Source organism: Cuculus canorus, chromosome 2, assembly GCF_017976375.1.
Source record: "Cuculus canorus isolate bCucCan1 chromosome 2, bCucCan1.pri, whole genome shotgun sequence".
NCBI classification, from domain to species: Eukaryota; Metazoa; Chordata; class Aves; order Cuculiformes; family Cuculidae; genus Cuculus; species Cuculus canorus.
Window position 1 is genome coordinate 50,559,895 of NC_071402.1, and position 144,179 is coordinate 50,704,073.

The window sequence follows — 144,179 nt, forward strand, 5'->3', positions numbered from 1 at the left end:
GGCATCAATGAAATTTTACTGAGGGTATCTTTAAGTTTTCCCAGTCAGATTTTCTGAAACATATAAATGTAGCCACTTCAGTTCTGGCAGGGGACACAGAAGCTAGCAAAATGTTTGTGGTGCTTCTTGCTATGTACATTGTACACTGAGTTTCACCAGTCAGCCAAAATACAGGCTCCAGATTTCAATTCAACTCCTCTATTCAGTGTGAATTCAGTATGAAGCCTTTATTTGGCTCTTCATGTGATGCGAGTATCCAGACAGCAACAGGGGTATGAAGTGGTGGAGGTGGGGGAAAGTTGTTAGTTAACAATATACTTATTACCGGAAAGAAAGAGTGTAATGAAGATGAAATTCTAAGTCACAAAGGTTGAGGACATCTCTTAAAAGAAAATTTTCTTCCTAGTTCAGAATCACAGAGTAGCTGAAGTTGGAGGGAACCTCTAGAAGACTGTTCCCGTTCCACTACTCAAAGCAGTACATATTATCTAAGTGCTCCAGAACATCTACCTCTTCTCAATCCGCTCTTGGAGTCAATGCAAGGTGCTGTTCTTTCTATCTGTGAAGCCCTCAGTTACACTGGAACAGTCTGTGACCTTGGCTGTCTTAATAGCAGATCATAAAGAGCAAGATTTTAAGGTATTATTTATTATGTCCACTCTTGGTAAACAGACCTAGAAAAAAAAGAGAATTTCAAAGGGAAGTAACATGGTTCTATGAGTGCAGAGTAATAAACCCATGGTAAATATTTCACACTGAGCAGAAGGAGGATTAATGCTCTTTTTGGAAACAAAGACGTATAACAGCACAGTTCACAGGACTTAGCAGAATGGGCCATGGAGAACACTATACATGGTACCAAGAAATGTTAATAAAGCACCGGTGACTCCAGGCAGGTCATCATGGTCATGTCAGTACGGCACGGAGAACACAGTTCAGACATCAACACTTTGACTGTTGCAGTGTACAATCACTGAGGTCTAGACCGACCATTACAGAGATTGCAAAAATGCTCCCGTTATCACAGAATGGTTTTGGTTGGAAAAGACCTTTAAGATCACTATGTCCAACCATTGATCCAGCCCTGCTAAGTCCATCACTAGACCACATCCCCAAGTACAACATCTACTTGTCTTTTAAACACCTCCAGGGATGGTGACTCAACCACCTCCCTGGGCAGCCTGTTCCAATGCTTGACAACCCTTCCAGTAAAGAAATTCCTCCCAATAGCCAACTTAAATCTCCCCTGGTGCATCTTGAGGCCACTTCCCCTTGCACTGTCACTAGTTACCAGGGAGAAGAGACCAACCTCCACCTCACTACATCCTCCTTTTAGGTAGCTGTAGAGAGCAATAAGGTTGCCCCTCAGTCTCCTTTTCTCCAGACTAAACAACCTCAGCACTCTCAGCTGCTCCTCACAAGACTTATGCTCTAAACCCTTCACCAGCTTTGTTGCTCTCCTCTGGACACACTCCAGCATCTCTATGTCCTTCTTGTAGTGAGAGACCCAAAACTGAACACAGTATTTGAGATGCAGCCTCACCAGCGCCAAGTACAGAGGAAGGATCACTTCCCTAGTCCTGATGACCTCATGCAGACCAGGATGCCATCGGCCTTCTTGCCCCCTGGGAACACTGCTGGCTAATATTTAGCTGACTATATATCAACAAGTGCGGGTCCTTCTCCTCCAGGCAGTTCTTCAGCTACTCCTCTCCAAACCTGATGTACAGCATTGGGTTTTTGTGAATTACTCCCTAGACACAGTTTAGGAAGCTTCTCACTTCCTCCAATCTGCAGGTTGCCATTTCCAACTGAGATCTAGTAGTCAACTGTTTCAGCCCTTCAAGTCAAGAGAATGAAGCAGTTTGCTTATTAAAAGCAGTTCCCAAATGTATCAGAGTATGGCCTCCTTCCCTTTTTCTGTAATTGTCTGGACCGTGATGCACCACTCACATAGATATACAGCCACTGCCTGGCCTGGCCCAAATCTCTGCAAACCAGCTGCTGGCCTCCCCTCCAGATGTTGCCATTTACAGTCCTTTCTATCTTGCCTCTCCTGATCTCACATTCAACATGCAAACTGGACAAGTCCCAGCCCAGTCTATTCCTGCCCACCTGCAAAAAAAAACCAAAAACAAAAAAAACCCCACAAAACCAAAACCATTCAAAATCAACAAAAAAAAAAAAACAACTAAAAGAACCCACCTTCCCACACAGATTTTCAGCATGGACCCCCTGTTTTCTTAGCTAGATCCCCTGTAAAGCTGTAACTCCAGACCGGCAGGGCACCCTCCAATCCCTATTATCCCGTGTGCCATCTATGCAGGAGTTTCATAGGGGAACTGCCTCTTTCACCTACAAGTCCTGCAGCTACCTGGCTCATACCAATGACTCACACCTGCCAGGAAGAGGACTTTCAGTCCTGCACACAGCACTTGTGACAAGCACACGCTGTGCTCTGTCCAGGCCACTTCAGCTCAACGCACCATTGCACTGTGAAAAAAAAGAGAAAACCTTCATAACCTGAGTCACTGAGTTGCTTTCACACACACAAGAACCCTTCAGCCTGAGCTTGTTCTCACCCCAAGATGCCAGCTGGTCTACAAGAACGTTATAATTCTCAAGGCAATGAAGAAGAAAGAGGAATGTTTAAAAAAAACCCAAGAGAATCTCCCTGGGGGCTTTCCACACACTGCCAGCATCCATGCTGGATCCCCTTCCCACAATAGCAGGTGGTGCTTCTTATCAGACAGGAAAAGAACTCCTGCAGCCATTCTGCTGTAGAATATCCCAGTCATGCTGTTGTGTTTTGTTTCCAATTTCCTTTCCAACAGAAGAAAAGGAAAAAATTGCCAAATGCACCAGCAGCTACAACAGCCAGTGGTTCATCATTGCCAAACACCTCTTTCTCTGAGGGATCAATTTTTTCTGCCTGTACTGGAAATGCAAAAACCAGCCTCCCCATTTTTCCTGGATGAGGGTAGAGGAACTTTTTGAATCTGCTGAATGGGCAGAAATCAGGTCCCTATACTACCTTAGCTGAAAGGATCCTTGAAAGGATCTACATATTTAGTGATTAGAAACTCAACAGTTTAAATCAGCTTCACCTGTGGCCCTGACTAACCTGCCTGAGCACTGTCCTGATGCACTAGGAGCGCTGACAGGGTTAGCCACAGCTGAGAGGTTTAAGCAGATATTGACTTGTCAGTCACCGCTTCCTCCCTCAGATGGGATGTCTGATTAAGCAGTAGGGCAGGTTAGGAGTGTGTTAGCACGTCAAACGGGGCTGCAAGGTTTTTGTGCTAGCTGGACTACTGTGATTGAGCTTGGGATCAAGAGCTCAATCCTCTATCTGTGTAGCCCGCCCTAAGGCTGCAGTTTCACAAGAAGCTGCCAAAGTTAACAGCTCCCTCATGCCAAAAGGGGATGGCTTGCTCTTTCTCCTCCCCTGCCTTTTCTTATCCTCCCTGATTCTAGCCATATGGTTCTCACCCTTTCTTGATCCAGTTTTTCCACTTGTTTTTTTTTTTTTTTCAAACTCAGTAAATTAAATTTGCTTGCCTAGAGAGGTTGCTCACGTGCTAGAGGGAGGGCGGCATGAGGTAAGGAGTTTGAGCACACCGCCGAAAGTGGGGAAAGAAAGTGGACAAAATAGCAAGCGAGGCTTCCTCTTTTTTTTGTGACAGCTAGCTGTTACACAGGGATACTGCATCTCCTCGAGCTGTAGCTCAACAAGTCTCCCTCTGCAATTAGTGGGATGCTCCCGATATCAGCTGAGTAACTGCTCCTGTGACAAAAGGCATAACCTAGAAGCCAGCCAATTTTCATGTAGCTGCAGACAATAGGTACTCCAGCAGTATTACAGTAGTGGTAAATGAGGCTAAATTAGCATTAAATCCTTTGGGGGTTAAATCTGTCCTATTCACATACTACACCTATGTGAAAGCAGTTCCTTCTCCCTCCCCAGATCCCCGAGTTATACAGCAAATCTCTGTCCGAGCTCTCTGGTTCATATTCACGACAGCTTCAGAGAAGAGTACATTTCTGTAGTTAGTGTTCTTCCAGCAAAGTGACCTGTGCTAGCAAGTTCATACTGACATCAGTGCTTCAACATACTGCCACCTTCTGTGGAAAACTGGAAATTCACTCATATTCTTCTACCCCATGAAGAGTTTTTCCAAGTTTTGGAATTTAATGCTTCATAAGAACGCCTGCTTCTTTACTACTTCCCTGATGTACAACATATTACCATTCCGTGGGAGGATGTCTGAAAATCTAGCTTTACTTGCTTCATGTTCCTAAGAAAGAGGGATGGTAAAACACAGTGTTATACTTACAAAGTTAGCAATAACACGAAGAAATGCTTTTATCATCCTCCAGGAAATTTGCAGACAACCCAGTGATTAAAGTGTCCTTCATCTGGAAAGTACTCTGCAGGTTACTGTTGGAAAGCAGGAGACCACATGTTGCTGTGTGCGTTGTAAAGTCACAGCAGATTATCATGCATTAGAGGAGCTGTTATAGGGAGTTATAAATAACATTTCCTCATATCAGCTTTTTCAAAAGCTGCAGCTGCTGAAAATTTCCATTTGTCTAGGACAAACTGTGCTTCCATTAAGTGTGTGCACAAAGAGGACTTATCAAGGAAGGCAGTTAATAAAGAGACAAAAAAACTCCAAACCCTGTACAGGCAGAACAAGGTATCTTACAGGTAATTTGATCTGTATATAAAAATTTTTACACTATTCAGCAACTACATTGAAATTACCAACAACTAATGCCATAAATGTAATAACTATAGAAATGAATAAAACATTCAAAGATTATGAAAAAGGCTAAAAAAAAGCTTGTTATATTGTAAAAATCAAAATAACCACTTTTTAAATACTTAAAACGTTAATGAAAGAATATTTACGGATCACCTACACTGTGTAACTCCCAAGTACTAAATCACTTGTGCAGTCTCTGTTAGATCAGCAATCTGTAACCAGGAATCTGTACAGGAAATTGGAAATCTCTGGGAGAAACCCTGTCACACACTGCTGTTCCAAACCTTTTCTTCTGACATGTTTCACAGTCATTTATTGGTTGGCTAATACAAAGGTTGATCGTGATGTTCTCCAGCCATTCTGATGCAGTGATGTATACATATCACCATGCAAATTCACAGTCAAATAAACTGAGACTGCATCTGTGTAAGCAAGGAGAACCAATAGAAGTGGATATGCATGGCAAAGCTACTCAATCCTGAGATCTCAACGCACATCCCACATGTGTTTCAGGTAGGATGTACTTCAGGCTAGCCATAGCCTGGTGATATGGATGGGGTGCACTAGGTACGCACAAGGTATCTACATTAGTATTCTAGTTAGAATCAGCAGCACACTTTGGAAGGAAACCTGATTGCTCCCACTTGTCATGCAGGGTCTTAGAGTGTGCACAATGGATTCCTTTTGAAGCAAATCAAACCCACGGGTACATCCCCAGAACACAGCCAACACTTCCCACCTTGGTGGTCAGTGCATCCACGGGACTAGACTAAAGTTGCTGTGGAGTGGCACATCAGCAGTGTGGATGCCAGCTCCTCAGCCCCACTTCTTTCGCTCCAGACTTTTCTTACTTGCCAGCAGACGTAGACTCAGACATGTGAACATCCTGAGGCAATGAAACCATGATGTAAGGTTAAATGAGGTACAAATTCATTAGCCAGTGTAGGAAGGACTGAAATTTCCCAGAAAATGGAAAAAAAAAAAATCACAAATATGTGGTTATGCTGTAGAATGAGTTATGATACACAGTGCAAAACACAACTTTTAAAACAGGCATCTGCAGGGTTACTACTGAATTTGGGAAAATCTCACAGTACTTGAACAGGCGGTTCACGAAGTGAACTCACTGCTCTGGAGAAGCAGACACTGCAGGGAAGCAGGACACATCCAATGAGCCTCTTTAGTGTCTGAGGCACAGACAAGCGTCAATCCTGATGTATCACAGAATCACTAGCTTGGAAAAGAACTCTTAGATCATTGATTCCTGTCTGCCACTAAACGCAAGAACAACACTGCACCTGTGTCAAGGAGCCACCTGGAGCAAAGCCGGTCAGCAGGAAATCCCCAGCCACCCCAACATGGACTTCTGTATCCTTAAAAGAACTATGCAAAGGAGTTGCTAGAGCAGAGATCACACCCAGAACAGCACCATACCTCTCTTTAGAGGGATTTCCAAATGTACATGTTAGAAGCAGCCCATGAACCCTTAGGAAATGCTGCTGCAAGCACATAGAGTTCTAACACAGCCGGCTGAACACGAGCCAGCTTGTGCCCAGGGGACCAAGAAGGCCAGTGGCATCTTGGCTTGTATCAGAAATGGTGTGGCCAGCAGGAGCAGGGAAGTTATCCTTTCACTGTACTCAGTACTGGTGAGGCTGCACCTCAAACAGTTTGGGACCCTCACTCCAAGGACATTAAGGTGCTGGAGCACCAAAGCTGGTGAAGAGACTGGAGAACAAGTCTTATGAGGAGCATAAGAGGAAACTGGGGGTGTTTAGCATGGAGGAGTCTCAGGGGAGACCTTATTGCTCTCTACAACTGCCTGAAAGGAGGTTGTAGGAAGGTGGGTGCTGGCCTTTTCTCCCAAGTGACAGAGGACAGAATGGGAGGGAACAGGCTTAAGCTGCACCAGGGGAGGTTCAGGCTGAACATTAGGAAAAAACTCTTTACTGAAAGGTTTACCAAGCACTGGCACAGCTGTCCAGGGAGGTGGTGGAGTCCCCATCCCTGGAGGTTTAATATACGCATAGATGAGGCGCTCGAGGATACAATTAAGCAGCGGACAGGCACGGATGGCCTCGATGACCTCAAAGCCCTTTCCCAACCTAGCGAGTCTACGACTCCATTCTACGGATACCCTCCAGAGCTTCCCCTCGGCTTTCAGCTCACATCCCCGGCACCGCCCCCGCCAGGGACCGTGACCCCCTCCCCTGGGGCGGGGCCGTGAGGGCGCGCATCCCCCTCCCTCGAGCCGCGCTGCGCATGCGCTGAACGACCCGGCGTGAGTGGTGGGCGGTGCTACCGCGGTGCCCGGATGTGAACGGTGTTTTGTGGCTTCGCTGTGTGAACAGGAAAGGGATGAAGGGGGCGCGAGCGCGCGAACGCGCTGACCTCAGCACCGCCTCCTGCGCACGCCTCCCTCTCTCACGCTCACCCCCCCCCCCCTCCCACCCCCGTCTAATTAATCGCGTCACGCGCGCCCCCCCCCCCCCCCCCCCCAATCTCGTCACGGGCGCCACTCCCCCTTCCCGATCGCGGCGCGCGCGCCTCCCGCCCTCCTCCCTCCCCTTCCTTCCATAGCGTCGCGCGGACACCACTCGCCCTCCCGCTTCCCCTCCCCTCACCCAATCGCGTCGCGCCCGCCTACGCCCCGCCTTCTCTCTCTCTCCACCTCCCGCACCCCCCCAGCGCGCAGCTGGCGAGCCGGGCGAGGAGGGGCGGCTCGCGCTGCCGGCGCTGACACCCGCGCGAGGTAAAGTGCTGGGGGGGGCGGGTAATGAGTAACTGCGCGCGCCCCCCCCCCCCCCCCATCCCCCGCCTTCCCCGGCACCGCGCGAAGCCCTCCCCCCCCGCCCCATATCGCTTCACGGGCCGGGCCGGGCCTGGCCCGCCGCGATCGCGCTCTGAGGAGCTGGGCCCGGGCAGCGACCCCCGGGACAGCCGTGTGTCCGGTCCCGGAGAGCCCGAGGCTCTGCACGGGCGGGTTGTGCAACGCTGCTTCGGGATCCCCCGACATGGAGCTGTTGGAGCGGATCCAGAGGAGGCCACGGGGATGATCCGAGGGCTGGAACACCTCTGCTGGGAGACAGGCTGGAGAGCCGGGGCTGCGCAGCCTGGAGAGGAGAACTTAGAGCAGCCTCCCGGTCCCTGAAGGGGCTGCGGGAAGGCTGGGGAGGAACTGATGACAAGGGCATGGAGTAATGGGGTGAGGGTGAATGGCTTTAAATTGGAAGGGGGAAGATTTAGCCTCATCCCTGGAGGTGTTCAGGTTGGATGGGGCCTTGGGCAGCCTGATCTGGTGGGAGGTGTCCCTGTCCATGGCAGGGAGGTTGAAACTGGATGATCTTTAAGGTCCCTTCCAACCCAAACTATTCTACAATTCTGTGATTTGTGTCAGATATTAGGAAGAAATTCGTCATGCTGAGAGTGGTGAGGCACTGGCACAGGTTGCCCAGGGAAGCTGTAGATGCCCCATCTTTGGAAATGCTCAAGGCCAGGTTGGATGGGGCTCTGAGCAGCCTGATCTAGTAGGAGGTATCCCTGCCCATGGCAGCAGGGTTGGAACTGGAGAATCTTTAAGGTCCTTTCCAACCCTGACCATTCCATGATCCCTGCTCCTGAAGGGCTGTCGCTGTGGGGGCGGGTGACACAGGGAGGCCACGCTTGGAGGCCTGCCCTGTTGTGTTTGAGGTCTGAGGTTGCCGCGAAGGCTGCGAGGTTCTGTCCTGGCAGATAGCAGGGAGGGAGGGAGGCTGCTCTGCGAGAGCCCGGTACCCTGTCAAGCAGCCAGACGCCCGGGCCCCGCCGAGTCCAAGGGCTCCCCCTGCTTTGGGAACTCGAGGGTGTGGGAGTTGCCTGCGTCTGTTTGGGTCAGGAATCAATTTTTTGCTATTGGGAGGCTGCCAAGGAAATATTTCTGTTGCAGAATTATATCATTTTTCAAACCTTAGCTATTCAGTTCTTAAATTTGAGAAGTTTTAAGGTCAAACAGGAACTTTTAAGTTACCAGTTGTGTAACACGGGAGAGTTACTTTCATTTCCTTACAACTACAGTAAGCTTTCCAGTATTGGTAAATGCATGTCTTTCTCTAACAATTTGAAAGATAATTACATTAAGCTCAATTTAATAATTATTCATTATCAGAAGGAAAAAGTAAAGAGCTGGACTTTTTCTTTCAGACTTTAAATTGTCCTTAACCCCAGTTTTATTTATCAATTGTACAAAGACACTTAAAACCATGCCAGACTGATAATGCTCAAATTCCAGACACCAGCGCTGTCTTCTGACTTTCTCTTTTAAGTAAACTGCATGAGTAGCTACTTGTCAGGGAAGAAATTTCTAATAGCACTTTTCATAGTGCCATTTCCGTGTCTCTTCCTAACTCGCCTCCCACCTCTACTTCTTGCACCAAAACCTATGATGGTTTTGTAGTTTGTTCTTGTACTTCTATCTCCACTGCTTTCCATAAACTGGCTTTTACCAGAGAGCAGGACTTCAGGGCAGAAACTGCCAGTTCTGGAACATCTGGAAAAGTCCTTGCTGTGCTGTGCAAAGTACTAGTAGGAAAGAAATTACTATTAAAGAGCTAGTTCTCTTTTTGGGAGGAGAATGTGTTTCTAAGTGTCCTGAGAAGCAATACCGGTGAGGGAAGGATTGTATTTTCTGATTGTACTTGAAAGTCTTTCTTGAGTGTGCCGTGTCATGTGGCTGAGAGTGACAGTGATGTCTGTATGTGGCTGGCAAAACCCCAAGAAGGTCTAGGTGTATACAGTATGTGTCATGGTGTTCTCAAATTCTGAGAGTCTATGGTGCACTCTAAACTAAGAGAATATAAGACTGGAGACTTACTCGACAACTATAAAGGTTTTTTTTCAGCACAGGTGTCTGTACTGCAGCTCTGACTGATAACCTTTGATTGGTGGAAACCTGTAGGCTTGCTAAGTGTCATGGAGCTCATGAACCCCTAGAAGTAAGACATGAGAATTCTGTTACCTGCTCCTTAGGGAGAGACATGGAAATAGCACTACAAAAAGGGCTATTAGAAGTTTCTTCTTTGGGTACGTTTTTAATTCTCTCTCAAATATGAGTCACTGGTCACACAGCTTCTTTAAAAGAGAAAGGCAGAAGACAGCACTGGTGTTTGGAATTTGAGCATTATCAGTTCGGAGTGGTTCAAAGTGTCTTTATAAAAGAATGGATAAATACAGCTGGGGTTAAGGACAATTCTAAATCTGAAAGAAAAGGAAAAGTCCAGCTCTTTACTTTTCCCTCTTCATAATGAATAATTATTAAATTGAGCTTAATGTAATTATCTTTCAAATTGTTAGAGAAAGACATATGTTTGCCAGTACTGGAAGGCTTGTTGTAGTTGTAACGAAATGAAAGTAACCAGTCTGTGTTACACAAGTGGTGACTTAAAGTTCCTGTTTGACCTTAACATCTGTCAGATTTAACATCAGATTAGTTAAAGCTTGAAAAGTAATGTAATTTTGTTACAGAAGTATTTCTTTGTCAGTCTGCAAATGGGAAAAAATTAATTCTTGACCTAAAAAGCTGATACGGAAGTTCTAGACACTGAGTCTTCCAGTAAACTCAATTTTTAAAAGCTATTAGTAAAGTTTTGCTGAACGATTTTTACTTATGCCGTAAAACAAGTACAGATTCTTTGAGTAAAAGAACTTAAAAAAAGCTGCGAATAGATGCGAATGAAAAGTATGATAGAACAGATCTGTGGAGACTGAGGATCTCTGCTAGTTTTCAGACTATCATGCTGATAAACTGCTGCTTAGTTAACATCGGTTGGGTTCTCTTCTTTAACTGTCTAGGACAAATGTCTCAAATGAGGCTGCTTTCTAGCCTTTCTGTTTCTGAATGTAGCTTAAGTCATATTAGAGGGAACAGTTTAACAGGTGATTGCTGATGCCTGTGAAGTTCTGTAGCAGCCACAAAAGAATAGAGTCTGATGGATTTATTCACTGTTGCTGTGGTGCACAGTATTGACTACAGGCTCATTTTTTTGTGGTCTATGAAGGAAAGCAACATGCTCTTTTCTGCAAAAATGTGAAAGAAGGGGAAAATTCCTTTCCAAGGTGCTGTATCTCATACCTGTCAAATGACAGAAGGATAATGCTGAAGACAGCAAAATGCCAAAAATTGTTGAATGTGGAAATAAAATTTGTAGGTGTTTGATTTTTTTTTTTTTTTTTTTGGTGGTAGACTGATTATCAATGCAGCTTTAAAGCTAAGCATTGGTTAAAGGGATAGAAGAGGGTGGGAATGCCAAATTCAGTGTGACGAGGAAGTTAATGTAAGTACTTACCGAATGAACATTGTATATTCTTCACAGGTGGCATGAAACGTCCTGTTCGTAACCATATACATAAGGAATGCCCTTGGAACACCCTGATAAGTTGCTTTGGCCTGAACATCGATTGCTTCTTTTAAAAACCTGTAAGTAAAATAAATGTAATTTGATTTGAGATTGCTTTGATGGTTTGCTTTCTCTTAGCATGATCTGCCTGTAGAACGAAAAGTAAATATCATTTACCTTATTTTGTGAAACAGGCAAATCTTCGGTTACATTAACTGATGTTGTAACAACAGTTGATAAAGACTCTAAAAAGCTGAATCAGTTATTGTGTTTTACAGAAATGGCAGCTCAGAAAAGGAAGTCTGTGTTAGTAGAGCCTTCTGCTAAACGTCCAAAGCTGGACAAGAACAGCAAACTGTCATCGTCAAAGAAGGAAAAAGAGGTGTCAGATGCAAAACATGTCTCAAATAAATCAAAGCCTAATCAGTGTGCAGTGCAAGAAAAAACTGTACTCAAAACCTCTGTCAAATCAAACAGGTCAGTAACAAAAAAACAAGTAATTGTTCTAGGTTATCTTCTTAGACTAAATTAGTGCAGAAACCATCTAAGCAGAATGAATTTGAGTTAAAGATACAGCTGAATAGTTAATAGCACTAGTGGTAAGATCAGCCTTAAATCATTAAGTACAGTATCTGCTACATGATCTTTCTCTGGAACTGTATTACTGTCTTGAAATCCTGAAAGACTTCCTTCAGAAGAGTTTCTGAAGCAAAAATAAATCTAATGCTGTATAAACTAATACTTCATTTGAAATTTAAAACTGCTAGAGATGTTAAAAAGCGTTCATCTGGGGTTCATAGTTCAGTCTTACCATGCATAAAAACCATAAAGTACTGCTCTGAAGAAGTGGAAATGAAGTATTTTTAGAATGATTTGAGAGAAAGTTATTCTAAAAATATTCAGTGTGTAAGAGCTAGTGTTTAAAAAAAAAAAGAAAGAAAAGAAAAGAGGCAGAGGTTAGTAGGAGTGAGAAGTGTCCTATGACAAATTCTGCTTTCTGGGTGCTGAAAAAATAATTATTTGAATCTTTCAGTGACAGCACCAATGAACCTGAACTAGGAACACGCATGACTACAAGATCATCAGCGTTAAACTTGAATAATAAATCCACATCTAACAGAAATGTCCAACAGCAGTCTAAATCTACAAAAAATAAGGAGGTATGCCAGAAAAAATCCGTGCAAGAAATTCCTAAGTCAAAATGCATAGTTGCAGCAAATGAGCCAGCAACTAGGAGATCACAGAGGCTGCAGCAGTTGACACAAGTACCTGTACCAGCAAGATCCCTGCGCAGTAGAGATGTTAAAGAAGAAAAAGCTTTGGAAGTTAAACAAAGCAGCCAGGCAAAAAAGCATGCTCATAGTGTTGCACCAAAAGTAGTTAAATCTACTGGAGAGAAAACTGAACAGAAAACCACAAAAACAAAGCCAAACAGTACAAATAAGGATAAAGAGATACATGTAGAAGTGACCAGCTCTCTGAAAGAGAAAAAAAACCCAACAGACAATAAAAATGGTAATTCCAACAACCTTCAAGGGTCATCATTATGTCCTGGTGAGAATCTTGAGGAAGTTAGGAAAGACCAAACAGGCCCTGAAGCTTCTATTTCTAGCAACACAAAGAAAGTGGAAACAGATTCTCTTAAGCCAAGTTCTAAGACAGTAACTAAGGAAAAGCAACAAGCACATCAGAATGTGAAAAGCAGTAAAAAACCAAAAAAGATTTCACAGCCATCTGTAAGTGAAGGAAATGCAGCTGATCAGCCAGAGAATGATGCGAAATCCAAAAGGGTGAGCATCCTTGAACTTTGTGAAGAAATCGCAGGTGAGATCGAGTCAGATACAGTAGAGGTGAAGAAAGATTCCCCTGTCGCTGAGTGTAGAAAACCAGAAGAAAAGCATGCCGAAACAGAGCTTCAACAAAGTGAAATGCTTACTCAGAAAGAGACTGGTCAAAGTACTCAATGCAAACGTTTTTTCCCTAGCAAAAAAGGAATGCCTGTCAAATGCACTCTGAATGGTAGAAATAACTCCTGTAACAAAAACTCTAAATGGACTAAAATTAAATTACTGAAGGCTAGTAATGTGAAGCAAAGTAACTTAAATTCTGCAAATGCCCCCAAGCTTTCTTTGTTAAAAGATTACCCTGAACTTTCAGAGGCAAGTCAAGGAGCTACAGAGGCAGAGCTTTCAAAGGCACAAGGCAAGCTGCCGCTAACAGGACTCTCTGAGAATGAAAGTGCAAGTTGTGTGCAGGAGAAACCAGATCCTTCATCTGAGAGAGCTGGAGCTAAAGAAGTGACATTAGAAATAAAACAGCCCACAAAGAGAGGTGCAGAAAATGGTTTGTTACGTAATTTGACAAAACATTTATGTGAGCCAAGACCAGATGAGGTAAGCCATTTTAATTATGGTGTATGGTGGGAGGGTGTTCCAAATCTGTTCTGTTTTCTGAGAATGCCACACTCAGAAAGTTTGTTTTAACAATGGATTTATTTTACAGTAGCTTAAAATTTTCACATGCATTAAAGATCCTTTACTGGTGCGTTGCCATAGACAAGATGATAGTAAGGTGGAAAATGAATCTGTTCAACCCTTCTGAGTTCTGTCATTAATTAAACATTGACCAATAAAATTTCCTGCTGGAGCCAGAGGTTGTACAGATTCATATGGATGCTTTTTAATGACTTAAGCTTCCATAGCTGTTCTGGAAAGGTGTATTAAAAGAAAAGAGAGGGGAAAGAAGTGTTCTCTGTCTGAATAAGCTTCCAGTAAAATTTAAGATTTTGAGGACAAAGATGTTCTGTGAGAAGTATTTTACAATCTTATATATAAAATAAAAAGATTTTTTTTCACAAGCTTCAGTGTGGACTGGCTAATCAACTGCATTTTGTTTGCTTAAACCAAGGTAGGAATTGGAAAGCTAGTGTAATATTCAAGATGTTATTACTTAGTTAACTTGATGATTTTGGTAGGTTAGAAGCGTGAAATAGCTCTGGGGTTTTCTTAATGTTTTGTTTTGTTTAGAGCTTTCGATTACAGCTGGAATCAAGTCCAGAAAGTTCTCCAGTAAAGAGTGTTACAGCTCCTAAACCACCAAAACAATTGAAAAAAGAACCAGGAGAAACTGAACCTCAAGGTAACTGTTTACTACTAATTTTTCCACTTCTTCTGACCAGTTATATATGGGAAGCATAAGTCTTCCTTTCTGAGGAGTGTTTGATGGAATAAGGTATGGTTGACACAGAACTAAACTTCTGGGATTGGAACTGTTCACCAGGGTGTTTGTATTTCTTTGTGTGTCATACTGATGGCCATTTTGGTAGCAGTGTATGTATGTCCTTTAATCTCTGGGCTGTGTAGTGGGAGAGAGAGGTGTCTGTATTTCTACACAACTTCGCTTTTAGTTCGCCTTTTTACTTAATGCATGAATATTTTATTGCTTAAATATGTTCCACTTGAGTAGAAGTGAAGTGACAACATTAAAAACAAAAAAAAAACCTCTTGGCTGCATTTCTGTTAAGGATCCTCTGTTGGTTACTACTTCCTTTGAATAAGTATCTGCCTTTCTGTCTCCCAAATTGCTCTACTTGGTCTTGACGAAGTTATTAACTGAGCAATCGCTCTTCTGTTTTTATTACATAGTCTTCGTTTATCAGCCTGTAAATGTAGTTTCTCAGACCTTGGGATGAGTGTGGTGGGAATATTTTGACTTGAGTACATTTGACTAAGAAATATTATTAGTGGGTTACTAACGTATCTTTTCTTTAACTTGCCTCTTATCATTTTATCCTTTTGGGCTTGGGGTTTTGCTTTGTTGGGTTTTGGGTTGGGTTTGACATTGTATTTTTTTTTTTTTTAATCTGAACCTGATTTTGAGTGCACTGTTTAAATATTTATCTTGACTAAATAGTTTTTTCTTTCCTGCCATTGTGGGGTATTTTTGAAGCGTGAAATACTCTGACTCTTGTACTGTTAGAGAATGTAAAAAATGGTTGGTTTTTTTTTTTTCCTGTTCTTGGTTGTTTCTTTTCCTTAAGTGTTATTGTATATACCTCGGTTGGGGGCATACTCAAATTTTATCATTCTGATACTGTACAGAGAGCTGTTAATATGGGTGTTCATATAAACAAATTTAAACTCCTATATGGTTTCGATACTGGACTTGTTTAGCTGCTGGCAAACTGCTCTGCAGAACTGCTGTGGAAACGAAGAAGTTGCATATACATCTGAATACTGCCTCAGGGCTGCATCTTTTCTTATTGGCCATGGACAAATTGCAACATTGTCTTGAATATGTTTTCACAAATCACTGTGTAGCTCACATTTCCTTTGCAATGGAAAATTATAATGAAGTTGTAATCTTTGATTAATTGTAGGCTTGGCTCCCAAGCAGTTGACGCATACTTCATTAACGAATGAAACTTCCGAAACTGAGAACAGGTATGGTATTTTGTACATTATGAAATTAAACTAACCTGTATAGAGTTACATGAGGTTTTATTTTGATTTGTCTGTTGTCTCTCAGCCTCAACTTTCAATTCCAAGAAAGTGACTTTCCTTTATAAAGAAACCTTTCATTTTACCCTGTTATTAAGGGGTGTCTTTATTTTGTTGAGGAAGTTAAGCAAGATATTTGTAATGGCAAATTCATTTTAAAGAGTAATGTTTAACAGAGTTGGGAAGACATTTCTAATGGTCTCCTCCTCAAATCCAATGAGCGTAGGAAGGATTTACACCTGATTTTCTCTTCCTGAATTACTCCACTGGAAGAGTTTTCTTCTCCGTAAATTATGGAAGTTTTGTATATATTAAATCTGTTTAGGTAGTGAGGAGGAGATTTAATTTGGGAGTATTTTGTGATTGCAGTGAAATGAAGGTGTTTGATGCCATATAAAAATAAATGATAGTTGTGCTTGCTGCTAGCTAAATCATTCTTGCTGCTAACAGTTCGTATTTATGTTTTATCCTTGATCATGTTGACTGTTGCTGACTTGACGTAAGTTCTGGTTTTAGCCAATTACAAGCTAAAGGCAGTAATTTCTTGGTACCTGATCCCTTGAACAGCAACATAGTCGGTGCGCTGGTTAGTGTATTTATACTGTTTCCTTTATTCATACTGAAGGCAACAAGAAATTATGCGGTTCATTTTCAGTACCTCTGTCTGAGGACAGATTAGCAATTCTGACTAACCAACCGTTTTGTACACGTTGAAAAACTCTGCTATGTGGAATTTCACAGAAGAAGGGTGGTAAGGTAGATGTAAAATGAGTTGAATTTATATTTTCATATTTTTTAATAAATATTAGACTAACTTTGATTTTTCATGTTTTTGTTCTTGACTACCTGACAACTATATGGCATCTACTCAAATTTATGAACTTTATTAGCTGAACAAGCCATATTGCATTACAATTATTTGGTTATGTACTTTTCTGGTGAGAGCTTTCTTACCTTGTTTTCCCTACAGTATCCAAAAATTAAGCCATCCTTCTTTCTCTGGTACCCCTGCTGTAATGTGGGGTAATGTGCGTATCTACAGTGTAGCTGTCTTTAGGGCTTTGTAACAAAAGTCTGCAGTAGGAAAAGATAAACCTTGAAGTAGCTACTTAATGCAAATTTTGGGGCACATGACAGAAATAAAAAAATTGGTTCTGATGTAGCACAAAAAGTGCTGCTTTAAAAATGTCTGGCAAGAGTTTGTCTTTTAAAAAGCTCACTGGATTAACCTGCTATGTGTACTACAGCGCCTGCTACAATTAAGTTAAGTGTTTGTCCCTATTCTGAGTATGCCCAGAAATGGAAAATATGTAGATACCTAGTTGAAATAAAGAGTATTTTTGTGTGTGTTTTGCTTTCATGATCTCCACACGTTTTGTCCAAATATGCAATTATTAATATTTTTTTCTGAATATAGTAGCAAGTTCATAGAGTAGCTTTGCCATTGATATGTTGTAGCACTCTCCAGTGTTTCTTTTCAGTCATAGTGATAGAGCTGCTTGGTTGGAAAAGACCTTTGAGAGCATCAAGTCCAACCATACCTGTCCACTACTAAATCATATCCCTGAACGCCTCATCTGCCTGTAATTTAAATACCTCCAGGGATGGGGACTCAACCCCAGGTCATGACAAGGGGAAATGTAAGCTCAGTCAGAGATTCCATCCATGTATTCTTCAGGCCCTCTTCTCCCTCCCTTCACTGCCAGCCACTAGAAGAGAATAAGTATGAATTGAATTTGAGACATTTGACATCTGTTTTATGTTGCCCACTTACATTTGTGGGGATACTTACATGATCTGCTTTAGCAGCCTGATGTATGATACCTGAAAGCAGAAACATAAACCTGACATGGGAAGCAAATAGCACTAGGCACCATCAGGTTATGAAATGCTTGTGTTAATGATTGTGACTAACCTACTCTGCTTGATTATAAATGTAATATTTTTATAAATTAAAAAAAAACCTTTTAATTAGGCTAGTCACAAAGTATGTTTTGTGTTTAATCCTTTTATTTCCTTGTTTTTCCATTTGAATTAGAAATGAAAATATATAGGACTGTGTTTGGATAATTAAAGTGAATTTGCATCTTACTAACGTTTAGTTATACGAATCACAACGGCTTTGAGTATTTAGGATGACATGTATAAGCAGTCCCTTTTTTAACGTTAAATACATTTCTATTTCAAGGGTTCCATTGCCAAATCCTTCATTAGCATCAAAATGCAGTAACTTCCTACCATCTGAAGAACACATTCAGAAGCTAAAAGAAGCAGGAAAGGATGGCGATAAGCAGCTGATCATAGTAAGTAATAGCTTTTTAGTAAGGTTTACAGCTTCTCAAAGATATTACTTCTGGATTTGCAGTGCTGTGTTTTTATGAACTTGTCTGAAAATCATTACTTATGTGCTAGTGTTGCCATTGCAAATGATTTGGAAAAGTAGAACTTGTGCTGGCTTCTTATTCTGTGTTGATGGAAAAACAGTGGCAGGCATACTTAACATGATTCTTATTAAAACAAGTTCTGGCATTTGTTTATGTGGTAGTAGAATGGCTCTTCAGTATAAATAGAGTTGTTTCAGGGAGAATGGATTTGCCTTTACTTATGTGCAAAATCTCAGTTTCTTAAAATTTCAGAATTATAGGGAGAGGAGCATGTGGCAGACTGTGTGCAAAAATAATATCAACATTTTTATTCTGGCAGCATTCCAATGTCCATTATTCCAAGACAAACTTAAAGATTTTCCTGTGGATACTCTTATTCTCACCATAATTAAGGAGCACTACTAGTTTGATTATTTGTTCTTACCCTTTTTGCTATTAGTTACCAGATGCAGGTATCTCTTTTAAAACAAAACAGTGTAAAATGAGAAGGAAGAGAGTGACATGCATTCGTCTTTCTGCCTTGTAGAATCATGCAACTTGATAGTGAAACAATGGGAGTTTTTGGTTGTGTTGTGTTTTGTTTTTAATAACGCACACATCTGTTAACCCTTGAGAAATGAAAGGCTGGAGCTTGGAAACTACAGAGGGAGAGCAATCCAGGTTTTTAGGAAGGAGGACTCTGTAGTAAGCTGCTTATGAAATTACCCCTTTCGCATATGTAACTGGTGCCCTTGCTAAATTGCAATTTTCTCATGTAATACATGGATTATACGCACAAAAATATTAACTAAAATTAATTCTGAACACTCTTTAATATCCGTCATGAAATTTTTTTTAAAAAGAGCTTCTGAGAGCTAAGTTAATAAACATATTTGTATGTTTAAGAGGGATTTCAGCTATTGCCTCTTTGAAACTCATTCTAACAACAGAGTTAAAATGCATGATTAGATAGCTGAACTGTATTAAAAGGACTATGAGAATATTCCTTTTCATTTCAGTAAAGCCAATTTAATTTTTGCTTGTACAGTAATAGAACTTGACTGAATAGTTGCTAGGATCTTTGACAAGAAGGAAGTATGTAACTCTTAAGCTGAGCTTCTATACAGTATTCATATTCCTATACAGTATTCATACAAGGAGATTTTTTGCAACTTACTGACTGTGCTGGTAGTACTTGTGTTTTCAGCCCAAATTAGGAGTATAATAGGGTTTTTTTTTGCTAGGTCTTCAACATTAGAAGCTTTAAGTTATTTACCTAGCAAAATTTTAGAGTATAAGGAATGGGTCATCAATCAAGAAAAATGGGGGAAAATGGGAGAGACCTCATTTTTTGTTTCTGGTGCATATCTCTGGAAAATGAAAGTGAGCACTGTATTTCATTTTTAAGTGTGAAAGTAACAGCTTCATAATATCTCATATATATCAGCTCTTCATACAGATCTAATTCGCTTTGATTGCATTTAGTTCAGAGTAGGCTTTTTACTGTGTTGAAAGGGCATTTTGGTCATGTCTGTAGTTCACATCACCAAGTAAGCATTAGGTAAGGTATTGCCCTGCTGTTGTTTTACCTGAGGGGAAACTGCTTTTAGCATTGTCAAAACCTATAGAGGAACCCAAATATTTGTTAAGCCATTTTGTAAAATACTCTTCTTGACATTAATTACTTTGGAGACAAAACTTTGTTATGTCTAGAATGGTTTGTGCTAGAGTCTGGAGGGGAATGGAATAATTGCTAAATTGACTTCTACATTAACAGACTTGCTCAGTACTCAAAATATTGGGGATTAAATACATGTAACAAAATAAGCTACATTTTGTGATTAATAATTTTGTTTGCAAAACCATGGTGAGTTTCTTAAATGTGGATTCTGAATGACTGGACCTTTTGCTGTTTTGTTAAGGAGATGTTTTCAAAGGTGTTTATGTACTTTTGTAATGATCCTCTGAGGACAGAGAAAAGATTGATTTGATTTTAAAGCTGTTCAGATTGAAATTTCATATACGGCAAGCAGTCTCACTACACTCAGTCAAATCACTTAAATTAGCATTTATAGCATCTGTAAAAAATTTTATAGTTAATAGCTGGAAATCATTTTTATTTCAAGTTTCTGGCATGTATATTTAGAGAAGCAGTTTCATTACCCTTCTTTACCTTGAGCAAAGTTGGGAAGTCATGCTTTTATTCTTAGAAAGGAACATTTAACTTGCACTTTGTCATATTTTTTAAAAAAATTAAATGCCTGGAAGGTGCAATTTTGGGTTCTTTACCATGAGATCTGATTCTTTTGGAGATCTGTCAAGCCAGTCTATCTTAATGTATGTACAGACTCCTTTATTTCTTTCTGTAACCGAAGCAGAAAAACTAGTTTGACATAGGTTGACTCACCACATAATACACTGTTTTGCTGGGTTTGTTAGCTGCTGTTTTTCCTAATCTTTTGTATTTAAGTTTGACATCTGTCATTTTAATTGTCTTTATGGTATCTCAGGCTCAGAGCCTGGGATGTAACAATACTGTCCGTGTGTTCTAACCTTTTCATTTGCTGAGTTACATTTAGAGAGCTGTTAGGGTAAAACTGGTCTTTGTTTTCCATGAAGATGCATCTTGCCTTCGTTATGTCCCTTATGATTGCTATAATGAATACATTAATTTTCTATTTTTTTTAGGTAATACAATCTTTAACAAGATTTAAGGCTGTTTGACTATAACAGAAGTAAAATAATACAACTAACTTGTAAAAAAAAGTGTTTAGTAGCTGTACTTGCACCATTCTTTTTGGTACACATCCTCTAGTTATCTGAGCAGCTTTCAAACATAAAGTCATCCTCATTTTGTAGAGGTACAACTCAGAAAAAAGGTAGCTTATTTCTGTTTTCTTCTGATTTACTTGGTGTTGCACATCTTAAAAAGCAGCAAGTCTCTTCAGCGCATAGTACTTCAGCTGAAAACAACAAGGCATCTAATGCTGCAACAAACTTTGTAAAACAAACAGTGACAGGACACAGTGATGTTTAAAGTGGTGTGCAACGATTTAGGTTCAGACTGAGGAGAGCATGATCTGTTTCACTGGAGGGAAGAATTAAGATGAGGCTAAAAATATCTTATGTTTTAAGTCCATGATTTGGTATTTAAAGAAACAGTCTGTCGTGAATATTTGTGACCTGTACCCTCTGGCTTCATTTAAATGCTCAGTCGACAGGTTATATGAAGCTCCATATTGGAATAGAGTAATGCACTAAAATTGTTCTTTACTTTCCAAGAGCTTGAATCTGATGTGCAAATATGAGAACTTGTGTGAAATAATCTAATCCTTTGACTCTGAAAAGGAAAGAAGTCGAAATGTACAAAGCATGTTTTTTCAATTTTCATAAAATGAGATATGCTTTACATCCAAGAGCAGGAAAGTCAGTTGTTTGCCTCTTGAAAATTCTGCTTGCCTGCCAGATATAAGACAAAATTTTGACCGTAATAAGAGGAATTTATTAAAGCTACAAAAGGAACATTATAAATAATGGCCTGTGAGGTACAGAGATACTTCTGTTTTATGACACTGAAGAGGCATGTTCCATTGAAAATCAGGCTAGTCTTCCGAAAATTATACTCACCATTTTTAGGAAAGAATGCGTGAAAAGACTGAACATTGAAAGCTAATCACTGAAGTGATAAAAAGATAGCACAGAGTTACAGAGAATTCTCTACCTTTCTAGATATCTGAGTTAATAGCTAGGTGCAAGCAAACATGAGTAAATGTAGATGATCTTTATAAGTATCAGCAAATGCATGGATCAGGATTGCTTAATGGAAGATACCTTTGATTCTCAGGTTTCATTTGGTGCTATATGTAGAAGTGATGTATGCACTAAGTCCGTTTACACATCTGGATGTTATACTTGAATTTTTCCTTACATATATTTTGGTCGAACTGGAACATAGTTCATGTTTGACTGAAATAGATAATATATGAAAGAAGTATTTTGATTTAGGCTGAAAACACAAGCCTCAGTGAAAATAATAACTGTAGAAGGGACTTCTCATGAGTCTGAAGAAAGTTGTGTAGCTATCATTCAAAGCTGTTGTTTTCTTCTTTAAGTTGGTATAGACTGGTTGGCTGTTTTCTCTGAAGAAATGTAGAATGGCTTTTGGGCAATCTTTTGTTGTTCTTATTACTTAAGCACCTCCTCTTTTCTTTCCTGTAATCCCAGTAAAAACAAAGCAATGGTTACTGCATAAGTGACTGGAGAGGGAGATTGGTAGCTGCAAGCAGTCACTTTCTTCCCACACAAATCTTATGCTTTGGAATAGCTCCATTCTTAGCAGGGCAGTAATGGCCATCCTTTCTTATTATCACTCCTTTGCATTTCTGCTTCAGCAGCAAAATCTGAGCACTGTCTACCTGAATTGTTTGGTGTCCTTTGTCCTGAAGGTTGAGAATGTTTCTAAGGTTAAATGATACAGGAATTCAGGCACCAAGGCTACAGACATTGTGTCATAGGTTAACCCTGGCAGGCAGGTAAGCACCATGCAGCTGATCACTCGCTCCCCCAATGCAGGGTTAGATGAGAAATTTCATGTGTGGAGATAAGCACAGTGTAAATAGGTAAAGCAAAAACTGAGTTTGCTTCAAAGCAAAACAAGGAATTCATTCACTATTTCCCATCAGCTTGGAGATGTTTAGCCATCTCCAAGAAAGCAGGACTTCATCATGTGTAACAGTTGGGAAAACAAATGCTGTAATTCCAAACATCCTTCCCTTCTTCCCTCTTGCCTCTAGCTTTTATTGTTTAGCATGACAAACTATGGCACGGGACATCTCTGTGTTCTGTTGGGGTCAGCTGTCCCAGCTGTGTCGCCTCCCAGCTTCTTGTGCACCCTCAGCCTCTTCACCATCAGGGCAGGGTGAGAAACAGAAAAGACCTTGACGCTGTGTAAGCATTGTGCAGCAAAAGGTAAAACATCCCTGTGTTATCAACACTGTTTTGGTAACAGATCTAAAACATAGCAACGTAGCAGCGGCTGTGAAGGAAATTAACCTTATCCCAGCCAAAACCTCTACATGTTGGAACACTCTCTGTAACATTCTTGAATAATGATTTTATATGGATTGAGAACAGTTAAATTTTCTATTGTTAATATTGTACAAATTTGGTTTTTAGCTTTGTATTTTTTTCATACTGTTTAGCCAGTGACAAGTGAGGTTATCATTTCATGACAGATGATGACCCTCTGTTTTTATTTTTCAAATACACTAAATACATCTCAGTTCTGAAAGTTTCGGCTTGATTTATGTCCTTTGGCTGAAATAGCTTTTCAAAAAGATGTGTACTGGCGATGAGGCGTGTGGGTTTTGTTTGCTGTACTTTTTGTAAAATTCTGCAGCCTTGTTTCTGAGTTGGGTCATGTCTCCTGATCCTTCTGGTCAGCAAGGGGATCTACCCATCAGCTGTAGTCTGAAATGCACCCTGCATTGAAATAGTGTTCTTTGACCTTTTCATGTTCTGCAGAGAGCCCAAAAATCTTTATGTTGTTCCTTCATGCTGCTCTTATCTATCCTTTCCAGCCTGCCTGGTTCTATGGCTGGGGTTTATTCTTTGTTCTGTGAAAAGACTAGAGGAAAAAGTCTTTCTCTAACTAACAGTAGGTAATCAAGACGGTGACCTAATCTGTGCCTGAAGAGAGAGAAAAGATGAAAAACAAAAAGGGGGCCCCTTTTCATCTCCTACAGAGGCACCAAATGCCTTTTTTGCTTGCAGGGCTCCTTATTCCACATATGGAGGATCAGCAGACATGCACCTTCTCAAAGAAGATATTGGTAAGACTTTTCTTTCTGTCTAACACAGAATTAAGAAACCCTTCTGGAGATTAGGGCAGCATTGTTGCAATGTTCTATTACAGCAAGCCTTGAAACAGTGGACCTTGTATGTCCTGTGCTTATATTAATGAGGATTACCTGACATGTCTTGAATGCCTAATTGCCATCTACATGTGCAGGATTTGCTTAGGAAATAGAAGTCTCCTTGCTCTTTATTGTTACTCTTTAGAAAATTGAGTTTTATCAGAGTAACACATTTTTCTGCCTGCAACCCCACATTTAAATATTGCTCTAGAAATAAGTTCTGAGAGTCAGATCTCTTTTTCTAGTTGTGACAAATTGACGATTTATTCTCCAGCACCCAGTATCTGACGTTTGCTGGTTGACTTTTTCCCTCTCAAAAAAATATCGGTTTCAAGTTTTTATTTACTCTCACATGTGCTGCATAAGGTCTTCTTGGGTTGTGGATTTTTTGTCGTTGTTGTTCCTCCCTCCTCACTGGGAAGGACTGGGAACCCTTAATGCGGTGTTCTATTGTTTGGGAGCACTTTTTCTCTCTTGATGCATTCCCTTTCCTCTTTTGCTTATGCAATGGCGTCAAGTTAAAAAGAGTCAGATTATGTAAATGTTTTGTTAAAGTACAAACATGTATTCTTCTTAATTCCTGACTTTATTTTGCATGTCCTGGTTTTCCTGTTGCAGTCTGCATTGGATTTACAAAGCTGCTTTTTTTTTTTTTTTTGTCTGAAGCATTGTGTCCAGTAGGTGGCTTTGAAATAGCCTTGAAGTACTTTCTTCTTTACTGCCCTCAGGACCCTCTAAAGAGTTTCCTAAAATGTATAGTCTGCATTTGTTAAGGCTAAAAAGTTCAAGATTGCTTTAGTTACTACAGTGTGGATTTTTTCTTATAATTCACATAACAGGTTATATTAACCTCTGTGTAGCCTGCTAATAAGACTGTGAATGCATGTAGAAGTTAGTAATCTCAGTGAAAGCCTTAAAATACAAATGAAAAAAAACCAAGCAAAAAGTCGCTGCCAAAACGCAAAGCCACTGATACCAGCAACATCCAAGAATGTCAGGCTGTAAAATACAGTGTGGCAGTACTACTCCAGGAAAATAATCTCTTCCTGGAGACTTGCAAAACAGCATATATATTTGCAAAGCAAGATGGAATGAGCTAAGGAGCCTGATGACTTTTTTGATGACTTCCTACACACAGCTTTTTTGAGGCTTGAAATTTTTTTTAGTAAACTAATAGATAGATATTTTAGCCTAAATACCTTTAGCTTCTTGATCACTTGAACAGGAGTTGTTTTCTGAGACTTCCTGCAGTAGTGTTATGTGCTGAGTATTTTAAGAGTTGCTTTATGTAGCCTGCTTTCTAATTTACGTGTCGTGTTTTTTTTAAAGTGTATTCCAAGCATCAAAGTAGACTTCCTCTTCACGTATCCTACCCTAGATATAGGGAATGTATTCTTCATCTTCAGGATAGGAGTTACTAAGTTCAGTTCAATTAGTTTATCTTAAGATAATCGCCATACATTATCCTTCCTGCTGAGCTGCCTTTTTTCATTTTTCGTGTATAAACCCATGAAATGCAGAATAGTTTGGTGGCCAGATGGGTATTTTGCTTTGAACTATATTGCTGCTTTAAAGGAAGTCTGCAAGTAAAATAAAATGTGTGGGATTCAATTTTTACGCCTTTAGAAAGCTCATCTTATTCTGACTTGCGAAATCTAACCTCAGGGTTGGTCCATCTTTTCCTTTTTCCTTCAGAAAATTAATGTACTCCTGTTTCTTCTGTATGCAGTAGGAATTGACATGCCACTAAAGCAGTGACTACTCAGATTCAGTTTTTCTTTTGCTAAGTTCCGTGTACGTGCTTTTAGAGAAGTTTAATTCTGAGTTTGCCTGGCCAGTTATACCTTTAGTCTCTTCTGGGGAAAAAAACCCTGATTCCTACATTTTAGATTTCCCTAATGACTGCTTGAAATAAGTTGCTGGTGTGTGGAGAGCTGAGCTGTCACCTAGCTCTTATATGTACTTAAACTTACCTCTGAAGACTAAAGGAGTAAGAAGTAATGTGTAAACTTCCTTCTGTAAGCAGGCTTTTTTCTCTTCACTCTTTTTTAGGCAGTGACTCCCTAACTGACTGTACTTCCAAATTAATAATGCTATTTTAATGAGTAGATAGCAAAGCAGTAGACACTGAGTAGTGCCCCAAGTTTGGTCGTGATTGGTTATAGAATAGGAGGGTAACCTAAAATGTTGTGAGTAAAACACTAAGATCTTCCATTTGTATCATAGCTGCTATCCAACATCTGCAGATGTTCTGTAGTAACCTTCCAAACATTCTGGCTTACCCTCAGCCCACTTAGAGGCAACTCGCAACCAAAAAACAGGCAGCAGCAGAACTGTAGGGAAAACCAAATATTGTGGGGCTTGGTGTGGGAATTTTCTGTGTAGAAGATGATTATATTTACTGCAAGTAGGGTAATGAAGGAAGAATTCTCTGCTCTTCGTATTACATAAAATGAAAGAGAAGTGATTTGTTCAAGCCTAATGCAGGACAGAGAATTTTAATGCTAAGTAGAGTTTGCTCTGTGATTGATGCCCATGTCTTTGGAGGCGAAGTAGGTTTTTGAAAGATGAAATTCTAAATTCTGTACTTTTTTCTCCCATTTCACGCCATTTTAGCCTGTCTGTTGAGTTTCCGGAAGATAAGTTATAAAAGACATGTCTGATCAGGTGAAAGTTCTGTTGAACTGCATTCACTGTGCTTGCAATTGACAAATACTTTTTTTTTGTTGTTCTTTTTTTTTCTTTTTTTTAATAGGATGCAGGGCAGAAGAGATTTGGTGCCATTTCCTGTAATATTTGTGGAATGCTTTACACTGCATCAAATCCAGAGGATGAAACCCAACATCTCCTATTTCATAACCAGTTCATAAGTGCTGTGAGATATGTGGTAAGAAAACCTTATCTTTTTGAAGACATAAGCATTATCTTTTCTTTGCTGTGTACTGGTTACAGTTTGTATTACGTTAAGTTGCGTTTTAACAAACTAGTGTCACAGCAGGCTGTAAATAATCCTCTTTGGGAAAAAAATGTAAAATCCTTTTATTTTAAAGCCACTGTAGACAGCTTATACGTAACGCATAAAAATTTAATAGGATAATGGTGTTTCATTGCTGTTGTATTCTTTCTGTTACAAGTCCCTAATCTTGGTGGGGAGGTGAGGGTGGTGATAGGAAGACAAAGGCATGTCACTGTTCTGAAAGTGCTAAATACAGGTTTCAGTACAACTGGTGTTTGCAGTGGTTGGCTTAATAGTCAGGTAAAGAGCGGATTCTGCCATTTTTGTAATTGTGTAATCTTAGATGACTTCTAAATTACTTTTTCTATTTATGTGTAATTTGAAGAGAGGCTGCCTAGGAATCCAGCTGATACAACTTCATAGTGTATTAAAACTTTACTGAATTGATAGTATGATTGTATAAAGTCCAAAGTACTCTTCCATAACTTCATTATATGTGCTATATCTAAGTATATCTCATATTAAAGATCAGATTTGAAAAATTATATACAAAGTATATTGTAAAATCAGCTACTTCACACTAGCTGATATTACATGACTTATTGGAAATGCCTGTTCACATGTCTGAAATCCAGAATAGAAACAACAAAGCTTGTTTTCTTTATCACACATGTTACCTTCAGTACTCTACACTCGAGTAGATAAGACCTCCAGGATAAATGAACTGAGGCCACCAATCCATTTCATGTTGGTACCAAATGGCTTTTGGGCTACTCTTAAATATCAAGCTCAGTTTTATCCAACTGTTTACAAATATGAAGATGTGTCTTCATAGCCAGGGTGTTTGAAACTATCTGGTACATAGTTGTGGTATTTGTTCTGTTCTTGGTTAGGTTTTTCTGAATAATCCAGACGTCTTGAAAGATCTCTTCTGATACACATTAGATGCATTTTAGCTGCACTGAAGTTTAAATAATTAGTAGATGAAAAACCCAAAATTTCTCTCTTGTATGTATGTCTAGAGTAACAACATGATTAAAATAAAAGTGAAAGAACAAGCTGCCTTAGAACAGTTGTGAACAACTGTGTATAAAGTTAGGTATGCTTCTAGTTTGAGAAAAACTTTCCCATTGTTTTCTCTTGTTTTTAGTCATCTTAAAACTTGACACGTTGTGCACTCAAGCAAATTCTTTGTATTGTCAGTTCAATGAGTAAACGATTCTATCTCTGAAATCTTTTTAACACTCTAGTTGTGTTCTGTGACACCGTAGAAGGCTACAGAACAAAGATTTAGGTGACTTTCTAGAACAGAAACTGTAGAGTAAGAGGCAAAGGAAGTCTTTAAATTCCCCTCTGACTGTTTTTTTTCTCACACCAATTTCATTGAATCATAGAATAGTTTGGGTTGGAAGGGACCTTAAAGATCATTCAGTTCCAACCCTCCTGCCATGGGCAGGGACACCTCCCACTAGATCAGGCTGCCCAAGGCCCCATCCAACCTGGCCTTGAACACCTCCAGGGATGGGGCAGCCATGACTTCCTGGGTAACCTGTGCCAGTGCCTCACCACCCTCATTGTGAAGAATTTCTTCCTAATGTCTGATATAAATCTTCCCCCTTTCAATTTAGAGCCATTCCCCTTCATCCTGTCACTCCATGCCCTTGTCAAAAGTCCCTCCCCAGCTTTCCTGCAGGCCCCCTTCAGGCACTGGAAGGTCACTATAAGGTCTCCCCAGAGCCTTCTCTTCTCCAGGCTGAACAACGCCAACTCTCTCAGTCTGTCCTCGCAGCAGAGGACATAGAATTTTACACTCTTTTCTGCATGGATAAGTAACATTTGCCATGCTAAATGGATGAGTCTTATACACTAGGTACTTGGCCCATAATCAGTGGTTGTTGGTTAAATTTATTGAGGTAGTGTCTGTGACAGAAATATCTCCCACCCCTCTTAGAAAATAATTTGAATTTTAGATAAGCCTTCTTGCCACTGAATTAGTACACCAAGTCTCTACCTGTTAATTGTTAGTCATCCAGAAATGCCAGAAGAATGATTGCTGGTTATTGGAGGTTTGCTAGACTGGGAATTGTTGGGAAGGACGGCTTGGAGGTGAGGTAATGCTTGGTTTCTACATACTTGTATGTAGTTACTGTGTTGAGACTATAACTACCTTCCTTTCCTAGACAGAAATTTTTAAAAGCACAATAGCATCATGGAATTGAAAAAAAAAATTGTACTAGAGAAAGCCTTGGTAACTTCTTGGTTAGACTTTCTGGTCCAGGAACATCTGGTCTTGGTGACCTTGGTGTGCTACTTTATTAGCTCTCCGGATCTTCTTTTTTTTATGTAGTTAATATATTTGACGACGTTGTTGATTTGGAGGCCATTCTGAGGTGACTTAGAATCATTTTTCGTTAACTCTTATCATTCACTTTCTTTGTGCCATATGACTCAGTCCCAGTCTGAGTTTTTCTCCCTTTTGAGCATCTCTTGTTATGTGCCTTGTAGTTCTATTGATGATTCATTTTGCAGAATCACAAAATGAAAGCCTATGTACATTATCACGCCGGAGCTTCTTGCTGTGAACTGTGAAAATGGGCTTTATTGTTAGTGCCTTGCTCACCTGCATGCAGCTGTTTCGTGGTACTGAGTAGCCAGAAAATAGTTGACTTATAAATTACTATCTTAAACAAAAATATGATTTTATTTGTTTATTTTTTAAGGCCTAGCTTGTTTCTTTTAGTAAATGTTTCTTTTTAAGTCTCTAGGAATTCCATGATGCCTCTAGAGGTAGAACAGGCTAACAAGGAGATGGCACTCGGATACTTGTTTTGTCATGGATAGCTGATAGAGACAATAAGGGAATTGCAGGCAGAAAGTTTGGCAAGTTTGATATTTTCTGGATTTGGGAATGGAAGATTTGCAAGGTCTGATAGGGGCTTTCTGAAGGGTGATATTTGCTGTTAACAGGAATGTGCAAATTGAATAAGCAATAAGGTAGATTGGTCAGGCATAGTACTGGAGCAGGAATAGATTAGTGTGGGAGATGTTCCCTACTGCAGACAAGTGTAGGAATTTGTCTCGCTGTCCTTCTGGTTTCAGACATCTGAAAGTATCCAGAAAAATTACGCCATTCTAGCATGTGCGTGCGTTGAGTGATGACGTACACACCAAGCCTTGCCTCAAGGAGGGTGGATGGCTTTGTGGGATGGATGCATGGGTCAGTTTCATAAAATCCTGTAGCTGTATACCACACTACCAATTGTGTATCCTCTCCATGATACCACATAGTATCCATTCACCATTTCTGCAAAATTTTTTTAAGAGCAAGACGTTATCTTTAATGATGTTTTTAAGTTGCAAACCCGAATACTTAAGTTAGGAAATGCTTGTGGATTCAGGTGTCTGGTGCAAATGGAGTTTCTGTTTGTATTTCAAGCTCATCCTCTTTAAGGTGAAGAAGGTGGAAGAAGCTGTTATTTGGGCTAATGTCTAATATAATAAATTTTAAATAGCTGTTCTGCTTTAATTGCATCCAAGCCCATCTGTGAGATGCTTACAAATTCAGATTAAATTAAAAAAGCAAACAATATTTGACTTCTTGGAACCAAAAGTTAATAGAGTATTTGGATTGAAGGTGATGATGAACCGAATGTTGCCTTAGAAAGATTTTGTGGTTGTCTTGATTTGCATTCATTCTAAAAGTGATACATCTGTACAATATAAAACTTAATAGTATTTCAAATAAAGTTCTTAGTATTAGCTGTATTCTGTAATAATCTTAGTTTTAACAGAGTGTTGTATTTTATAGTAGAAACTGAGGACCTTAGTGTGTCCTGCAATCAAAGCCTCATTCTCCGTGTTAGGTTTGTAGGAAAGAGAGGCAGAATTTGATGGAGGAGTTGGGAAGAAGAAGGCAGTAGACCCATTTCTCTGCTGCAAATTATCACGAATAAATGTGCACAAAATTTCGTACTTAAGTTGGATTATTAGGGGAAAATTTCATAAAAGCTTTTCTTAGTGAAGATCAAGAATTGTACAGGATTAGCTACATTTTCCTCACTATCCCAATATTTGTGAGGAAAAACTGGTATAAGAAAATCTACCACTGATTTTTGTGTATTTGTATTAATTTGAAAAATGGGGAGTACAGACAAGCCAGAACAGACATACATAGGAAAATACCAGGGCTACTCTCCCGTTTCTTACTCTTACATAAGAACCTTTAAACCATGAGGAAATGCATGGGAAGCAGTCTGTGTCTCCTAGCTTATGCCTTTAGAGGCAAATCTACATCTAATATTATTAAACTGTAAGCAGGATGTAATTCATTTGAAATTGAGCCCTGATTACTTCAACTACAATGCCATTAATGTTGGAGCTGTCTTTCCAACTGCATTCCACGTCACTCATTATAGCAATGCACTACACGGCGTGTCCGTAATGACTGTCCGTGCTACTATCTCACAATGCAGTAGAGACTGCTCATCTGTGTTGCAATTTTTTTAATTATTTCTTACTTTTGTAATTCTGTTTCCATTGCAGCTTAATAAGGGAGCAGGAGCAATCTTTAATCTTGTTTTAATTGGGACGAAAAATTAGAGGTACATAAAAAATTAGTTAACTGTTCATCACAGAGTTGCCTTAAGCTCCTAAAAGATTACAAATACCTGTAGAATAAATAACTGTAATATGGAGAGGGAGGAGGATGATACATCAGCTTTTACACACCAGTGGGGCTCTATACAGCACCAGTCTGCCCAGCTGTGGCAATGACGCTTTACGTGCCTTGCTGCTGCTGGCTCTAGGTAATGTGTTGTGAAGCACAGGCTTCCAATATCGGGGAGGAGTGGTGTAGTCATGTTCTTTTACTCCAGGCCTTGCAGAACGTGTATCCTGGTGGAAATGACAACTTTCATTTTAAGTTCTTTGCTCATCACGAGCAATAAATCTAAATGCTTGGGCATCTCATTCAACAGTAAATAAGCCTTAATGCCCTAAAGTAATGTCAGTTAAAAGGAGAAGAAAAGCAAATTTTCTGACATTGCAGTAGAATGTTATAGTATGTTGCAGACACAATGACTTTGTTACTTACTATAGTGAGGTGTTCTTGCCATCTGCCTGAGTGAAGGCATCCTGCTTCAGTTCTCAGTGATTGAAACAGCACGCAACAGTCTGCAAGATGGTTTAATAGTGTTAAAATAATGGAGTTTTGTTAGAAAGCCCATGTTGATAGATGTGTTAAGGGAGATAATCTTCAGACCACGTGCAAGGTACTGGTGCTAAAGCATATTTTGTGTATTGTAGTTATGCAATAGGATCAGCCCCAGTTGAAGCCATAGCACGTTTTCCTTAACAGCTTTAAGGTTAAAAGAGCTGTGACCCATCTTGTGCATTATTTCCATTTGTCTGGTTTAAAAGAAGGACAGTTCACTCCTTACTAAGGCTGAACAATAAGGAAACTGAAGATGCAGATGCTTACGTGAAATGTTAGCTTTTGTTTATGAAACTCTTCGAGCTGCTGCTAGAACAAAGGAATATGACTTTAAAATGTCTCCTCTGATGTAAACCAAATTAACTAAATATCTTGGATGAGCTTAGGGTTTGCAGAAACTTTTTGGAAAGCTTCCTTTTAAACATAAATTTCTGAATAAATTCTAAAATACCTTAGTTCAAACTAGCTTTCCTGTGAATATGATGAGTCCCTGTATATCCTCATCACTTATGTTAGTCGGTGCATAATAATGAAAACAATTAGTTCTAAGTATTAGAGAGTCAGTTATTGCAGTTTGGAATTATTTTTAGAGTTGTGCTAATACACTGTTGCTTAACAGTATAAGAGCAGTAAGGTGTCCAGGGATGTTTTTGTCCCTCAGGTTGGTAATACCTGGCTGTTATGTTAACAGAATAACTTCACCTGAAATTTAGGGTAGAATTTTCTGCTTTAGGCCTGCAACATTCTGGATGCTCTATGGTAGGATATCAAATGCATTGCATTTATCTGCTGAGTGATGGTTGTGGTTGGTTTAAAATAGGCTACAGAAAGCTTCTGCAGGGAAAACGGCTGCCAAAAGGCAACAAAAGAACTTGTAAAAATGGAGAGAGAATGGTCTTTGATGTTGGACAGTAGTAATCCTTACCTGACTTTTTGGACACCTTTTCTAACAGTCTCCAAAGGCACGTTACAATCCCACAAACTGAACTTCTCTGACTACCTGAGTTGTGATGCTGCTCTTTACTGCCCTTTGTGTTTGGACTAAAATATATGAAAATTCAAATAGGATCATCTTTTGTGTTGGTGTTTAGTGCAACTACTACTGAGATGAGAAGCTCGCAGGACTGAAATGGCGTCTGTATTGCAGCCATTGCCATCTGGGTGCTAAACTCACACTTAAATAGTTCCAGGGCAACCAGCAAGTAGATACTTTTCTAAAATTATTTTCTTCATGTCTCGTTTGGGGTAAGGGAGTAAAATCAGCATGATTAAAGTGAGATACAGATCAAGTATTATAACGCTTTTTTTGTGGTAGTATATGTGGCATTCATTCAGTGCCAAATTCCATTGTTTTGGTCTTTAGTTGAAGGTATTCTATGGGAAGATATAGATTTCAATGAGAATTATTCCATCAATATTGTTTCTTCAAAGGCTTTTTTACTTAAAGTTGCTTTGAGTAAGACTTGGTGGATCAGCCTTTTTAGTGGCTGAAGTTACTTCTGCAATCACTATTTTTAGGTCCCTTCAAAGCAACTTGAGTTCTAATATCTGCCAGTCCCATCTTAATAGATTTAAGTGGCTTTTTTGTTTTGTTTTTTTCCATGCAGGTACTGCTCATTATTCACCACGAGTGTGGATCTGAAGAAGAGTTAATTACCTCTATTTTTTTGAGTATGTTTATACTTCAGATACACACAACGTAGCCTCCTTCCCCATTAGATTCTTAGAAGGTAGTTATAAAATTTTTTCTAGTATCCTTCTTGTGGCTTTAACAAATATGATCAGTAACAAAATAAACTATTCCTTACATTTTGGGCAACTGCATGCCAATCAGTTCACTTAGTACCTCCTGGAGGTCTTTCGCATGCCAAACTTTAAAACTGAGTGTGTATTTGTGGAGGTAACTATGTTAAAAAGAAATATTTTATTAAAACTTAGGGCTTTTCCCATTCACTGGACTTTGGAAAATAATTATTACATAGGTTTGGAAATCAGTTCTGCGAGCCAAGTTTGCTACTTCTGTTTTAAAATTCAGTTTGCCTTGTAGTCTTGGGGGAGAAAATTTAGTTGGGCAATTACAGGACATTTTCACAAACTGTTTCTAGATATAGTTAGGCTATTGTATAAATTATTATTAAGAACATATTATATCTGTTGTGCTCATTTTAAAAAGCTAGCTGAAGTTTCCTTCTCTAGCAAAGCAACTGCTAAACAGTGTGAAGTCTCTGCCTAAGTTCAGTATCTAGAACAATAATAGACAATTTCTGTTTGTAAAAGTACATCTCGTGTATGGTTTAGATAAGTGTTTGTTTCATTTAGGGTTGGAAAAAGGAGCGGATTTTGGCCGAATATCCTGATGGAAAGATAATAATGGTTCTTCCTGATGACCCAAAGTATGCACTTAAAAAGGTATGGAGAAAAGGACTGGACCTGTGTATGTTACTTTGTTGAATATTTTAATATAAGGAGTGAGAATGTTCATGGAAAGTTTGTATAATTTGTGTGAGCAGTTGAAGCTGGACCCAGGACGGCAATGGTTCTGTAGCTTTTTCCACCAGCGGGTCAGACATCTCCCCCTTAAGCACTGCCGCTTTCCTCATAGCGAGATTGGTTCTGAACAGGGGTGGGATGAGCAGCAACCAACTGATTTTTTTTTTTTTTTTTTTACATTTTGATAATGTACTTGCTGAATGCCTGCCAGGTATTTTATGTAATATAAACTTCCTAGTGTATTTAAGCTGAAATATATTAATGTTATTACACAGCATGAATATGGCACCATTCTCTAAATGACTTTTGTATAAAAATAGATTAACGTTGAAATTGGTCTCAGAGTCACGAATTCTGTTCCTGTGTCCAAACCAGGGTCAGCTCAGGTTATGATGCATCTTGACAGTTTCTGGAAACTTCTACCACTGGATACTTTTCTGACCTCTTCAGACACTGTGACAGTGTCTCGCTGTCCATAACGTTAGGAAATTTTCCCTAAACATCCAACAGAGTCTCCGTACTGCAATTTCAGTTCATTAGTGCAGATCATACTGCTGTAGCTTTAGAAAATGTCTTTGTTTTCCTCTTTGTAAAATCTTTTTTTATGCCTGAACAAACTCCAATTGTTCCACATTTAGGAGATTGGCAGATGTGCTGGTTTTAGTTTATACTCCTACATAATATTTTGTAGAGCTCTGATCCTTGTTGTACTCTCCTCTAGATTATTTCCATTTGTGTCACGTCTATTTTGAAACTCCATATCAAAAGGTGGGCGCCGTTCACCAGCATATCCTTAAAGCAGCAGGGTACTTCGGTGTTTTGCTGGCTCACCTGCATTCATACATCTGAATGTCACTACATTTTTACTTTTTCAGTAGCACAGCATTGGCTCTGTTTAGCTGGACATTTGCTGTGACCAATAAGTAATTTTTAACAGTACCACTATCACACAATCACAGAATGATTGAGGTTGGAAGTGACCTCTGGACGCTGAGTTGATGTCCAAGATAGCTCTTCTGATGGTGGGGCTGTAGTGGGTTTTCTTTAGAAAAACAGTATTTTTTTTAAGTTACTGAATTGAAAAGAAACTATATGTTTTCTTTTTTATATTTTTTAATGCAGAGAATTTTGTTTACTAAGTTTTGATTCTCTGGTGATATCACCTTAACTTTAGTATGCAGCATCATAGAATCATAAAATGGTTGGGGTTAGAAGGGACCTTAAAGATTCTCCATTTCTGCCATGGGCAGGGACACCTCCCACCAGAGCAGGCTGTTCAAGGCCCCATCCAACCTGGCCTTGAACACCTCCAGGGATGGGGCTTCCACAACTTCCCTAGCAACCTGTGCCAGTGCCTCACCACACTCATAGTGAAGAATTTCCTCCTTACATCTAGACTAAATCTTCCCCCTCCAATTTAAAGCCATTCCTCCTAGTCCTATCACTTCATGCCCTTGTAAAAAAATTCCTCCTCAGCTTTCCTGTAGCCCATTTAGGTACTGGAAGGTCACTATAAGGTCTCCCTGGAGCCTTCTCTTCTCCAGGCTGAACAACCCCAACTCTCTCAGCCTGTCCTCATATGAGAGGTGCTCCAGCACATTCATTCTAACTGAAATAGCTGAAGAAAAATTACATAAAATACCTAAGTGAGCAGAGGAAAGGAAGTATGTAGCAAGTGTAGCCTTTAGGACAGAGTTCTCTGTAGTTCTGCCTGCTTAAAGGTGATAGCATCTACAGCTGTTGCTGCTGTGGGTGAATGACTTCAAGAATGGTTACTTACTGCTTCACATTGGCTAATTTGACTTGTTATTGAAAGACTGGTACCTTAAAGTTGGATGAGAAAGCAGAGAGCAACTGATACCGTGCCTGTTAAAAGTTATTTTTAAAACCTTTTTTTAACACAATTTTCATTTGATTGGTACTCACTTCATATATTCAGTGTCAGTAATTCTAGTTCTGCTTTACAAATGTAACTGCAACATGCATTGAAGCTGCTCATGCCATTTAATGCACCACATAGGAAGGGCCACCTTTTTACTCTCCCTGAATGATAGAGGCTGTTCCAGTGCTCAGCCACAGGTACGGGAATCTCAGCTCACCAAAACTTTTCTTTACAATCATGCTGGATGTAGATTTCTTCTAAACTTGCTAGTATTAAAGAAAATTTTGTTTAGTTCCAGTTACTCCTTGCAAGGCTAGTGGGAGAGCAGAAAGCTTGAGGAAAGAGATGACGGTTATTTCTTCCTTTATGACAAATACGTACATTTTCTAGTGGCCTCAACACTATGCATGCTGTCGTCTGCTCAAAACTGAGCATGAGTTAGTTCTTTCAAGACTTAAAAATAACAAGACAGAAAGCCTTCAACTAAGCTAGTTTAACTTCTGGCACAAATCTCATTTACTTCAAAAATATGAGAATCCATGGTTTGATTACCTGCATTCTCTCTATTAGCTATTGACAAATTGAAGTTTGGACTTAATGGAAGCTGACTTACAGGTCTCTGCTCTTCCTATTCCCAGTCGAGTTTTGTTTAAGGAACTTACGTGAGCTGATGTGTTGCAAGTTAATTAGGATAATCACTAACTTCTGGAATAGCTCTCAGTGCTCTATATAATACTTTAGTACATTTTTGTAAATCTGTAATTTTTATGTAAATTTATATGAATGCATATTTACATACGTTTCTTATACAGCATTTAAACTTATTTTGACAGGTTGAAGAAATTAGAGAAATGGTAGACAATGACTTGGGATTTCAGCAAGCTCCGCTCATGTGTTACTCTAGAACTAAAACTCTTCTTTTTATTTCTAACGACAAGAAAGTTATTGGCTGTTTAATTGCAGAACATATCCAGTGGGTAAGTGATTGAACTGGAGAAAGGCAATCTGTGTCAGTACTTAGTGACTGTGTTCTTCAGACATTCTAAATTACCTCAGAGTTTAAGTCCAGCCACTTAGAAACTAACTATTCTGTGAATGCCTTTTCCTGATATGAAAAGACTTTTGGTGGTAGACTATTCTGAGATACAGTGACTCGTTTTTGTAGAGTTGACACTGAGCTGAGACACGTGTATGTTGCCCCGCTTGGGTCAGATCTGCTCATCTAAGAACTTGCTATACCCAAAGGGTGGAATTTTTCTCCCTCTGCTATTCTAGCTCTGGCCCTCCTCTCACTTCTTGACAAGCAGATTTAACTCCATGCCCGTCAGAAATCTAACTTGGAAGAAAAAGTGAGTGCTCTGTAGGGTGGAGTTGAATCACTGAGTGGTCAAAAAGTTCCACGGTAAACTGAAGCAGAGGGCGTAACTGTGCAGTGGAGAGCAGGACAAGAAGTCAAACTGCTAGTTGTCCTGAAAACTGATGTCAGAAGTTTGTCGCATATCCTGCCTGTTCCTGTGTGCTGTTGTCTGCTGTCCAGTGGAAGTAGTAGACAAGAAGCAAAAAAAATCTTAGTCAAAGTCAGAGAAATCGATGCAAACACTTTAATACAGGTAGTAGCAAGAACTGGATTACCTGCTGCTGTCATTTTAAAAATATATTATTTATAAACTTTAGAGGTTTTTTTTTTTGTTTAATATTTTTATCATGTTCCAATTTTGAAAATGTTAAGAGAAATTAAATGAGATGCAAATAGGCAGTCTTTTTGGTAAGGCATTTTAGCAAGTATGTTTAACTGAAATAAATGACACAAGAATTATTTTGCTCAGTCATTAGCAATGCTTTTATAATAAAAGTGACAAATATTTTTTATGTCACCTGCAGGGCTACAGAGTCATAGAAGAGAAGGTTCCAGAAATCAGTTCAGAAAATGAGAAAGTAATATTTGAAAGACAGAAAGCATGGTGCTGCTCAACTTCTCCAGAACCTGCTATTTGTGGGATTAGTCGAATATGGGTATTCAGCATGATGCGTCGAAAGAAGATCGCTTCTCGGATGATAGAGTGTCTTAGGTAACATTAAAAACGTTCTTCGGTTATGTGTGTGTTAGATAGCATTCAGTCTGAGACATTTATTGTTCTGTGTGACTCAAGCTTGTATTTTTAAGCTGCTGGTGGTATTTGGGATGTAGAGCTGAGCACGGTTGACAGTTCCAGTGTTAAGTGGAGTTCAATAACAAACGTCAGTGTTCTGCAATAGCTTGTTTTTAAAAGAAATCCTTGTGGTAAGTGCAGTGGTAATGAGTGACGCAAGCAGACTGCTGGTGAGCTGTGGTACATTCCTCTGAGGTAATTATGGGTGAAGGAAATGATGTCTTTGGTCAGATCGCCCAATTGTGAAGGACTGGGACACAAACGTTGTCTAAATACCCATTCCTTAGAGGTAGGAGGGGGGAAAGAACAAGGATGAGTGCACTAAACTGTTTGATATAGTCTGGTGGCTTCCAACTGTACTTTTTTTTTTTACTGTTTACTCATGTCCACTGAGCCTTAAGAGATATTTTCAATCTCCATGGAGCTTCAGCAGCTGGTGATGAGTGTATTCACCTGAACGCTAAATGCCAGATCCATAAAAGGACTCAAACATTCATGCTACTGTTGAGAAAAATGTTGAATCTCCAGTCCTTAGGTTTCTTCCAGTGACATTTCCTAGAAGTTTAAACACTGTTCTGAATCATGCCAAGAACTACACGAATCTTATTACTGCTGGGCTGTCAGGTTTGTGCTAGGTGCCTGGCTCACCCTGTTTTACTGGAGTTTGTGGCACAGGTACTCTTGTGTCTGCCAGTCCTCACCCTCTTAGGTATTTGGAGAGCCTGGTGAAGCTCTGCAGAATGCATCTTGCCTGGCTGGTGGAGCAGCTGTTACATAAAGTTGTTATCGGATCACGTTCTGCCTGAGCTATCGACTGTAAGGCTGTATACAGATATTTATATTGACTTGATGATTTGGTTATATTTTTGGATGATTTTTAGTCATATATTCAATAGGTTCCTCTAAACTATTTCTAAAGGAAAGAGTTCTTGCCCAAAGCGATGCTTGAGTTGTTCCCTCAGTTATAGCTCTAAAGGATTGTTAGAATCAGTTTTAATGGTTTGTTACAGCCAGCAAGAAGAGATCTCAGTTTTCCTCTTAGCTATGCACTGCATCTTACCTTTTGGTGGCCTCTCCTGCCTGTTTGGCCTTCCATAGCTCATTGCTACCTTAGTAGAAAACAAGTTCACCAAGAAGAGCTTTGTGTTATTCTGGTGCTCAGTTGGTTTGTAGAAAGGCCTGGTGACTCCTAGAGCTGGTGTAAACAAGGGAGCCCAGAAAGTTGCAGAAGGCAAAGGAAAGGAAGGAGGTTTGCTTTTTGCTGGCAGTAAGTGGGTCGATCTGCTCGGCTGCCTGTGACACGTCAGCCTCTTCCGTAGTGAGAGGTATTTTGAACGGAGTGATTCTGGTAGCCAGCTAAATCCTGACTTCCAAGTGTTGAAGGGATCCTTCATCCTTAAAAGCGGGCTTTTAAGTCCATTTTGAGAATGTCTGCCCTGTTTCATTCAAGCTTTCACAGCCGACCTGCAGTCACAAACAGCCAGTCAAAGTCTTAAGAATCTTGCAAAATCATCTTCCTAAATTTACTGAAAAGAAGGGAACAAAGCTGGGAATAATTAAAAAGGATTCTGCTCCTATTGTCTTTCCCTCAAAACGTAACAGAGATATCTGTGTGACTGAAGTTCATGCTTACTCTGTAAGTGCATGCAAGTTTATTTTATAGGAGTTGAAAAACTTAACTTTAATGGGAGTTTCTTCTGTTTTAAGGATAAGCATTGCTTCATCCTTTCCCTGATTGAGGCCTTAAAGCCTGAGATCAGTTTTCTAAGTTTGGTCCCGTAGCCATGCAGAAAAGGACAATGAGGTCCCTCAATTCTCTCCACTCTCTTCAAGTAAGAATGAAAGATACAGGAAATGTTTTCACACAGAAGTTAAGCAAATGGAATATTCCTTTTCATGTAGTTATTAATGAAAGTGTGTCACTTCTGAATTATGCCTTAGAGTTAAGTTCTTATATGCTCTAAATTAATCCAAGATGCGCTTTCATCCCAAAGTCAAATGTGTTTTTCAAACCAGAAACTTGAAATTTTATAAAGTCCCTTCAGCCCCCCTCTGTGAGCACCCTGACTTGTTTATAGCTTGTGCTTTCATTCCCGATGATTGTGGTCATGGTCCCAGCAGTCTGTTTGCTGTGAAGAAATAATAGGAATTAATTTAGACTTGTGTTTAAACTCTGAAACTGAACTCGATGCAGCTTGCAAGCAGTTGCTCTGGATGAACACTTCTTGAACACTTCTAAAATATCAAAACCTCACAAATCCCTCCCAGGACAAGTTACTCTCCTTGCCATTTGGGAGGCGATCACTCATATAAATAGAATCATAGAATGGTTTGGGTTGGAAAGGACCTTAAAGGTCATCCAGTTCCAAACCCCCACAGGGGCAGGGACACCTCCGACTGGATCAGGTTGTTCAAGGCCCTATCCAACCTTGCCTTGAATATGTCCAGGGAGGGGGCATCCACAACTTCTCTGGGCAACCTGTGCCAGTGCTTCACCACCCTCATCATGGAGAATTTCTGCCTAAATAAAGCCATCTCCTCCTAATAGAGCTTCTTCCTTTGAAATGTCCATGCTGCTTAATTGATCTAATGGTTTTAGCCCAATAGTGTAACTATTCCTGCATTATTCCCCGAGGGTAATTATTTTTCCTTTTTTTCTTTTTTATATTTAGGAGCAACTTCATCTACGGCTCATACTTGAGTAAAGAAGAAATAGCTTTCTCTGACCCTACTCCTGATGGAAAACTCTTTGCAACACAGTACTGTGGCACTGGCCAGTTCCTGGTATACAACTTCCTCAACGGGCAGCACCAGACTTAACTGTTCCTGAAGGAATTCCATTTTTATTGGGAGACTTCTGCCAAAGCACACTGAGTGGGTGCAGACCTTCAGCAGAAGCCAGGGCCATTTTTATTACGGTGAACTCAGGACTGGTAACAACCGAGAGGTTGTACTATTTTATTAAAATTGTAAACAATGCAGTAATAGGCTAACTCTGTTTTTTCTAAAAGAAAGATATTTTATTAACTTTTACAGAAGTTTGATTGTATTTTATCTAGTTAGTCATGTTTACATGCAGCAGAAAATTGTTCATAGTGGACTGTAAACTAATGCAAAGACTCGCAGATGAGTACGTGCTGAAGTTCTTAATGAGGTGATATACCAGTGCCGCTTGGTACGGTGACGCTGGTCCTGGCTGCTGCTCCGAGCAGCTGGGAGAGGCCTTTAATGGTTGCTCACTGAATAGAGCCCAAGGCTGAGCTCAGTTGCATCAAGGAACGATGTGTTACAGTGCAGTTGTCGTGGGCACTCGCCCTCACAGACTGTACGGTGGCTTTGGGGGCGTGTTCTGGGTGCCATTGAGTGTGAGGGAGCCTACTGGATGTCAGCAGTGTTAGAAACTTTTCTATCCCACTTCCTCCTCACCTGGATCAGCTGTAGAGTCTAAGGTGGAATGAAAGCCCCAAGGACTCGTGTGCTCCTCATTCTTTCTGCAGTACTGAGTATGCACCTTTGTTAACGACTTCACTTTGATACTTGTCACTCCTGCATAAATCTCTCCTCTTTTAAAGGGTTTGTATGTTGAAAAACTGCTGTGGCCTTTCTTGCTCTGTACATAATGTAGATAGGTTAAAAATAAAATACTTGATAGCTTTTTTAAAGTTACCCTGTATGGACAGAAGCCTGAATGAATCCTTAGTGCATTTTGTACTTCTGTGTGTGAAACATCACTGCCATGGCCAAGGGCAGCGTGTGTTTTGAAGCAGTCCCCAGAGAATGCAGTTGCTGCATTTGTGCCTGCCTGGGACCACAACTCCCTATGTGGCAATACATTGGCATTGGTTCCCCAATAGCTCCGGATTGGTACCATCCCGCTCTAGGGTTTACATAAGGTGAGAGGCGGTATTTTCAGCCCTGTATAATGGCTTAACACTCTAATATAAGATGGGGAAGATTAATTAATCCTAAGAGTTTGCTTTAATTCAGGACCATACATGCAGTTAGGATACGCTCTTTTCTGTTGTGCTGCCCTTAACCTTGGTCTCGAGCTCAAGCAAAGCACCCGCCCCTGCTCTGACACATCAGTCACCGTGCTGAGAGCTGAGGTGCCTGAACAGTGGTGGGGCTGCTGTCCCTAAACTGCCACTTGTCATTGGTAGGGGAGGGGGAGCAGATAGTAAAGGGCTTTGTCAAAAAAAGGTGTAGGTTCACAGAAATCCAATAGCAATCCCATGTTGGTGGGCTCTGTAGACAAGGAGTGCCAAGGCGCTTCTGCTGCTCTCACGCTCTTTTGCCTTGGCGATGCCAGCATGTGGCCAGACCAAGACCGTTTTTTCAACTGCTTACACTTAAGGGGGCTTCAAGTTGGTGTTTGGTCCATTTGACACAAAGCTATTCTCCTGGGTCCAAGTGCCCAGGCTGGGGGGGCTCTTTGTCAGGGAGTGCAGGGATAGGATGAGGGGTAATGGTTTTAAGCTGAAAGAGGGGAGATTCAGTGCAGTTACTAGGAAGAATTTTTTCCTGTGAAAGGAGTGTCTAATCAAAATCTTCCTCCCTTTTCAATTTAAAGCCATTCCTCCTAGTCCTATCACTCCATGCCCTTGTAAAAAAAATCCCTCCCCAGCTTTCCTGTAGCCCCTTCTGGTACTGGAAGGTCACTATAAGGTCTCCTTGGAGCCTTCTCTTCTCCAGGCTGAACATCTCCAACTCTCTCAGCCTGTCCTCACAGGGGAGGTGCTCCAGCCCTCTGGTCATTTTCACAGCGCTCCTCTGGACCCGTTCCAACAGTTCCATATCCTTATACTGGGGATTCCAGAACTGGACACAGTACTCCAGGTGGGGTCTCACAAGAGTGGAGTAGAAGGGGCAAATCACCTGCCTTGACCCTATCCCTGGAGATGTTTAAGGCCAGGTTGGATGGGTCTTTGAGCAACTCGATTCAGTGGGAGGTGGATGGCAGAGGGGTTGGAACTGGGTGATCTTTAAGGTCCTTTCCAACCCAAACCATTCTCATACTGACCACACACCATATAAAGTAATAAAACCAAGGAGTGGGATTCACGTGAGCAGTGGGAGGTGGATTTGCACTGTTGTGTGTGTGAGGAGAGGAAAATGGGACCAGCTAAAGGAGAGGCAGCTTAAATGGTAACTTAATAGAATCAGATTTAATGAAAGCACATTATAAACATACCAGAGCCACAACTTCAGACAGGTTCCGTTCATAAACAATAACATGAGGTAGACTGACTAGTGAAGCTAAATTCACCAAGTTTTTTGGTTAAGAAAACTTTACACTAGGAAAGCAACATTTTAACCCTCTTCCAGAAGTCACAAAAAAAGGCTATTACATAAGTTAAGCAAAAAAATCATCTGCATATGATTCTTTAAATCTTAGTTTACATTCAAATTTAACCTGTGAATGGACAAGAACATCAACAGGTAAAAACATAACACCGGCCAATCGAATACATTCATAAGAATGGCCTTGATGGTGAGGCTTAAATCCAACGCGGAACAGCAATCATCTCGATGCCAAACAATGGTCTCCTTCCCAGGAACTCACAGGCAGCCAGTTCAAGGGTGCGGTGGGACAGGCCTACACCCTCTCAGCTGGTTTATGATGCTCTGGCCCCAGTGTTACCAAAACTCCTTGCTTCCACACGGGAATGTTAAGGAAATGGGTTTACTGTTATTTAGAAAAGGAAGCGGAACGGGCTGACTCCCTGACTGCGCGCTCCGTCTCCGAGACCCTTTCACACTGCTTCACCGGAGGACCAACTCGCTCCTTGGGGAAGCCTCAGCACCCGCAACTTCAAGAACTTCTTAGTGCAAACATCAAACACGCAAACAAAAAGAAAACCCTTTTTTGAAGACATAATACCTGAAACTGCTACAGCATGCCAAGACCCAGGGCCGGCCTCGAGCCCTTCCGGCAAAAACCAGGACTCGGGAATACATTCAGGTGTGGCCCAAAAGCTTCAAGAAGGATCTGTTTATATCCCTACTTCTTCCAAGTGTTAAGATAAGTAAGGCAGGTTGTGTCTTAAGGAACGTGAAAAATACACTGACAGAGGTGAGTTGTTCATCTGAAATTTCCTAAACTTACAGCATCAGAGCGAAGCTGCATCGACACAGACACACGCAAACCCTTCTCCTTCAGCCTCCGTCAAACAGGTTACACTTTTTCATCTGTAAACTCTTTTCACAAGATTAAAAAAAAAAGTTGCTCAATTAACACTATGAGTAAAAAAAATAACAACCAAGAATTGCAGCTTTGGCAGGTCCTTCTCCAACGCACTGCACATCCAGGCGAAGGATGGGTTGATTTCATTGTTTTTTTTTTTTTGTGGGGAGTAAATTGATTGTCCTGAATCGCTTTCAAGAACACGCTGCATTTTTCTTTCTAATAAAGGGGTCACCACGTGCAGGAAGGTAAGTTTTTTCCTGTATGGAACCTTTGGTGGGGGTCACACTCTCCTTGCAGGAGCAGAACAGATAGAAGAGCACGCCACTGCGATTCAACCCTAACAACTAAAAGCTACTGCACTGAGTTTGCTCCGGAACAACTTAACAAGGAGCAGTAACGTGCGTGTAAGGAGAACACTGCGACTACCGCTACAACGAATATTTACAGAGGCCAATCAAAGTAAAGGGCTGACAGCACTAGGTGATGTATTCAAAGGTCTTCGCTGCTGGATAGAGTCTCTCCTGAGCAGTCCCAGCTCCCTGGGACTTCTCCCTAGCTTCCTCCACGGGGCCTACTGTAAAGTACCTTGCATTTCAGGCAGATCCAGCTCAGGTGTCACTCCTCCTGCATGTTTTTGGTGTGTTGCTGTGAAGGTACAGGTAGGTCTGTACAGGTATGACCCAACAGACCTAATCCAGCTCCGCAGCCAACTGGAACTGAGTGAAAAGAACACTGAGAGGAAGCCACCTGCAGCCCACAAAGACAACAGATGCACAGCAGCACTCATTCCCGTTGGCAAAGGAGTATGGACCACAGGCTTTCAAAACTCTGATGAAGAGGAGCAACTGAGGGTGATTTTCTGGCAAGTTATTCCGGCCTCTGAGGTGAGAGCATCTGTGAGAAGCCTTTTGCTTTGTCCCTGGAGTCGAGAAGGAGGTGCTTAACGGGGTGAAATAACGGTACTGGAGAGCTGGGTGCACAGGGCCTGCCACGCATTTGTGGATTTGTTCAGGTTTAAAAGTAGTAAACTTTGAACACCTGTGGAAATTTTGCGAAAGACAGTTTCAATACGTACACGATCACAAGTTTTAAACTAACACTGCACAGAGAACAAGACTATTCCTTATAATACAAACATCTACGTTACACTGTAGTTTCAAACCCCTGAGTATTCCTGTACCGCGGTACAGAGCCGAAGAGTCGCGGTGGGCTCTCCTCCATGTAGCTTCAATGAATTCCACACGCTGGGCTGCGTTTCATGTAACACATTCAAGAGAGCAGCTGCCCAGAGCAGCTTCTTCCCCTAACTCAGCTGAACACAAAATGAATTCAACTAAATTCCATCCTCGTCCTAGATCCTGCAGCTTGGTTGGCTGTGTGCTTGGTGTCGGTGGCTGTGACCGATGTGAAAAATAACTCAAATCCAGGATCCTGTAAATCATAACCAATGTGGTAATTGTATCCCTAGGAATAAAGCCTACTTAGAATTGTGGGGAATCCTTTAGCGCAGTCTAGATAAATATTGGTTGCACTTTGCTCCACAGTGATTGTACTTTTAAAGAAAAAAAAGTTCTTTTTTTGTTTTTTAATTGTCTTCGTTAGCGGTGTCTCAGCGAAGCTCAGATATGGCGCCCGGTAAGGAAATAGAGTGGTTTGTCGTCGCTACTGTTTGCAGTTTGAAACTCATCCCGAAGTCGGAACTGCCACTCGTCCTCCAACTCCAACCGGACTATCGTCTGCCGTAACGAGCTTCTGTCTTGACAGATGACACACAGGGTGGCACCTTTAAGTGAAAAGCACGTTAGATTCTCAGGGTACAAGAACAACAGCATTTCCTTCATTCATTTTCCTAAGGTATTTTAAGGAGATCTCTGCTGCTAGGTAGGAAAAAAAAAGAGCATGAGAAGGATCTGTCAACAATCGGCCAGCCTGGGCTCAGATCGGTCCCATGAGCCCTGGGACAGAGGCGCATACGTCTGTTTGCAGGAGGACATGGACAGGGAGAAGAGTGTGCTGTGGGGTCTGCTCTGCATCACAGGATGTCACTGCCTGACTGGTGTTAGTGTTATCAACTGTAGCAGTGAAACCATCAACTTGAATTCAAGATCTTAAATCACTACTGATAATTGTGCCAAAAGAATAAAGCCTACTTTTTTTTTGTTTCATGGGACATTCAAGTTTGTACAATGACAGAATTCTACTAAGCCAAACCAGTCTCACAGTGACTCTTGAGAAAATCTACTATGACTTCTTTTGTATGAGAGCTCCCCTTGAGAAAGCACCGGAAGAGGAACAACTAACCAAATCCCGAATTCATCTGGCTTAACAAACTTGCAAGCTTTCCTCCACCTGATGTTACCAGACTGCATAGTCACTTAATGAGCAGAAAAGTCACACACCTTCAGGGTTTCCTTTGTCCTGTGCTCCAGTCTGGACGGGAAGTTCAGGTACAGATCCCTCCTCTGCCTGATCTGAGCACAGGAAGCCCCTTCCCAACAGGCATCCACTGCCCATTATTTTGTGAATAAACTGCCCCTTGCCCAAGAAACAACAAACAATGAGGCTGCATTCAGCCTAGATCAGCTCGGGGCGGGGGTGAGGGGATGGGGATGGCAGCATCCTTCCCACTGCGGCTGCTGCACGGCTGCACTCTTTCCTGGCATACTGGAGCCCCCAAATGGGTGCAGGAGCAAACTCCAAAACACGGCTCCTGGGACTGTCTCAGGGTCACCTCCAGTGCATCCTTGTACATGCGCCACTCTCAACCAGTGTGAGAGGGAACAGCTCAGCCGTGATACTACAAACGCACCAGAGCTCCGTAACGCACCTTAGCATCACTGAATACCTACGGCAATTTGCTAATTGCTAGTATCAATAAAAATTATGAAGAGAAATTTTAACAAGGATTATAAAGTTCTGTTAAGGGAAGACCCCATCATTTTCCATCCAAGAGCTGCCCCAATCTACAGTACTGCATTGTCATTTCTATTTTAATGGCAATTGTCTCTATTGCCATTATAGACAGATGACTAGAGTAGAAGTTCTCATCTTCAGCAGGAACATCTATGCTCTAAACTCTCACACTGCTGACTGCATGATTCCCTGACTGCTTTCCACAAGTCCTTGTTTTCCTACACCTATTTCCATTTGATGTCACTTCAAAATAATTTAATGAATATAATTTATCAAAGCTCACCTGAGGTTCGCTTACCTGCACTCCTTACCAACAGGAATAGAACTTTTTACACTCCCAAAAGAAACCCTCTATCTATTTATTTTGAAAACAATGGCACCACTAACTGTGAAAATAATGGAGCTGTTTAATGAAGCTGGTTATTCTTCTACCTTTTCCTCCATGCTATAATTCAGCAGGAAAGCACTCGGGATGCCCAGCAGAGCCGTGAGATTACCTTTCAGAAACCTAAACCGCTTGAGGAGGTCTGGACCAACAAAGGAGTCACAAAGATAGAGCAGAAGTCCACTGAAGAACACCCCTTCGCAGTTGACGTTGACTGAGTGGGGGCGGGAACTAACATAGCATATGGCCACCTGGAACAGAAGGGGAAAAGAAAGGAAGCATTACCATGTTAGAAAATGCCTAGGTGGAATGGTATATAACTTAGTGATAACAGGTGAGTGAGCTGGTGCTGGGAAAACCACAATCCAACAGGAATGGAGCACTGAGCAAAGTTCCTCTAAGAAATAACAAACGGAACAAACATCTAGCTCCAGATTTGGTCACTGAGCCTGCAATACATTATTTGAGGGCTTGCTGTAATTCAGTTTGATTTTCTGCTTCTCTATGAATTCCCAGCTTATAACAACTGTTGAGATTATTGAGACTCTTCTAATAAGGGTATGTTGATCAGATACCACAATTTCACAAGTACTGGAAATTGCTGAAGCTTCCGCTCCTCTGCACTAGGGCACATCTTCTCTTGCTGACTGGTGGCATCAGCTAAGCGGTTCGCAGTACTGGGGCTCTCCTGTGTTTCAGTGCAGTGATGGCTGCTCTATATCAAAGGGTTTCTTCTCTATCTTGCCACTGACCTCCATAAAATTTGTCAGTACAAAATCCCTGTTTCAGATCCAGTTCAAACTGTTCAAGGGTTCAAAAATTCTCATCTCCTTACCTACAAACTTGCCAAAACCTCCTTTCTCTAAAATCATAGAATGGTTTGGGTTGGAAGGGACTTTTGGGTTGGAAAGGACCTTAAAGGTCATCCGAGATCACTTGGTTCCAACTCCTGCCATGGACAGGGACACCCCACCAGATCAGGCTGCTCCAAGCCTCATCCAACCTGCTCTTGAACACCTCCAGGGATGGGGCAGCCACCACTTCTCTGCGCAACCTGTGCCAGTGCCTCACCAACCCAGGTTCATAAAACAAAACCACCTAAAAGGAGAGCTGCATTTCGAAAGGATGATCTTTGTCCATCAGTGAATTGAGCCACCAGACAAAGGTCAGATGAGAAACTCTCTCAGCCAAATAAGTTTGTTGCAAAGACAAATCAAACACAAACGATGAAAGGCTGCAGGGGTATGACACAGATCTAAAAAAAATTGTGGATAGTTTTTTCCCAAACCAGCTCAGCACTATACCAAGTTCTGTCAAGAATGGCAACACTTTTGGGTTTTTGCTTCCCATGAAATATTATTTCAGACAGACACACCCAATTCCTTTGCAAACTGCATCAGTCCGTCACAGACCTCTGGTCTCCACCTCTACCAGCCAGCTAGGTGGCTTTTCCACCAGCTCTTGCAGTGGAGTTGGTCCTTTAGCTCTAACAGCAAGGTCTCACTGCTTGAGGCCAAAGTCTTCAAACACGACCTTTGATGCTGAGGATTCATGAAAGAACGGGTTATCAACACCAGAAAGATGCTGACGTAAAGGTTTCATTTACTCGTTCTCCTCATTATCCCTGCAAATGTTTTGTACCTCAAGCCCAATGTTCAGGTAGCAGTCAATGGCCAGCACCGGGTTCTTGAAGTTATGAATGGCCTTCGGGAAGAGTTTGTATGTCGCATGTTGAAGGAATTTCTCCAGGAGGAACTGAGATGGGGCTGCCAACAACGTGTGCTCACTGTCAGGGGCACAGACGTACTGAAGAGGCATTATTGGTGCCAGGCTGTCTGAAACCTGCAATGAAACCAAGGGAAGCCCCTTTTAACCCACCCATTCAGTGCATCGTCCCTCCAGGGCTTCCTCTGGCTGAGGAAGCGATCACCATGACAGGGTGGGAAGACAGAGGAAGCTCGAGGGAAGAATCACAACTCCCCACTCGATTCTGACATAGCACCACAGCATGGAAATACATGAATTGCTTGTTCCATCACTGCCAACTACTACTGTTGATATCTGCATGCCTAAAGAAGGGACATAAAACAGGGAGTTCAAATTGTCACAGTGCCCTTCATCCTGCCTTACTCCTGGACAGTGTAGGGAATGCCATGCTACTTGTGTGGAGGACATCCACAGAAATGTTTCCTATGGAGCTCTCTCATGCGCCACTCCGTCACTATAGATTCCACTGCAACCACAATGAAAGGAAAACTCAGAAAATGACCTCCCTGATTACTCAAATCCAGGGTTTAGTCAGTTAAATCTGGAATATGGAGGTGATTTTTTGAAAAGAGGGATGGTGTGGGATGTCTTTAAAATCACCGGGAACCCAAACTGTAAGATTCCTAGATTAAAACCAACCCTTTGAAGTACACGTCCATTTAAAGCCAGCACAGGTGTAACAAAGAATCACAGAAACACAGAATGGTTTGGTTTGGTGGGAACCTTACAGATCATCTGGTTCCAACACCCTTGCAATGGGCCAGGACACCTCCCACTGGATCAGGTTGTTCAAAGCCCCATCCAATTGTGCCATGCACGCCTCCAGGGATGGGGTTTGGGTATCCCCATACCATTTTTCTAAATACTTTGATTTCCTGTGTAGATTTCAGAAGGTTCCAGTTTTCAGTGCCCTTCCTCAGGTCTCTCTTTGTCAGCAAGTGCAACGAGTGAACATTATCACGAACCACCAAACACTGGAAACTGGTGGCTGTGCCAATGTTTTTAAAACCAGGTCCAGTACAAGCTGCCTGCTTCTGCCCAGAGCGTGTGACGCAAATTCTGCCTCTGTCAGAAATATCACTGAATAGCTAGATCAAATTCCTTCCAATCCCAGCCCATTTTCTCACAGATTAGGAGGATTATTATTGTTGTCACTAATTTCTAATTAGCAAAATATCTATTATTTTCTGTCTCTGATGTGGCAGCCCTACCATGGAGGAGGCCATGAATATCAGATGGCAAATAAGGACAAAATAAATCTAAATGGCTAGAGAATACATTATTTCTAGGGGAGACAGGTCCCGATTTCACCCTTTACATATGACAGAGCATACATCCACACTCACCATGATTTTTGGCTTAACGACAAAGTCCTTTTGTCCTCCAACCTGAATATGTTTCTTCATGACACTGAAGTTGTTGAAGCGGCAGATGAGCAGGCCGCTGCTGTTCGTCCGCAGGTTAAAATCTACATCTTCACAGAAATACCTGGACGTTAAACACAAGATCACTAAACTAGCCGTGTGGCTGCTGTGCGCGAGCAAGCGCGCACACCTCTGCTCCTGAAATGCACTGAAGCGGACTCAGCAGAGGTTTCTGGAGACCATCTGATACGGTGCTTACACAAATTCTCTGCACAGTCTGAAGGCTCATCCCTTTAATGTGTTCCCAGTATAGGAAAGCAACTTCTGGTCATCTTAAGACCAAATGGGTCTTCATTTTTCAGTGTATCTGTAATTTTCTTGCCCATACCAAGTCTAGCTAGTTCTCATCCTTCTCATGTGCACCTATCAATAATTTCCTCTCCACCCTTGCCTTCTTTTTTATTTCTTTTGAGTTGTTTGTTTATTTTTTTAATGTTTTAGAACTGAGAGAAGCTCTGCAGTGACCAGCCTTCGTTTCCGAACAAGCCAGCTCTATAAGACATATTTTTTGATGAACTGGAATCAAGGGATAAACGTGGCCTTGACAAATATTTGGCTATGGGAGACAAAGCAGCTGAGAAGTAACATTTATCCTGTGCTATTTATGATGCAATTGCTCACTGCAGTGGGCTGATTACGTGAAATCAAGAGCTCTGGAAGTCACCCCAGGCTCCAGCTTGCACTGACAGGCAAGCTGAAACTCCTCACTCAAACAGAAGGGATCCCTAAAAACAGCAGCAGGAGATGAGGGTGAGGTGCCCCAGGGCAGTCTGTGGATAGCAGAGACAGGGCTTATTATAAACTCACTTGATCAGGGAGAGAGGGAATTGGATATTCCTTCAGTCTGTGGTGAGAATTAGCGGTAAAGCCCCATGATAACAGCACTTTATTGCAAATGCTTCAGATGGAGTTAGGTGAGGAGGGGAAGAAAAAAGAAGGAAACAGTGGAAGGTTATTTATTCATCTGTTTTTATTGCAAACCCAAATGGCAACAGGGAGGATAGCTGACTCTGAAGGAAATACAAGGAATCCCTCCTCATAGCATTTGACATAGCAATGGCTCAACCACTTCCTATATTCTTGTTCTTAGTCATCAACAGGCTCCTGCCACTCTGGAAGCTCCACATTCTTCCTGCCACTGATGTAATTTTGGCTTCTATTTTCTATTTTTGGTTTCCTTGTTCCTTTTTTCTCCTAAAGTTTCTTCTTTCCCCCCCTGCCTTTTCAGTCCTCTGTAGCCCTGCCTTGCCCTTGCCTCACGCTCTGCCTCTCTCAGTTTATTTTGATGCCTCTTTCATTTACATGCAACGTATATCCCTCTGTTTTATTTCTGTGATTGTGCACTCATTACCTTAGATGTGACCCTTCTACTTATCTTGACAGCATTCACAAAACACAGTGACAGCATTCATATCATGCCAGCATATTATTTTACCGCGTGTGTGTATATATATATATATATATATATATATATATATATGAACATAGAGCCTACCTGTTTAGATCATATTGCACATTCTGGGTCAGGTCTATGTTGAGCAGTATGAAATCATGCACGTGGCACCTGGAGAATGGAGCCTTTGATTTCCGGGCATTCAGCTTGCTGTTCCACTTCTGAACACCCAGAATTGCATAATGAACAATTTTGGGGGTGGCTTCGATGTGCTGTAAGACACTCTTCAGAGACACATTCTTGCTGGAACTCTCAGGCTCTAGGGACTGGCTGCAAAACATGATCATACAAACATAGCTTATTCATGGAATCATAGAACGGTTTGGGGTGGAAAGGACGTAAAGGTATCCTAGTTCTACCCCCTCTGCCATGGGCAGGGACACCTCCCTCTAGACCAGGTTGCTCAAAGTTTCATCCAACCTGGACCTAAACACCTCCAGGGAAGTGGCATCCACAACTTATAAATGTGCATAAGTTGTTTATTTCTTTTTTTAGTTTTGGTCATCACGGTACAAAAAAGGATGTAAAGCTACTGGAGAGTGTCCAGAGGAGGGACACAAAGTTGGTGAAAGGTTTAGGGGAGAAGCCAGATGAGGCACAGCTAAAGTCACTCAGTCCGTTCAGCCTGGAGGAGGAGACTGAGGGGAGGTCACATTGCTATCTACAGCTTCCTCACAGGGGGAGAGGAGGAGCAGGTGCTGATCTCTTCGTCGACCAATGACAGGACCCAACGGAATGGCTGGAAGATGTGCTGGGGGAGGTTTAAGATGGATATTAGGAAAAGGTTTTTCACTGGAATGGACTCCCCAGGAAAGCAGTCACAGCACCAAGCCTGACAATATTCAAGAGACATTTGGACAACGCCCTCAGACACATGGTGTGAATGTTGGGGTTGTCCTGTGCAGAAACAGGAGGTTCCTGCAAGGTCGATGATGACCTTGTGGGTCCCTCCCAACTCAAGACATTGTATGATTCTATAATGTAACATACACCGCATACATACACACATATGTATATAGAAAGGACCAAGAAATTCCATTAACAATTGAGAGCGTTTACTCCAGATGCTGTAAAAATATGTGTAAACACAGACTTTTTTTAACAACAGCCAACTGATCTTATCCCATCAATTTAGTCCTTATAAGAAAACAGACCTTTATTAAGCAGAATAAGGTCTTACACAGCACTTTAGAAAGGGAAAAGGAACCGCCTGATGCGCTGTTTCTGGAGGGATATTTTCTCCGTAATGGACAGCATACGTGCTGAGCAGGGCAAGACATTAATGCCTTCTTAAAAAGCTGAAATTCCCCAAATAAATTATTTTCAGTGAGAAACATAGACTAGATCAAAACAAATCAGGGAAGTAATACGAGAAATCACTCGGTCACTAAAAGCAAGAGTGGCTTTAGGCAAAAAATGAGCATAAGCAGAGGTTTGTTGATGGTACTGACTGTAGGACATGGACATAAGGGTAGAGTCAGGTGGAAGCGTTCAACAGCATGAGGTTGGATGTTGGTGGTGAACAAGACAAATCTACGGTCTTCCTACTGGTCTGAGTGAAAGAGCTGTTTTTTGCATTTTAGACAATATATCCAGAGTCCAAGTGCACAGTTCCTGGGCTATCGGAATTGAGTGAATAATGACCTCTGTAAGGCCTTTTGGACAGCCAGCCTAGTGTTACTACATCGAAGCCACCACCCAAAACTGCTTTTGCTCAGCAATATTTTAAGTACCTTGCCAGCAGCTCCAGCTGCCCAGCTTTTCCAGCTGTCACATCTTTCATACCCTCTCAGATGCCAGAGATGAGTCTAAGTCACAGGTGTGCTGCTACCTGTGCTGGGTCAGTGCAAGGACACCAGCACTGGGTGCTTACTTACCTCGACTGTTCGTGGACACTGTGCATATTCCACAAGACACAGGAGTCATCCATGACCACGATGAACGGCCACACACACTGGCGTTTGACTCCCAGTTCCTCCAAGCGGTTTCGTTCCAGTTCTAGATTGTGGTAGGAAAGTTCCTTAATCAGAAACCGGGCAGCACCTGAGAAAATATCATAAAGACGACACACAGAGATCTTTATTAGACTTTACCATTCTCTCTTCTCAGAGAATGGCTTTAGGAACATTTGCAGTCATTACCCTTTATAAACTTAGTGTTCATGACATCTTGGTTTAAAAAGAAATCAATGCGTCCCTTTTTCAGAGCGAGTAAATCTAAAGGGCAGATAATAAGAAGACTGGACCTTTGAAGAGACTCTGCAGAACATGACATTGTGGGCATTAATAAGGTAAACTGAACCAAGATGGGCAAAAACATTCTAAAACTGAAGTTATTTAAAATTTCTCCCAGTAAAAACTCACTATCCAGCAAAATGAAGTCCTGAGTCCAAGCCCCCAGTGTTCACTTGCAGTTAATCATCAGCTTCAGCTAACTAAAAAAGTTGCAATTTGAAAAATCACATTCTAGAATGAACATTCACAGTGCAGGGCTGAGTAAAATGAGCGAATATAGCCTATAAAACATGATATTTTAAACTAGGAAGGTAGTGATCAGTATAAACATATATTCCAAGTTCCCAGCAGCAGTTCTTACACATCATTGCATTTTGCACAGGTATCGCTGCTATTATTACAGCCTGAATGTGAGGAGCTACTGAAAAGTTTCCTACAACATCATGATACAACACTGTCCAACACGGATTTTGGTATTTTCACAGCAATGCACTGATGGTGTTTCTTACCAACGCCAGCATTGTTGAACATGCCTGGCAGGACAAGCATGATGTGGTTGGGCCAGTATTTACGGTAGAGTGGCATTTCATACTCCTTGACTACAAGGAGGTGAAGGTGGCTGATGCCTTCCATGGCATGGTAGAGGTTCAAGAGGCCATGTTCATGACGTCCACTTGACGGAGTGAAGATAGGACTCTTGACTGCATTCAAATTCTGCTGGAACAGGAGACATTTTAGCAACATTACATAAAAAGCAGGTTATTGGTCGCAGGGATTTTTTTTTATTTATTGTTTATACTGGATTTTAAGATTATTGATCATTGCAATGCATACGAACTGGAAACTCAGAATACAAAGGGCTTTAAACCAAAAAGAAAATGGGGGGGAGGAAAAACTCAGCCAACTGCCCTTGACTTGCAAACGTATGTTGAGTTGACTGCATTCAGCATACGTAGTCAGCAGAAGGATCACAGCAGCATACGCACCTTGTCAGAAACAAGTGGGAGACGCATGCTTTCTAGATGTTTCCCCTGCTTGCTGAAGACAAAATGGCTCTCTTTGGACTTGGGGATTATAAAATGCAGTTGAACCTCTTCTCCCAGCATCGAGGATGAAAATGTGAACGCGTGCAGAGTGGAGTCAGATATCTGTATACAACAAAAAAAGTGGAAGAAAGATTTGCAAGCAGATAACCCATACGGAGCATGTGGCAACCTGCTCTTGCGGTCACAATACTGGAAGGCACCAGAGAAGAACATCCGAAACAGTGACTGAAGTTGACTCTATTACGTTCTCATTTTCTTCTACCATAACCCAGATCACTTAGGCACTTAACTGGCCTTGCTATTACAACAAACAGCTTTCTGTACCAATAATGATCTTTGGCCCAACTAGGCTCTTCTGAAGTCCACTTGAGCTTTAAATTATTTATTACTATTTACTAAAAAATACATATACTAGGATGCTAACTGTACAAGTAACTTTTCCCAAGACATTCAAAGAGCAGCGTAGCGTGTGGTTGTGCCTCCACAGCAGAATGTACTGCCATTTGGAGACCTCAGCAGCAGCATGGCTGCATGAGGACGGTATTTTTTCTGTGGCAATGCTCTCCTAAGCAAGCCAGGTAACGAAGGCAGACCACACCACTAACAAGGCTATAAAAAATTCAGGTGAGCTTGAGCTTGCACTGCGCTTCACTGAATCGTGAAGGGTACAAAAAGCTCCTACGTATCTGATAAGATTTCATCCTACACAAGCATGTGTCCTACTACAAGGTCAAATCAGTTACCCTTAGCAGTCACCTTTCTATAATCTTTACTAAGGGATGAAATAATTAGCAGAAGTAAAGATGAAAAATGAAAGGTGCTTTATTTAAGTTCTGTTAAAGCATTTAAGAATCTCCCTTCATAATGGTTGCTATCCAATGACTCCCTGTTGGATATGTAATTCCTCTGAGTTCAGTTATCATAATTCCATATACACCACTCGCACTTGCCCATGCAAGTAGATATTGATATTGATGTTTATATTTATTACTAGTCGTTATGTTTGACCACATGCACAAAGACAAATGGGAACAAGAGCTGTCCTTTGGGAGGATTTGCTTGTGTCAACATGAATGAAACATGAGGTTTAAATCAGACCTGCTGGTGCTACTCTGTAGTAACTGACATGGCACATTTCCAGGTCAGCGTGTCTATGCTGTGTCAGCTTAATAGGAAGTGTTGGAAAAGATTAGCAAGCAAGGAAAGAATCATTTGAGATAAGAAGCTTCCAAGTAAACTAATGGCAGTGGTTAAGAAATGATGTCTGAGTTATCCATCCCAGGGAAGGTGAAAGCATGAGTCCTGAGACCAGAGCGAGATACCTGGAGAGACCAGAGGAAAACCAAGGATGCGCTTTATCCTTGGACCTTGACACCAACCTGTGCAGCAGGATTAACATCCATATACTGATGGCACTGCTCACAGTGATGGAACGTATTATAAGCTGCATATTTGGTCAACATCATGGACACAGTCTCCCTTTTCTTAGGTTCCTCTGATTTCGTTTCTTTGCTTGTCTCTGTGCACAAAGAAAACAGTTTATGAACGTTAAAAAACAAAGACTGTGATCCCAGTAACCACTGTAAAGAACACCCAGATTGTTTTATTTTGGCAACTAAAGGCTCTTGTGAACTCATGTGTTCAATCAAAGCAATAAAACATGACTCTTCGCAGGGAAGTAGTCCTGAAAAACTCTTATATTTTACTTACCATGTTTCACTCTTGACAGTTGTTCTGTGTATACAGGACTTATGGTTCTGTACTTGGGGTCATGTACATTCAGGTCAAAAGGCATTTTGCTGAAGATCTCAATATCCGGCCAGTGGTCCTTGCTAGACTGAGTAATTTCACTGTTTTCTGTATGATCTGCAACAACACACTTCAGGTAAGCAGTATCAGATACTCCCTGAATGATGTTTACGTGACACTTGCTGATTTACAGCTGCACAGGAACTCACACAGATGTGCACACACACACACACAAAGAGAGACCTCTTTGAATGTCCATAAACATTATCAAAATTTTAATTATCATCCAAAAAGGCCATTTCAAAGAAGTGGCAATTCCTTTGAAAATGTATACAAGCAAAGAAGCCTCATAGGTATCTCTCTATCTCTCTGCTCCTCATCAAGCTGCTGAGGTGTAATTCACTCTGGTTTATGCAGAAAATGCTCAAATGAACACTTCTAGTTGCACAGGACATACAGGTGGAGCCTCAAGCCTCTCTGTGGTTCTGTCTTTAGAACACAGAATGTGGAACATTGGGTAAATGAGAAGCAAAAGTATCCAAAAGTGGAAGGATGAAAGCAAGGAGAAAGAGGCTGAATAAATTTATGAACTAATAGCTGGTGGTACGTGATAAAGGCAGTAAAAGACATACTCCAGTTTGTTAGAGAATGGGATGGGTCAGCAAGAATCAACTGGAACTTCTTTACTTTGATCCAGAGGAACATCTAAATTAGAAAATCAAGTGAGTAAGGGGAACATGAGAAAGCACTGGCCAAAGACAACGTCCTTGGACTCCAGCTTGAACAGGAGTCGATTCAGTTTAAAATGCGACTTAAGAACACATAAAACTAGGTGTATAGCTGGGGATATTGCTTTCAGAAAAGCAAACTCAGATGAAATGAAGACAAGCATGTGCTCACTCTACCCAGAATGGCCCAACAGGGTGTGAGGCTGCAGTTTGGAGACCATTAGCTTCACTGGCACCGTGTTATGTTCAAATTAACATGTGCTGCTGGTCAGGTGAGGTGCATTAATTTGTCCACACAGATAAAAGGTGAGAGAGTCTGCTCTGTAAGTCAGCTGGCTTGAGAAAACCAGGGACTTGCCTATGAATGGGCATAGTGACACTTCTTGGAATCACAGTTGCCTAACAACCAGTAACCAGCATACCAAGTAAAATAAAACCATAAGGAGGAAGGGGCTTCAGGGGGACTACATCAAAAAGGACACTAAGAATGAATGAAGTTCATGAGGAATAGAAAAAGCACAACTGTGAATGAAGTTTGTCTTAAACGTCAAGAAGTGTGAGATAAAATAAGCTCTGCCAAAGGTCAAGCCGAGGTAGACCTCAGAAAAGTATATAAAGCCAATTTTCTTTGCTGTCACCTCAGCTATATAAATTAATTTTTTTTCTTTTTTACTTTGATTATTAAGTTTTCGAGGGAATAAAAAGTTTACTATAAGCCAAGATGGAAACAAAACTCTAAAACCTTGATAAACACTTAAGACAGAGCAATAGAATAATCTCCACACCAGTTTTCCAAAAGAACAGGCATGTGAAATCAGGCAAGGGACTGATTTCAATGCAAGCATAGTGCATATATTGTCAACATTTAGGAGGAGATATGTACTCCATAAGAGTAACTTACGGAGCTCTAGTCCATTACTTTGACCTTGATAATATTCAAAAGTTCGGGAGGGTGAAGGAAATAATTAAAGATGTTGAAGTAAATGAAAAATGTAATAACATTTTTCAACACAGTTTGACCAAAGAAATCCTGCATTACTTTTATTATACAGGTGTGATGTATCTACTTCTTTGAACAAAGGAAATGTAATGCATCTTATCCCTCTGAACTTAAGTATTTGATATGATACCATACGACAAATTATTAATACAGCTGAAGAAAATGGAGACAGTGAATAAGCTGTAAATTTAACAAGTTGATTAAACAGGAGATGGCAGCATATAACATCCTAAGCATTAAGGCAGAGGGAGATTACCAGAGATCAGTAAAGGGGCATACTGTTTAATATTATACTGATTAAAAGATCAGTAAAGGGGCATACTGTTTAATATTTCCATTAATTTTATCAATTCCAAAAAAAAAAAGAAAAATTGACTTAAGTTTGCTGGTGGCACACTCTGAGAGTCATTGTCAATATGGAGAATGAATCAAAGATCATCCAGAAAGAATTCAGTGCCCTTGAAAACAGTAACAGCAAAAACTGGATATTTAACAGAAAATATATGAGTCATATGTATAATCAAGGAACACGAAGGAGCATTTTTGCAGCAGGTGGGGGGCACCTCAGTTGGAAATGACTGAGTTGCAGAGGAACCCGTGACTACAAGCTACGTATCAGTGCCAGTGAAATGAGAGAACAGGAAAGACCAGTGCAATCACAGGTTCCATCAATCCCCGGACTTTCAGTGGGGGCAGGAACACACGAGCTGTTGCTTAAACACCCTACTGAACCCCCCATTCTATTCTGGTCATCCATGTACCAGAAGGATAAATTGTAAATAGATGTGCAGGTAAGAGCTACTGAACCGGTAAGGAGAATAAAGAGACATTCATTTGTGAGGATCTTGTAAGAAGATCCAGGCTACCTAGACAAACACTGAGAGAGGGCATGATTGCTGCCTGACAACACCAAAGAAATAAACATCAAAGAAGAGAAAAAGTATTTTAATTTAGATTAATGTTTTCTTTGGACCTAAGCAGAATGTTTACAGCTGGGACAGGAACATCTTTGGGTTCGAGTGTAAAATATTTTCAATTATCAGAAGACTAGGGCTCTGGAAAAGCATTCCAACAGAAGTAATGGGAGCAAAAAAGCCACAACCAAGAACCCCAAAGAAATCCAAACTGCTCTTCTGATGGAGTTCCACACATTCCTCGCAGGGGTGTGACACGTTGCTGTGATCACAAGAGCCCAGAAGGCAGGATGAAGAATTTTTCTTACATTTTGATATTTCATCCTAAGATTCCAGAGTACTTTAGTTCAAATAATGAGAGAATAACAGTCCCTGAAGTTCCGGATCAAAGGAAAACACTTCTCTTTTTCATTCAACAGAACTTTCTGAGCAGAAATATAAATCAACGTTTTCAAAGGTTTGACAACTACATTTTCGGGATGCCAGTCATGAGATCTATGCACTGTGCAGTTATCCTCACCACAAACACAGAGAGTGATGTAAAAAACACCCTGAAGAAGACACATTTTTAAGAGCCTTTGTCATCTCAAGGTGAAGTCCTGCCACAGCAGCTAATAGATCTGGGAGATCTGACAAATGAGAGCAAATCCAAAGAGGCTTCTCCCTCCCCTTTTTCCTCAGCATAAGATCTCCAAAATGCAGAGAGTCTTACTGAAAGCTGATATCGAATTTATAATTAAACACAATTAATAGTGATGCTTCAACCAGAAATAAAATGTTATTAGATGTCTTGTCCGCTTAAAAGCAGTCAGTGCTTAAAAATTAGCAAGGAGAAATAACACGGGCGGATGTTGCCCACTTACAGTTTTGTGTTCACTTTCATTTTTGTGCTATCCAAATATTTCAATCCAAAACACATTTAACATTTCTCATCTATATTATATATATAAAAATGTACATAAAATATACATTTTGTTCATCTCTATTTAAATATATGCAGCCGCCTGCAGAAAGTGTAGCTACACACTAATGGACAGAACAAGTGGTAGGTGTAATTTATAGCCTTTTTGTGAACCTAAAACTTTGTCACTGCTGAATAATACATATAAGAGGCTCTTTATAATGCGTATTAAGAATGACTACTAAATACTTACTGGCATTAATCTCTTCTTCATCGTACACATCTACTTCCAGCAACCGGATCAGCATGCGGAAGAGAATCCTTAGGAACTGCAAGTATGAGCCTGTCTTTCCCACCTGAGCCAGAGATGGAAAAAAGTCCAAATCCCAACTCAGACACTTCATATAAATGCTTTTGGGCTTACCCCATTTAAGCTCTGCCTTGAAAACATAACAAGATGTAATATTGCCCATTACGCTGAAAAGCATTACAAAATTAATCTGTGAGGGAAACCTGGCCTGCAGCCTCTATCACTTCTGTATGCCGGGAGATCAGCAATGATACCTGCTTCTCTACTGATATGCTCACGGCAATTTTATGCCCAGTACCATCCACACTTATTTCATTTAGGCTAAAACATGACATACAGCATCACCCTTCCTCTCCTCACCACTTCCAGCATGGACTCAACTTTAAAATCTGACGAGTTTTTGACCTCAAAGCACCAATGTATGCAACCTTCCAAGGCGTCTTTACAGTGCAATCTCCATTCCTTATCATCAGTCCCCTTATCCTGCTAATCAGGCAAGAGGAAGGAACAGTTCTCTTACTTGTGGTGGTCCTGTCAAAAGCAGCCGCCTGGGGTGAAAACTCCTTGAGCTGGACGTCTCACCCTGATTGCTGAAGTCCGCGTGGTGCTGTCGAGCTGTTGTCCACTGCCTATAGTAGAGAGACTGCTCTTCACTGCTCATGTCCTTGTGAAGCAAAGGCCTCAGAGAGCTCACCCAAGACATGTCAGCATGAGGCAAGAGGGAAGAGGAAGAAGGCAAATTCCCACTTTTCTGCGAGCTCAGGAGACAGTAGGCAGCTTTTGACAGGATGACGATGCGTGGCAGCGCAGCACGGAGGGCCTTGTTGTCTTTGGCGGACTGGGCAGGCCACCGAAACGTCTGGGAGACTGAAGACAGCGATGACAGTTTTGAAGTGGTGCTGCTTGCCATCTGGTTAGCCAGGGAGTCACATTCTTGTTTCAGGGTCTCTCCAGCTGTGAAAGTGGAGTAAGTTCCCTCATCTACTGAGCTGTGAGCTACGGTCTGAAAGTTAAGTGATGGTGCTTGCTTCTGAGACTTGTCTGCAGCACTTGAGGAGCTCACACCATTGTCTGCCAGGGAACCTGGAAAAAGAAAGAGCAGGCAATTAATAGATACCAGCTGACATAAGAAAACCATAAACTCACTTGATCTTTGGGACAATCCTAACATACAAACACTTCTGTTCAATGAGTGCTGCTGTGGTTGAGGTCTGCATTTCACCATTTGAAAAATGTCATTTCCATCCATCTGTCCCTCTTGCTAGAAAGGCAATGGCCCTTCTGCTAGGGCTCAGAGGCTGAAGATGTGTCTCAATCTCTGTACTCTGTTAACTACCATTTCCCATCTGGAATTTGGAATTTGATGGTATAACCTTCTGAAATCCAAGTATAACACATCAGTGTATACAATGATCAATTCGACTTTCTTTCCTATGGAGAACAGAACACTGATTTCACTGCAATTTTAGTGTTAATTGGGCTACGCTTCCTCCTCTGTACCAGTCAGGCTTAGTTCGTGTACGGGAAGACCTGCATGACAAAGATCCAGTTCAACTGTTTTAATACCTCAAACTCACAGGGAAACAAAAGGAAGGACCCAAAACTGCATGACGAATGCAAGGAAGGGAAGTCTTGGTGGGAGATGAGGCTCCACTGGTGCCTGAAAAGGCAGGCTAAGACCCAGCCATTCTGTTGGTCTTGGCAAGGAGGCAAATATTCATCCTCACCCATAGCTACCTCCCAAGTTACAGAGTATTTTTCTACTCCTAAAATTATATACTACTAATTTTTAATCTCATTTTTAAGATCTTCTCAGGATCCACCAGACAAAACTGGCAACTATGAAATGTAAGTCTAAAAACAAAAATCGCAAGGGACCCTTAGCTACAGCCTATCACCCTCTTTTAGCTGTAGAGAGGAAAATTGCTCTCTGTGGGAAGAATCTGCCAGCAACATTTCATTGCCTAGGATGCAGCAGGATACAGCAAAGTAACCCACATTTGATTAAAGAACTCAAAGTTTGCATTCAGCTTTCAGTGATCTAGGAACAAAGACTTGTTTTTCAGCCCAACAGCACAATGACTTACCTGAGGTTCCAGTGACAGCGCTGCTATTACTCTGAGGTCGGTCCAAGTCTATCAGCAGCTCATCAGAGTCATTCTCGTTACCATTAGCCTTCTCCTGTTCCTTCTCACTGAGGTCAAGAGCTACAATCGGCCCTCGAATTGCCTCCTTTGAGACATAGCAGCATGCCAGGCCTACTTCTTGCTCTAATGCAGTCCGAGTTAAGTAGCTTGAATCAATTAGTCGAAGGTCACAGTACTTCAACGACCTTGAAAAACCAACCAAGGAAAATAGGAAGCTTTGTTTTCTCTCACTTTGAAGAATACTCCATATTTATAATTGCTTATTAAATATTCACGGACAGTTTAATTAACCAGTAAATATAGAACTACCGGTAAATATAGGATTTACAAAGGCTTGTAGTGATAGGACTAGGGGCAATGGGTATAAATATGGAGAGGGGCAGATTCAGACCAGACATAACAAGGAATTTGTTTACTATGAGAGTGGTGAGGCACTGGCACAGGTTGCCCGGGGAAGCTGTGGATGCCCCATCCCTGGAGGTGTCCAAGGCCAAGTTGGATGAGGCCTTGTGCAGCCTGGTCTAGTGGGATGTGTCCCTGCCCATGGCAGGCGGTTTGGAACTAGATGATCTTTAAGGTCACTTTCAACCCAAATTATTCTATGATTCTATGATTCTATTTAAAATTCAGCACATAAGTTATGTTCACACAGACGTTTACTGACCCACACAGTACAGTAGCTTTACTTTTTGCAAACTGCACTTTCCAAAATTTTAAACTGTTCCCAACTAAAGTCTTCTAAAACACATTTTTGTGAAAAAAACAGCCAGATGGAATCAAACCATTTATCCACCCCCCAGCTTATGTAAATAAGTTACAGAATAATCACATTGCAACGGTAATAACAGCACCTGGGGAAAGTTTCTCCCAGAGGGTCTTTGCCAGTTAGAATAACAATGCAAGGTAGACCTTCCAAATCCTGATAGGTCCGGGGAATCCAGTCGTCTTGCTCATTGCCCCTCCAAGCCTGTGAACAGAGAAAATTCCAGACACATCTAAATGACACCTTTTAAACCTTCACCTGCTCTTTTTTTCAGTTCCTGCTTTGACTTTGTGCAGAGGGTTTGCTTACTCAGCAGCCAACAGGAAGCAGATCTTAGGTACAGGCATGCATTTTTTTTTGGTAGCCAGCTGTTAGCCAAGCATTGAATGCAAAGCAGAATATAGCATGTGTTATTCAGCGCTGGAAACATACACCTAGTGTGGTGTTAGTATGGTCTGTCAGAGACAAATGCAGTTGATGCCTTTGATTTCAAACTGGCACAGACAAAAGTTCTTTGAAATTATTGTAAAGCTAGAGTAAGACCTTCAAGTGGAGTATGAAAATGATTCAGTGAACCTTGCTTAATTATTCTATATAATTAAGGACTATATGAAACACAAACATTTTCCTTTTCACTGGAGGTAGTCCCAGAAGAAATTTTCCCTCAGTGCTGGAAAGGCTTCGTAGCATCAGTCCCATGTCCTTACACCTTTCAGTCCCCTTGATTCAGCAGAGCTTCCTGAACTGGCTGAACCCATTTGTATTCTGTGTTGGATACAATCTCCTAAGAACATTGTTCTATCTTGAGCAATAATATCTTTCCTGCTGCGTTGCAGTGTCCAGGCTTCCAGAAGACACAGGCAATACTTGATCAAGACAGGCATGAGCACCCTATAGCAACTGTTAAAATGAAGTAAAGCTGAAAGACTCAGTGACTCTCACTTAGAATAGAAACAAGCCATTTATCCCTACAAACAAAGAAATTGTCTTATAAAGCTGAAATGCAAAAATGCACATTCCTATCCAGCCATTCCTGTCATAGAATCATTAAAGTTGGAAAAGACCTCTACAATCATCCAGTCCAACTGTCAGCCCAACACAAGAGTGCCTACTAAACCATGTCCCAAAGTGCCACATCTACACATTTTTTTAACATCTCTAGGGATGGTGACTCCACGACTTCCCTGGGCAGCCTGTTCTAATGCTTCACCACTCTTTCAGTAAAGAAATTTTTCCTAACATCCAATATAAGACTCCCCTAACACAACATGAGACCATTTCCTAAGAGACAGAGGAGACCAACAACATAATAAATGACCTGAAGTTCCAGTGACAGCACTGCTTATTACTCTGGGGTCAGTTCAATACACCAGGAAAACTGACAATATGGCCTCTTAGATCATTGACCAGTCAAGACAGCAGAAAAGTTCTTTTCATACAATCCAGAGATTTCACATTTCTGTGTTGATTAGCCATTTAGGTCTCTCCAGACAAGGAAATTAAACCCTAATGGCTACAGAACTATGGAGTATTTCAGCTACAGCATATCAACCTTCTGGAAAAAGTTTTTCCTTTTTTCTTATTAATAATGGACAAAATCAGTTGTGGAGAAGACTCCTACCTAGCTTAGGCACAGAATCTACCTTGCTGAGTGATGATAGCAAGCCCAAACACTCAAACTACCCATTAACAGCACAAGGTGTGCACGACAACAAGACATCTCTCTTGATGGAGAAACAGGACTTAAGCGAGCTATGTGGAAAACACACCCTGCAAGAACAACACTATCTTGAATTCTCTTGTGGTTTTTCCCAGTCTCAACCTGTACCCTTGTCCTGCTCTCTCCTTCTCCTTCCTCTTCCCCAGAAAGGTCATATTTTAAAGTAATCTTCACAGGCAGATGAAGGGTATTGAAAAAGAGGACTCACTAGCAGATTAATGACTCAGTGTGCCATCTGACCCTCTGAAAATTTCCACTGGAAAAAAATTATGAGTAATTTTTCTCAGCTTAGGAAGAGCACGATTTGGAAAAAAATATTCCCCTTTGCTGCTATGGCTCTATTCTCTGATTTATTCCCCCCACTGATTTCAGCATCCAGTGCATAACACATTCACATAAAAAATATAATCTCTCCAACTACTTAACAATATCTGCTGGCTTGGTGAAGTAGCTTCGGCAGCAGGGAGATACTTTCAGGCTCGGCAGGGTTAGCCTGGCTGTGTGTTATCCTGCCTCTGCAATGATGGACATTTCTGCCAAAGTGCTTAGCTAGAAAATGAAAAAGGGCAAAAGAGATACAAAGCCGATTTTGTTTCTGCTAGCCTAAGGACCTAAGAAGCCCAAGTGCTCGGGGCTCTGAGCTGTAAACTTGCATTGAGAAAATGTATTTCTTGACCATCTTAGTCGGGAGGAGTATAGTGCTGCAGCCCTTTGGCTCCTCATCTCTGAGTGCCTCTCAAATGATTTGATTCTTGTTACACAGGAAATGCATGCCACGACAGAAGGCCTGGTCAACAAAGCAGTTACTTAAATTATTTTCTTTCTCTCTGTACATCTGGGTGTGCCATCCCCTTTGAAGTCTGGCTCCCTGATGGAGAGGAATGACCTGTCTAGCTGGCCAGAGAACTTCTCTGATAGAGTGGGGAGCAGTCAGTAGCCACCAGCACTGCAGGGACAGCTGCCCACCTTCCCTGCCCTGCTGCAGCACCACGCACACTGCTAACACGCCGTCTTAGGGAGAGGCTAAATTAAACCAGACTTTTTTATTGGGGTCACTAACAGCTATGAAGTTTCTCTCCCTGCTCCTGAAACAGGTCACAATAAAGTCTCATCCTCCCTGCAACCAACAACTGGTGGGACCAGTATTTGGAGCCTCAGTCCCACCAGAAACTACTCAGCAGCCTCATATTGCTTTCCCTTACTCTCTACTCCAACCTCCAAAAAAAAAAAAAGGAGGGTCTGGGTGCTCAAAGTGGAAGCAGGCAGCCATCAGTTCCTCACATGCTCTAGTCCTCCGGCTTCAGGACTCCACCTAAAACCAGGAGAAAGGCCAAGCAGCACATAGACTAAATCAAAATTGTCTGCAATAAACTAAACTAAATGGTAGCACAGCCAATGAATTTTATAACGGGAATCGGTTGCCTAAACATATGCTCACACCATTTCAGATCTGTTGTGTTATCCCAGGCACCAGCCTGGCAGGCATGGCAGCCCAGCACAAGACCCACATTCTGGAGCACCACTGGGATAACTCACTAAAAAGACACTACAGGCTTATCTTTGGGCACTGAGTTCCTTTCCTCACTCCTTTTATATTCATGTTTCAGGATTGAATAGGTTTTTTTTCTAGTCACCCATAAGGAAAGAAACAAGTCCAGAATCCTATACCTTTGTTTATTCAAAAAAAACATCTTATGTTGTGGAGGAGAGAAATAAGAATAATTATATAGAAGTTTTTTCATTCTCTGCCTGATCAAATTGCCCTATTCCAGCTCAATGGCGACATGGATATTCACCTGCAACAGCTTGGCACTCAATCCTCATCTACCCTAACAGCCTTATGGGCTGATCCAGAAATGTGTAAAGGCTGCATCCCTTAGAAGCCCTCACAGGACTTGTGGTCCAGAACGATTTAAGGTTGGAATTAATGCCTAGCCAAAAAAAACCAGCAGCACAGAGCTGCTACCTCATCTACTGTCTTGTCCTTCATGACTGCTACTTTCCTCTCTTCCCTCTACCGCCACAGACAAGAATCACAGAATCACAGAATCACAAGGTTGGAAAGGACCCATTGGATCATCGAGTCCAACCATTCCTAACACTCCCTAAACCATGTCCCTAAGCACTTCAAAGTTTGAGAAGCAGAAGTGGCAGCTTCCTTAGAGGACATTTTTTTATCTGCTTTTGGTTGTTGGCAAGCTCTTTAAGAAAGGCTCACAAAATTAATTAATTCTCTGTGTGGTTTTGAATATGCCGCGTAACTCAGAAACAGAAAATTAATCTCTCTGTGAGACACAGAACAAGGATCAGGACAGATAATCAGCATTACTTTCAGGCTGGTACCTAAGACAGGCAATCATTTCCCTTGTAGTGAGGTTAATTCGGGAAGTGGTTTTGGCTAGTTGAACCATGCTCTTATAAATCCATGCAAAAGTTTAGCGGGGTGCGTATATGCTGGGTAGAAGAGGCTTTCAGCATGCAGTGGTTTGAGAGAAGTCTGTGACAAACAGCATACATTACCAGTTGTCAGAAGGGCAGAAGATGGATGGACAGAGGAGACAACAGATACACTAGACAGACAGACAAGTTCGTGGAAAGAATTAGTTTGTCTAAGGAGATCTGAGCTCTGCTTTCAGAGATTCAGAGGTGAATTTTATCTGACTTATGCTGTTACTGAACTTTAAGAAGTGGGATAACACCCTGTGTTTGACTTCATGGACCAGTAGCAGTTGAGGTGTTTTCCAAGTTTCTAAATAATTTATGCTAATTAAAAGTACCGGTGGAGACAGATACAGAACATGCACCTTTTTCCTACTAATTAACTTATAAACATGGGAATAAACACAAAACATGTACAACAGTCAGATGACGACAAAGGGCATACAAACAAATATTTAGTTTCTGCTAACCTTCAACCGTGTCACAAAGTGTTTTGCAACAACAAGCTCTGAAGCAGGATTCCCGAGGAGGATCTCAAAACGATACTGCAGACCTAGCTTGTCTCTTACTTCTTGCAACCTCTCCTTGGCCAGCATGGCTAGCTGCACAGATGGCACCCGAATGACAAGCATGTGGCCACAGCCGTTCTTATCCTTTCCTGGAGAAGTGATAAGGTCATCCATGATGCTGAGTGTTTCGGGTGTGCTGTGATCTCTTAGTGAGGCCATGGTTGTGAGAGCCATCAGAGCTTGGGAATACTGCTGGATGAGAAGGTAGCAGCGAATCACCATGCTGTGTAGCCGGGGATACCTTTGAGGAGATACAGTTCTGTATTAGCATATGCAAAAATCACAGCAATGCGTGAAATTAGCCAAAAACTAGGACCTTGTCATAAAAAAACTGACCATAGACTAGACATAACGGGGAATTTCTTCACTATGAGAGTGGTGAGGCAGTCAAACAGGTTGACCAGGGAAGTTGTGGATGCCTCATCCCTGGAGGTGTTCAAGGCCAGCTTGGATGGGGCCTTGGGCAGCCTGATCCAGTGGGATGTGTCCCTGCCCACAGCAGGGGGATTGGAACTGGATGATATTTAAGGTCCCTTCCTTCCAACTCAAACTATTCTATGATTCTATTACTTTTTTTCTGCAGCCTTCCATTTTTGCAGACTGTATCCTTAAGATCTCAAATAAGCAGAATCCCAAGCTCTCATGTTACTATTTACCTTTCTAAAAGTGTGTTGACCATCTTTTCAAAGGTTTCATCACATCTCAAAAGGGGACTTGTTACTCCCCATTGGAGGGATTTGCTGTATTCATTCAAACCAAAGTACAGCTTGTCTTCACTTGCTGCATCATCCTGTTCCATAGGGAGATAGCAAAAATATAAGGAAAATCGGAACCAACTTAATGTCTTTTGTCATTTTAAAAAATAAGTGGAAAGTATCTTCCAAAGTAAAGTATCCTTTCTCTTCATTCATTCTCACCCAGTGGTGCTTTTTGTTTCAAAGAATGCAATGCTTTTTACTTAGCTTATTATTTGTCTACAGCTAAGAAAGACAGAAGCAGGTCCTCACAAATTTTTCAATGTATCTCCTACCTGTGATTGCAGGCAGTGTCTAGAACTCTGCTCATTATTTTCAGACTCCCTATCTCTGGCTTCCAACCTAGTGACAACTATTATCTCATTTCTTTTTAAAGCAGAACCTTGAAACAGAAGCATTATTAACTTCCAAAACTATTCTTGATTGTCAGATTCTACATATCTCTAATGGCAATCAGAAACTAATAATCTCTTTGCTGGAATATAAATCTGCAGATGGCAATCAGAAAAGCAGAATATTTGCACAGCATGGTCTCCAGTGCGTTTACATCACCAATGATCACTAGGAATGTGATTAATCACATAATCTCCCTTGTTTCTATGGGTTATTTTTTTAATCAGAAGACTGGAAGTTGTTGATTTTTTCCTTTTGGGAAATAAAAAATTCTCTAGATCATTTGATGGAAGGTCATCACAATGGCTTCTATTAACTAACAACAAAAAAGCAGACTTTGAATATTCATTCATTCCCCACTTTCCACTATTCTGTTTGTTTGACTTAGAGCTATCACTTTAAGACACTTTACAGAAACCAATGGCCCACTCAACACAGTGAAGTCAAACTTTATACAAATATACCAAACAAAGAATACAAGAAAAGGCTATTTTTTAGCAGATTTGGCCAAAACATCCTCAGAATCATCTGGTTGAAATGAGAAAAAAAGCTAATGGTGCAGAATGTCCGACAGACCTTCTCTGCCCAACGATGGCCCCTCCTACACCATAACTTGTTAACCTAGCACACAACTTTTACTAGTACCGGAAAAGCGATAAGCAGACTCTTAACATAAGGATCTGTTAGATTCTATTAGGTGTGAAGTCCACGTTAAAATTCAGAGTTAAAATTAACAATTAAACACTTACCACAGTGTCAAATTGTATCCAATGTACCTCATTGCTAGAGCTGATCCTGGACTGCTGTGTTTGCAAGGCATAAGGAAAAGAGCTGACCTGAAGAACAAGGAGGTTGAATGCTTCAAGGACCTCCCTGCAATTAATAACTCTATCAGCCAGACCATGACTAGGCTCACCATGTGACAGGGAACTTGAAATGGCACTGCAGAAATAAGAATGCAAAGAATTGCCTTACTGACATCCTGAGATTCAAATGGACTATTCTTCCCAAAATAAAATCTTCAAAATGATCACGGCACTGAGAATCACAGCTCAAAAAAATCTCATTGGAAGGGTGAAAGATGTCAAAACCACTTGAGTGTTCTCTGTGAGTAGACTCAGGCACAGGGTAGGGGGGAACCTAAACAAAGGACCAAATTCTGCTGACAGTGAGAAGGTGAATTAATGTACCCATTTAAGAAAATATTCAATGAAGGAAACAATAAGCCAAAAGTGATGAAATCTCTCCCATTGAGATACACTGTTGCATGAGCTGTGGGGTTAAGGATATGGCAACAATTTCACAAAATCCAATGGATTTTCCAGCCTGAAACAACCTATTTCTACAAGACTGGGGAACCCAATGTCCTCATTTTCAGCTCCCGGAATTATTTTCGTCTCCAGGATATTCAGGAATTCCCAATTCAGTGTAGCCAAAACTGTGATGGTGGGCATAAGGCAGGAAGAATGTTACTTTTATCTGTTTTCAGCTCTCCTTCAGGGAAAGTATTTTGTTTATTATAACTCTGGTGTTCAAACGAACCCCACAGCCTTACACACCATGCCTATGCCACATTAAGTTTTTTCTCCTCAATTCACTCACAGAACAAGAGGAGAATAATTAGCTTTAGCCATTTCTTTCTTTTTTTCATAGTAAAGTTGTGATTCAGTTTGAAGAAATGTTTCTGCACATATGTGTATGTGGTGTTGTATTCAGACATAATGCTGGCCAAATACAACACAGCTGGGTTTTAAATCCTTTTCTTAGAGTAGCTAGGGTATTTTTCAGATGATATAAGGAGTTAAATGTCTGTAAGCCTTCTCATATTAAAAAAACATTATTATCAAGGATAAAAATCTGAATTAAAACCTGAGTGGCTTGTGAACATTGGAGAGATTTGGGTTTGAGTAGTGAAAAAGAGGGGGAATATGAAAAAGATAAGAGGAACAAAGTTGCAAAATTCAGCCCTTTTCCCTGGAGTTCGGTACCAATAGCACTCAGCCCTATAAACAGAATTGTTAGGAATCCAAAAATCTGAATCTAGTCTCACCTATCTTCAACTGAAGCAGAATTAGTTAACAAATATCATGGGCAAGCAAAAAAAAGATGATTTCTGATTTCCAGGCATAAAATGCCTTAAGTCTAGAGAAAGCATTGGGTGTTCAAAGAGCTAAGTCTTTTGAAAAACCTAACAGAAAAACACTGGGAGAAGATGGTTTTATTTTGGTAGATTGAAGTAGCTACCTTGTTAAATCCACGTGGGCATTGTCATGAACCAGCACAAACAGTGTATAGGGATTCTGCTTCACTCGTCTCATGAAAACTTCAAATTTAGTTTGAATCTCATTGTCCAGCCGAACCACGTATTTCTCAGCTCTCTGATATGCTGTTCCGTTGTCTTCTAGGCCCAAGTCCACAAGAACACCTGTCAGAAAATAATAAAAATCTTTTCTCTTGAGTGCATCCAGAACTGACGGGTCAATGGTAGGTTGCCACTTGTCTGCCAATATCAGGACTTGGCCAAATCATTGATAAGCTCTACTAAGAGTTATAGAAACATAGAATGGTTTGAGTCGGAAGGGACCTTAAAGATCATCTAGTTCCAACCCCCCTGCCATCAGCAGGGACACCTCCCACCAGACCAGGCTGCTCAAAGCCCCATCCAAGCTGGCCTTGAACACCTCCAGGGAGGGGGCATCCACAGCTTCCCTGGGCAACCTGTGCCTCATCACCCTCACAGGAAAAAAATTCTTACTATTGTCTAATGTAAATCTCTCCTTCTTCAGCTTAAAACCATTACCCTTGTCCTATCCTTGCACTCCCTGATAAAGAGCCCCACCCCAGCTTTCCTATAGCCCCTTCAGGTACCAGAAGGTCACTATGAGGTCTCCCCAGAGCCTTCTCTTCTCCAGGCAGAACAAACTTAACTCTCTCACTCTGTCCTTTTATGGAAGGCGCTCCAGCCCACTGATAATCTTTGTGGCCCTCCTCAGGACTAGCTCTAACAGATTCATGTGCTTTCTGAAGGAAGACAACTATCCAAGCACATTTTCTCTCACAATGGGGACTGAAACATGTTTCTTCACTCAGGATTTTCTCCAAACAAAAAGTGCCTGAAAACCTTTCAGAGACTTCCCACGTTATCAAAATGACAAAAAATACAAATAAAAAAAATCCGACCTCCACAAAAAATTTCCAGAGCAGTGCTCAGTCGACTGTGCTCTATGATCCTGGGTCAAACTTGCCTGCATTCAGCTAATATATTCATCCTACTCAAGTTAGAAAAGGTTATTCTTATCTTTCCTTTGCAAAAGTCATAGATTATACATAAAACTCTCATATCTTTCTTTTCATGCCCTCCTTCAAAGTTTCTGCCAATACAACTATTCTCTAGCAGTCTTTGTAATGACAGATTGCCATCATATTCATAAAGTAGGCATGATGGCTAGCACAGCACATGGCTTCAAATGTCATTTGAATTAAAGAAGTAGCAACAAGCTACCACGCAATGTGGCTCAACTACATATTTAACAGGATCTTAATTATTTTGTAAAAAACATTCATTTAATAAAATAAAATAAACATGAAACCCTGTTAACCGATACCAGAAAACCTCTGGTTTAGTGTGTAGCAGCAAATTAAGTAAATACAACATCTGAAGAAACAAAGAATGGAGCAAAAAAAAAAAAACCAACCCATAAATTTACATTAGAAAGGAAAAGAAACCTGTACTTCAAATAATCTATTTATTTTTTTTTAATTTAACTAGTAAAATAGTACGAAGCAGAGAAAAAATATAGAGATGGCCTACAATATTTAGCAATATCAGGGCATATTTGCATAATTGAAAAGTGTGAGTCTGTTTAGTTCAGAGTAGAAAATAAAAGGAAAAAAGCCTACTAACTATCCAAACCCATTCACAGACACATTACACCAGAAGTTTGTTTTCATGTTTTTCAAAAGCAAATATAAGGTATTAGATAAGGCCAGAGGCAGAAAAAAAAAATTCCGCCAATAAAAAAAGGCCTAAATATACAACTATCCTAAGGACTTCATTACTGCCCAGAGATCAAGAACTAAAAAGGACCAAACACTTACAGACAGCCCTCAGTTCTATTAGACATAAACTTTCCCCAAAGAACTCTAATGCTTTTCTGGACATGCCAGTCACTAACAGAGTGGGTAAGAGAGGTCATTCTCAAGAGGGACACATTCTAAAACCTGCCCACCAAGGCTTTTTTGTTTCTCTTGAGTCATTTGGTAGCACAAAACCCCAAACAAGAAAACTCTTCATCTGAACCAGCATGGCAATTGTTATGCCCCAATGTATGCATGTATTATTCATGCATTTACCTACCTTTAAGGCAGCTTCCTGCACATAGGTCTGTGCTAATACATATGAGAGCATTCACACAAATGTGTATCAAGAACAAATCCCCCCAGCAGTTCCAGGGCATAAAAGATCGCAACAGCCACATTTGCCTTTCCCCTCCCTGTTTAGACAGGCAAATGCTTCTCCAGGTCACACGTTCCTCAGACCTGCATGAGTATTGCAATTGCTTTTGACACTTAAGATGGTACAGCTTGGGTCCAGTTTATGAAAGGAACGTATTTAGAATTCACCATTGATACCAACTAAAGGAGCCAACGATGGACATGCAAAATACATGCTGGAGGAACTTACTTCCGAATTCATACTAGGTATGATTTAATAACATCACATACATTGGTTTAACAGTCTCCTTCCCCTTCCTTTTACCTGACTGTCGAATCCGCTGAAGGGTCTGCTGCACCAGGACTTCTGAACGGGGAACTATAACGATGAAGTCTACTTTGCTGAAGTGTCCCAGATCCAGGCTCTGATTGCCACTGTCTGCTATAGCACAAACCTGGGACAAGAGCTTTCTGGCAACTGTAAGCTGTGGCTGGTAAATTTGGAAGGTATCAACATCCAAATCTAGAGCGTGTTTGTTTGAAAAAGAAAACAAGAAACATGTTTACTTTCCCACCCCCCCAATGAACATGACCCTCCAAGCAGCCTATCCTCTATTATCAGAAGACAAATCACTCAGTAGAATAAATCTCAATGCTCTGGAGAGCTGGCTCCAGATCGCAAATGTCAACTTTCTTTTTTTGATCAAAACGTGATAATGTATCAGATGACCTCCAAAGTACAGCACTGCCTAGTTTTTAAATGCTCTGAGCATTTGAAGGATTTTTAACAGTGGTTGCCCCCAACCTCAATGCCAACATAGTGAAATGTATTCCATTAAATGAACCAACACATTCATAATCACAGAATCATAGAATCACCAAGTTGGAAAGGACCCAGTGGATCATCGGGTCCAACCACTCCTAACACTCCCTAAACCATGCCCCTCAGCACTTCATCCACCTGTTCCTTAAACACCTCCAATAATACACATGTATATACAAATAAAAGATGTGCATGTATGTATATATAAAAAAACATGTATATAAACACATAGACCTCTAACATTCTCCCAAAACTTGCAGTTCTCCCTCAGGAGCTTCCCTCCATCATTCCTACTGGGAGAACCAGCCATGGGTGCCGAGGCTGCTGCACTTAGGGTATGATGGGATGAGAAACAGCACACCTATTAATCTGAGGAAACAGAGACTGCATTGATAATCCGGCCAAAAAGACCCTACCAGGACGGCAGGTCAGCTGGGAGTTCATTTGTACATCATCTCTGTTCTGAAGTCCTGAGCCTCACTCTAAGTCATAACTGAGACAGCCATATGTCTATATACCGACTGACAGTGATGTATGCTGTGAAGGGAAGATAAGCAATACATCTAAGCAATAAATCTCTATTATTGCGGGGGAAGCATTAATTTCTTTGGAGGTTTCTTGATTTTTAAGAAAAATATGAGTCTCAGATTTATTTGAGCTTAACACATATCAATATAATACCATCTGCAGAGAACTGGGGGACTGGAGCTTAGCTCTCTATAGACACGTACCAGGGCATTCAGGTTTCCTTGAAAAAAAACCCCATGTTCCTATATTTCAGTATTTCCAGTAGGTAAATTCCATGCCCAACTGTCAATATTTCACTAGGCTCTAGATATTTTCAGCTTGCAGATTACCAGTTTCACCCTATCATGCCATTACAGGCTTCGTTTATATTCGTTTTTCTACTACAAATTAATCCTGATTAATGGACTGCTTATCATAAAAATTACTTAGGACGTATTTCTTCAATTAAAAAAAAAATCCAAACCCACTGCAAATTGAATACACAAGAACTATCATTGCTTTTTAAAGTAATCAGCCACTTCATAAAAATACTGTCATTCACATGAAAATTAGAAGGTGTAGGGGCAAAACCCTGGTATGTTAGTTACACGTAGACATGTGTGCTTGTGCGTGAGTGTTTATCTCCTGCTCAAACCTGCCTCAGTGTCCATTTCAGTAGATTTACTTTGGAAGAAATGCAGAAAGGTCCCTCTCACTGCCTAGGAGACTCATCTCTCTTTTATTTTTTTTTAATTCAGGCAGATTCTCAGTAGCTTCAATCATTGTACAGCCATATTTTAAAGACAAAATCAGCTCAAAATAATTGCTTGAGAAAACGTGGTTTAAAAAGCACTGCTGCACATCATTACATAGTAAGAACAAAAAATAACAGGATCTAAAGCTTGTTCTCCCTTCAAATTAATGCTGTCAGGAAGCTCAAGACCTGTCTTTCTGGGGGAGTCAGAACAAAGTACCTGGCAGCCTTCCTAACTGTATCTTCTGCTCCATGGGGAAACTATAAATCACCTTGCTTCCATTCAGATCTAACACTGAGCTGATCAATTTAAGCTAACTAATGTGAGTCAAGAGCATACCTTTCTTTCACAGGGAAAAAGCTTTATTGGAGGTTGAACGCGGTTTGACACTAGACCTAAAAGAATCTCAATGTTCACAGCAGCTCAGTGTATCTTTTACCACTACTGTCATATGAAAACACTCTGAATAATGGAAAAATTCTAAAATGGTGAAATTATTAGAATTTTCAGGCAGGCAATCACAGGTCATAATTTGCACCTAAGTATCTCATCACATTATACTGAATAAGACGCAACTCAAGCAAGCTCCAGATTATGCTTGCCTAGCGCTTTCAGTCCAAGATCTTAAAAACACTTTCTCTAAAAGTCTAAGCCTCAGGGCACATGTTTGTAGTACATATTATTACCATTTTACATGTGGAAAGTAAGGAACATTGGAAGTTAAGATAGAGGAGGACACCTAGGGAGAATAGGAGGAGAACATGGTTCCCCTGTGCCTTTAGCCTAAAGTCACATTCCTTTTCTAGTTGCAGAAGAGTGAGATAAGTCCACACTGCCAATGTTACGAAAGAACACCTTCTCTACTCTGCCTAGTGAGGAACAGAAGAACACATATTTTAGCCTAGGAATGAAAATAATAGGGGAAAAAAGTTGCTGAGGGTTGCTACAGATATTTTCTGCCTGAGAGACTACTGTATTGCTGCATTCAGCTGGCAGTACTGACATCTGAAGGCTGGCACACTGACTGCAACTGTGCCCTCAGGCTCTTCTGAGGCACATGCATTTCGACATTTAACAAACCTGTCATTTATTTCACATCTTGCACATAAAATAAAATTACCTGGTTCTTGCGTAGAAACCATGGCAATTGCCTCCTGGGACGACACGCACTCACTAACATCTCCATTAAAAGGAATAATGACACTTTCCCCTCGCTGCTGCAGCATCTTCTCCAGCAGCTTGTCCAAATCATCACCTACATAAGAATTAGCAACACCAAATTATTTGGAAGCTGTTTCAGACAAATGATGTAGAACATTACATATACACATGTTCTCACACAGCTGATGTTGAATCCACAAAGGGGCAGGGGACTGGAGATAGAGGGAAAAGAAGGAGGGAGAATATTTTTCGCTTTTATTTACGGATTTGCCAGTTGAATGAATTCAAAAAAAAAAGAAACGACAGCTGAATAATTCCAGATTTGTGCCTTTACAGCCAGCAGTGACTTCTGATGATTACAAACATACACTATAAAACAACCTCTAAAACCTGTGCTAAAAGCACAAACAAGAAAAGACTCATGCACTTACAGGTGCCCTGCTGTCAAAGCACTACAAACAGTGTTAAAAATCTTTTATCACGGGGTGAGTAATTTGCACTGCATGGGAGAAGTAGACGAGAACTCCTTTACATGCAGAGAATGAAGAGGAGGAAAGAATGCCTCTCAGTGGAGAGGGCAGAGCTGTATTCGTGCGCACTTTAACTGCTGAACAGGAGACACCGCCCCTAAAGAAATCATTGCCTTGGCTAGAACTTCTGTTTCTTAGGACTACTCACCTAAAGACGTATTTTTGAAATGCGATGCCAAGAAACTAACTTTTCCAGTGATGAGCTCATAACTGATCTCTTTCAAAAATTCACTGGTGGTAAGCATGCTTTCTGCAAGTGCCCTAGATTGATACTGACCTAGACAAGAAAGAGGAAAAAGCAAGAGCAATCTTTAATACAGTGCACTATCAACACAGCCTTTTCATGCCAGAGATGTGGGGCACACTGGTAGTCAGCCAGGGACCTCCTTTTACCCAGTAGATTGAGAAAGGAGTCTCAAGTCCTTTTGCTAGTGACAGAATAATTAATTACATCGTTTAGCACATCCTTTGCAAGCTGTTTCCCATACCTTTGCACATTTAGGTGACAAATAATACGCAAAATAACTATTTGTACCTTAGATGGAATGGAGGATCTTGGTTAAACATGAAAGAAGAATTATCCCTAGTGTGGCAAAAAAGTAAAAAATTGACGTTACTGATTTATCAGCCTACAAAGGAAAGATGACAAGTCAAAATCCGCTTCCATCCGGGCACACTCATGCACACACAGACATCACAGCCAGTCATCAATGTGAAATTTGAAGATCAACATAGTAAAAAGATAAAAAGTGTGTTCTGATCTATAGTGGTCTGGAGAAAACTGTGGTCAGTCCAATACTGCCATGTGAAATAGCACAGCTGCTACACAAAACAGAGAAAGACAAACCGACTATTTAGTCACTGGGTTGCTTCACAATATTTTCTAAAATAGCCACACAAACAATAAAGTTTCAGGCCTATACGGAGTAGTAATGACTAGCACAGAGCTATTGTTCTAGACCCGCATGGATAAGAGTACTCTAAGTCTTCATGGAGGAATAGCAAACTGTGACACTGCAGTGTAACAACAGAAAGGAGAATAAGAAAAAAAAAAACAACAAAAGAGATTTAAAAGCTGGAACAATGACTCAAGAAAATGAATTCAGCAAAATTGGATTCGTATTATCTTTTAAGTGTATTGCAAAGATACTCACCTAGGACTACTACGCAGAACTCATTTCCTCTTATCTTTGATGCACAAATGGCAACAACATAATCCGGTAGCTTTTGCTGATGTTTCATTTCATTGAGAGACCTCAAGGTCTCTGAGATGCCTTCTGCCAATGAGTTCTGGGTAACAACCACGTGCACGAGGTCCCGAGACACACTAGCAATTAACCTAGCAAGCCAAGGGAGCTGACCTGGTGACACAGAGATACACTGTGCGCTCATTTGCAAGGATCGCTCTCTCAGAGTGAACTCCTGCATAGCTTTAAGCATGATCTGCTCAAATTCCTCCCTCAGGGGTATCTGGTCAGGGCCTACATTGAAAACAAACAAACAGAAGAACAGTATCTCGTATCAAAATGTTATCAAACCAGGAATAATGACATGTCTGTGTTGATCTGACAAGTTCCTTTACCATATTTTTTACATTTACAAAACCCACTTACTACTTGGTGGTATCTACCCACACGGCATATTCTTGCTTTTTCATATTAGAAGCCACTTTCTTTTTTAACAATAAGGTATTCCATCTCATTCCTAGATTTTTTCCCCTTCAGAAACTGGTGGGACAAACAAGGGAGAGGGAAAATATATGCCTTTTGTCTGGAACAGATGGATTAAACATGTAGCCTCCATATGTTTTTGTAGCAGAATACCTAAATGCTTATCCTTGCAGTCTAACAGCAGCCATGCAGTATGACAAAACCTATCAAGTGGTCTTCGCTTTGTTCTTTCTCATCATGCATACTGGTAAACTAAACATGGATGTAAATAAACATCCTTAAACTCTTCTTTCACTTCAGTTATATTACTTTAGCAAATCTTCAAACTTCAAATATTAAGGGATATAAGTAAATTTAGATCTACATTCCCCAGACTTTGTAAACAGTACTGCGAAAACAGAAATAAGCACAATCCTATCTTAGCATCACTCCCCCAAGATGTCATGTCAGTGCCAAAGAAGGCAGCTTCACAGTTCAGCATCTTGTTTTCCTATGACAAAAAGGGGGTCTTAAATACCAGACATAGGCAAAATGTTGAGGCTTTGGGTTTATATTTTCTTTCACAGCCAAAGACAACAAGCAAAATGGGCAGTGGAAAAAAAAGGAAATAGAGCAGTTGCGCGAGAAGTAGGTCAGGGAGTGGGTAAATAACCTTTAGCACAGAATCTGTAAAAAACGTAGCTTGTTGTCATTTTGCTTTTTTGAGAAGTAATATATGGAGAATGTCACCATCCAATAACCATAGCATGGTAGGACAACTACAGACTTGTAAATGCAAGGCTGTTTTCACTTTTGATGCAAACCAAAATGTTCTGATTAGTCTAATTTAGCACAGCATGGGCATAAATCTCTCTTTATGGTTCTCTTTTGGAAAGATATTTTGTTTCCTTTCTAAAAAAGCATCATGCATTTTAGATCTCTGAAGACCTCAAGAGAAAAAAATAGACATTTCTTGACAGATAGATAAAAGTTCTGCAGAAATAACATATCAACCACAACAAAAAAGACGTTATACACTGAAAGAAATAAACGCAAGCTCTTGCTGATTGAGGGATGTTACTTAAGAAACAGGCTCTTGACAGCAGGGTGAACACAAACATAGGCAAATTAAAATAATAGTACAAATGGAAAGACTTCCGTATGAGAACACACAGAATTTCATTCAGATGACTCACAAGAGAAAAACTTGAAAAATTGTTAACAGAAAGGCTCCAATAAGGAAATATTTTAAAATCAGTGACGTGTTTAATACCACATTTGGCTCATGGTGGTCTTTCTCCACAACTATCCAGAAAAATAATGAAATGAGATGAGATGGAAGACAAAATGATAGATACGGATCTTGATCGTGAACAGTTTCATAAATACATATATAGGAATCTGTCAAGGTTAAAAGGGAATATTTGGAAGCTTCTCTACAGAACTGAGTATGCAAAGGATCACCTTGACTACAGAAAACAAAACTGCAAAACAAATAATACCATAACACACTGATATCTAACAAAGACCTTATTAACATAGTTAAGCTTCCAAAAGCACCTATGGTTTAAGACAACCTATTCAAACATTCATTTCTGGGTAGATACACTTCAAGGTACATCTCACAGAGAACTACTCCTCCAGCCATCTAAGAGCAGGAGAATTGGTGGAACAACCTGTTGCTTTGAGTGTCTGAATGTCCCTTCCACTGAAATGAAAGGCTTGTTCCTGCCTCAAGTCTGGATGTGAGTTCAGATATTGAAGCTACAAAACACTTTGGGGTCTCAGAGCATACAGACAAAGCAATTCAAATGTACCACAGCAAGAGAGAAGGGAGAACGACTTTATAATTCCAGGCAGATACTTAACAGAGGGTCCAGAAATCCCCTGGAGCTGCCCAAAACACAGCCCTTAGCACTGCATAGGATCAAACTGTGCTTGTAGAAACAGTAGTGCAATAGCAAAAAGCAGGCAATTACAAATGATAGAATGTAACCCTTACTGCAAATATGGTTATTTTGAGATATAAAAACAAGGCTTGAGAATACCTCACTACGAAGGCCGCCAAAGACAACAAATGTGAAACCTGAGTAAGTACAGGAGACAGACTGTAAAGAAACACTGAAATCAAACACGCCTCTTGATCTTTTTTTACTTTTCCCTTTATCAGAGAGTGGAATTTATTTATAGCAGTGCTATGGCTCACAATTACAGTTTTAACTGTGTATACCCTTCACAGTACGTTTCAAACGAAAGTGTCAGAAATGCACTTATTTTGTTTGATTTGTTTTGGAATATCATTGTGACGTTGCTCGGCTGATTTAAAAAAACACAATAGCATTATCCCACAATTAATAATGTCAATCTTACAAGAAAATGGAAAGCAATTCTCATACTTTTTTTTCAAAAAATAGAGCACTTTCCTAAATAATATTTTTACAATCTGCGACCGCAGTTATCTGCTTGTACAACTATTTTGTACAACAAAATTTTGTACAACTATATTGTACAACAATATTTTGTACAACTAGTGAGAAAAAAATCAGGCAAGACTCAGTATCTACTTCAATCTTCTGTCTGCTTTTTTTATCTTTGCCATTATCTTGTTCTTTCACAATACACTCTGGAAGTAGGAATAATTTTTTACTCCTACTTTCTCAAGAAAAGAAGAGGCCCACATGAACAAACTGTTAATTTATATGTGCATTTGTCTCTTCTCCTCAAAAATTTTTGAAGCTGGCTGCCTTCCAATACTCCTAATCTACTTTGATCTTCCAAAATGGGATAAAGACTATAGTCTAGTGCAACTGTCACAATTCCAACAGTTTTAAGTTTGTAGCAATATTCAAACCAGCCACATGTTTTGATCCCTGTGTTCTGCAGAATGTTTTTACTTTTCTCCTCGTTAGGCTCTTTCATCTTACAGTGCTGGCACCCATCTCCACACAAGGCCAAATGGAAAACTATTCAGCTTTGCACAGCTAAGAACAAAAGCCAAACTAAACACCTGCTAATAAGGGAACTGCTTTATGCTGAAAGCAAAGTGCTCACTAGTCACAGCCCAGCTCCATAAGCTTTGCATGAAGTCTCCTCTGGTTTGCAGCAAGTGTAGACTTGCCACATCCATCTAAGGTTGAATTTGCTCACGGAGTTTGGTTTGTTGACTCAATAAGTTTCAATAAATAGTTTATTTTTAACTGGAAATGCTGTATCAGCTGTTTCTCTGAAGACATTTGCAGACTGCCTGTATGAATCCAGAACTGCATGGACCAGCTGGTTTTAACATGCAGACTTTACAAACTTTCTAAGGAAAATGAAAACCTCAGATAACAAATTTAAGGCCACTGAGAGAAGGGCAGCCTGTGAAAAAGAAATCCTCTGTCAGTTCTAACCTGGCATCCAATGGACTATCAAGGCAGAGAATGATAAACAAAGCAAACAGGTCACTCAGAGTACCACAACACAGAAGATGGTCTCCTTCTGGTCTGGAAGAGTACTGCATCAAGGGAGAAGAGGAAAGCATAAGAACCCATGAGTGAAATCCACACAGGGCAGCTTTGATCCCCAAATTACAGAGATATCGCTTCTTTCTAAACACTTGCACATTTCATACCATTATGTATCACAGATGCCCCAGCGAAAAGCCAGTACAGGAAAAACAGTGTACTCTTCCCAAAAGTTATTTCATACTCCTCTATGACAATCAGCATCTTTTCAAATACAGAAATTAAGACTGAAATTGCTGTGAGATTTTACCCAGTGCTATCCTGCATTATTCTTTAATTTCTAAAACCTGTTAACACTGCTACTTTTTACTCTAAGGTTGGGAAAAACTGCAGTAAGAGTTGGACCTGCAGTAAGAGAAAGAAGAAGTGGTTTGCTGGTTTGATCTCAAACTTGCAAAGAGTCCATTTCAAAAACACTTACAAGAATGAGATATTCACTGAATCGCTTGCCTTGGTCTGAATAACAAATGTGGTTTTCATGTAAACGGTGCTGTCACCAAAACAATGATGACCATCACACATCTGCCAGCATTTGTCACAAAACTGAATAAAACAGACCAACTGTCCTTAGAAGGAGCTGTGATAACTGATTGTTTGATACCCTAAGCAAATGAGTTATCTGCATTGCAAATCCATTTTCACAAAGGTGACCTGGTCAATCCCCATACGGAGAGCAGAAGCAGTATCAGACTTTAAATTCACTTCTCTTCTTCAGTCTAATGAACAAAACAGTGAAGTCACACACACTAGATGGAGCCACTTACCTCTTCAAGGCACAAAAATTGCCAGAAAATTGGCTCTGAAATGGCCATGAAGAGGGTGGGGAGAAAAAAAGGACAATCACAAATAAAAACAAGTACTTATGACAAATTGCTTACCTAGTTGCACAAGATACTGAATAGTTAGAAGTATCATATTCTCCACACTTAGCAGCTGACTGCTGGTCAAACCCAAGACATCCAAATCTTTGTTTTCCAGCTGTGGAATCTTGTAGCAATTCACCAACAAGGGACTTACAACAATATCACCAACATTCCCATAGAAATAAGGTAAAGTGCCATAACCTTCAGATCAAAGAAACAAAAAAAAAGGCTCAGAAATTCACAAAATATGCCATTACATGAAATCTTGCACCACACATACATTTCCTAATTCCTCCTTAATGTTACATTGCAAAACATACTGCATCAGTGACTGCTCTTGGCGTTATAATCACTTACAATATACATGAGGTTAGCCAGCAATCCTTTGCTGTATTTTACAACAAGTGACCACATAGTTCTGCCTAAAATAACAATAATTCCATATCAACAGGATAATAATTATTGTTATTCAAATACAAATGAGAATATTATCTATGTGCGTTTTAACCTGTCCTTTAAATACAAATTCTCCATAATGGAGTGTATTAAAAACAAAAAATCAATGGAAGCAAAAGTACATTGATCTTAACATTATAAAAGCAGCCTAAGTCACATTAGCATTGATTCAGCCACCATGGTGCTGCTGTGATTAATTTCACATTTTTTGCCACTTTTCCATTCTGTTTTCATAAACAGGTTAAATAAACATCAACAACTAAACACGCTGTTCTGTAAGGCAAAACACATAAGCACAGGCTGAATTCCTCTTTTCCTCGAGAATGTTTTTGCTTCAAGAAAATAAAAATACACAGATTTTGCCAAACCCATCCATTTGGGTACATCTGGTTCTGCACTATTAAGAGGACGCTGTTTCTCAGGGCCACTAACATTTAGCCTAACTGAGGACTTCACAGGCAGCTCTCCAAGAGCCTGAGGGCTGCATTCAGTCTGCACTTAAGCTGATGACTCTAGACACCCTCGTCTTTAATAAGGAAGCATTTCTCTGAAAACCACCATGCTGGGGCTTTAGAACAGGCTTCTAGAAAACAACACTAACCAAAACAAACCAGCAGAAGTATAATCCTATCCTTGATGATTTTACTAGCACACAGTCCTGTTAATTCTCCGGGAATTGTGTATATTATCCGTGCAAGTGAGGGCTCCGAGAACTACTCCATTTCTTCAAGAATAAAAATTATTCCATGGACTGTTTTTATGGGCATGTTCTGTTAACACTGAAGCTACTCTATACAACCACCTGTATAATGCTGGACTGAGAAGAGATTTAAAGAGTCAAAAAAAACATTGGCAGTATGAGTCAATCCATCTTTGTTACACAGTATGCCCAAGTAGTTCAGCTTGAAAGGGATATTAACATTATGAATCATACTTTTAAAGTAAAAACAAAGTCTTTCTAAGGGTTAACAATGTCCTTTATACAGCTAATGGATTTTAAAAGCCTGACTTGTTATCTCAGTTGCTTAGAAGTATGGACCATAAAAGACAAAAAAGTTAGTACGATTCACTTCTGAGTAATCACTCCAAATAGATTTTCTCTTTCTCAGGCAGAATCCTCAGGCTTCAAGATCAGGACTATAAATGCTGCAGGAAATATTTGCTTGTTTTGTAAGTTGTTTACACTGGAAAGCTGTTTTCATTACATGGAATTATTTCTGTTCTTGGATTTTACAAAAACCTTATTTGTACAAAACTTCAATTTGGCCAGAGGTTTTGTATAAACTTGACCTAATTGTGACCCATTTGCAAATCAGGTTCTCCAGAAATCTCTTGACTTCCAAACACAAAAAAAAGTGTTCAGCAACTACAAATACCAATAGTTTCTATTGAATTGAATGCCAGAACCAAGAAACATACAGAAAAAAAAAATCCCTTTCTCCTAGGGGAGCATGTGTTTATTCAAAACACAGCATTTGATTCCCCAGCGTAAGACTTACCTATCAGAATCACTGGTCTGACTCCCGAGTTATTCAGCAGGTTTTCAGGAACTATTACAGTCTCCCCTGCTGGGATGGGTTGAAGCTGTAAAATTCCAGTTAACATCGATTGAGGAACCGGGGCTGACAAAAGAGGCTCTATAAAATAAAGAAAAGAGAAGCTTTCATTACTAAAAGTCTCATACTGTGATTTGGCCGTATGAACAAATGAAAAAAAATTCTGCAGATCACTAACTGTAATAAAATTCAAAAGGTCTCTGCATTTCCTGCTATAGTTTTAAGTAATTTAAATGAAGAGCCTATATCCTCCTGTAGCCACATCCCTAAAATAAAACTTTTTCTGGTCACTGTATTGTTGGTGCAAATGAGAGAGGAAAAAGCAGGTTTGAATATGCATCTTCAAACAAAGCCAAGTACCAAGCCAAAAGGCCACCTCTAAGATGGTTGAAGAGGCTACCTCTCTCAATGCTGCCTCTCAATACAAGGGAGGAGACTGCTCTGACTTCTGACACAGAATATCTGTAGATAAGAAAAACAAATACTGGTGAAAATCTCAAAGCCCGTCCTTAGACAGTGGCTACAAGGATAAAAATGAGAAAAAGCAACCTTCACAAGTGAAAAGAAACAAAGTAAAAGAATTTTGTAATCAGGTTTCAGCGTGTGGTCTGCTGCAGTTTCTCAGGCTTCACTTGTTCGTTTGTAACAGATTTTTTCAAACAATGCCATCCACAGAAAAGCATCATAGGCAGCACAAGTGAATGCATGCGTGCATATGTTTTAGCAGTGGAATTGTTCATCCAATTAACACTACAAAAGACTCATGGAAAACACTACAGCAGAGGTAGTGAATTTGTGGAGACAAATGCAATAAAAGAGCCTTATATCACATATCTTCAGCAGGTCTCTGAAGCCAGAAATTCACAAAAGCTGCGACTGATAGGTATTTTTTTCTAGTGTATTTATTCTTCCACTCAACAGAGACACCAATAAGTGTGTGTTTATACACCTTTACCAAGTATTCTGAATACCATAACTTAAAAGTGCTTAAATAGCGAACAGTTTTGTTGATAGCTACACAGATATTGGCAAGTATTCACACATATTTCTATTTAATCCTGATTTGTATCATGATGGTGCATATCCCTCTAAAAGCTTTTTCACGCACAACACACATTCGTTCTCACAAACTTTTGACTGAAGATGACCTAGTAGACATTAGTGTCCCTTGTTAGGTCAAAATTGCATAAAGCTGTTTTTGCTGTGCAGGAACCAAGTGTACTATTTCTGTAGCATGACACACCAGACTGAGACGCAACATTCAAGGTGAAGGCTAATGGAAATCCTCCGACTATGTCCATATATCCATACACCTGCACAATTTTAGAAGAACTGAGTTATATTTGGGGGACTTAGATAGCTTTGGATCCTTACTAACATTAGTCTCCTCTTCCCTTCCTTTCTCTTCCCCCAGCAATTGTTACATCTTGGATTATGGCAGCAGAGACAAAGCAATCGTTTTTCTGGGGCACCCAAGAAACTCTTCTTGGTGTCCTGAACCACTACAACAAGCTCGGTTATGTTTCCTGTGCAACACTTAAGAGAAGCAGCACAGGGCTACTGGTCTGGCTGAGTACACCTTTTTATGAATGAAATCTGTATGATTCAAGTTTTACCTGTTCTTGTTGAAGGCCGAATCGTAGGAATAGGTACTGGTAAACCAGGAGGAGGGACTGGGGACCCAGGAGACCATCCCCGGTGACGTTTCTTTGGTGGTCCAGAACTAGACATTGATGCTGAGAAGGAAAGCAAAAACTAATTCTAAACCCCAGCATCCCAAATGACCAGATTCTAGCCCACATTTCCACTTGGTGTTGAGTTGGTATCACACCACAGAGCACCGAAGGTTTACAACTGGATTCACACAAAGCCAGACTATGATGTGAAAAACATTGTTACCTATGTTATAAAGTACAGCATTATCATTAATGATCATGCCCAAACCCAAACAGATCTGTAAAGACCAAATTGCAGAAACAACAATAAAGGGAAGAACAAATTCACAAATTTCAGGCTCCATAGCCAGCGCAGCTTAAAATAAAAGAACAGAGAGGTTTTCTTTACCTTGGTCTCCAGCTGCACAGCCAGGGCTTGGAGATGTCGAGTGAGGCATTGGCCGAGAGACTGTAGAACTCAATACATTATTTCTTCCCCCATTAGCGTTTCCATTAGCAACATCAGTGGCACGTAGTGAAAGAGGAGCTGAGTATAATAAAATACAGAGTGTGCGGCTTGAGACAATCTTGAAAACAAACAAAATAATACAGCCGCATGCAGACACAAAAGAACAGGGCAAGATGTGTGGCCAAAAGAAACATACTCCAGGGAAAGCATGAAGTGTACTTGACGGAGAATAATCTGGGCATAGGCTGCAAAATCCTAACTTTGAAATGGTGTTTCCAGATTTCATGTTGGGGAGGATAGGTGGAAGAAAAAAATCCAGAAAAAAATTCATTACAATAAAACAAGAAATCACACATGCGCAAAGTACTGGAAAGTTTGCGACACCTTTTTTTTAGACACCACAATATTTTTTTAAAAAGCACACAATTAATTATGTTTTTAAAGATTTCTAATCCTCTCTGGTGCATCTATATATTCCTATTTTTCTGCCAGTTGTCCATGTGCCACACAGTAATTCACTACCAGGCTTTAACCTAAAGCTTTGGCAAGGTAGATGGGGCAGAAAAGACAGGACCGTTTGCTGTAAAATATTCACACTCTGAGTGTTACTGAGGCAAACTATGCTTAATTTTGCTACCTCTGCCTAAGACATTCCTCCAGCCCCAGCAGGTCTGACACCTTGGCAGTACCCACTACATATAGATCATGAAATGAAACTAAAGCAATGGAGGATCACAAGAAGTTATCCTCACACTTCTGAGCTTCTTCTTGTTCTTTTTCAGACCCTAATTTCTGCAGGAGTAAAAAAAAAATGGCATAAACTGTACAGAACAGATATAGAGCTCAGTGAGGATTTGCAGGTCCTTGCCGTATCTGCCAGCTCCACAAAGATTTCACTCCCAGGTACGCACTCCAGGAGCAACAGCAGGAGATGGTGTGGCAGCTTGCTGATGTCAGCTGCAACAGAAAGAGCTTGAGATGTGGGTATTTGGCTTAAAACAATGTAACACAGAACTCTGTACCCGTGGTCATCCAAACAAATTCAGGTACAAGATTCTCAGGTTGCCAATTGGCAAAATCTGAATAACATCACTCGCCCATTGTAAGTTCCCTATTTGTACTCCAAGTCAAGGATTTGGAACGGACAGATACGGCAGACACAGGTCAGTTACAGATGCAGTAGAAATGGTGGGAAGTGATTTCAGTGCATGATAAATTCTCTTTGTTACACAAGTATGGAGGAAGAAAAGAATACAGAAATAAATAGTTAAAAGGGCACAGATATTAAAATCCCTCTAAATGAGACTAAATTCCATTAAATGTATGTGGAAAAACTATACCTGTTACAAATGCAGAACACCACACACCTCTCAGGTTACTGAGGGAAGAATCAGTGCCCTATCAAGGGGTGACTTTCAGATTCTTAAAGGTCTTAGGAAGTACAAAGAAGGGATATGAGATGCACTTTTCGCATGATGTCAAATCTGAAAGCCAAGGTGTGGCTAAGGGTGGAGACAGCAATGGCCTTTGAAAATTTCTGTGCAGAGAACTGCAAGAATATGACAGCTTTGGGGAATGTCAATGTAGTGAATGTTTCCCTTTCCTTTTTCTACTAAAAAGATGATTCCCTTACTTCTTGGCTGTTAAGCTGATAATCACCTTCGTTCTCAGCCCTCCTGGAAAGCAAAGCCGTACCTGCACCAAATCCCTTTCCTACGGGCTGTACTGACAGAGCCAGAGGTTTCACAATGTTCTTGTTCCGGGACGGGTCTTGAGTTCCACTTAAGTTAACAGCAGAAGATGATTTTGCTGGACTGAATACTGAAGAATCTGAGAAAAGAAATTAAGTAATTATGCAAAATTATATATACGTATGTGCACATATAATTTGTATTATATACACATAAACAATCATACACATTTATCTAAACTCATCACCGCATATAACGCAAACAATTTTTCTACATTACTAAGAAATCAAGATGTATAGGTATCTTTTAGGAGTAGCAACAAAGATTTAACCAGGCATTTCGATAGAAGCTCATAATCTACTATCAATTTCTTTCACAATATTTTGTATTCACATACACTCGAGCCACATTTTAACTGAAGAAAGGGCTATCTCATTGCTCCTCAAAATACCTCTGTGGGATTGGCAAGTAAATACAACTATCCCATGCTATAGATGAGAAAGCTAAGGCAAAGCGCTTACATGACATGCCTCCAGCAAGCCCAAGGAACAAGCACTGGAATAAGTTGCCTAAAAAGGTTGTGGAATCTCCATCACCTGAGATTTTCAAGAACAAGTTCTGAAACTTCTGCCAGACACAGCTGAGCTTGACTTAGGGCAGGGAAAAAAAATAATCAAATACATAATCTCCTTCCAGCACTATTGTCTGTGGCAATGAAGAGTGTAGGCCCATTTCTAAGTCTGGGTAAGAAATGAAGAGCATGTGAGCCCAAACTCTTTGCATGAATCAATAAACAGTAGCTCTTTAGAGCACATTACCACAGCTGACAAACATAAGCCCTATATTATAGATAGATAAACTGAAGAACAAAGTCTAATACTTGCCCAGTGTAAAGCTGTGAATGAGAACTGATTCTAAACCTCTCAACGTGTAGCACCCTACTTTAATATCAGGCATATAATGTCTGCCATTTACTCCAAGAAAAATTCAACATTTGGATGCTGATACACTGACAAATGCAAATTCTTAGAACTGAGGTGAAGGAATATTAACTTAGTGTTTGTCCAGAAAGCAGTTTGCAACAAGCAGGCAAAGTAGGTTAAGTTCACCTACAGATGTCCTACTAAAACAGCCAGGGAAAGAAAACAGAAAGCAAAGATCAACTTGATCTGCCAAATACATTCTCCCTCGGGCCACACACCATTTGGCGAAGGAGGGTGGGGAGGAGAGTCTGCTTTGCCAGCTGGAATAACTGGGATGGGGAACACACCCAGAAGTCTCTGCTGCTGCTGCTCTACCAGAAAACCTCATCCATGTTCACAGGAAATATGCTGAATGGCTGACAAAACACACCACCAGGTCAAGGGCTTTGGAGGAAAACGCTGCTCTCTCATTAAATATGACGTAGCAAATATGTAGAATTAAAATGTTCCTCAAAGTAAGCCGTTCAGAAGCTTTGTTTGTTTGATTTTTTCTATTTCTCTCTAGTTCTAATATAATTTCTTGAAATTTCATCTATAATGCAGATGTGGCTCATATACCTTTAAACATCACACCCAGGGAGAGCTTGTAGTACTACCTGTTACTACAACTGTTCATCCTTTTATTGTAGAACACTGTTTCAAGTTGCTTAACTCCCTTGTAAAACCTGAACTCAAGTTTTCCCTCTTGTGTGTCTGCCTAAAACTGAATTCTGTTCAAGGTTTCAGCCTGGTTGCAATGCCAGGTGTCTCTCCTCTGCAAAAGTACTGCATCTTCCCATGCTTTACTGAATGGGTAACCTGGCATCTGATGGCAATGTCGTGGCCACAATGGACTGAGATTTAACTACGGTATTTCAGAATTATCTTGTGCTCTAATTTCTACCAAAAAACTACCACTTCAGTGCAGTATCCTGAGTGTGCCTGTAACTGTCTGCCTAGAGGTGTCTTCTAGAACTTGGAAACAGAATTGCCTACTTACAAGGGCAGAAAACAGAAATATTTAAAAGTAAAATATGAGTAGGTGTTGACAATAAACTGAAAACCATTTCAGAAAGCGACTTGCTAGTAAGTACTGCTGTTTTAAAACAACCAAGAATTCAACTCCAAGTACAGCTATGCAGAGCCTATGAGAGAAAAAGTCAAATATCTGTCACAGGGGACCCATGTCAGAATTCACACCACCCAAAAAAGGAGGCCTCCCCCCTTCTCCCGGTCACAGGGGATTCATATGTATGCATGTGGCAATATCTTCACTAGAAGATAAGAGTGGAAGGAGATGAAAAGGTTTGACAACTCTGACCTAAGAGTACAAACAGTGACCAAGCAGACTGAAAATCACTGTGAGCGATAAGGAGAAAGCCGTACATAAGAGGTGTATCTATTAACTCGGCAGGTACAATAGAAGACAAAGCTGTGTAAATATTGGATCACTTGTTGTTTCAAATAAATGGGTTCATGAATCTGCACGGTTCTCATGCCAGATTCTGGAAGCCAATGGATCATGTAAAGAAATGCAGATGTTTAAACAACACTTTGATTTCATTTCATCAAAGCCTAAAGCATTCAGTTTCCTAAACAGAGACAGGGGTGACCACCTGGGCAAAGTCTCTCTGGACATACTGATCAGTGATTAGAATTTCTTAAAAATGCCTATGTTCAGCTTTTGTTTGCTATTCCTTTTTAACATACTTAGCAAGTGGAAGAAGCATTTTAACCATCTTGGTTTTTCATCTGCATTTCATACTCTCCTAGAGAAATACATGCTTTGGTACATATATATCAACCAATTACAACAGAAAGCTTTCTCCTATGCTTAAATTTTCAAGAAATAGCACAAACAAGCACAAAAACGTGTAATGGCACAGATGAAGCTGCAATAAAGCAATGAGAAAAAAAGCTCAAAGAAAAGCATCTTGGCTATTTGCAATAAATAAATAAATAAAATTAAGATGCTGCGTCTTTGTCTGCCAATGCCCATTAGATTTTTATAGTTTCTCCTTGTTAAGTATGTCATTAACAGCTTTCTAGAACAGTTACAAGATGCACGCTAACTCGTATAACACAAAACCACTGTATGTGTATGGGGAAATTGCTATTCCAAGTATGCCCTTGTGTGAAATGAACTATAAATAAATAAATAAAAAATAAGCGAGCGAGCAAATTAATAAAACATTCCCCCTCAACTCCAAAAGCTGATTATTTTCCTTTTCAAGACAGATAACATAGTCTATATTTTAAGTAAACACCTCCCTATAAATGTGTAATTCAAGTTACATTCATCAAAAATTAAATAAAACACAAGGAAACACAGAACCAAATAAATGAATCAAAAGCACTTTTAATACTTTTTAATCGCCTATTCTTATGAGGACTAAGCTAACCTTCAGCCTCACTTGGGTCCCACTCTTTCACAAAGCAAATCTTGCAAGGCATCCTCCTCGCTGTAATCTATGCACAGCCCGAGGTAAATACTCAGTTGTTCACAGCATCCCTGAACCAACAATATCTTAGGTAACTTACCACCCCTAATGGTAATCTTTATAGCACTTTCAGCTCCTACCTGTCTGGGTGAACCCTGATTTGTATCCATTAGCTGATCCACCCTCTGGGGTCGTGGACGGTGACACCGAAGAATTTGGTTTAGCAGAGAGGCTAGCAGCAGATGATTGCCTGCTTCTACATTCTGCAAACGAAGCAGCTACAGTACATATTAACAAAGCCTGCTTTCCAGCAGCGAGAGTTCAGCAACACAGTGGTGAAAGGTGACAAAATGTTAAAAGCATACATACAGCACGTACAACAAACAGCAGCAAATGGCAGCATTCAATGAAAATACAGCTCTCACAGTTTAGTCAACTTTGTCTTCTAATCAAGGAAACTTCCCTAGGGGCCACTCAGAGGGCCAGGCAAATACAGAACAGATGCTGCAAAATGGCAAGAGCCCTCAGTTCGCAGCTTCTAAGAGATTTGAAGGTATTGGACATATCCCAGGGAACACTCAGTGACTTCTGTGGCACAACCTTTATACAAACTCTCATATGTTGCCCTTTAAAAGAAGAAATTGTGCTGAAACCCAGATTCTCAGTATGCCTCCACAAAACCTTCAGGGAGATTCTCAGCGCTGTGAGTGTCTGTTTGGATGAAAACTGAGTTGAGGGAGGAGAAAGTGACCTTAAAAATCACACATTAATACATTCTTTTTCAACTGAGATGTGATCAGGTTTTATTTGAAGAGAAGGGAGTGTTTAAGAGCATTTCTATTCTTCTAATTAGACCTTTAATCAAAGCAAAGGGTGAAGGGCTACCAAGTGGATGGTATCAATATAGGGATAGAGTCTCTTAATAATGCCCATGGAATTGTTTCTTAGTCAATTTTCTAAACTTTCATGGGTGCTCAAAACACTTGCATTCAGCATATAACCAAAAGTGACCCTGGTATCTGACTTTTCCATATCTTTACATTTGTGATCAGAAGAAGGTTTTAAATATTTTTTTCATGTGTTACCCTGACAGCATTTACCAGGACACACACCAATCCCAGCTGCATAAGCATCAAGTTTCAGAAAAAGATTCCAAAATTAAAATAAGGTTTCCTTCTTCTGTATTTGGAACTTCATAAGGAGCACTACCAAATTAAATCTTTCTGCAGTTTTTGTGAAAAAATGCAGCTGAAAAACACACCTCCTCTACAGCGGTAGTTAATTATGCTTGCAACTGAGAAAAGCAGCTGAAACTAGGATCCCTTTGAACCACAGACTGATACAGTACTATAATCACTCATACAGCTTGGTGATAACCATCTCCCCCTGGTGTCATGGTGCCATTCACATGAGGATGTGACTCTTCAGATGCATGTCAGTCCTCCTATGCAGCTTCTCCTCACATCATCCTCTTCAGAACAACAGGCACCAGACTGAACTCCCTCTTTACTCAGTGGGACCACAGCTGAGGAAGACAGGCAGTCTGTATATACACCAACTTAGTAGGCAGTGAGTAGGTAAACCACGCTCAAGGATCCTGGAGTCTTTGCATTGCTGTAGCTCCAAAACCCTGCATCCTCCAATAACACACCTCATGGCCACCTTGTCTTGAGGTCACAAATGCCATCTCTTCAGCACATAACAATATTGCACAGGCTGCTCTGGTAGAGGATAAGCCCAAGAACAAAACACCATAAATGGCAGGAGTATGCAAGATGTCTCCTCTTTCCCTGATATCAGTGACCTGGACACTCTTAACCTTATGGTATGCTAGCTCTCCTCAGGCATTAGACATTGAATTGCACCTGCTAAGATGAGTATCAGTGGAAAACAAGGCTGGAGAGCTGGCTCTGAGTCATCTTGCTCCAGGCACAGAAAAAAATCAGCAGACCGAGCAACCTTATTTCTTCAACCAAGGTGGCTGTGCGTCCTAGGAAGTGCATATTTAGGGCTCCCACAGAAAGTATGGAGAGATGGAAGAAGATTATTTAGGATTGCATGGTGACTGCTGCAACTTAAACAAACTTCTTAGACAAAATCCAGACTTCAGTGAAATCAGTTGGAATTTTTCCTTAAAGCAGTAAACTCGGTCATTTTTTTTTTTTTTTAACTTTTGAATGCATACATTTGCAACAGCAACTTTAAATTTTTCATTCAACATCACATTAATATAATAAAAAAACCCTTAACTGAACGGGCACCTTTATTACCTTTCCAGCAAATAAGGGGTCCCTTTGACAGTACGCCCTGGGAGCTTCTTACTAGGTAGTACTTTAAGTGCTTCTGCTTCTTTGGCTGAGTGGTTAATTTCAGGTTGATGTGATTGGAAAACTCTGTGAAGTACCGAAATCCTCTTTCTCCACAGCCTATACAGTTCCCAGAAAATCCTGGAAGAAGGAAGCAGAAGATATACATGCAGATTAAATGACTTGTGCTATCTCCTAGGAATAAGGCCAATTTAACCTACCTGCACATCCAGTTCAGAGCAACTGGAGGCCTTCAGACAGAGAGCTTCTGTAGATGCCTCGCTCAGCACTCACATGGCAGGAAGCAGCCAAACACAGACAGGTTTTGGTCTTAGCCTTTACGAAACTCTTCAATCTTTCTAGGTCATACTAACCTATGCCAAAATCCTACCACCAATTTTCCACTCTGCCCTAGAGAGGCCACCCCTAGAGTGCCATGTCCAGTTCTGAGGTCCCCCGTTCAAGAAAGACAAGGAACTATTGGACAGAGTCCAGTGGGGTGCCACGAAGATGATTAGGGGACTGGAGTATCTCTCTTACGAGGAGAAGCTGAGAGACCTGGGTCTGTTCAGTCCAGAGAACAGAGGACTGAGAAGGGATCTTATCAATGCTTATAAATATCTAATGGGTGAGTGTCAAGAGGATGGGGCCAGACTCTTCTCAGTGGTGTCCAGCAACAGCACAAGGGGCAATGGGCACAAACTGGAACACAGGACTTTTCAACTTAACATGAGGAAAAACTTCTTTACTGTGAGGGTGATGGAGCCGTGGAACAGGCTGACAAGGGACGTATCCTTTCTGGAGATATTCAAAACCTACCCGGACATGTTACTGTGCAACCTGCTCTAGATGAACCTGCTTTAGCAGGGAGGTTGGATTAGATGATCTCCAGAGGTCCCTTCCAACTCCAACCATTCTTTGAATAGATACTTAGCAGGGGAAGAGCAATGATGGCAGGTGAGGAAATTTCCATGAGAAAAAAAAAGAAGTCTTTAGCCTTACGGTGCTTCATTGTCACCTTTTTACCATCCTTGTTGCTGAGAATGCCAAGAAATAGGTTTCTTCATCCTATTTCTCCTGGGACTGAATCAGTCCTTCCCTTCTCCCTTGTAACTGACAGGAACTATTGGTGCACCTCTATAGTTGTCAGAAAGAGTCATCAGGGTCTCACAGAACTAATGAGTCAATCCTTGCTCACAGGTACCAGTTATACTGGCCTAGAGGCATTTAAATATGTGACATCAGCAATGCCAGCGCAGAGCTGTGACTCACTAGGCTCATTAGCAAATCAGATCAGAGATAGTAGATGGATACAAACCTGGAGAGGATGGGAGGAAGGCTTACCAACAAAGACAAGTAGTACTGCATTTAATCAGACTAAATACCATCTGCCTGTCTACCAGACAGTTTTTACGGATCAGCTCTTGCCACTTCCCCTGCTCAGTGGAGCAGCAGCTCCTCTGAGGATGGCACTATACACCAGAATATCCCATGGTCCCCTATCCCAAGTTACCCAACTAGGGCACATTGCACCAGAGCTCCCACCTAACTCAGGCCAGTGGGATTTCTGCCTTAGGTCCAAAGGTTTACAGTGTGTAGTAGCACATTAAATTGGTTTAAGGAAGAAATACCATTAAAGCACATAAATGAAAAACAGAGCTGTTTTCAAATAGCTATGTGAAATGTTGCTGGACTGGACCAGCATTTGAGTGGTGTGGTTAAATCAGGGTATTTATGTTTTACTGTAATTTCTTCCCTGTTGAAAGGTCTCTCTGAATATATCCAAGGCAGCACAATGACTGGAGGGAGAAAGGAGAGAGTAAATTCAAAACAGGCTAAAGAAGTCAAAATACATTAAATCACTTTTACTAGCCTGTTAAAATGTGTACCAGTTGTAAGCTAGGCAGGAAATCTAGGTGCACATATGCCTTTCTTCAATCATCAAGAAGCATTCTTGTATTGAAATTTTAAAGCTCATAGATGTAACCAACTATGACGTAAATGGTTTGTTTTCTTTTTTTTTCACTATGTATTAGATGTTGAGAAGCAAACTGCCCTCACAGCTCCTACAGAGAACAATGTTCCTGGTGGAACCAAGGGTAAAATTTGTCCCCTAATCCACACAACAGTAGAAAGATCATCTTCTACAGTTGCATGAGCGTATTTCTTCTTAAATGAAAAATGCTATAAGCGTCAGGAAAGATAAAGAGTACATAGATAGTTCACATTTAGAATGCCAGGGCTGCAGTTGATTTCTGCCCACACAGAAATCACCAAGCTTCGATTGTGGTTAACTGTAGAATCAGGGACTTGTTTTAATACAGGCTTTTAAGGAAGGTTTAGCTATGGTTTTAATTTAATTCAAACAAGCCTCTCCTCATCATATTTCTAACAGAAAGTCATTAAATGAAATGACTTTAGATAATTTTGAACTGACCTTTTTCTCTGAATTATTATGGCATGAAGAAAAAAAAAACCTCTTACCTAAAAGTGCATTTTTTCCATGATCATCTGGCAAAAACCGCTTGTCAACAGCACAGACTAGAATGTGCTCAGGAAGGTTGGGAGATTTGGCTCCTACTAACAGAAAGCCTGCTGGGATATCAATTTGCTCCATGCACAGAGATACCAACCGTAAATCCTTGCCTGCTTGACAAAAACCTAAAAAGCAAACCAAAACAAATTATAAACCTTCAAAAAATTTCCTTTCATTTTCTTCTTTTTATCAGTCACAAAAGTACATGGGGCTTCAAAACTTGATGCTATAACTGGGGGTTTTAATATATCCTTTTCAAGGGATACAGAGGAAATGGAGATGGAATCTCATCAGATCCACTAGCTCAGAGGAAACAGATAAACGTGATTTTAAAGAGATTCCAAACACGTTCAGATGGACAAGAGACCTAAGTCTCTGAAGGTTAGGTATCAAATGGCTCAGAAACTTAATTTTTAAAAAACATTCAAAATAAGAAAGGCTGTGATTTTAGAACATAAACTAGCTCTTAAAATACGCCAAAGAATACTTCTCTGCCAAATTTTAGTTTACAGTCTTTTTAAAAAAAACAATTTTGTCTTTGGTGCTTGCAAAGGCTGGCATTGGTATACTAACATCATTGAGTAATACAAAGGGTAATGACTGAAGTTTTGTACCAATGACTAAAGGAAAAATATATTAAAATCTAGTTTCTAACTTGTCTATACATTTTAGGAATTCTAGCAAGTAAAAGATTAATTTAATGGTTTGAGAGATATACACCATGTTTTCCGTAAGTCTGCAACTGAGTCCTGTGAATCACAGAATCATAGAATCACTAGGTTGAAAGGGACCCACTGGGTCATCGAGTCCAACCATTCCTAACACTCCCTAAACCATACCCCTCAGCACCTTGTCCACCCGTCCCTTAAACACCTCCAGGGAAGATGACTCAACCACCTCCGACTTGAGTCTCCAGTCAGTTTTTTTCCCACCCAAATACGTCTATGCACACAAAATAAGAACATGACATTGCTTCTTGTGCTGCTGGTCAATGTAGGGCTACAGCCAGCAGCAGAAGTGGGCAAAACTGAGGACTGGAGTGAGGTTCTGCTGTTCCACATCCCACAATGAGCAGGTGGCAGGCTGGGACACAAAAAAAACGGATGGCAAGGCAGCCCAGAGCCGCAGCGGGGCACCACAACAGGGCCCTTGAGAGCTCAGGACTCGAGGTAAGCTTGGCAGCCATGCACCAAGTAGCTATGGTGGAGATTTTTCAAAGGTTGGATCAGACAGCTTAGAGTAATTACAGGACCTCTGGAGGTCTAGCAGGTCCAGTCTTTTGCTCAAACCAAAGCCAACTTCAAAGTTAGATTCTTTTCACTAAGTAAATTAACGACAACATTCAAAGACTCTTCTATCAGCTAAAGCACTAGACTTACAGGGATCAAAATCACACCTTTTTGTACAGCTCCATCATATTACTTTTACTGAGTAATTTCTACTTTCAAGCAAGGAAATGATGTGTGAAAGAAAGCAACGGTCACGTGGCTTCCTCCACAGGAAAGGATATGATCACATCGGGCTTTCCGATTTCCCTTAGGCAGTAATCAATGAAAGCACTACCAGGTTTTATAAGGAACAATACTCTTGTATTGTGTCCTGCTACAATTTCACTTCTCCAGCTGCAAAGTCAGTGGTACATTCTGGCCTCACACCTCTCCCAGCAGCAGCTGACAGAAAACCTCCCTATTTCAGGATGCCCAAAGACATCACATGTTCATCCAGTGACCATCTGTCTTTCACTAGAACAACATAGACAAGACATGCAGGAATCAGCATGAAACAATACCTCAAAAGAAAGAAATTTAAAATAATAGCATGTCCTGGTTTAATATTATTGTTAAAAACAAATATATGAAACTAATTGTGAAATCACTGTAAAACCTAGTAAGACGGCAGCTGTTAATGTATATTACCTACATTTAATTTAAAATATTATTCAAGTAGTGTATAGTTGTTACAGAAATTGTAAGGAAAAAGCAAACCACTGGATAAAGACACTGACTTCAGCACCTGGAAACACAATGTGATCATAGTTTAATCAAGTGTCATCTCAACCATTATTAACACCTGTGTCTGCACCCTTACCTACTGTGCTAAACTCCACAGCTTAAAACTTCAGCAAAGATGGTGAAAGTTAATGTCAGGTTTTTTGTTTTATCTCAAAGCTGCACTAGGCAAAGAGCGTGTGCAAAGTGGAATGCAGAGTGAGTTAGCATGAACTTCCTGGCAAGCAGGAGCTTGCTGAAAACAGGCTCGAATATAGGTTCAGTCTTGTGCCTATACCCACAATCTGCTCAACCAGTTCTTGGCTGAATAGTTTCTTCAGTTATTCAGTCAGCTCAGTCCCAGCAGCAGCTCATTCAAGCTGAAAGCTAGCTTGGACTTGCCCCTCACACACGCCTTCTTCTGGCCAATGAATTAAAACAAAGCGCCTGAAGTTTTTATTTCCAAATCAATGGATTATAACAATAATTTACCAATAAAACATGTTTTAGGGGGAAAGCATTAAAACTACATATTTAGAGCAATTTTTTCTTTTCTCATTAGATGCAATTTGATGTTAGTATGCTGAACTCTTTTTCAGGTGTATTATTCAGAAGCATATCAGTCTTAACCAAACAGAAGGCTATTTCTTATCTAGACTTTTCAATGTGATTTAGAAAGAAACAATTCCAGATAAACTTAGGAACAAACCTCCCCTACATTCAAACTAGAATTTGCTTATTTGAATGTTTATGCCATTTTGGGTATCCTGTACAGAATTTTCAAAACTGGCCTTAAATATTTATGAATTCAGTGAAATCTGAGTAGCTGACATGCTTAGAAAATACCATCCTACATCTAGATTTCAAATAGAAAAATTACCTGCTGCTGACAATGTGGGCAAACAGGAAACCTGTAGATAAGGATTATGAAACAGCAAGTACTGTAAGATTTCAAGACAGATTTAAAACTGCACTTTTACACAATTACTCTTGAGCTTTGCCTCTGCCTAAACATTTCCAGGAAATGCCCAGAAGCACAGTGACTAAAAAGAGGCTTTTGAATGAATTGTTAGCAACAGCAATACTAGAATACCAAAGAAAACAGGATTTTAACAGCGTTGTTAACAGTTATGTTTCAATACAGACTTGCTTTCAAGAAGAGCACAAAACACTGGGAGAACAATATCATATGAGAAAATGACAGCATAAGAGCCTCTTTGGATATTTGAGAGTTTTGATGTCCCAGGAAGGTGAAGCAACGCTCCAGCACTCCACAACATCTGAGATGGAAGCAAAGACTCTTCTTTCAGCCAGGCTAGGAGCAAAACAACTTCAGCTACACACCGAGCAGCCGCACATCACCATTCAGTATGAGTCCCCCAAGGGAGAAGGTGCAAGGAAACTCTAAAAAACCCATCTCAGTATCTTAACAAGTTCATACGTGTCACTCAGAACCATGTTAGAAGTACCCATGGAAACAAACCAATGCATCTCAGTCTGTTATTGCAGGCAACATCTCTTATTTGAGAGACTGTTGATCTGAATATACTTACTACCTCCCACCATTTAGAATATATGAGACTCTACTGTAGAGACGCTGATCCTGCCTGATCTGCAAATAACACCTAAGATTTACCCCCTGTATCGTGTCTTACTCTACCGAAAGTGCTCTTGGATCCCTTTAATGTTCCCCTTCCTCCTGCTTGCACAATCTCCTCAGACATCCTTCTCTGCTTTGGTTGGCGACATCTCTGGATCAGAGGAATGTGTGTGTAGACTGGGTGTCCAGCACATGCCTCTTATGTTCAGGCTGTGCAGGAGGAGAGCTATAATTACTTTTATACCCCAGGGGACATTAGTTTTGGGACACCGATGTCATCCAACGGGCTCCTGAACTTCACAAATCTTGCTGAAATTCAGTACTGTGAGGATCTCTACCTCTCTGCCAAAAGGGGCAGAAAGCAGCTATCAGCTTCCCAACATACAGGCAAGCAGAGCTTCACAGGCAACTGCTGAACCCTCGGGTTTTGAGGCAGCAAGACAAGTAACAGGGCTGACACTAAAAGCAGTTTCCTGTGGCTCCCCTTCTGTAGAGGGGAAAGGGATCTCAATGGGCAAGAAGTGAGAGGAGGCAGCACAGATAGAACTTCAGAGCCTCCAAAGGCTCTTCTCTCATTTGTCAAACAGCTGCAACAAGAGAGTCAGGGAGGGATGTGGAACTTGGCCAGGTACAGCTGGGGCTCACTTCAACCAGGAGATAAGGACAGAACGCAAATGTGCTTCTGTACAGTAAAAGCCTTGAACCTTCCTCCAAAGACAAGGCAGACAGTATATTCAAAAGCCCTTCATTATCCTTTTTTCCCTTGGCTTTTGGGGCTGCAAATCACTCCGAGTTTTAAGTTCCTGCTGCTTTTTTAAACTGAATTATTGAATTCCACTTAAGTAACATTAATTTAGAAGCAAATAACTGACTCTAGGGAGAGGGAGCAAGCATTAAGCCCTTTCTCTGCTACATTTATATATGTAAAATTGTATTTTTCTATCTAGCAAGCAAGGAAGCAGAGGGACCTCACACTTTTTTTTTTTTTCCTGTTTTACATGGTTTTTGCATTGATATTTAACGGACTGCGAGAGAAAACAATTTCCACAATAGGAAAGACATAACATGATGTCTCTGTCTAAGAACTTGTGCCGCTCATGTTTAAGATTTAGAACACGCAAAATGTTCATTCCATAGCTATTACTTTATAATTGAGTTTGCACCTAAATTTCTATGTCAAGCAGCACTAACACATACAACTCTTAAGAAAATAAGAATGGTACTTCAGTGCCACATTTACCTGTGTAGCTTTTATGGACATTAATTATGAAGAGGAGAAACCCCATGAGCCACTAAGCAAACCAGCTTCTCTTTAGGAAACTGTTTATCAGCGTGTAATTACAAAAACTAAACCCACATAGCTGAGCTGTTTCATTAAAAAAATTAAAAAATCATCTTCCCACAGGATCTCAGCTTTGTTTTAAGCAAAGAACAGGCATTTATATTCTGATTACAGATTTGCAAATACCAAGATCAGTCACAAAAAAGAATGAATAGCTTTTACAGATATTATCTGCATTTCTTTGAAAGAAAATTCATTAGTTTTTCCTTCTGAGAAGCACATTTGCATTCTCCAACATCACTTCCTTTAAAATAATCCAGTCCCATCTTCCCGAAAATGAAAATGCATCCCCACAACTGTCAACACCTAGAAGTGTTGGAATCATCTTAAAAATTAAATTTGTGTATATTTTCCCTTTCCCCAGCAGTCACAAGAAGTAGCTTCTATGTGGGGAGCCGACCCCTTGTTGTCCTGCAATAAATAGGGCAGTTGCATAAGGAATGAGCTTCCAAGAATTACATATGAATTACCGGTCACTGTCACTTGCTATTGTAACTTCACAGTAATTGATCAGGTGTTAAGTACCTGCTTACCTAATTGCTTCTGAAACTACCTTGGCCCTTCTTTAAGCAGCAGGTAAAGTGAGGATTTACTAACAAAAGAAAGGTGCTACTATTGTGTTTCCCACAGCAAGCATAAAATGTTATTCCACAAATTAGAAGTAGCCTCTTTTAAAGCTACAGCAAACACGTAGTTCAGAACAGCTTCTTGTATTCTTTTGTTGCATAACTGAGGTACCTGTAAGAAAACTAAGAATTTATTTTCACGGAATGGGCAAGCTAGTTAAAAAGGCTTGTGCTGAGCAGAAAAAGAAGCCTCTGTAAATAAATAAACGTGCCCCGAATTCCATTATTCTCCTTGATAGTCTTTATTTTTATGACTAATAGCAAGGATCCTTGGCAAACACATCTGCTCTTTCCAATGGGCTAATAGAAGAGTTAACAGATCCAATATTAGGGCCAGCTAAGAAGGAACATCCAACAAACAAGCACTTGTGGGCCACTTTATTTTTGTTACCTGATTAACAGAGGCATTAAGATCTACTTTCTGCAACCATGTGACTGACAACTCAGCCATCTCAGTAAAAGAACAAGTCACTACAGAAAATAATATGATGGTTACAACATAGATCCTGTATTCAGGAAAAGCAAACAGTGCAAACACCTGAGAAGGGAAAACCGTTTTGCCCCATCTGTTCTAAAAGGTGTAAGATGGGTTTTACAGCAACCAGAGCTATGAACTGCAGGTTCTAGTAGCAGTATTTTACCCTTGGATAAGCATTTAAATACATGCTTAGTTTAAAGCATCCACATACAGTGACTTCAATTAGTGTAATCAGTATTATTTAACATTTTCCTAATGTTATTTATCTTTGTAACTAATTAACTAAGATAAGGGATGTAAACAATGGCAGTGATCCTGTCTTACATTTCTGGAAGGGCATATTCATGAGATGAAAGATGAGCTATCAGATTAATGCCTTGCTGAGATATAGCTGCAGCCTGGAGTGTAAATGTTCAGGAACCCTGGGTATTTTAAACACACAAATAAAACCGTCCCAAGAGATCATTAGCAGTATTTAAAATACTGCATTTTCCTCTTTTGGATACAAAACAACTGCTCTCTCAAATTAGCTCTTTGAGAACATTGAAGAATGAGACAGATTTTGTAAATGCAGAATGGCAAACTTGACAAAAACTAATGAACAATTCTAAAATTCTGCAGATGTAACATCAGAAACTTTCTTCCAGGGTGCTCTGATTGTAAAAGACTTCTGGATAAAAATCAAAACCCAGAACTGCCCCTGGAGGGTTACCATTTTTCCAGGACATATTAAAAAAGCATAATATTGCAATATATTCCTAAGCATATAATTACACAGAGTATGCAATTATAGCATAACTGGGCATAACCTTGTGACATGCAACATGCAGCCACACTACAGAGGTCTGTATTGCAGTGAGTGCTTGACAGTCAAGCACCTCCTTGCAGTGCCATGTTGGGCAGGTCAATTATGAAGCAATCCTGAGCACAGAGAGCAAAGGCACTGGTGAACATGGCATAGTTTGCACATGGATGAAAATTGTCTATGTCTTCACTTGAGACTCAACTGGAAACTCACAACTACCACTTGTGCCTGGGTGTGCAAGCACAAACAGGGGTGACCAGAATGTGAGTAACTGACAAAGATCCCTTGATCTCATGTAAAAATCTCTTTGACAATGGAATGAATGGTGGCCTTAGGGCCAGATAAGGCCTTAGTCCAGCCATTGGCAGGCTGATCCAGAACTGTGTCACCAGTAGTTAAAGAATCCTAAACCTTTAGCCTGAATGCATTCACAACCATTTTATGCATCCATTACAATTCCACAAGGCCCTGTTAGCATGACCGGCTTCTGTCCCTCCTTAGTGTTTTATCCTTGATATATTTAGAATTTGAAGCACACACCACCTCAGCTTTTGTCCTCGTAGGCAAAGAGCCTCCTAGATAGAACTCATTCCTCTTACTGTCCCATTGGTTGTCCTCTGCATCCCACCTGGTTTACTTTACATTTCTTTAACAGAAGTGATGAGAAGTGTTCCTGCTCTCCACAGGAGATTTTGTAGCCTTTACTGATATTTGTCCTCAACTGAATACACCTTCCCAGGAGTACCTCAGTTTGTACTTTCTCCTTCTCTGCTTCTACCAATTTATAAGCCTCCAAAGGACAGTAAACACAATTCTGCGAGAATGAACATTCCCCACCGTCCCATAGCAGCCCACCTTTCTATTTTTTGTATTACATAGAACTGGAGGTACATTGTTATGGAGAGTAAACATGCTTATACAAACTGCTTCCAGAAGGAGTAAAGGCAAAACCATCAACATTTGCCACCAATCACCCTCTGCCAAAATGTTGAAAGATTACCAGTCACCAGTGCTTACTCCTATCACCGCATATAACCATAAACCATAATGAGGTACAAAACCATTCTACAAATGACTGCTTTTTATGACCTCTACACGAGAAAGCCCATAATTCAGGAAGATACTGAATAAAACGTCAAGAAGGGGTTTTGGACCTGATGGAAAGGATTATTTGTTTCCAAGTGTCTGAGGGGAGTGGGAGTTGTTTTTAAGAGATGGATATCTAATAAATATGAATAGATCTTCCTCCTCTAAGGAAATGACATCTTTAGAATAGCACATAGATATAGAATATGAGATAAGATGAACCAATTACACCAAGTTTACTTGGTCCAACAGGTGTATTCATAATGATCTCACCATTTCTTTAACACATTCAAAACCAACTAAAAATTGCTGTCAACAGCTTTACTTATCTAGAACGACAATCGGGACAGCTTGAGGTAAACTAGCAACGGACAGGAGGCAGGTGGCAAAACCAAAACAGACAAGTTTCCACTACCATCCCTCTTGTCCACTTGGCAGCAGAAGGGACACCAAGTCTCTTCTCCATTTTCTCTCTCCAAACTCTTCCATCTGCCCATGGAAACAACTAAATCCAGCCTTGCCAATGATTCAGAGAATAATTTAGGAATAGATTGAGAACCAGCCATACTAATTCAGACTTAGGCAACTTCTTTGAGGACATTAAACTAGTGATGATCAAAGAAAATAAGGTGCTTTCAGAAACTAACAAAAGGTCACAGCAAGTCTTAGACACTGCTTTCAAATAATACATTGTATTTTGTCTCCTGAAACAAGTCCGCATTCCGTATTTCCTCAGATTTAAGGCTTTGACTATAAACCGTATTCCCACACTTCCTTGCTCAAGAGTTTCTAACTGTAGAGGCTACACACTATACCAAGAATTAGTTGTAAAGATCACACATGTAAAAGAATGGACACCAACCATCAGTAGTGCAAGACCCTTCCGGGGCAGGTTTTTGTGAATATGGGATTGGTGGACTACTTGAATCTGACATGTCTTCATCCTCCTCTTCATCTTCCATTTCATTAACAGTCTGGCTGGTAGAAAAGTCCAGGTTTCCATTTTGTGAATAGCGATGAACTAACTCTTTATCCAACTCTTCCACCTTTGGTTTCACATCTGGGCAAACATAAAATAATAAAATAAACTTTTCATCAATACTTGCATTTAGCATCTTTTACAATTACTAGCATGCCATTCTTTCTCCTTAATGAGACCCAAGATTCAAATTTTGTCACACAATGAACTGCTGTTCCTGGTTTGTGTTTTTTTTTTTTTTTAAATGAAACATATCCCACCCTTTTCTCACACAGAAAAACAACAATTGAAATGTGCCATACTTTCATGGTTACCTTCCGGCAAGAAAGGAGGCTGGTCAGGATCCAGGTACAGCTGTGAGAAGATTGGCCGTGGGACAACGCTGCTACATCTCAGAGAAGCTTCTATAGAGTTATGAAGAGCTTCTTCAAAACGGGCAGATTTTAGTTGCCCTGCATATGAGTTCCCCATGATCTAAAAAACACAAAGAAAACATCTGATAAAGGGGTGGGAAAATCCATGTGCAGACCTTTTACAAATGAAGAGTGAGGCCTTATTACTGTCCACCATGACAGTGATATAAAGTTAGTAAGAAAGCATGCAACAAAAAATAACACCTCTAACTAGGACTACATGTTCACATTTCTGTCTCTGCCTGGCAGACTGTGTCCTCCTGTTTCAATAACAGCTTTTAGCACCTTTACAACACACTGCTTTGTGTCTCCTGCACACACAGCCTCCCAACAGCCTCAAGAACCTGCCTGGTGTAGAATTTAATGAAGGGCAGATAAAATCATGATTACTGTATTTTTTTGGATTTGCCGGGTAGACTATGGAAGGGAGCAAGGAAAATTAAAAGCACAGAGTTTGGCTGCATTGCGTTGTCTAACCATGCTAAGATAATTTTACTCGTCAGTATGCCATCACTTGCAGAGAAATAATACAAAGAGACAACCAATAATTTGAATTTTTGCTCTTGCCAGTATCAATTGAAGTTATGCAGAAGGTCAGTCCTCTGTCTTTTCAGGGTCTTCACCTCTTATCTTCAATGTAACACTATGATTTACACAGTCTGATCCATATAATTCAAATTGTCTAATCATACTCTTACAACAGAAGATGTTAAATAAAAAAAAGAGATATAAATAACATCCTAACCATACTCAGCAAAAGCTATGAAATATTTTTATTTTCAACTATGCTTTACACCACTAGAGTGATAGCAATCATTGAAATATCTGGTTTCACAAGGAACATTTGTTTACAACAATGATGAATTTTCGAACTTCATGAAATATTCAACGACAAACAGACCTTTACTGCTTCTTGGGTGACATTACACAGCCCACAGCCTGTTATACTTCTGCCGCCACATCAGGATACAGACTCTCAGAAGTAAACACTCCTTAGCAGGACGGCCATGGAATTTTTACAGTGAGCTGAGGGAGACTCATGGAAACACGAAATATTCTGCTTTGCTGGATCATTACACTATAAGACATTTGTTCCAAAGAAACATCAATCTAACATTTTCCGATATTCTGAATAGAAGACTGTATTGTTGGAGAATTTTATCTCAACAGAGGTATCTTTTCCCCTGTTAAATCAATAGACAGAAAAGTACAAAACCTTGTAACATTATCTTTGTACTTCCCTTCATTAGATGTCACCTAGCCCTATGACCAGGAAGAGACCTTGGCCAAGAAGATAAGCTGGTGTTCAGAAAACCTACAATTCAATCCCACTTTATCACTGGGTTGCACAAGGTCCTCAGGGCCACCTGTAAAATAGCAATGATGGTAACAACCACTTACAGCAGCATTTGAGATCTGCTGGTCTAGGCAAATACCTAACAGCTAAATATTACTGTACTACTGGAATACATGGACATGAAGTTTATCTGATTACTCACTTCCAGCCTGGGAGAGAGACTCTGTTTCCTCTTCAGTGAGAGACTTTATATAACTTTGGGCAAAGAATTCTACATGTCTGACTGAGATCTGCTTTTAGTAACTTTTGTGGCAATACCATCTCCTTACCCCAACCAGAAACGATATAGACATCATTTCTTAATGTGACAAGTACAGGTATTTCAGTAATAAAATATTTATAGACAAGTAGATATTTGTTTTGTAAGTTTTTGTTAAATTTGGAATGGAAGTGTGTATCATACAAACACAGAACTACAAAGTGAGCTAGGGAAAAACTCTACTGAAGAATAATTAAGGCTGCAGTACACTAAATCCCATCAGGTTTTTCTGAACAAAGAATTGATGAAAAACAGCTAAGTGACCGAAATCCTGGTTTTACTGAAATCAGTGGTGATATTTCCCTAAATGCCAGTGAAATCACGAAAACCTATTATATCATTAAGTTGCATACCATAAAATTTCACTTCTGTGCTGTGGAATTTTATGTCAGGTCTGATGTGCTTATGGTAGGAATGTATTTGAATGAAAAGACTTCTGTTAAAATACTGTAAGAAAACCAAATCAATCTTTAAGAATCAGAAAATCTGCAATTCCCACAGCACATCATCTACCCAAAGTCTGCTTGTCCTTCACATTTTCTACAATCTACATGTTCTAAACAATCTATGCCAACTATTTTCATTTTGATGGGAAAGTATAAATAAAATATAGCATACATCCAGCAAACATGCTGGAAATTTGACAATTTTCCTCGCTGGAATCTATACAAAGAGACTTGGTAGCGGACGGCAACTGCCATGGGTTTACCGGAGAAGGTTGGTTAATGTTACTGCAGGACATTTCTAGTTTGCCAAGAGAAAGCGAGATTGCAACTGGATATGCCACATAAAGGAAAGTTTAGGAACCACAACTTGTGTGAGCATAGAAGCAGAGCTGGAGGAAGGCTTGTTGGGGATGTGTTTGTGCAAGATGGGGCAGGCGGAGGTACCCGAGGGCAGAGTGGCTAGGGGTCCTGCTGGGCTGCAGTGGGGGAAGCTGGCAGCTCCAGGAGCCAGCACTGGGCAGCTGATTTCCTAACACTGCCCCAGGCTATTAGAGCAGCTGGGCCTCATTTGGAGTTCAAGGGAGTTGGGGGGGAAAGGAGGGGCGAGAGAAGCAGGAGGCTCTCCCTCCACAGGGCAGAGGAGCTGGCAAGACTGTCCAACAGCCAGCTGCTGGCTGGTTTGGCCTCTGCCATCCTGATACAGCTTGCCCAAAAGCCAAGGGCACCAATTCAAGGGCACCGATCCAAGGCACTAATGCCTTAGTGCTTCAGCTTTTGAATCTAACCCTGAACTGCTGGCACAATTAGAAAGCATTTTGTTTTCCTCCTCCCAGTGTAAATGGGAGGCAGCTCGCAGCAAGCACACCACAGCAGTGGCTGGAATGTAACACACTCCAAATGTGCTCCTGTGTGCAGAGAGGGGGTGAGGAGGCAGCAGGGAGGTTGAAGATAAAATAAAGTGGTGGAATTCGACAGGAAGGAAAACGAGCAAAAAAACATTTCTGTTACTAAGGCATGTACATGCTATATTTGCATTTAAATGTGACCAAAGCCAATGTTTTAAGCTAAGTACATTACTGCTTATTATTTAAAAAAAGTTATCCAAACAATGTGTCCGTCCTACTTTCCTATATGATGTCATTTGGCAAAAATAAAACAAACTCACTCCCCCCCATTGCTTTTTACAGTGAAATTAAAACAACTTTTCCCTAAAATTCTGCACATCTGATGTAGCGCTGTTGAGCTCGAGGGGATGTAGGAAAGACGGTTCCAGGATGAGTGCAGCTGAGACTGTCTGGCACAGTGTCTGAGGGAAAGCGGAGGTGGACTTGACTGAGGAGCTCCTCCCCAACCGCACATGCCAGTTTTTCTCCTGTCAACGCCGATACATCAGTGCTTGCCCTCACACCACTGTCCTGTATCCAGCCATATTGCACCAAACTGCATCACCGCCTGCTTGGGTGCACTGAGAGGTTTGTAATAGGCAGAAGTTTTCATGTGGTGGTGAATAATTGTTTCCATATCTATATGCACACTAACGGCAGGTAGCTCAGCACAGAGCTGGTGAGATTCCCAGTGACAAGCAATTTGTATATTTGTAATACAGTATTCCAGCCCCCACCCTTCCTTTTACTTGCACCACTGGACGCTGTGTAATTCCGAAGTTGTCTACTTCTCCTAACAAACTTTCGAGCTCTGTTCTGGGTTGAACTCTGCAAGACTGTAACATCTGCAATATATATAAGTGTATATGTATATACGTATGGTAGGATTTGTTGCTATACGTTCTCACACACATACCCTGCCAAGGAAGAAGGATCAGTTTGACAAAAGTCACACTCCGTGCCTCCCCTCTCTCCATTACCAACTTTGCCACTCTACTCAGCCAGACAATTTTTATTTTGTATTGTTAAAACTATAAGACACAATTAAATCTGAATAATTTAAAAATTAAACCTGCAGCAAAACATGATACAAGAGGAGAAATTTCTAATATTCACATCACCTGCACCTCCCAGCTCCATCACTCTCAGAGTACTTCTCTGCAAAGATCCAAACAGTAAGGCATCACGATTACTACCCAACACATCTCCACTGCTGCTATGCTTCTTCAAAGCAGATTTCCTAAGCCTAATTCAAGTCTTCTTTGCAGTGGCCCATCACTGAACTGGAGGATTAACTGTGAGATTTGCTGGAGTTTGAGAACTGCCTTAAAAACAGAGCTGGAAGGCAGCCCTCACATCTCAGACTAGCTCCTTACAATGAGACGTGAATAAGTCATTAATGAAATTCCACTAACTTGACCACAAGTGAAAAAGTATTAATGCTAGAGGTTTTTATTAAAAAGGTAAACAAGGGTTTTCATTGTGGAAAACAAAACAACAATTGCTGTGAGCTTCCATCCAAGGCAGGCAAAAATGGAAGTAATATAAAGCAAAATTTCAGATGATGGATTTTAGCACCGCATCGCTTAACTGTGTGAAAGGAGCCAGGGAAATTCTGAAAACTCTTTCAACCCCAAAAGCTGAACTTAAAAGAAAGTCTTGTCAGTTCAATCAAACAATCTTGTCCTATACTGTCATCTAGGTTTCAAAAGATCAGTGCAGTAACATGACACTGGATGTTCAAGAAGAACCAGAGCCCCGCTTCTTCAGAGCGCCACAAGACTTGCAGTGTGTAAGTACATTAAAACTACCTGCTTTTAGTTAGAATAGGTGACTATGGTGCTTCCCACACCAAAAAATGGAACCTGTGGAAAGCAGAATATTATCCAACAGCTCTTTGGAGTAGAACTGCACATCGAGCTGAAGGCTCAGCTAGTAAAAATATAATCAGATCATTCAGTGCACCAGATACCACATATTTGGCCTCCAGGTAGGTCATGACCCCAGGCACTTTAAAGGAGAGGAACTGAACTGGAGGATGAGGGAGGGGGTGAGTGTTGTTGTTATGGCTTAAAGCAATTTCACAATTACCTGATAGCGAATGATGAATCTGATGCGAACACCCTCCATTAAGTCAGCTCTATCAAGTCCTTACTTTGTGTTTAACCTAATGATGTAATTGTGTTCTCCAAAACACATAATCTGGCTTCTGATCTGGCCTAACCCCACAGGAAAGTTTCTCTTCAAAGGAAAAGAAAGCAAGTTCCTTCACAAAGGCACTGCCAGGCCCAGCACAGCTTCTGTATCTCAGAGGGTCATCTTAGTCAAAGAGAGAGCAGGCACCTATTTAAGCTGTAGAATTGTTTGGGAACTGGTTGTTTCAAGTATAGCTAGCATTTTCTGTTATTCACATCATTCTTATTGATGTTCTGGGAGTAGTATTCCTTTCCCAGTAGAGCATCATTAGGATATATCAAGAACATGCATATAGCAGAAAGGATGACACTTAGTAACAACAATAACAAATATACATGCTCTTTTAAAGTATAGGCTTCAAAGTCAAAAGTATATACCCGGAACTAAGTGTAGCATTCAGTGGGGAAAGGCTTATGTGTGAGTCAATAAAAGAGCGCAAGTCAGAGCAGCCTCATTATCACATAACCTTTGCAGGATCCTCCCTCCCCCCCCATTTCTTTTCAGATCCTGAGTTTCTCACTCTGCTTTTGTCTTGGTTAGGGACATTCAAACTCAAATGTAAAAGAGTTTACAGTCTTATGTAGCAAGTGATAGATAAATAATTCGTACACAAAGTCTTTCGGGAAAAGTGTAGGATTAATTCGTATTTACTCAGTTTACAGTTGTGTTCATTCATTTTTAATTTTCATTTTATTTTGAAGAAAATACTGATAGCAACCAATACCGTTCAGAATCTAGTCTTTCAATCTGATGTTGCCACTACTGTGTGAATGGGAAAGATCAAGAAAACCTATTTTTTCCTGACAAAGTTCTTCCTCTTATTGCTCACTTAAAACTATCTGTACTTCAGTAGTGTATCAGATTACTTGGGATTTGGGCAATTCCCTGGACAGAGACAGACAAATGGATACACAACAGAGATATATGCAGGATGGTGTAACAGGGTAGCTGCCTCCCCTCAACACTAAACAGAAAGCAAATCACAAGTGGTGCTAACAAGGAGACTGCTATACCCTTACTGCTCCGTCCCTTCCACCCCAAGACTATCACCACAGTCTACAGGCACAGTTGACAAAACAATAAACACACCAAAGGTAAAATTCACCTTGAATTCAGGGTGGTGTTATTAAGTTGAACTTAGATGCATGAAGCTGTCAGCTTCAATACCTGCCCAAGTACTGCAAAAATTCTCAATTACAGTTTTTAAAATTCAGTGAATTGGGAGTTTTCAGCTTCACATTAAAACCAGCAATGACATAAAGCTGAAAAAGTAAAACAACCAAGAAACTGAAACTGAAACTCAATTTCTTCTCTTCCACTTAAAATCTGAAGCGTCTCTCTAGTTCTTTTTAAGAGTATTGATTACTGAGCTGTACACATAAAGAGGAGCTTAAAACTGCAATCAAACAGAATATACTGTGAGGTGCAGTATTAACAGAAGTCAAGGCAAGCTAAGCTCAAGTCAAGATTTATAAAATTATAAGTTCAGCACTCATGTTTATTGCCTAACACTCCACTTTTTCCTTCATCCTTCAAATGCAATGCTGTGATAAAACTGTCTCAGAATCTTTAGATACAATCTTTTTTAAGTCTTAAGTGTTACAATACTGCTTCAGAGTTAAGTCTGTGTAGTTAGAATCAAACCATATAAACCCAATAAAAATTAGTCCTTATCCCCAAACTGGAGCTGGAAGTAACTTGCAAGATTTCAGCTCATGAAGCTTTGTGATGAGAACTGTACAGACCTTGCACTGCCTTTACTTTGCTCCACGTTATCACTTCTGCTCAGAAACGAAATGTTGCATTCCAGGTAAGCTGAAGTCTTACAACACAGCAAGAGGAAAACTGGTGCAGTTGTTGCACTGGAGGTCCTGAACCATTCCTCCAGGGAGGACTGAGGCAATTTAAGGACTAAGCATGTGCCAAACTTCATTTGATGCCATTTCCTCAGTAAAAAGATGCAACAAGCAGATGAAAGAAAACATCTGGCCTCACTACTTAATATACATGAACTCATCCAGACTGACTACACAAAAATTACAGAGGACTTGTTTCTGTTAATAAATAAAATGATGCCAGAAGCATTTAAGGCAATATATGCTTCACCAAGTATGGAAAACTACATGAAAAAGTACTATAAAGAGACTTGAACACTAATGGAGCAAAACAGTAGCTGGTACCATTTGGCAGGATACTCAGAATCAAGGAATGTCTTTTGATGACTGTTGTAAATGCTCGTTTTCATGAGCAGACTGCCAAATGCTCACAAATCCTCATATACAAATAGGCACAGATATGTTCTGTCACCACCTGCATGCACCCAATACACTTTTACTGTCTCTTTTACAGTCTCATCGACTCCGACACATCTGTTTACACTACCCTTTCTCCTCCAAGCTTTTCCAAATATACCATTTCCCTAATTATTCCTCTTCTGCCTTCCAGCTGTGGAAAAAGGAACTTAATTAGAAACCATAAATAAACCATATTTTGTGTTTATATTTTTTATATATACATATCCTTTTTAATTGTCTCCCATTGCATCTCCTGGTGCTGCATTGGAAGGTTGATGATACAGGGTTGTGGACAATAATAAGAAGTCAAATGATAACAAATTTGACTATAAAGGCTATAAAAGAGTAGAAGACTTCATTAAAATTCAGTTGCCGGTAATAAAAAAAATAAATGCTCAGAAATATATCACCAAGAATGCTAAGATTATATAGTGGAGTACAAACCTTACATGAAAAAGCCTATATCCTTCATGATACAGAAGCTTTCAGGAGTTAATTATATTGATTTAATCTATTCTGACTGTAAGGCTTTTAGAGACCTTTCAAACAATATTATGAAATTAGCAGATAAGTCACTGTGAAGGTTTTCTAGTGGTTTTAAAATTAATTTGAGGAAGATGGAGCACATCCTTCTATGCTACTTGGTTGTTTAACAATGTACATAGGGAATGGAACATTACTCCACACCTTCAACAGGAGAGATAAGTTTTCTCTTTCCTTTCAACAGAAAAACCTTCAGGTGTGAAAAAAAAAAAGGATTATCAGCTTACAAACCTAGCTTTTCATTTTGCAGCTTTGGTAATGTTAAAAGATTTCATTATTCTAAAAGGAGTATGGGCTCACACTTGGAAGCTCCCAAACTCACTGCAGAGGAAGCAAAAATAAATCACTCAGGAGCAATCTCAAAAACCTCAGCCTGCTTCCTTCAAACACGCACACTCATACATAGCTTTCTCCATTCATGTTTTCTGTCCTAAATCAATAGGTCTATTAACCACATTCCCAATGCCAGTGCAATACAGCCACATCAGGAACGGTGCTTTGTGCCAGCTCTAGCATCAAGGAATATTTTTGCTGTGTGATTTTGATTTTGCAATTAGCTTCAGACATGAATTACGATTTATTCCCCTAACAACTCAGCATGTTAGCAGAGGCAAGCGAGTTACATGTTTGAATCCTTTCAGCTATATTTTTTTTTTTTTTTTGTAATATCTATTTAAATAACTGTAACGGCATGTAGCATTTGGCTGTTTATGGAAATGTTCTTCCAAGCCCAAATTTGTTCCGGAAACTGTGTATTCATAATAGGTACCTGCTCCCAAACCTAACAGATTTTTATTGAAACACTGTTATTTTTATATACTTTTTACATACATAAGTCACTCGCTGACAATATATATTCTGCTAGTAATATACAGATCCTACTGTAAGTTGTTAGATAACAATGGTATTTAGTAATTATAATTTAAAAAACTATTCAGAAGCATTACAGGCATAAAATATGTTTATGTAGTTTACAATAATCAGTAATGTACATTGTATCTTTCTAGATGCATCAGTGAAGGAATTTAAAGCTGTGTTTTTAATAGAGATTTTATGTTTATTTTGATGGAACACTGTCTAATATTATACCATTTAAAAGAAAAAAGTTTATTCTTTAATTTCCATGATTGGAAAGCTCAGTCAACAGTCTTATTACTTCTTCTTAAATACGTAACAGAAGTCCATGTTTGTTAACAATTTTAGCGCTGATAACTATCACTAACTACTTACTATCATTAATTATGGTGAGGGTTTTTCTCCTGAGGGCTTGCTTCTACCCTGAGAAAGTGAAATGGAAAGCTACCAGTGCTTCCAAAGAGACACATAATGACATTAGAAAGAGCATTAATAACAGCATTTTGACTTGCAATACTCATGAAAATTAAGGGTATGGTGATCTATTAGGCATATGTGGTCTGGTTACATAGAAGCTGAGCACTTCACCTACAGTCCCAGGCATCCTTTTGAATGCGTTATCAATAAGATTTGTTATCATCTTTTCAACACAACTGGACTAAGGAAGATGACCACGTGAAGCTAATGATATTAACATCATTTCCAACTGCTGAGTTTGCTCAACTGTTATTCTTGTATACTTTTTTCCCCCTGCACATCCTCTCAATGCCACTTCTCACGATCTGCCTCCAGACCTCAACACTCCAAGTCCACATTCACCCGCCTGGTGCTGTTTTATTGTCTTCACTAGGACTACGAAGCAAGACTGTGCACGATGGCTTAGCAAACCATGTATGTAAATTATTGTAAATCCTTAGACCACTAGGCTGCAAAAATCTAACTTTTAAACATCATGTCTTATGCTATTTATTGTATGCACAAGCTACCATTTATATAGGAACTGATGCATATACACTGCTCAAGATTTTTTTAAGACTGTTAACCAAGATGATACTATTCTATAGAAGAGAAGCATAAAAATTCACTATTAAGATACAGAAAATAGAAGCTAAAATGTAATCCATTCTGACACATCTCAACATCAGATTGTACAGTACAAGCATTAAACAGAAAAAAACTTAATAATAATCATCCCAGGTATCTCCATCTGCAGGAATAGACATTTTTATTGCCAAGCAATATAGACCAATGGCTAGTCAACTTGTAGAGGCATTACTTGCTTTGAAAATTCTGATTTCTAACAACATGTACTGATTGACTGTACTTAAAAAACAAAATAAAAAAAAAATGGAGTAATAGCCATAATGGTAGCAGATTACGTTGACTCTTAAAGCTTCCCAAAGAGAGATGACCCAATTCTTCAGAAAGATCCACTCACTATTTTCTTTTTTCACAATATTCATCTTAATATCTGGTGCATGTTCCGGTTTGTGACAGCTATAATAGACTAAAAATGAAGCACTGGAGTAGAATTTTGTAAACCTCAGCCTTTCTTTGGCTGTAAGGAATCCTTCCCCCCCTCTTGAAGCTGGCAGAGTTGGAGATTCGGCATAGGAATTCTCCAAATACGCAGCCTGAAAGTAATTTCAGCATTACCAATTTGAGAAAGAGACAGTATCTGAAGCCAGAGCGTATCTTCGATGCCGTACAAAGGAGAACACCCTGCACCCAGGAGCCTCACATGCCATATTTCCCACATCTCCTTCATTTGTAAAGTGCATAATCCTGAACTAAAGCACCATCATATTGTGTTCCTTTCTCTCTCCAGGAAGATTATTAAACGAATAGCTAACACAGATTTCTTGGTTAAAAAGTAAAATTACATCAAGGAGTAAGAAGACAAGCTTAGGTAATAAAACTTGCCTTCACTAACACACTTTGATAGGTTAGGTGGGGTGTTCTTTCCTCACCTCCCTCTCCTCCAAAAACCAGACTGTTTTCCTCCCTAGAGCCCTGTCTGAAAACAAAGCAAGTCCAAAAAAGAGTTCTCCTTGTTTTCATGAGGCTTAGAAACCGTCATCCCTAGATAGGAACTACCAAAGGGGGAAACAAGCCCCTGTTCCTTCACAGAGAGGTTGTGTCAGCATGTTTATGAAGTCTACTCAGAGCACACTCCTGCACATCTCTTCCAAAAATACCATTTTTAAATAGGTCAAAATCATCATATTTCTGCTCATCTGAACTTGTGATATGTTTCAGAAAAGAACAAACAAATCTTTTCTTTGTTGAAGCTCCTATGCAGTCTCTAGATATGAGAGGCATATCAAACATCATTCTTTTGCAGTCAACTTTAGCCTATGATGCAGAGACAACATAAACCTGCAAAGCCAGCTTCTTTCATGGCCTTTCTATGCAGAAAGCTATGCAGTGATCAGACAAGAAAACCCTTGCATAAGTCAAAACCAGATAAACCTACAAGTAACGCAGAGTTTAATATCGTTTGAACATTTTTGCATCTTGTCTACTGCTAGTGTCTAAATTGCTGATAGAATTCCTTATTTAAAAGAAAACAATAAATTTCCTGTATTGAAATTCATTTCCACTAAAATTCAAAGTGCAGAGAGCTTTGAGGAGTTCTTCCTTTTCCTTTTACACAACACGTGTTCATCATGTGTCAATGCTGACTCCACTTTCTCCCCTCCCCAGAATACCACAAATTCTTCTGTAAAATAAACAAAACTCTTGTCCAGAACCTCTGAAATTACCAGAGGCAACCTCTGTTTGAGATCAAAGATGCATATCACTATTGGGCCTTCTGCAACATACCAAATTACAGTTAAGATGAAATCTGCAACCAGTGGGCAATTAACAGAACAAGACATTATCATAACATCCAGGGATATATAGCAAAAGAAGAAGTTTTGATATTCAGACTACCTTTTCCTAGATACTTAGGAATCCCAAAAGGTATTTGTGGAATAAACATCCACAAATGGCATTTTTATATTTTTTATACCATTTTCACCCACTTCAACAGATGGGGTCTTTATGTCTTAGAAGAAGAAACGATGATAATAAAACACATTATTTGTTGGAGACATTAGACGTTTGTTTCTCTGCTTGTTTTTCTCCCAAAAGTCTTAATGATGTTTAAGACTTTTAACATAATTTAATGATGTTAATTAATTTACTTGCAACATAAAAATGCTAGCAGAGGCAATCTCAATTCCCAAAGCTCCTAATAGGGTTTAGTGAGTCAGTAACACAGAAAATTCACAGGTTCTATGCATTCTTGAAGACATGCATATAAAACTTCCAGTAAGTACTGACACTCAAGAAAACGGTTCCCATGGTATTTTTCTGTAGCTAAAACCCACTTGATAAATAAACACTTTATGGATACACAACAATTTTCTCCAGCAGATGAGAAAAAAAAATCTTAATAATCCATACACTTCCTTTTTACATACTTGGAGTGATTACATTCTAGGGTTACAAACAAAGTGAAGCATTTTAGCTCAAATATGCATTTCTCTCAACAGTTTTATTACACAGTTTATTTTATATAGCTCTTATTTCCATGTAGATACATGTGTAAAATGTTATATTCGTTGTTAATAGGGATAAAGCTGAAAACAGATTCAAACAGACATGTCACTGAGTTCCTATGGCACAGCCAGCCCAGTCTCATTGATAAATAAATTGCCATAATCCTTTCTTCATTTGTTATTGCCTTATTGCAAAAGCATGAAACTGGAGCCTAGAAAGTCAAAGTTAAGGCCTGACCTTCCATCTCTATCCTATCTGGCCGCTTGCTTGTGTACCCCTCAAACACACATGCTATCACTTCCTGATGAGTTTAGACCGGGTTATCAGCAGAATTTCAAGACGTGTCAGTTTTGTAGCAACCTGAATGCTATACAAACATCTTCTGTGTTTAATAGGTGGTTTGTATTTTAGTAGGTTTATCCATTCCCAACTTTATTTGTTTAAAGGTGCCTTAACCTTCACATAAATCAATGCTAAGCATCTCTATAGAGGACTTCTAAAGAGTTTAAAAATTAAGCTCTTTAAAGAGCTATATTTTGCAAGCGCGTTTCTTTAAAAAAAAAAAATTACTTGTCAACCTCTGCTCATTTTTTCCCCTTGAAAATTATGCAATTTATTCTTTTTCACTCTTCTTACGGTGTTCTTTTAAAGATCATGATGAAGTACGAGGCTACTCACTATAAAAATGCCACCACCGCTGGCTCCTGAGTTATCTTTTTCTTCCTAATTTGACAACGAGTGTTTGTGTAAGACAGAAGGGCCAAAGAGTCAGAGGCCCCGGGGTGTGTCTTGCTGCAACCACCCCCCTCCCTTCCTAAGGAAAACAAAAAGCACTGAACCTTTTCTGCCACATACCCCGTCCTTCCCCCACCACCTCTCTTGTGAAGACAGCCATTATTACATTTCCTTTCGGGTTATTTACAAGGTCTTGGCTCTGACATTGATTTCTGATCCGTTTCTATGACAAATGTTAAGTGTTAATAAGCTGTCACTTCAAAGAAAGATAAGGCTAAACAAATTATAGGAATTAATTACTCAAAAACTATTCTTTAATTTTTTTTTTTTTTTTTTGTGAGCACTAAAATAAGAAGAGCAAAAATTGCTCTCAAGACCAGGGAAAAAAACCCATTTTTTTCAGCCAAGGAATAAGTGTTAGTGGATTAAAAGAAGTTGTAATTTAAACTAGGCAGTATCCTGATAAGCAAAAGTGAATTTGTCAGGGGATTTAGAGTAACCTCACAGGCACAGCTCCCTAACGAACAAAGCCTTTTAATTTATAAGTGACGGATTTTACTTCTTCAAATATTTTGCTCTTGGTTATAAATTTTAGGATCAAAGGTGAAAGTCCAGAAATCTTTTCAGTTACAGAAACATTAAAATGATAAACATTTGGGATCCCAAAGTACAGCTTCTACTCTAACTGTCCTTTCAGACGGGCACTGACTGCACTATAATAGCTGCCAACATTTGGTAAGGATTAGCCTTTCATTTAGACAAAAGCAAGCATTCCTTAGCTAAATCAGCACTTTTTGCCATCAGACTCATAAAACCTTTTCACAACACAGATTTTCAAGAGAATCCTTTAGGGTTTTAGGATGCTGCTCCTTTTACCAAGTAACAAAATACACCCCAGGGTGTCTCATTGACCGCACTCAGCTGTCCTTTGACCTCTGCAATTGTTTAGCCTAACTTCAGGGCCACAGAATCTGCCTCCCCCCCAACAAAAAGGGCTAATGTTGCTTCCTCCTAGCACCTGGTGAAGCAAAATCCTAGAGGTCCCCTCCCCTGCTTCCAGACTTCTACCATGTTCCAGATGTTACCAAGCAAAAAATTGTCCTGCAAGCAGGTTTGGGGAACCCACAAGCACAACTCAGAATCTGGGCTGTGGCCATGACCCCCTTGCTCTGCTCAGCGCTGCCCTTTCCCCAGGGATACAACAGGTCATAAAACAGGAACAGATCTTCAGCCTTCTGGGTACGCTGGCTATTTAAATGCAACGAGAAACCATGTGGGCTCAATATTCTATACCAAGTCAAGCCTCCCCCCTTTAAAAAGTCAGCAAAATTAGTGTGAGAATCTCAGTTGGAATCACAAATCTATCCCAATCATTACAAAGATCTGCATTCTTCTTCCCATTTGTTTTAAACACCGTGAGAGGACAAACAACAAACATCACCCCTCCAAGTGCATAAAACATACATTTAGCTAGTTGCTTAGGTGTTTGCAGTGCTTCCAAGTAAAACAGCTGAAGAAAATTGTTACCGATTCAGAAGAATCACCATTAAATAATAAAGTTGACCTCCTTGTGGATATATTATACAAGGAAAAAAATGGAAGCACAAGTCAGCCTTCTTTGGTGAAGGCTCTTTAATTATTTGAACTGGATTTCAAGATTTTTGGTGATCTCAGATGTTGTACATGTCCCAAACAAAAATAAAATTGTTATTTACAGTCCACACTGTTCCTGAAGTGGAAATAAAATACACAGATGCTGAAGAGAAACATATCATGTATTGTCTATTAGGAAAGCCAAGTACGGTACCTTTTCAGATTTCTCTCAACCTATCTGAAATGCAGTCATGATTAAAGGATGCAGCTAAGAGTTTGTGAAGCCGTGCTGTGAAGCTGCATAAAACTCCAGAACACCTGAAAAATAAGAAGGGGGGGAAAAATCAGAATGACTTACTCCAGCATAGTTTATAACAAGCCAACAAAACCTGCTTATCTAAATCTGGTCTAGGGTGAAAACTGAACTGGGGTAGGGAAAGGAGGGCTGACCACTTGAAAAACATATTTTTGTTTATAGGTATACTTGGTTGAAGCTGCATGGCTGCTTGTCTGCATTCTACCAGAAGTAAAGTACAAGTTTGTTACAGAATCTGCACATTTTTGGCAATGGAGTTGCTATATGAAATATCAGGATATCAATATGAGAAAATTACCTGTGACAGAAATGCACAAAATAGATGATAATGTAGAAGTAATTATTTTACTATTGGTTTTAAAATAAAGAAACTAAATGAGTGAGTGGTTATCTATGCTAAACTGGAGAACAATGTTCAAAATTAAGTCAGAATTAGCTGGTTGCTCTCCTATCTGACATCTCATAAAGGTATTTAAGTGAAAAGATCTTTAACAGGAATTGCAGTTTATAAAGGAGGATACACTTGAAATAGCTCAAAGAATGGCAGCAATGGTATAGTAAGCAGCAGACAGAAGAGTATCTCCTAAAATAGCTAGGGCTGTACAGAACAGTAACATCTGCAAAAGGCTTAAATTAAGTGTCATTGACTGGACTTTGACAAGACTTCGACAAGACTTGCTTAGGCACACATGGTGGTTTGGTTTCTCAATAGAAATGGATGCTATTTTTGCCAAAAGATTTAAAGGAATTTTCCCTGGTGCTCACAAATAGAATTTTAGGCTTAAAGGTGGGACCACAGCTTTGGGCCTGCTGTCAAAATTGGAGGGAACACAATCTTTTTAGCTGTACACCTGAAATTCAATACACAGGTTTTATAATTAAAAGCAATACAGCTTTAAGGTTCTTCCCCCTGCTCCTGTTTTTAAAACTCATCCTATCTTAAATAGAGAGCAGCTATAACCCTTATCTTTCACTCAGGAGAAGTTTTGGGTAGGATTGATGTGTCCTGAGGAAAGACATTAAACAACTATATTCCCAGGGACCGCGGATGCTCCCCTGGGCTGCATCCCCACCACACTAACAGGGAATCCATCGCAGATGGCCAACAAGGTTAACATGCAGCTCGCAACCAAACTGTAGGGCTCTGCAGAGACTTCAATGATTGCAGAATGTCAGTAATCCAATTCCAACAGCTCCTGGCTCTGAAATTGCTATTTTTCGGACACGTGCTGAACATTTCACCTGCTAGTAATGACATTTTTGTATTTTCTTCTAATTACACTCAAAGCTAAGACCTTTGGCCCTAGGCCACAGACCTCTATTCAGGCTGCACACATTCTCTTAAACCCCTGATCCTTTGTTGTCACTCTCGGTCTTTCATCTATTATTTACATCCATTGAGAAGAGAGATACTCTACCATTTGTGAAGCTTTAAAGCTTCTAATCATCTTAATTTCTTTGCCTTTCAACCAGTGCTTTCCCTTATGGACCAATGCCAATAGTGTGACAAAATAATTTTTCAAGCCAAGATCCTCCTGGACCCTTCCCAAACCTTGACACACACACTGGGCTGTAAGTGCCTTTTGTCCTTAGCTGGCTGCTTTGGCAAACACAGACCTTTGCTCAGCTTGGGGTGGGGGTGAGGGGAGTGGAGGGATGGATTTGCTTGTCAGTGGCTTGGGGATAGTTTTCTTAGGGTTTAGGGTGTGGGTTTTTCACATAATTTCCTTTCTGTTATGTCTAAATCAATTAGTCCAGCAAAATCGGAAGTGCTGTAGTGAATCTTCCCTCTTTTAAAAACATTAAGTACCTTCTGAAATACAAACAGCTACAAATTTTACTGTTTTTTTCCTAAGGCTAAACTGCCCATGTGCTGTTTTGGTTTCATACTGTTACATGCTCACTCAGTACTGACAGATTCTCACACAGTATTTAAGAGACACAAGATATCACTAAGCCTTTTACTGATTACTGGCAGCATTAATTTGCCCTAACCTTACAACACACAGCAACAAAAATATAATTTCTTCAGCTGATGTTCAGATCATCTCCTTCTGATTCTCCCTTTTTCGGGAAAAGAAGTAGGAAACAAATCGGCAGCATTTCTGTCAAAGACGCAGATCTATTCAGAATTCATCAGCCACCAACCTTCTTTTCCCAGACCTGCAGGATCTGGTAACATGCGATCCATCTTGGCTTTTTTTTTTTTTCCCACTACCGCCTCGCTTACTCTTGATTTCTAACAGTGCTTCCTTGTTGTCTGTCTCCTCTGAAGACCCCCAACCCCCTTGTCTTTTCTTACTTCCACCATTTGCTTCAACCAGCAGTTCACTTGAGACTCATCCATCTTACAATGCCTAAAGCGACAGATGCTCTTAGGAATGACCATACTGCTGAGCGAACAAAAGATAACATCACCTCTAGGAACTCAGGGAGAAATACAACTTCAACCGTAAGACAGGGTTATCCTGACGGACACAGCACCATAAACCTCTCTCAAGTGAAAAAAACCCAACAACTCAACAATTGTGGAGAAAAGGAATCTGACACAATTAAAGGCCAGAAAGAGTATTCTTTCTGTTGTAGCTGTAGTTAGCAGTGTTGATGGCCTTTTTATTTTCTTCCCCCCATCCCCAACACCCACCGACGAATTTTGTAGAATTTACCTGTGATAAAAATCAAGAGGCACAAAGAGAGCAGAGAAAATTCACACAAAAACTGTCTCAGGATCCCTACAGACTTGAATGGAGGAAGAAGGCACTTTGGAACAGTTTCAGTAGCATGTCATGAAAGTCATTCGCCAAAACACAAACATTACCTTGTTAAAATCTACACATCCTACAGACCAGCTGTTGCTCAATCAAATTCTACAGGAATTCAGAATCATCATGCAAGCCTTCTCTATCAGTAAAGCTTTAAACAGCATCCCATGTTCAGTATTCAAACTCTACAGGAAATAACCATCATTACAGTACAGTGATTAGCAACATCTGAGTTTAATGAACATAAAAGCTAGAGTAAAACAAAGACCAAGATTGGGGGGGCTGTTAGCTAAATGTCTTCTGTTCAGTGTAAAGTCAGGGAAAATTCACAATACATACTTCTTTAGTCTTATTTATTAATTTGTGGTGAGTTACAATTTTTGGTCCTTATCCTGATCTGGAATCTTTCTGTTGTGCTCTCATATCATGGTCAACATCAAATCACCAGACTGTAAAACCTAGGTAAGGTATAAATACAACATTTTTTAATATAGGTGATTTTCCCATAGTATGCCATGCAGTATCATTCTAAACACACAGTATATGGAAATTAAACTAACAACCAGACAAGTTTCGTCTTTACTAAGGGGAACCCCAACTCTGGAGCCTTAAGTTCCTCTGCCATTCTGAGCCACCAAGTGATCCGGCAGCATAAACCCCATTCAACTGGGGAAAACAGACACATAGGAAACTCTACAAAAGGCAATTACTGGTACATGATTCAAAGAGTTGTGTGCAAGACTCTGCTTTTCACCTCACATCCCAGCCCACTCAGTCCACATCGCTCTGAACCCCAAGTCCTTGGCAAAAGGCAGGGCTCAAGGCATGCCGCAACCACCAGGAAGAAAAGCAATGAGAAAAACTGAGTTTGGGAGATTTACAGGCACATGATACCATGGTATCTGAATCCAGTTTTTGCCACTGACTCTATTGTACCTTGAGTGTCACCATGTCTGGAATAACTTTCTGAAGCTCCTTGCAACCCAATCAACTCAAAGAAGCAAATAACAAGGTCTGGAGTTAACGTCCTCACAAGAAAAATCTTGAAAATATGTAATGCTTTCATATGAAATACTTAGAGATCTTGGCATCAGATACAGAGCAAAAAGTAGTAAGCTGTATCTTGGTTTAGAAAAATGTATACTCTCTGCTCAAATGGGCATCTTATCATACAGACAAGCCTTACACTTTGTATCCACAAATATTTATCACAGTAGAAAGGAGTATTTATAGTTAATATCCAATCCATCTTCTTCACCCTACTGCTTTTAAACAAGACAAAGTGTGAGGCAAAAGGTCAGAACTACTAGGAAGAGCCCTGCATAAAAATATCTGACATTACAACCATTTTGCTACAGGAGACAAGGTGTAAAAAAGGTTTTTGGAGACAAACTCCCTATGCAGTGAGGCAGGCCCAGAGTACTGATCCAAACAGTCGTGGATAATAACACCACTGTTGGTGTTAATGCACTTAGTAACACCAGACTGCTTTGAAAAATCTCTCCTTCAATGAAAACAACAATTTATACGCACATATGTAAAATTCATTCAATTTTAACATGGAAAAAGTGAAATATCGATATTAAACTTACAGGTAACTTCTGTCATTACCACTAAGTTATTGACACTGAAACATGACCTTGAAATGACAGCTCCATTAATGCAAGTCTTACCAGGGAAGGTTTCAAAAAGACCCGATTAAATTAAGTACTTTTAAACACAATAGGATCAATATGTATGCAGAGAATGTACACCCCCATGGCAAGTTCTGCTTGCTTGATTGATCAAAAACAAAAAAATCCTGTGGCCTTCCAGATCTCAGCTGGTGCCAGAAATCCACATAGAGAGAAAAAAAAAATCCATCTAAATGAAACTCTGAAAAGGTTTACCCTTCACCAGTCTATTTGCACTTCAAAAACTCCTTAAGTCCTTCAGCTAAACCCCAGGGTTGAACCATTTCAAAAATGAGAGGGGGATGGCCATGATTTATCTTCCTTCTGTGCTCTGGACAGAGCTGTAAAATCTGCCTGCTGGTGTGCGTATGTGTTACAGGCTCGTTTTCAGGAACCTTGGTTATTTACCATTTTTAGAAATAACTCTGCCCAATTCCTCATCACCACTTATCTCTTTCAATCAGATGTAAGTACCATTTACAACACAAAATTCTGATTCCTGCTCACTGGCATCCAAGCCGATGAAGCTGAATCAACAAAACAGCCAAGCACCTGAAATGAACATTTTAAAAGAAAAATATAGCAGACCTTATTCGTATCTCTAAGTATCAGCTGTTGCCTTAGTGAATCTGTGCTGAGGGAACATTTGTTTAAGAATATAATTTAAGCCTATCCCTTATATTTACTAGTATCAAACACATTTTTAGCAATAAGCCCCAAATAATTTTCCATTTGTAGATAATCAATGAGTTAGGTCACCCAGGATGCATTTTTCAGTCCTCTGTAATTCAAGATACATTACCAATAGAAGGAAAAGGGAGATTTCATGGGTCACAAACTTCTGGGTCACAAGGACCTTCAGTGCTGCTGTCAGCCTAGTAAAACTCAATCAATATACTCTTGCTTTATATGTCCACTGTTAAAAACCCTGCACCTGAATTTCTACATGATTTTTGCTGAAGTCGAAACAGCAACTCAACAACTTTACTGACATTCTTTGAACACGAATTAACGCTCTGATATCTAGCTAACATGTTAAAAGTACAAACACATGCATATATAAATGAAGCCTACGCCTCCTCCAAACATCACAGATAATTCCTACAGGGTCAACATCGCAGAACAGCACAAAGTGAAGGACAGTGAAACATGCCTATGTACTTAGTTTTTCTTCAGCCTTTCTCCTAACTCTTGAGACCCAACCCTATAAACCACATATCGGTGACACAAGTCTTATCAGTCTAAATTCTTCAGTCTTGGATAAACAGACAGACTTACTTGCAAGGTAAATAACAATAAGAACAGATTCAATATTATCTATATTTGCATGGAAAGGGCCCATTTATTTCCAAAACCCTTTTCAGATTTTGCTTTTATCACAGGTTTGGTATCTTCCATTCTGAAACAACAGAAATGCATGAAAAATATTTTATGATAAGATAAAAACATGCAGATCCTGCATGATTTGTAGGTCAAATCTTAATTAGACTAGTGAGAAGCTTTAAAAACACTGACATTGTGCTTGTTTTTGTGCAAGCCAAATGCCTGCCCTAACAAAACTGCAGGGCTAATCTGGAAAAAACCCTAATGAATCTATTAGTTCCCACTCAAATCCACAAGAACACTTAAATAAGAGGTTGTGGATGTAAGAAGGAATGGCATCTTACTCAGGATCTGACTTTCTACTCAACTCAACTGCTCAGAGTCTGAAACTCTTCTAGAAAAAGAGTACAGGATGTTTTGAGCACATATTCTCTTTTGAGCATATTCTTTTCATATTAAAAAAAACCAAACCCAGTATAACTACAGATCTATGTGCTCTCGCAAAAGCTGTAATAGAATATTTACTTTATTATGTCCTTACCTGGCTCAAAATTATAAGACTCTGCTGAGGGTCCTTCTAAACTTGCATCTCCTTCTGGTGTGCTTGCAAAATGTTATGATTCTAGCTGCAGCCTCATTAGCAAAACACATTTCCCTACATCTGCAAAAATTTGCTATTTTAATAGAAAGATTTTTCGCAAAGGTGTGGGTTTGTCTGTCTTTACCACACACAGTAGTACCAGGAACAATTTTTTATATTATTTATTGTAATAAAGAGGTTTTGAGTATTCGTGTCTGGTTTTCTGTGCTTACTTACCAAACCTGAGAAAATGCCAAATGCACATTCTGATCGATGCGATTTGGTACTTCTATTTAAAGCTAAATGAATGTCACCACAGCCAGGTAAAGCAACTTTAGGAACCAAAGTTCAAGCAGAATGGAGAAAAGTTCTATAAAACCACAAACAGATCGTGGTCTGCTTGCTAAAAAAAAAAAAAAAAAGAAAAAAAAAAAGAAAAAAGCTGGAAAAACAAAACAGAAACAAGAAATACCCTGTTGAATCATTAGCAACCAGGGTGGCAGGCCTTCCTCTAATTCCCTTATAAAAGCTCATGACTACCTGCAGAGCCTGGGAGTGCAAATCACATTAGTGGAGCCACCAGATGACCAAAGAAAGCACTGGAGGCCTGGTGAAACCAGTAAACAAAAGGCAGCATTCCAGCTGAATGCCGCTGCTAGAGTCAGCATTGTAAGATGCTTGGATCTGATAACCCAAAAAGCAGATTAGCTGTAGGCAACAAAAGAGTAAAATGAGAAACAAAGGGGTCATTTTGACACATGAAGAAATAATTTCCATTAAGCTATCTTGCATTTACTGTGTAGTTATAAAAACTGCTCCTTCTTCAAGTGACATTTGAAGCAATGAAGCTGTGATGGTGTGGCGACTTGGAAAAGCTCCAGAAATAACACATTCCTAAATGCAGTATAATTTAGAGAGGTGAGCTGGCTTCTTCGCTGTTGAATCATTGAGACATCTTAAAGGCCTAATGATTTTTAAATCTGCTGTACAAATTTCACTTAGAAGACTTAACAGGCATTGCTAGGCCTGACAAACAGAAGATTCATTAGTTTTATCTGTATTTAAAAGTCTCCTGCAGAGAACGCGCATACCGCAAATATTCTCATGCAATTACATGAGAGGGTTGCTTTCTCTCCCAAGTCCCCATCTCCTCCCATGCATGTGCCCCTCCCTCTCTCTCAACATAGGAAAGAGTGATATTATATTCCTTACCAGAAGCTTAACAAAGGATTTTTATCCCGAAACAGGTCTGGCCATACTCTAATCACGAGGACCAAACTGCAAAATTGAGGCACAGAAGTCTTATGAATATGCAGACACTAGAGAGAGAGAAGTCAAAACTTTCCAGGTTAAAATTGGAAACTCTGCCATGATTTTGTCTTATGGAATAAAGAATTCTAGATACTCTAAGCCCAAACAGGCCTTTTTCTTTCTTCACAAGACAGTAAAATGCTCTGCTGTGAAATATCCATGGGTTAGAAGAAATTTCTGAGGAATGCTGCGGCACGCAGAAAACATTGCAGCTCGCCAGCTGTGCTGTGTGCATCTCACATCGGTAACGCAAAGTACAGGAACCTGACACACGACAAGGAAAAAGGCTTTCCTTTAACACAATATTCCTTACCAGGTTTACGCACACATATAGCAACTAAACCTGTTAACTTCAGTAGGGATGGGATTTGACAAGCATATGTATCCACAGCTAACCAATTCTTCTCAGTGACAAGGGCAGCGAAAATATACCCAAAAATACAGCTCATTTGAATCTAAGAGGGACAGCATAAAAGCCCAACTGATGGCTGTGTCCAGATACAAATACATAGTACACATCAACACAGAGATACTGCTATCAAGGCTCAGTGAAAGACTTGTCACAGTAACTTCTGCAAATGCATTCTACCACTTGATGACTTGCAAAAATACAAAGCTATTAAGTGTATCTGAAAGGGGAGAGGCATAATGCAGACATCTAGTTTTACAAAATGGACAACCTTCAAGGACATCTGTACCGACACACTGACACCAGGATGAACTGAAAAGCAAAAGCGGTCCAATGGTATAGAGTAGATGATGTGCATACGCGTGTTTTCCCCTGGTTCCAAACCATTATGTGCTCTGGAGTATCACTACGGTATCCCTGCTGCTCCTAGTATTTTTGCTGTATACATGACCTAGGAAACAAAGAAGGTGGATGGACAGAAGATTGACAGAGTATAAAAGTTCCTCTCGTATTACTGTGCTTTTAAAGGTATTTTCTTATTCAAAATAGCACTCAAGCATAACATACACTCAATTTCACAGAAGAGAAATGCAGTGAAAGGTGTAAGGAACATAATCAAGAAGGAAGTAGATTTTAAAAAGATAAATTACTCGTGACTATAACGTGCACGTTTATGTGCTGTGTACATGTATATGGACGAGAAGCACGAGATGCTGTCATACATCAAGCTCATCTTGAACCTTTGCATTGAGGTGAAGGAAAAATAATGTGAAGTTCAGAGAATCAACCTATTGCAATTCAGAGAAAAGCTTCAGTGTTCCTGAATTTGTTCAAGACTTGTTGCTCCAGCTGGATACACCTAAGTCCATGGGGCCCAATGGCATTCATCCTAGGGTACAAAAAAGACACGGCCGATGTCATCGCAGGACCTCTCTCCACCACTTTCCAATGGTTTGGGGAGTCTGGAGAAGTTTCAGTCAACTGGAAATATCCCAGTTTTCAAGAAGGGTAAGAAGGAAGACCCTGGTAATTATAAGCCTGTCAGTCTCACTTCAGTGCCAGCAAAACGATGGAGAAGGTCATTCTGGAAGTTACTTAAAAACACTTGAAAGACAACTCAGCCACTGGTCATAACCAGAATAGGTTCATGAAGGGCTTAACCTGATCTCCTTTCATGAAAAGGCCATCCATCTAGATGACCAAAGGAAGCCAGCAGATGTGGCATTTTATGGATTTTAGCTAAGCTTTTGCTATTGTCTCTCACAGTATCCTTCTGGAAAAAATGTTCAGCACACAGCCGACAAGTCCATAATACGTCTGATGAGCAATGGACTGGTGAGTCAGCCTCAAAGAGTTACAGTAAATGGGGTTACACCAGGCTGGCAGCCAGTCACCAGTGGGGTTCCCTAGGGCTGAATTTTAAGACCAGTGCTCTCCAATGTTTTTATGAATGATGTGGATGCAGGAATTGAACAGACACCAAGTAAGTTTGCCAATGATACAAAACTAGGAGGAGCTGTGGACTTCCTTGAGGGCAGAGAGATCTGGATAGAGAACTGGGCAGTCATGAACTGTAAGAAATTTAACAAGAGCAAGTGCCAGATTCTCCACCCGAGATGAGGGAAACCTGGTTATACATAGAAATTGGAGGGTGAGAGGCTGGAGAGGAGCCTCATGCAAAGATATCTGGATTGATGGCAAGTTCAGTACGAGTCAGCAGTGTGCCCTGGCAGCCAAAGGGCCAACCATATTCTGGGGTGCATCAAGCACGGCATAACTCTCCAGTGGAGAGAGATGACTGTTCCTCTATACCCTGCACTGATGTGGCCCCATCCAGAGTACTGTGTGCAGTTGTGGGCACCTCAGTGCAAGGAAGATATCGAACTATTAGAGTGACTCCAGAGCAGGGTGACCAAGATGGTGAAATACCTCAAAGACAAGCCACATGAGAAGTGGCTGAGGTCACTTGGTTTATTCAGCTTGGAGAAGGCTGAGATGTGACCTCATCACAGCCTACAACTTTCTCAGGGAAGGCAGCAGTAGGGGAAGTGCTGATCTCCTCCCTCTGGTGACATGCAATAGGACACAAGGAACTGGAATGAAGCTGCATCAGAGAAAAGTTCTTATTGGGCATTAGGAAAAGGTTCTTCACCAAGAAGGTGGTCAGTCACCTGAACAGGCTCCCCAGGGGTGTGGTCATGGCACCAAGACCACAAGTAGCTCAAGGAGCACTGGAGAACACTCTTAGGCATATGGTTTAATTTCAGGTAGTCATGAGAGGAGCAGGGAGTTGGGACTTGTCAATCCTTATGGTTCCCTTCCAACTTGAGATATTCAATGTTTGCATTTATACCATTGACTAGTCTGAATATGAAGATGGATGCAGCTAGTAATCACATAAAATGATCTACTTCATTGCAGCTGGCCTTTTTACTGCAAAGAGCAAACATGATCTTTGCTTGATAGTCACAGACAGTGAATTACTATCAGTGATTTTTCACAGCATCTTTCTAATAAAGACATCAGAACACTTTAGATAAAAGGGTAAGCTGATCAGATCAGAATATTTAAAAAAATCTTCAAGTGTTCATCCAAACAAACATCATATTTCAGCTGTAAAGGGCTTTTCCAAGCAAGGCTATTCCGATTTCTGTTGCCCTGGGTTCCCTCATCACTAAGATATTCCAGCAAAACAGAAACCCTGTCAGGACTTGCTGCTTAACTGCTGTTGCTTGTGCAGAAAGACACAGTGGGGTCAGACCTTCCTAAAAATACTAACATTAAACGCCTTTATCTCCTTGAGGAATTCTAGTTATTTTTACATAGAGGCAAGTATTCCCTCATCTGGGAATGCCATGGACCCAGCTCTGGGCAGCTGAACACCTGGGAGGTAGAGGAAACTGGTTTCTTGTTCCTAAGGTAACTCAGCAGAGCTGGCAGAAGGTCCCTTGCGTGAACATTCCCTCATACACTGAAAAATCAATGGGTTCCTTATAGACCTGACAGGAAAACCACAAACAGATCAGGGCATCTTCACTACTCATGCTGATCTACATCCTCTATGACTATGGTTTGGGTCTACACCCTCTCATATTTTTGTTGAAAAGCCTCTCCCAAATAAAAGACTTCCACAATGCCCACAGAACTCCCTAAAGTGATACACTTGAGCAAAATTCTGGGCCACAAATACCAGACATTAGAATAGTTATCCCAGTAGAGTAGAAACCATCCGTACAGAAATTATGCCTAATCCTGACACTACCTGACACACTAAAAGTCCAGGAGCGTTTCTGAAAGTGGATATTGAAGCATTTTACTTTAAGGTTGATGGAGAAACCAAAATGCTCTTTGAACAACTGAAACAGAGCATAGACAAAGGGCTAGGTAAAAGACACAGAACTGGAAAAACAAAGAATATTCAGGTTTCACAAGGACGAAACAGTTGTTAGTGCTTTTTATCAGTTCTTCCAAATCTGGCGTGGAGAGAAAGGGGAAAAAAAAAAATCAGTCAAGGAAAGAACAGGTCTTTCAGAAATAAGAAGTTGTAAAGAAAAGCAAACAGGAAGAGAACACCTTGTTCTCTCTTACATACACTGAAATATAGAAGAGATCTAGTGAAGACTCAGGAATAAGGAAAAGATCGTTCTACTCTTGAAGTACAGGAGAGGCAACAGATGTAAACACCGATAAGGAGCACTTTCTGGTTTTGATTACAGTCCTGAGGAAGTCTGAAGGAAACATACAGAGAAATCCTAGAAAACAAAAGTCATTCATATTCCCAGCTGTTAATTATAACGTAAGAGTCAAGAGTGTATATACAGACAAATAGGAAAATAACTTCATCCGTTCTACATGTCTTAAGTCTGAGTTGCTCTGAAATGGAAGTCTCCCATTCACGCCCCCCTTCTTGCTAGGGAAAAGCCTCCGTTGCTGCTAAACGTGTTGGTTTTCAAGGCCGTACCTCTATACTGCTCTATAAAGAAAACAACAGACTTTGAAGGAGTGGGAACCTTCCCACAGAATTCAAAAGGAAGACAATTTTTTGTTCTCAAGTCTATTCTTATTGTACAGGCAGTTTCAGAGGAGGGGTTGTGTAAAAGCTAAATAGGGAAAAAAAATACTGGCTTCACCGCCTGTCACCCTTGAAATCCCTAGCGTGACAATAAGCAGCACTTCCCCACCATATGCCACATGCTTCTGGTGCCTTCCAGAAAGGCTTTTTATCTGATGACAGGAACAGACTCCTGCTGCAGTTCTGAATGCAGAGGACGGAAAGTAGTGCACAAAGGAGAGACGGAGCTGGGGAAAAATGAGTGGTTGAGTACAGAAAGAAATAGGAAATCAATTCTCAGAGACGTTATCTTTGCTTCTTCTGCCCATCTCCTCCTCCCATGCTTGCTCTCTGTCCCTCATCAGCTTCCTACTGTACCAGCTCTTTTCCTAGCTACCTGCTAGCAAAGGAAGGAGACCACCTTTCCTCTGCTGGTGCAGTATGTCTCTGTCTTAAGGATATTGTCTTCTTTACCCTTGCCTATTTTTTGCTGTCTAAAAAAGCAGCAACACTCTTTATTCCAGCCTCTTCTGCTTCCCCAAGTATCGATCCAGATCCCACATAATGACACGATTTGAGATCTCTCAGAAACTCTGGGAAATCAACAGGAAGATAATTCTTCATACAGTGTAATTTTCAACAGCCTTTTTTTTTTTTTTTTTTTTTTTTTTGAAAAGCAGGGGCCAGCAGGATAACAATTCCAGATAAGATTTAAATAAACATATGTGGGAGGTAGGAAAGGCAGTTGGTTCCTCATGCTCAGACACACACAGGTAATGACCTCTGTCTCTTGCTCTCCCAAAGCTAACAATGCTGGTTATTGCACTCCTCCAGCGTGATCTGGAAAGGATCCAGGGCGCTACTGATTACATTTCATCCACAGTTAGTTTAACCTTTGAAACATGACAGTCAGAGGCAGGGAACAGGCCAGCACGTAAGGTCAGCTCAACCTTGTTGGTCCCAGCATTCTCCCAGTGTTTGCACAGAAAACAACCCTCAGCTCAGGGATTCCTCCCCCCTGCAAATGCTAAAGACCCAACAAGCACAACACCAAAATGCTGATTTAATTGCAAGGCAACATTCACAGCTGTTCATTGGCCAAACCAGAAAAATACTGCTTCTCCTTTTTCCAAAAAATGTAAGAGATATTATTATAAGGAAATACTTTCATTTAAGAAGGCAAAGATGTGACAGGTATCAGGTAAATATTGCCCATTATTCTTTCTCCCAGAAAACAGGACGAAATATTCAAAGAGAAAGTTAAGTAACTGCAGTAGCAGTGAAGCAATTGGGTCAACAAGTGTGACAGGAATGCCTTGTACTTAAAGGAAAGCTAAAAATGTTTCCTGCTAAGTCGACCATTTTTCTCCAAGTTCACTCCCTTTCCAGAATAGCCTCTTTCGAAGCTCACATTTTATCTGTTGCACATGCAATCTTAAAATGAAAGACCAGTATCTTCAATTACCTTGTATTTCTACAGAAAAGTAAAAGGACTTAGCAAGATGAGATACTTTATCTCTTTACGAATATAATTTTTAAGTTTCAACAAAATCCTTAGTCACAGGAAACCATATGCAAAAGGAGAGCAACAGAGATGTTCCTGGCTTCAAAAGTTTCTGGTTTGTTATTTAGGACTTATCAAATTTCCTTTCTGGATAGATTGAGAGCATTTTGAAGATACTAAAATGGGGGGAAAAAAAATCCATTTTCCCTAGGAACTACTGTCCTTTAACATAATAGCAGTGATGAGAACTTTTTTTAGTGATGCTTAACTATCCCTTGGCGCATGTGCACTTGGATTTTTCATTATTTGGGTAAGTGTTTGTGTGGATGGCTCAGGGGGCACAGGCTTTTCAAGAGCAAGTAAGAAGTGAAAAAGAGGTCACTTCAGCAGAAGTAATTTTCTCTAAAATTCTCAGAGAAGTGTCACTAAAAAGTGGCAACAACAAATCTTTCATCTATTCCTCTTGCTATTAGCATTTCCTAAGGTTCCTTCGGTTATAATACCCATTGGCTTTTTTTCTCCCTTCTCTAACATGAATTTTAACACAAACGCTGGCAAGTCAGAGCAGGATCCAGACTAGACCTCCAGGGGCCCCTTAAACCAGCACTTAACCACTGCCATGATCAATCCGCTCCCCCATGAGCCGCATCTGCTGCTGCTCCAGAGCGAAGGCTCCCCTCTCTTCAACTCACTCCACTGCAAATCTCCATGATTAGGCATCAGCTGGAAACCTTGCCTCTAGATTTTCCTGGAAGTAAACCCAGGGTCTTTTGAAGCAGGCTGAAAGCAATGTGGGCTTACATGAAGAAACAACCGTGCATCAAGATTTACTGTGCTGAAGTAATATTAAGTCTTGCAGTTAGAGTGGGAAGAAGACGCTGCTTTAAAAACTCAGAAGCACACGACCAAACAAACCAAAGTCCAGAGACTTCTCACTCTGAACTAGCTCACTCCCAACTCTCCGCCATTCCCCGCTTCCCTGAGGCTCAAACATGGTTAAATGTCTGTACCACAGTATGTATGTAAAGCAAAATATACTTTTTTAACACTTCGTAGTACCTTGTGTCTGGCAGTATATATACTAGGAAAGATGCTACCCTTACTTACACAATGGCCAAAAGCATCCACACACCCTCTGTCCCCAGAGGAGCACGTGCTGGAATATATCAGATAACAGAAAAATCCAACTCCAGAGAGCAGGACCACAGAGCAGAGAAATTTAAGCAGCTCTTTCTGAAAGCAGTAAGGCCAGAGTGGAAAAAAAAAAGACCACCCAGAGCAGGGCTGGTGGCTGCAGAGCCACTGGCCGCCTCTTGCGAGGGGAAGGCTCATCCACCCTGGCTCAGCAGCTGGCTGGGATGGCTCCTTGCCGCCACACCCTGCAGCCAAAATGCCTGGGCAGGAGCAAGAGATCTGGGACCAGTCAGAGCTCATTGGTGTTGCTGGCCTGACCCTCCATCAAGGTCCAGCCACCTCTGCCCCATGAGACACCGCAGGGTGAGTGGATCCTGGGGCTGACATCTCAATAACAAGGAGAAACAGGGAGCAGATAATGGAGAGAAAAAAACCCTCAGGGATTTGAGGGCCTTGAAAGAGATGATAAAGAGCTTAGGTCTGATGCTATAAAGATAAGAAAACTCTGACAGAGGAATGCAAGAAGAAAGGTAACACGATCAAGGTGACAGGCTCTGAAACAGTTTTCATATCGACAAGGCACAAGGCTATGTTTTTCCAGACCAGCAAAGAGGGTCTTGATGTAGCGAATACGGAAGGTGAACGCTTGGCAGTGATTTTTTCCCACTCCTAATGAAAGCACAAACCTGCCAGGTCAAGGATGTGATGCAGAAAGGACCTACAAAGCACAGCCCTGGCTCAGTGGACAAGAAGGGATGCGTGAGGGAGTACGAGTAGCTCAGCATCCCAGGGGGAGATGTCAGGGAGACAGGCTGAGGTTTCAACTCCAGCCCAGGGAGATGGATGATTCACTTTATGGCCTGCAAGCACTTCCCACCAAAGTTCACACAGGAAGATCGTGCCCCCTTCAAATGAATTTATGCAGATGGCAGTTCATTCGCCAGAGGATAAAAAGACACACTTTTATTTTAAAATGAAAGCACTCGAGGTCCTCAGCAGACAAGGAGACGAAAAAGCCTGTATCTATCTATAAGCAGCTTCCACACATGCCTGTTGTCTGATTTCAGTGGGAGTTTACACCACCAGATGAGTTACTTGGGCTGACCGGCCCATGTAAAGGCACACATCATTATGTCCTGCTAAATGCCATTAGAAATCCACCCTTCTCAAACTACAGAAGTAAAAAAAAAAGAAACCCCATGGATTGCACAGGCAGATGCTCCTGCAACCCAACTTCTGGATTTAAAACAGACACAAAACAGTACTGAGCGTGCTCCAAAATGGGCTACTGCTAAAATAATATGAAACTAGATGCTTCAAAGAAAGTTTTTGTGAGGCAAGCAATATTTTTTCTCTTAATTCAAATAAAAACCCAATCTTTACTGATGCTAAGCCTCAATGAGACTTCAAATGAAAATAACTGCTTCAAAAAGCTATTCCTTGTCCAGTTTGTCACTCAGTTTCCTTTGCCTTTCTCACATGAACTTGTAATCCTTGACAAGGTTTACACATGAGAAAATAGAGTTTCAAGCTGAAAAATCAGCATTACCTCTACACTAAAACACTTTAATGTCAGGCATTTGATACAGTAGGCAAAACAGTGGCAGAGGGAAGCAAGAGAAAACATTTCATTTCCTCATTCATTACACTGAAACCTGTTCAATTATTTTCCTTCATTAAAAAATAACTGATTGTAAAAGAAGTGTTGCTTAGTAGGATCAAAGCCTATCCTACAGGAAATGCACACACAAAGCATTCGAAAATGCGAGTTAATTTCGCATGCAATTTAACAGCATTAGCTTTAATCAGTAGCATTTCAGGGTCAGGCACATCCACATTTAAATGTTTGGGTTTCTTAGGATTTCAACTATCCCGTGTTAGGGTTCAAAAAATCTTGAAGTAATATTAATTTGAAGGAAGGCTGCACAGAATGCTCCCCCCAAAAAAAACCAACAACACTGTCCATAGTTTAGCATTGCAAGCATTAAACCCAGAAAAACTATTCCAAAGAAACCAACTAAAAAAGGGATGTGGCTCTTTAAGTCTCCCTTTTATTAATTCAAGACTTCATCTTCTCAAGAAAAAAATAAATATATGAAATCAACAGATGACAAAAAAATGCTTTCCTCCATCCTCTCCTTTACTAAGTCACAGATCAAGCCAGACAGGAGTCCTTTAACTGACAGAGCTTGTGAAAGATTTAAAGACCTTTTGAAGAGACTCACTTCATATCTCAAATAACATAGTCAAAACGTTAAGAAACATTTTTCTTTGTCTCAAGATTTTGAATATTTTTTCTTTTTTAGTTAAACCTATTCTGCTCAGAATATTCAAGTTAGCTCATTTTATTTCTTTCTCAAAAGATTAAGTCAAAATGTAAGAGCATTCATTTTTTTATTATACTTTACACTTAGTTTATTCAGAAAACATTTAAAAGGATAATGGATAAAACAAAATATTAAGCAGAGTTGCTCAGCTCCAGTGAAAAAAAATACTCCACAAAAACCAGAGATTTCCCCTTTTATGGATTCACAAACTTAAAAAACTAATGCATAGTTACATGTTTTCATGTTTATGCTACAGAAAGGTTTTCTGCATCTCTTTTCTTTGAAAGCTTGATCTTTACATACTCCAGAAACCCACAATGCTGACAGACTTGGACAGCAGTTGACACCAAACGTTTCATGGCATCAAGTCCATATGCACTCAAAACAAATACTTTGATTAATCAACTACTGTCAGAACCTCACAGTATCACGGATGTATGCCTAAGACCTTTACAAGCACTTACGGGACAGTGATGTTAGGGGACTGAAATCTCTTAAGCCTCTTTCTTTGCAATTCTCTGCCACAGTTCAGAAGAATGCCACCCTATTACACCAAAACCAGGGGGGGAACAGTTGCTCTTGCTTCTTGCATAGGCATAATTAATCTTCCGACACCTTGACAATGCAGCTTGTTGATAGTCAAAGAAAGGATTTTTCTGATTTCCTCTCAAGACAGGAGATGGTCTTTATCCATCATCCCTTCTTCCGGATCTCTTCTTCCAGAGTTCCCTGCATCAGCAGAACTGTCTATCAGAGCGGACAGCAGGAGGGAAAGGTCTGACTGATTGATAGGGCACCAGTGCTCGACAGTGCTATTTAAGTGTAGGAACCTATTGTTAGAAACTTACTTTACAGCAGTTAAACAAATATAATGGCAACCAATTCAACCATTGTACCACTAGAGTCAGCCCAAGCTAATAAGTAAAGTTAGCTAATTATGCTGATCTGATTTAAAATCCTGACAAACTGTAGAGACTGTTAACATTACTGTGCAATGAAAGAGTAGAAATTTTAAAGGAAGAAGTTTTGCACATAATATGCTTTCTGAACTCAATCATGGTTGCTTCAATTTTCACCCTCCTTTGTCAGCAGGATCTGACACTCAGGTCTCCCTTTCTTCTCTCTCAATCATTGGCCTCCTAGGTATTCCTGATTAATCAAAATAAAATTAATTTTCTTATAATGGAGTTGAGATTTCCTCCTCTTACCCTACCATCCCCAAGTCCTAACATATTTAGTTGTGAAGACTGTAAGGAATCTCAGTTGTTAAGGGGAGATACACAATGCTTTCTAAAAGGAAGATACTATCTACTACAAACCAAACCAAGCTTCAGTCTAGTAACATATATTTGAGGATTCTGATTTCATCTAAGCCAGCATAGACATCCTGATGTAAAGAAGAAGATTCTGCACACTTCTCAGAAACAGGCATTTAATATGTAAAATGCTGTTTTCCCATACAAATACATGTTTTATTATACACACATTATAGATATTTATTTTTATCTTGTAGCTCCTCTCCATTCACTTTGGTTGCCTTCTCAAAAAAAAAAAGAAAAAAGATAAGAAAAAGATATGGGCATAATTATACGTCTATTTAATTCTTTTCTGCACTCACAGAAAGAGGTAGAAATGGTTAAGCACTCCTTTTAAAGCTATAATTCTTTGATAGCTGCTGGGCATGGAGGAAAGCAGACCAGGTCAGAGAGGACCAGGGCAGGGCACTCTGGGAACTGTTCTCACCCAGGGCAAGTCTGACTCACTTCATGGTGGCCTATTTCAAACTAAGCCAGTCCACAATCTGTACAGATCTCTGTCTCACCAAGCTAACAACTGAAGCAAAAGCACTCAAGAGCCTGTGCGTTTTCTTACTGAGGTTCCCAAAAAGGCAGTTCCATCCAAGTCACAGGCACTCCACTAACTCCTGGGTTTGGCTACACCACTCTGACCTCGACTGTTTCGTTCAGGACTTAACCCTCCCTAAAAACAACTGCTCATGCTATCTGGCCCAGACCAGTTCTCCAAGCAGCCTCCTTTCATTCAGTTACACCAGAAAACTTGGCAGTATTTACCTCTGTGATGTACAAAATCAATTCAGTAAAAGCAGCCATTCAAAAAGTGAACACTGTTCTTTCCATAAATTGCATGAAATTTCAAGAGATACCAATGAGGTTGGAGTAGTCTAAGTTAAATTTTGTTTATGTGAGAGCAAGAGCAAAAAAACATATGTTCTTTCTGCAAAGAAGACTGCAGGCCACAACCTGGAGAAAGATCTCCCTGTCTTCTTTACTGGCATTTTATGCTTGCAGATGTTAAGGTAGCAATAGGAACAGCCACCCACAGATGACTTTTCCTCATGCAGTTTCCCAAGCCAGCTAAGGGGACAGGCTGCAGGAACCAACAGGAGAACAGGCCAACAGGCAGGACAGGGAGGGGGTGAATAAAGCATGCAAATGATCTGCAGCCAAGAGCAGAGAAGCTGCTGGTCAGGAGATGAAAGGGCCACACAGGTGGCATAAGTGAGGAGGACTCTGCTGGATGTTGCTAAAGAGGAAAGGAGATTTTCTAAGCTGGGAGGGACCAGATCAAGTTGATGGGACACAGGACAGTAAGGTTGGGCATTGTGAGTCTGGAGGAAAGGTAAACATGAAAAAAGGGCTCTGGAACACAAGGATAGGGGAAAAGAAGGGACCTCAGGGCGCAAAATTTGAGGTTGTTTTCTAATCCCAATATCAAACACCCATAATGCAGATCTTGATTTAAGGAATGAGAAAATAAATGAACGACAGCCACCTCTTTCCTTCACCGTTCCCCAGTATGGGCTATCAAAAAAGCTGCCTTCCTTCATACCCAAGCCATCTCATTTGCTGTCAGAAATAATGGCACTTTTATCCTGGATTGTAATCCCACACTATTGGGATAACATCTTCTTGAAACTGCGAATGTAGATTCAAAAGTAGGGGGGGGGGAAAAAAGCAGATGAATAAATGGTAAGCAGTAATATTGCAAATGCAAATGCCAGCTAAAGGTGAATTCCTCAGAGCAGAGGAGATCACGGGGCTTTCTGTCCATTAAAGCTCTCTACTCCTCAGCTGACCACTCCCCTTCTCTATTGTCAAGTCAGTGGCAGGAATTTATGAAGAGTTTACTGCCACAATACAGAGTATTACTGGACCACAGGGACTGGACAAATGCATTAAAGATCACTGGAGAACTGTAAAGAATTATTTTCAGTTAGCCTTCAACCATGCAAGAATCACTAGCACTGTTAACCTGACAGGTCTGTATTCCCCCTCCTGTTTGGGAAGGCCAAAAGCAAGCTGACGGTCTTTCGGTCCAAAGTGAATCTTAACAACAAACAAGACAATTTTAGTATCCAGCTGTTGAATTCTCTATTTACACGCCTGAAGGCAAGGGAGTACTTCCCTGCCCGCGGTAGAATGGGAGAGCATTGGGACCTGCAGCAGCTCCTGCAAAGATAAGATGTGCCTTTGAAACTGTTTCTGCTGTTAACTTTGCATGCAGCTGATGTACAGCTGAGACGAGGTTATATCTTACCAGCACAGGCAGACCAAAGATATCTGAGGCAGGAGGCAGCTTGAGAACCAGAAAGAGCCCACCCACAGTTACAGGCAGCACATTCTTAGCAGTGGACAGGAGAGCTCACATGGAGCTTCTTACTGTCTCCAGTCAGTGTCTTTCAAAGTCCAGCCTTTCTCTAAACAGTCAAGCTTGGGTACCTTTGCACTGCACTGCAGAAGACACATAAGAAATACCATATTCATGCTGTTTCTGTTTGATGGTATGACGTACCAGGACGTTCAATTTCTTACAGTAAACTGCTACTTTAAAAGAAGGCAGTATATTTGTTACCAATGGTTTCCCCCCGTATATATTATACAGAGGACTGTTAAGTCTATGGATGCTCATTTAGAGCAAATTCATGGAACACAGAACTATGGATAGTGTTTTGCAGGCAGTAATTGTCACAACAGCAAGTACAAAACATTTTCATCTCCATGCTAAGTACATCTTGGGCACTTATTCATCAGCTAGC

At 40.4% G+C, this 144,179-nt stretch overlaps 2 protein-coding genes across 4 annotated transcripts; one reads left to right on the forward strand and one right to left on the reverse strand.

The window, feature by feature from the left end:
• Positions 1–7,365: 7,365 nt before the first annotated feature.
• ESCO1 (establishment of sister chromatid cohesion N-acetyltransferase 1) lies at positions 7,366–42,654 on the forward strand. Of its 2 annotated transcripts, XM_054059317.1 has the most exons (12): positions 7,366–7,521; positions 11,117–11,220; positions 11,419–11,617; positions 12,174–13,533; positions 14,167–14,278; positions 15,519–15,582; positions 17,828–17,942; positions 26,673–26,804; positions 34,405–34,494; positions 37,291–37,434; positions 38,339–38,526; positions 41,280–42,654. In XM_054059317.1, the coding sequence occupies exons 3-12, from the start codon at positions 11,421–11,423 to the stop codon at positions 41,425–41,427; spliced, it is 2,550 nt and encodes an 849-aa protein (XP_053915292.1). In that variant the 5' UTR covers positions 7,366–7,521; positions 11,117–11,220; positions 11,419–11,420; the 3' UTR covers positions 41,428–42,654. The 2 variants fall into 2 exon arrangements, 1 of the variants encoding a protein (XP_053915292.1); XR_008448651.1 differs by lacking the exons at positions 38,339–38,526; positions 41,280–42,654 and adding an exon at positions 33,693–33,815 and having other exon boundaries at positions 37,291–37,338.
• A 2,176-nt stretch (positions 42,655–44,830) lies between these two features.
• Positions 44,831–108,079, reverse strand: GREB1L (GREB1 like retinoic acid receptor coactivator). Of its 2 annotated transcripts, none has more exons than XM_054059500.1 (32): positions 107,923–108,079; positions 107,492–107,689; positions 98,653–98,829; positions 96,133–96,309; positions 94,003–94,125; positions 90,464–90,598; positions 88,709–88,846; positions 88,261–88,380; positions 86,588–86,725; positions 84,648–84,833; positions 79,769–80,095; positions 78,763–78,891; positions 78,044–78,178; positions 75,164–75,361; positions 72,649–72,829; positions 71,154–71,346; positions 69,913–70,046; positions 69,158–69,497; positions 64,617–64,732; positions 63,706–63,950; positions 62,139–62,701; positions 61,562–61,664; positions 57,727–57,882; positions 57,396–57,535; positions 55,957–56,118; positions 55,480–55,684; positions 54,614–54,779; positions 52,779–53,006; positions 51,206–51,347; positions 49,734–49,934; positions 48,205–48,343; positions 44,831–46,577 (listed from the first exon to the last, which is right to left on the reverse strand). In XM_054059500.1, the coding sequence occupies exons 1-32, from the start codon at positions 108,077–108,079 to the stop codon at positions 46,414–46,416; spliced, it is 5,916 nt and encodes a 1,971-aa protein (XP_053915475.1). In that variant the 3' UTR covers positions 44,831–46,413. The 2 variants fall into 2 exon arrangements, with proteins under 2 accessions (XP_053915475.1, XP_053915474.1); XM_054059499.1 differs by having other exon boundaries at positions 94,003–94,140; positions 107,911–108,079.
• Between the last annotated feature and the right edge of the window lie 36,100 nt (positions 108,080–144,179).

Coding starts and splice junctions, on each gene's coding strand:
- ESCO1 (XM_054059317.1), top strand. CDS start 11,421: ATGGCAGCTCAGAAAAGGAAGTCTGTGTTAGTAGAGCCTTCTGCTAAA. Junction 11,618..12,173: donor ACCTCTGTCAAATCAAACAG/GTCAGTAACAAA, acceptor TGAATCTTTCAG/TGACAGCACCAATGAACCTG. Junction 38,527..41,279: donor CGGATGATAGAGTGTCTTAG/GTAACATTAAAA, acceptor TTTTATATTTAG/GAGCAACTTCATCTACGGCT.
- GREB1L (XM_054059499.1), bottom strand. CDS start 108,079: ATGGGGAACTCATATGCAGGGCAACTAAAATCTGCCCGTTTTGAAGAA. Junction 72,830..75,163: donor TCAGCGGATTCGACAGTCAG/GTAAAAGGAAGG, acceptor ATTTTCTGACAG/GTGTTCTTGTGGACTTGGGC. Junction 57,883..61,561: donor TGAAGAAGAGATTAATGCCA/GTAAGTATTTAG, acceptor GTGTTGTTGCAG/ATCATACAGAAAACAGTGAA.